General features: G+C 44.0%; 1 long non-coding RNA gene across 3 annotated transcripts; it reads left to right on the forward strand.

The window, feature by feature from the left end:
- The first annotated feature begins 25607 nt into the window (after positions 1-25607).
- Positions 25608-113710, forward strand: LOC147999631 (uncharacterized). Of its 3 annotated transcripts, none has more exons than XR_015644266.1 (5): positions 60873-61213; positions 65598-65713; positions 69197-69342; positions 77286-77397; positions 112149-113710. It is a non-coding gene; the product is annotated as an uncharacterized LOC147999631 (long non-coding RNA). The 3 variants fall into 3 exon arrangements; XR_015644268.1 differs by having other exon boundaries at positions 112240-113710; XR_015644267.1 differs by lacking the exons at positions 60873-61213; positions 65598-65713; positions 69197-69342 and adding exons at positions 25608-25743; positions 43905-44045.
- Positions 113711-144179: the final 30469 nt, after the last annotated feature.

The following is a 144179-nucleotide window of genomic DNA, read 5'->3' on the forward strand; positions in this document are numbered from 1 at the left end:
CTTTCGAGTTTCTTGAGGTGTGAAGTCAGGTTGCTTATTTGAGGAGCTTCGGTTTTGCTGACACAGGCGTTTCCTGCTAAGACCTCCTTAGCACTGCTTCCTCATTTCCTTCTCCCAGTGAGATTGTAATAGAACTGTTGTCCTCTGTTCTTTATTATTTGTGTATCTTATAAGGGTTTTTCTTTTCTGTGAACATGTGTTGGGGAGGTCAAAAGTCAGTGTCAGGTACAATTTCTCAGTTGTTCTCTACCTGGAGCTCACTAACTGGCTAGACTGCTGGGTCAGCAATCCCTAGGGATCTACCTGATCCTCTCCTCTGTGCTGTAATAGCAGATGAGTACCCTTTACATGGGTGCTAGGGATGCAAACTCAGGTCCTCATGATCACTCAGCAAGCACTTTAACCAACTGAGCATTTATTTCTCCAGCTCCTGGAAAGTTTTCCTTTATGGTTACCATGGGTCTTATAAAGACATAATTTCCTAATTTAGGCCAGGAACAACTTAATTTGTGTATGAAAATTCCACACATTTTACTTCTCTCACACATTTTATGCCATTAGTGTTGCACTTCCCCCTTTAACGTTTTGTATCTTTAACAAATTACTGGAGCTGCGATTATTTTTAATTCATTAATCTATTAACTTTATGCTTGAGTTAAAAGCGCCATATGCCGCGTGTTATGTACTAAATGCCACAATCACACACTAAAGCTTCTGAATCCAAAGCTTCTGGATGGCCTGACTTCCTCAGCACACGCGACACTTTGATGTGCTTTCCCATGGCTCCTTTGGGCCTGGGAAATCTTCCATCTCTACTTTGTTGCGAAGGACATCTTGGCTGGGTACAATATTTCTGACTGGCCCTTTCTTTCTCTTTCTTCAAGTTAGTATATAAAGCAATGGGCCTCACTATAACATTCCAAACATATGTTATCATACATTTTTCTTATTTGTTCCACTCATATTCCCTCCCCCATGTGCTCTGCCTGTGTGCTTTGCCTGTGTGCTCTGTCTACTTCTTGTTTGTCCTTTCTCTTGCACTAAATAGTCCTGCTTCTGCTGTCATGTCTCGTAAATTCCATATACTTTTCTTTTCATGATGCTTTATGGTTTATCTCCTCCCACATTCTTCCCCTTTCTAATTTTCACACACACATACACACACACACACATGCATCAAACACACACATATACACACAGAGATATTCACATACCACATACACACACATGCACACATTTATACATCACACACACATACACACACTCATACACTCACATTCATGCACCACACAGGCATTCACATAGCACACACATTCACACCACACACACGCACCTAATTTCAATTTAAATCAATGTATCTAATATGCATAGGAGAGAAAATACACAGCATTATTTTTCTCAATCTGGCTCATTTGGTTTCCAGTCCATGCATTTTTCTGCAAATGCCATGGTTACGTTTGTCTTCACAAGCTGAATAAAATCCCACTCTAGGTAGGTATCACATTTTTTTATCTATTCATCTGATGATGTGCTGTGTATGGACTGATTCCAGTTCCTGGTTGTTGTGAATAAACTTGGATGTGCAAGTTTGCCTGTGGTATTATTGACTGGGAGTTCTTGGAGTACATACCAGGGGTGGCAGAGCTGGGTCATGTGGTTTTCTGAGTAACTGCCATATGTGTTTCCATGGCGACTGCATTATCTGTGAACTAGGGTTCTTCCTTCCCTACATCCTCAGCAGCGTATGCCACTATTTGTTTTCTTGGTCATAACCATTCTAACCGGGATGAGATGGGGTCTCAAAACAGCGTTACCTTGCACCTCCTTGTTGACCAAGAATTTTGAACACCTTTTCAAGTACTTGGTCATTTTTATTTCTTTTGAGAACTGTCTTTTCAGTTCATTAAACCACTTATTAATTGTGTGGTTTATTGGTATTTACATATTTTAGTTGTTAATCTGATAGAACCAACAAATATTCTTCCCCATTCTGTAGGCTGTCTCTTCACCCTGGTGATTGATTGTTCTTTTACTGGGCAAAAAGCTTTTTAATTTCACGCAACCTCACCTGTCATTTCTTGAGCTTGTATCATGTACTACTGGAACCCTGCTCAGAAAGTCCTTGCCTGTGCCCTTACCTTGAAACGTTTTAGCTATGTTCTACTCTAGTGGTTTTACAGTTTCAAGTCCTATACTATGGTCTTTGATTTATTTAAATTGATTTTTGTGTGGGGTGGAATATATTGATCTAGTTTCATTCTTCCACCAGCAGATATTATCCAGGTTTACCAGAACCTCGGAATTTATTAAAGAGCCTGTGCTTTGTTTTGTTTTAAAAAATGTTTATATCTGTGTTGGAAATTAGGTGTTTGTAGCTGTGCATGTTTATCTCTGATTCCTCTGTTTTATTCTATAGGTCTCTATGTCTGTTTTGGCGCCAATACAATGCAGGTTTTGTTACAATACCTTTATATTATAGTTTGAGATAAGGTATTGTGACCCCCTTTTGTGCCTAGAATTGGTTAAACTACTTGGGGTGTTTTGTACTTACTAATAAGTTTGTGTATTTTAGTTTGGTGAAAAATGTAATGGACATTTTTTTCAAGGGATGTGGTAAATATAGATCACTTTTGTTGACTTAGTCATGATAATGTTGATTTTGCCCATTCATGGGCATGAGTTGTCTTTGCATCTTCTGATGTCTTCTTTAATTTCTTTCTTTTGGTGTATTAATGTTTTATAGAGGTCCTCCTATCTCCTTGGTTATGTTCATTCTTAGGGTATATATATATAATATTATACATTATATTATATTGTATATGTGTGTTATGTATACTTTTTATTCATCTCCCCTACATTACATCCTGACTACAGGCTTCCTCTCCTCCACTCCTCCCAGCACCTCTGCCACTCAGATCCACTCCTCCTCTGTTTACCTTCAGAAAAGAGCAGGCCTCCCAGAGATATCTGCTGAACATGGTGTAACAACTTACAATAAGACTAGGCACAAACCTTCTTATCAAGGCTGGATGAGGCAACCCAGCAGGAGGAAAAGTGTCCCAAGGACAGGCAAAAGAGTCAGAAACAGTTCCAACTCCTAGTATTAGGAATCCCACAAGGACATCAAACTATACAATCATAACAGAGATGCAGAGAACCTAGCTCAGACCCATACAATGCCTGTGATTATCACTTCAGGACTTAAGAGGCCCCATGAGCCCTGCTTAGTTGATTCTGTGGGGCCATGTTCTGGTGGTATCCTTGACCCCTTTGGCTTCTACAATTTTTCCTCCTCCTCTTCTAAGGGGTTTGCTGAGCTCCACCCAATATTTGGTTGTGGGTCTCTGCATCTGCTCCCATCAGCAGCTGGATGAAACCTGTCTGATGATGATTAGACACCAGTCTACTAGGAGAGCAGAAACAATTTATTGCCTTTTTCTTTTTGACAGCTGGTTGTGTTTCATTCTATTCTAGGTCTCTGAGCTAACCTCTGGTTTACGATCATCCAGGGGGGTGTCTGGTATGGGCTCCCTCTTGTGACATGGGGCTCAAGTTAGACTAGTCATTGGGTGGCCACTCCCACAAGCTCTGAGCACCATTACCCTAAGCTTTTGATTGGTGTCCCAGTCACTGGAAGCCTTGCCCAGTTTCAGAAAACAGACAGTTCAGGTTCCATATCCCCCATTGTTAGTCTTCATTAGGGTCACCCTCATAGATTCTAGGGAACTTCCATGTACTAGGTTTCCACTTTGAGCACCAAATGCCCCCACCCCCAATTCCTGTTGTCTCTCCCAGGACACTTTTCCCCGACCCACCATCTCTGCCTGATCCCTCCTGTTCCCATCCCTATTTTTGAAGCTGATTTGTTTCCTTTTTTTTTTTTTTTGGTATATTGCATTTTGCATGTTTACACATCCTGCCACTATAATGAAGGCATTATTCAGATCTAAGAGTTTCCTGGGGGAAGTCATAAGGGTCTTTGAATTATAGAACATGGTCTACAAAAAGAGCTAATTTTTTTCTTTCTTATTATAAGCCTTTAATTTCTTGTATTCTTGCTGTAGCTAAGATTTGGATATGAACAGTAAATATGGGCATTCTGTCTTTGTCCTGGTCTTAAAGTAAGTGCTGTTGGTTTTCCCTGTTTATTATCACAGTGGCTATGGATTTGTCACATGTAATCTTTGTATGTTCAGATACATTCATTTCTTTAATTTATTTTTAAATCAGGAAGAGGTGTTGAGGGATGTTTTTCTGCATCTATTGATATGATTTCTGTCCTTAAAGTATATTTATATAATTCTGCATTTGTATGTTTTGTGTGTTGAACTATCCTAACATACTTATATAGCCACACATTTCTGGGATAAAACTAAGTTGGTCATACTACACGGTCTTAAGTGTATAATTGAATAAAAAATTTTGAGAACTCTACAGAGAATTTTGTATCCATATTCATTAGGAAACTAGGTTGCAGATGTGTGTGTGTGTGTGTGTGTGTGTGTGTGTGTGTGTGTGTGTGTGTGTGTGAGTGAATGCTCATATTAAGTTTTGATATCAGGGTTATTCAGGCTTGATGCTGAGCATTCAATGGGGACACTGGCTGATGGACCTGAGGTTCTATACACAGATATTGATACTGGAAGTTTTGAGGTGATTTTTAGGACTCCTGATGACTCCAGCTCAGGAGTTAGGGTGCTGGATGCTCACAGTCATAGAAAACTTCCATTGACCTAATCACTAGTGTTGTGGTTTGCCCTGAAGTTATCTGTATTTTGATGCTAATTCCACTGCCCCAAGGACAGCTGCCTACTCACGTACTCAGGAATCAGGTGACTTCACCAGAACCTTCTCCACATTGAATTTGTAAAGTACAGGTGAGGGGCAGGTACAGGATAGAAGGAGGCCTGTCATTGGAGGAGAAGGAAGGGTGGGCAGGAGAGAAGTTTGGAGGGAGAGGAGGAGACAGGAAGAGAAAGGAAGAGAAAGGAAGAGAAAGGAAGAGACAGGAGAGGAGACAGAAGGGAGAGAGAAGCTGTGGCAGGACAATATGGCGGGTGATGTTAAGATTCCATGCTGTACCTTTACAGGTTGTTACAAATGTTCTTAAGGGATGGATGGTACTGGACTTTGTCTGTTTAGGTGGGCAATTATATCTTATCAATTGAATCTAAGGTTATTGTGTTGTGTGTTCTTTTATGTGACGGTTTGAGTGTAGGAAAGTGTGCGGTGGCAGGAGACTCTGGGCCGCTGTGGAGTTGGGATGTGATTCTGCCAAGATATCTGGCAGATATCTTGGGGCACTTCGGTGCCAGACCTAGCAGGGTAAAAGACCACAATATTTTTTTTATTTTTATATTTTTACAACAGCACACTAGGTTCTCATTTTTGCTAACTTGAAGAATGAAACTTAAAGATCATAAAGGGTTAAGTTTTATAAAGAAATATTTTATTACAGGACCACAAAGAGACAGAAACAAAGCAGAGTTCTTGTATATCCAGCACAGGTCCCAGGAAATAGGGTACCATCAAACTGATAGCATAAGGGTTTCTTAAAGGACCTAAGGCAGAAACTAGTATGAAGCATGGAAAGGAAATTGATCTGGTCAATGTGACTGGCCCAGCCATGAGGTGTCCAGGAGCTACATATCAGGTAAGCAGTAACCTCATACCTAACTCCTGACCAGGGGGGTCTGTTCTCAGAACTGCTACTATTGGATCCCTGTTCTGTCTGACCCATTTCTAGCTGTTTTTTTTTTAAATCAGCACTATGTCTAGTCCTAGAACAGTCTAAACTGTGTTCAGGTCTTTGGTTAAGTAGGCTAATGAAGGGTGAGGGCCTGCCTTGGTGTCTGCTGATTGATACTAATTCATTGCTGGGTGTGCAAATGGTTGTTGATTCTCTGGGGTTCCTCAAAAGGTTCCTTCTGTTGGGTACTAGTATGATACCTGAATAGGCACACTGGTCTTGGGCCATGGCTAAGAGGCTGAGACTGAGCCACGGGTCTTCTTTGAGGTCTACAGCTGAGTTCTGCAGAACTATGTCTGAGGTCTTGGGTAGGCTTGCCTTCTCTGGGAAGGCAAGTTGGCTCTGAGTGAAGCTACATACGGTCTAAAAGGCTGTGTGAAGACCCACAGTTGGGTTGAGATCTGCAGACTTTTCCTAGGCATTGGCAGATATGCGTGGTTCTGCTGTGGGAACCAGCCTGTCTGTGTTTTTGGTCACATTAAGAGGATGGTTGGAAGAGAGTTTCAACTGGAAACAGAACTCAGGCAGACCATCCTGAGAGCACAAGGTGCAATATGGGGTCTGAGGTATGAGTGGGCTCTGGTTTTTATTTTATTTTATTCTTATTTGAAAAGAAGCATGGGGATAGGCAAGATGACACGTTGGGTAAAAGCCCTTGTTGAGCTAGCTCAGCAGACTGAGTTCAATCTGCCGATCCCATAAGGTGAGAAGAGAGAGTCAAGTCCTGGAAGTTGTTCTCTGACAACCACATGTATGCCATAGCACTCCCCCCTTTCTCTTTCACACACACACACACACACACACACACACACACACACACACACACACACACACACACACTGAAATAAAGAAAATATTTTTAACGTCCGAGGATGTAGCCTAGTTGATAAGTCTGCTTACTCAGCACGCACAAAGCCTTGGGTTCAGCGCTGAGGATCCCCAGGTGCACATAAATTAGCTATGGCTTTTAGGTACCCAGGCCTTTAATTCCAGCACACAGAAGATGAATTAGATAAGAAGTTCATTGGCTGTGCAGGGAAGTCGAGACTAGACTGGCCTATACAAGACCCTGTCTCAACAAAAGAAAATCAAAAATCAAAATCAAAATGAGAAAAAAAAAGCTATCTCTCTTCTGAGACTCAGTCTTGACCGGGTAAAGTAATACATGATCATGATCTCAGCACACAGGAGGCGAAGGTAGTAGATATGACTATGTTGTTGGAATTAGATAAAACAAACCAATAGAAAAGCTCCCAAGAGAAGACACAAGAATCTGACTCTTACACATTACCAAAGTGGATGCCAGCTTGAGATGCAGCCTTGGCTCCCTCTGGAGCACAGTTTCTGTGTGCTCACCCTGAGGAATATACCCCAGAAGATTTCATCCCTGTCAAGTTGGTCTTTTATTAATCAATCATAGCTGATTCTTCAGCCTCAGATGACCAGGATCAATTATCCCAGTAAGATAAAGGTTTCATATTCATAGATCCTTGACTAAATCATGAGTTAAGGCCAGCCTAGGCTACATGAAATTCTGTCTCTACCAACACCAAAATCAGACCAGAGGTGCATAGAAGGCAAGGCTGAGAACTTTCTGCTCTTCCTTCAGAGATGAAGACCCACTTTCTGTGCATGCCTTTTGCTTTGTATCCATTTAGAGGTGGAAGAAAGTAAAAAGCACTCTGAAAATGACAGATTCTTGGTCTGATCTTCTCTGATTGACGTTGGCGGTAGGAATTTTTTTAAAAGTTCATCTGTTGTGTCTAGGGAGATGTCTCTGTTGGTAAAGTACCGATCTTCAAAAGGACTTGAGTTTTCCGGTGTTGTGGCATGAGGTTATAATCCCAATTTTGGGCAGAGATAGGAGGAGTCTTGGGGCTGAATGGTCAGCTTAGGCTACTTAGAAAGTTTCAGACCCCTAAGAGACCCTGTCTCAAAACACAAGGTGGAGTCTGGGGAGGTAGCAAAGCCAGAAACATGCTTGCTGCACAAGCATGAAGACCTGAGTTTGGATCCCCAGCAGTCACGTAAAAGCTGATCATGGCAGAATATATTTGTGTTCTCTATGCTGAGGTAGGGAGAGGCAGACACAGGGAGATCTGAGAGTTTGGTGAACAGCCATTTTCAATGAACTGACTAGTTCCATGTCAGGGAGAAACAGTCTTAAAAAAAAAAGACGAGAGCAATAAAAGAGCTTAATGTGGATTTCTAATCTTTGCACTTGTACCAATAGCTGAGCTCCCACCACACATACAGCTTAACTGCTACAAATCCAGAACCAAGTCTTTTACAGCTGCTGGCTGCTGTCTAGGAAAGAGAGTAAGATTCCATGGAGGGTGAGCAGAGCTTCCTATAGAATTCAGATGTGCTCCCTAAGTAGAAAACACTGAACATCTCTCTCCTGACCCAGCATAGAATGTGTCCCCAAAGTCACAATTTTCTTAATACAGTTCAAATGAGTATGTGATTCAAGGACACAGAGATAGGATGTCCTAGGAATTTTACAATACCAGCTTTCCAGTGCATCTTGGAAACATCAGGACACTAGAACAGGAATTAGGAGCCTGGGACTCAGTGCTGCTCCTTAAGTCCTGAAATGAGCAGAGTTGGAGGAGCCTTCAGTGTCCTGGCTACTCTAACCACATCAGTCTTTGAAAGACTGTGGAAGATTCTCTTCTGCTCACATGTGCCAGCTTTCATTTGATTTTTGGCTTGGCAGTTAGGCCCTTGGCATGGATATGGGTATTGATTACCCTTGGAGGGTGAGGAGTCTGAACCGTCTCTAATGAAAAGTTTCTTAGAGAAAGGAGAGGACAAAGGCCTAAGGTGACTGGACTGCTTAAAGAGCTTGGTTAAGGAGTCTTCACTGAGAGTGCTTTCTGACTCGCAGGGTACAGCCTCACCTTACCTCACCATCCCCTTCAGATACTGACTCCTTACTCTGAGTTAATCACCATCCCTTCTCATCCATTCTCCCTCTGTCCCTTCCTTCTTGCCTCTTCTTCCACCCTTCTCTTCCTTTCTTCTTCCTTCCTTTTTCCCCTTTGGTGAGAGTGGGAAGCAGATAAGGCCTATGACCTAGACTGGTGTCCATAACCTAATCATGTAGCTGGGAATAACCCTAAATTTCATATTCTTCTGTCTCTACCTCCAGAATGCTGGGATTACATATGAGCTCTGTGATACCTGGTGTATGTGCTGGTGGGGATGGAACCCAGAATTTTCTTCCAATGGAGTCACGTTTCCTATATATATATATATATATAACATTATATATTTAAAACAATTTTTAAATTTAAATTTAAATATATTTTGATCATATTCTCCTCCTCCCACAAGTCCTTCCAGATCCTTTCCCCCTCCCTACCTACCCAACTTTAATTTCTTTTTTAAAAAACAAACAAGAGTCCAAAACAACAACAAAACTCAAAACCAAGAAAACAATAACCCCCTCCCTGAAACCTACCAATAAAATAAATAAAATAACCAAATAAAAGCAAAAATATCACCACCCTCTCCCGTGGAGTCCATTATGTTGGTCAACTACTCTTGAACATGAGGCCTATTATCAGCCAATGTTCTATTGCTATGAAAAGATACCATGACCATAGCAGCTCTTATAAAAGCGAGCATTTAATGGGGTTGACTTGCAGTTCAGAGGTTTAGTCCATTGTCGTCATGGTGAGAAGTGTGGCAGTGTGCAGGTAAACATGGTGCTGGAGACTAGAGAACTAAGACTTTTACATCTGGATCCACAGGCAGCAGGCAGAGAGAGACACTGAACCTGGTTTTAACATTTAACTCCAAAGCTCACCTCCAGTGACATACTTCCTCCCATAAAGCCACATCTACTCCAACAAGACCACACCTCCTAATCCTTGTCAAGTAGCACCATTCCCTAATGGTCAAGCATTGAATATATGAACCTATGGGGGCCATTCCTATACAGACCACCAAAGGCCTATCATGGAATGGTTAACATACCCAGAGTCACTCTATTGGAGAGAACTTATGTTCTCTCTCCCAGTAGGTATACCCTAGTGGCTAGTGGCTAGGTTTCCATCCATTCATTCATTTATATGTTTTTACTGTAAGTTTTTTTTTAAAAAAACCCAACACTTTGAAATTAGATAAATAAAAGAAAACCAACAGGAGAAAAGTGCCCAAGAGAAGGCACAAGAATCAGACCCTTACGCATTACCAATTTGGATGCCAACTTGAGATGCAGCCTCGGCTGGCTCCCTCTGGAGCACAGTTTCTGTGTGCTCAACCTGAGGAATACACCCCAGAAAATTTCATTCATCAAACTGGTCTCTTATTAATCAATCACAGCTGATTCTTCAGCCCCAGATGACCAGGATCAATTATCCCAGTAAGATAAAGGTTTCATATCTATAGATCCTTAATTTAAAATATCCCACGAATGATCCTGATAGTTTTGAAAATTCCTTTTGAAAATTCACAAGCCAGGTATCCACTTTTCTTCATTCTTGTCCTCCAAGTTTTCTTAACAGCTTGTTAAGCTCTAGGCACTTGAAGGCCTTGTCTCCAAAATCCTCCCTCAAACATGGCCAGCTCTATCAAAGCAGCAGCCTCCTAGCTGATACAAATTTCTGACTTAGTTTGCTTTCTATTGCTATTACAAGAACTTTAACCAAAGGCAACTCAAGGAAGAAAGGGGTTGGGTTGTTTCATTTTATATTTTGCTTTATTTTTGTTTTTTTCCAGACAAGTTTCTCTGTGGAAACCTGACTGTCCTGTAACTTGCTCTGTAGACCAGGCTGGTCTCAAATTCACAGAGACTCACCTGCCTCTGCCTCCCAAGAGTTGGGATTAAAGGTGTGCACCACCACCGCCTGTAGGTTTATTTTATCTTACACTTCCATCAATCTATCACTGAGGGACTCAGGGCAGGAACTCAAGCAGGAACCTGGAGTCAGGAACTGAATCAGAGGCCATGGGGGAACACTTCTTACTGATTGCTTTCCTTGGCTTGTTCAGCTTGCTTTCTTACACAGCTCAGGGCTGCTTGGTCAGGGATGATAGCACTCCCAGTGAGCTGGGCATCACACACACATTACACACACACGTCACAGTCATCAATCAGTCATTAATCAAAAAAAAAATCTGTAGATATCTAATAGTCCAGTCTGATGGAGGCAGTTTCTTAATTGAGGTTCTCTCTTCCCAGGTACCTCTAGTTTGCATCAAGTTTATAAAAAACAAAAAACTGGAGCCCCAGAGTTATGGACTTGGCTCCTACTGCATTAATAAAGGCCACCTCTCTTGTCCTCAAGAAGCTGCTCAGTTAGCCAGGCCCAGCAGTGACCAATAGCTCCACTGTATCCTGAGGATTGTGAGGACATCACCAAGATATTTACTTTAATTTCTTCCGAGATTTGATAAGCTTCTGAGGGAATTTCTTGATGCGTTTCAGTGGCAGTTGCATAAATAACTTCAGAATCGCAATTTGTTTTTTAAGCTCATTATTATCTTTAAGTTCTTTAAATTATTAAGATTTCTGGGTTCCTTGGGACAGCATTGTGTTTTAGAGTAATTTAATTTCATGCTGTGGGGAGTAGTTGGCTACTGTCTAGGGAGACACAATAAAAAATCCTATTAAGTCTATTCATTCTTTAATTTTCCTGATCCTGCAGCTCACTGAGAATATGGTCCCAGGTAGGAGAATATTTACCCACTGCTCAGCTTGCACAGATGTTGCAAGAACTCTCCTATGACTCTTTTGCATTTGTTTTTGTTTTGCTTTTGCAGCAAACAGACTGCCTCCGTGGAAGCTGCACACAGAAAAATGTGCACAGCAAAAATCAGCTGTGCTTGAGGAATGTCTGAGAAAAATGGGAGTGAAGGACCCAGTTGTTCTGGGTCCAGATCTGACTGGTCAGGACTAGACTATCTCATGACCAACGGATAACTTGCCAGAACATTTAGTGCCAGGGACGCCGGATATCCCTGGATTTCCCAATGTGGGCTATTTTCTGAGGTCAGAGCTTTCTCAGAGCTGTAGTCAAAGGTTCTGTAGCCCAAGAGTTTCACAGATTCTCGTGGTCCGTGCTAAGACGTCCAACGTCTTTAGCTCTGATGATTTCAGGCTTTCTATGACCCGCAGTTAGTTTCAATCCTTTCCTCCTACTGAAGTCTAACCACAAACTTCCCCTCTGTTATTACTCATGGTTAGCCTTTCATTCTACAGTGGTCCATCTGCCAGTGTCGCCTGTGCTGTGGTTGGTATGGAATGTCCCTCAAAGGCTCACACGTTGAAAGTTTAATCTCTAGCTGGTGGCGTTATTGACCGTGATTCGTAGATTCTTTCTTTTTTTCTTCTCTTTTTTAAAAAATGCTTTTGTAATTAGCTCAGAGATTTCTGTACAATGTTGTAAATCATATTTACCCTTTCCCCAATACCTCCTAGACCCAGCCTGTTTATTCAGTAGGAGACAAGTCCATAATTCTGAAAATTTTGGGATGTGGGATTCCAGCCTGGGTGCAAGAGATTCTGTGCCTGCAACAAACTAGAGACAAACATCCCACAGTGTGCTCGCTCGCTCTCGCTCGCTCATGCTCTCTCTCTCTCTCTCTCCCCTTTCCGTCTGTCCATCCCCTACCCCCATATCTTTTTCCTTCTTTTTTTTTTTTTTGCTTCTTTTAAGTGGTTTACCCATTTCTTTTTTCGTCTCTTATTGACAATAGATTCCTTTTTCATACAATATTCACAATTATAGACTCCCCTTCTTCTATGCCTCCCAGTTCCTCCCCACCCCTCCTCCCCTCCAGATGAACTCCCTTTCTGTCCCTCACTAGAAAAGAACAGTCTTCTGAGAGACAACAACCAAATCAGAGAAAATAAAACGTAATAAGATAAAGCAAAAACCATCACATGGAGGCTGGACAGGGCAACCCAACAGAAGGAACCTCAAGAGCAGGCACAAGAACCAGAGACCCAGTCATTCCGACACTCAGGAGTCTATAAACATCCTAAGTGAAAGCTATTAGTGTATACACAGAGGACCTGGGGCGGACCTGCGTAGGCCTTGTGCTTGCCCCTTCAGCCCCACCCGCCCCCTTTTTGTAGCATGTCTTCTCATTTGAATGATGGTGTTCTTTGCTGTACAGAGCTTTTAGTTTTGTGAGGTACTTATATTAGTTGTTGGTCTTAATCCCTATGGTATCAACAGAATCTATGCAGAAAGCCTTATCTTGTGCCTGGGAGTTCAAAAATATTCCCTACTTTCACTCCTACCACATTCAGATTACTGAGTGTTATGTTGAGGTTGCTGATCTGTTTGTAGCTGAGGCTTGTGCAGAAGTTCCGGTTTTATTTTTTCCATTGCTCTCACAGGTTTGCCAGTTCCCTGGCACAGAGATGAGACAGCGCTCCTGGGGCAAAGACAAGGTGATTCTTGGGGTTCTCTGTCTTCCCCACTGAGTTTTGTGTACAGCGACTTCCCTGGGGTATTCCTCACTTGTTAATTAATTTAAAGCTGGTCCAGACTCCTTAGGAGGTTGTCAGCTCATCAACCTGTAATTCCCCAACCTTGGCGGCTGAGAGGCAACTTGATAGAATTAGATCACTGAGGTTGATGGCTGAGATTTAGTTCCCATGTGTTAATCTGGTACCAGAGGCATGCATAGAATGTTTCATATGTGTGAGCTCATGTGTGTGTGTGTGTGTGTGTGTGTGTGTGTGCATGCGTGATCACTTGTATGTTTGCTTGTGTGTGCGCGCATGTGTATGTGTGTGCATGTGTGTGTATGTGGGTTAGCTAGTGTGTATGTGTTTATGTTCCTGTGTGTGTGTATGTGTGTTCCCTTGAGTATTTTTGTGTGTATGCATATGTATGTATGTGGGTTAGCTAATATGTATGTGTTTATGTTCCTGTGTGTGTGTATGTATTTGTGTTCACTTGTGTGTGTTTGTGTGTATGTGTGTGTATGTGTGTGGGGGTTAGCTAGTGTGTATGTGTTTATGTTCCCGTGTGTGTGTGTGTGTGTGTGTGTGTGTGTGCGCGCGCGCGCATGCATGCGTGCGCATAAGTGAACTAGAGGACAACACTGAGTATATTCCTTATGAATCTTCTACTTGTTTTTCTTTGTGAGACAGGTCTCTCACTGTTCTGGCGGCCTGGTAGGACCCAACTAGGTTAGGCTGTCCAGCTAGCAAGTTTCAAGGATCCTCCTGTTTCTGCTCCTCTGTTCTGGGATTACAAGTAAATATGCCCTAACTAAGGCAGCTTCTTTCTCTGACCTTGGATCTGAAACCATGTTCTCCCTTTGCCTACTTAACTTGACTCTGGAGCTCAACCAATTCAACAGCTACTTCTTTTTTTTTCCATGTTGGAAATTAAGTCCCTTTCTAAACACTGGCCTTTTGAGGATAAAAGTTATGTCTAAAATATATTCAAATGTGGATGTGGTGGGCAGGGAGTAGAATCTGGGAGGTATTTTTTGTTAGTAGAGTGTTTGCCTTGCAAACTGGAGAACTTGAGTTTGAGCCCCAGAACTTGCAAAAATTAAAAAGCTCTGTGTCTTAGTTAGGGTTTCTGTTGCTGCAGTGAAACACCATGACCAAAAAACAAGTTTATTTGAATTACACTTCTATATCACTGCTCATCACCAAAGAAAGTAAGAACAAAAAAAAAAAAAAACCTCAAAAAGGGCAGGAACCTGGAGGGAGGAGCTGATGCAGGCCAGTGAGAAGTACTGCTCACTAGCTTGCTTCCCATGGCTTGCTCAGTGTGCTTTCTCCTAGAGCCCAGAGTCACCAGACCTGGGGTGGCATCACCTGCCATGCATGATCTGAGCCCCCCTTCATCAATCGCTAATTAAGAAAATGCCCTATAGCCCAATTATGGAGACATTTTCTTATTTGAGGTTCATTCCTCTCAAATGACTTTAGTTTGTGTCCTTCAGGGCTTTGAGGAGTAGAGGAACTTGACATTCATGCAGAGGATGAGATTCGACAGGCAATGTTTTTTTGGCGAAAGGTAACAAAAGCCTCAAAACAGGGTGATGGCAATGAAGTTGGTGAATGCTGACCACCGATGGGGCATTGTGTGAGCAAGCACTGTCACAGACCGGGTACTGTGTGGATGCCAGCCTACCAGTCCTGATTCCTATCCGATGACAAGTTTTAGACCACTGAAGCAAACCGAGTTTTATAAAATTACATGGCTTCCATTCACATAGACATTAGTACTACCAGCTCATCCTGATTCCGTGTGTCCTAAGGACCCAACCAGCTGAGCTAAGGGGGATTTGCCACCAGGAGTTTGGGACACCACCAACTTCCCTTCTGGGATGTGCCTTTAAAGATAAGTGGCCAGCTAAGGACAGGGTCTTTGGATTGATTCTAGATGGTTCCGTATCATCTTTGTCTCCAGTGCTAGGAATTTTCCACAATTCTCCACTGTCAGCAATTCTGGAAAGAGGCCAGAGAATGAGGCATTTCCCGTGAGGCCACTTTTGGTCTGGAGTTACCCCTTATCCTTTATGAGGTTTGTCTGGAGACCACTGCTATTGCTGAACAATGTGTGAGTGAACACACACACACACACACACACACACACACACACACACACACACACACGTTCTCAATTCTCTATTTCCTATACAGCCACGTCCCATATAACAAAGTCTCTGTCAGAGCCAAGGAGCCCACTTGGTGGATAACAGCACTACCTTTGCATGCCTGACAAGGGCTCCATTCACATGGCTGACTATGGAAAAGTGTGGAGAACTCTCAAAAAGCTGAAAATAGATCGACTATATTACCCAGTTATACAATCTATTGACTCAGATAAAGGGCTCAGATCCTACTCCACCACAGACGCTGCAGAAGACATGATCGTTGTAACTCTATTCACAACAGCTAGGGAATGGAAACCGCCTAAACGACCTTCGGCTGATGAACGGATGGTGAAAGCGAGGCACACAAACACAACGGAGTTCTGCTCAACCACACAGAGAGGTGAAATCATGGAAATTTCAGGTAAATTGATGGAACCAGAAATGTTACATCGAATGGGGTGACACTGGCTCAGAAAGATAAATGCCACGTGCTCTCTCGTATTTGTGGATTCTAGTTCAGAATCTTTAGATGTATGTAGCCTGGAGTAATCACATTTTTAAAAAATGGAGCATCAACACTGGACAAAGAAGCAGATAGGCTGACTGCTGATCTTCCTATCCCCTCTCTCCTTCAGATCCAATTCTCCAGTCTGGTCCCCAACTCTGGTAGGCATTCCCTGGGGAGGATGCAGGTAGCCAACGGTGGTGGGTCTTCACCTCTCCCTCCTTTCTTCCAAATTCAGTCCCTAGTCTCACTCCCAACTCTGTAGCAACCTCTACACCTGCTACAACCTCCCAAAGTCCTTCCACAGTCCTTCGTCAGATTGTCACAGCAATACCCCCACTATGCTGGTACCAATTTGTCTTAGTCAGGGTTTCTATTCCTGCACAAACATCATAGCCAAGAAGCAAGTTGGGGAGGAAAGGGTTTATTCAGCTTACACTTCCACATTGCTGCTCACCACCAAAGGAAGTCAGGACAGGAACTCACACAGGACAGGAATTTGGAGGCAGGAGCTGATGCAGAGGCCATAGAGGGTGCTGCTTACTGGCTTGCTTCCCCTGGCTTGCTCAGCTTGCTGTCTTATAGAACCCAGGACCACCAGCCCAGGGATGGCACCACCCACAATGGACTGGGCCCTTTCCCTTTGATCACTAATTGAGAAAATCCCTTACAGCTGGATCTCATGGAGGCTTTTCCTCAAGGGAGGCTCCTTTCTCTGTGTTAACTCCAGCTTGTATCAAGTTGACACAGAAAACCAGCTAGTACAAATAACAACAGCAAAAACCTTTTTCTGGGAAGCCCATGAAACTTTCTCCAAAATTGACCATAGACCGGAATATAAAGAAAGTCTTGACAGATACATAAAAATTGAAATAATCATCTGATCACCTCAGATTTAAGCTGTATATAAAGGACAGAAACAGCAGAAAGCTTACAAATACATGAAAACTGAGCGATTCACTACTGAATGAAAAATGATTCTGGAAGCAAATGAAGGACTTTCCAGGATTGGATGAAAATGAATACACAACATACACAAACTTACGGGACACAATGAAGGTGGTTCTCAGAGAGCATTATGTGCTTACAGAAATAAAACAGGAGAGGTCTCACACTAGTACACACATGAAACCTCTAGAACAAAAAGGATTCACTTGCAAAGGGAATAGATTTCACCTTATATCTATGAGAAGGGCCATAAACAATGTCAATAAACAATGACAGCACATGTTGGTGAGGATGTGGAGCCAGGGTTATGCTCATCCACTGCTAGTGGGACTGCAAACTTGTGCAGCCACCATGGGAATCAGTGTGGTGCTTCCTCAGGAAGCTGGGAATGGATCTACCTCAAGATCTAGTGGTTTCATTCTTGAGCATATACCCGAAGGATGCTTCATCTTACCACAGAGAAACAAACTCATTCAACCATGCTCATTGCTTCTCTAGTCACAATAGCCAGAAACTAGAAAACAACACAGACATCTATCAACAGATAAATGTATAAAGAAAATGTGGTACATTTACACAATGGAATGTTACTCAGATTAAAATATGAACTCATCAAACTCAGGCTGGAGAGATGGCTCAGCCGGTAAGAGCACTGAAATTTCTTCCAGAGGTCCTGAGTTCAAATCCCAGCAACCATATGGTGTCTCACAACCATTTGTAATGAGATCTGATGCCCTCTTCTGGTGTGTCTGAAGATAGATAGCTACAGTGTACTTATATAATAATAAACAAATAAATCATAAAAAAGAAAAAGAAATAAACTCACAGGGAAATGGTTGGTCCTAGCAAAGACCCAGATCCAGGAAGATGGCTGTGGTGTGTAGTCGTTTATATATGGGTATTTGCTGCTAAATAAATAATGACCAAACTGCAGTCTGTAGAACCACAGAGGTTAGGTATAGATTAAGGAACTGGGAAGAACTGAGAGATCTCCTTAGGAAAGGGAAATAGAATAGAGAGGTATGGATGAGTGGGTGAGATCTGGAGTGGCTGGAATTGCAGGATCAAGTGGGGACGGGGAGGGAGATGGGAGGAAGAGGGAAAAGAGGTAAGGGAGGAACTGTGGGGAAAGATGGCTAAAGTCAAAGGCAGCTCCTCCAGGTGGGAGGTTGGGGTGCTGAGCTGGAACTGAAGGTGAGTGAGCAACTGAAGCTGGGGGGAAGATTTAGGGTGCTGAGCTGGGAGTATTGGGAAGGGCACGGTAGCCGGGATAGATAGGCGGCATCCAGCAGTAGAGCCAAGAAGGCAGGTTGAAATTGAGCAACTGTGTGTGTGTGTGTGTGTGTGTGTGTGTGTGTGTGTGTGTGTGTGTGGTTTTCATCTGCAAATCCAATATTCTCTGGGCCAGGACTGGTAATGTGGCCCATTCCCGAGTTTCTGTGGGGTAGCGAAAGCAACATGCACACAACAGGGTAGTTTGCAAACCTATATAGTAACAATAATTAAAGAAGAAGTCATAAATTTGAGGGAGACTTGGGTAGGAAGTATGTGTAAAATCCTCAAAATGCACAGTTTAAAAAGCCTGTTACATTGGCCTTCATTTGTGGCCAGATGGGAAGTGGGGGCAAGAGACTCAGCCTAAAACTTCCTGACCAGCCTGAGGTACACAGCACTTCAGTAGAAACAAGAGAGACCCTGCCTTGGACAATATGGAAGGTGAAAACCGACACCTGAAAGCTGTCCTTTGACTCACACATGTGTGCCATGACACATAGCTATCCATACTCACAAATGTACACATTCAATAAGGTAAGATTAGGTCTCACAGTGACAAGAATAGGTCCTAAAGTGGAACACACTGAAAAATGGCTATATTCCGCAGCTGGCCCAGTCAAAGGCACACCACCAACTTTTCCTCCCACCCGAGTGTCCCTCAGGCCCTCTACCCTCACCATCAGTCATTTGGCATTGGACACAGGGCACCAACATCTCTCAGGTAAAGAGAGAGGAGGAAAAGGCCACTTTCTTAGGCCTCTGGGGCAGAAGATGCTACACATGTCTCCATTCTCCAGCCTTTCAACTCAGTTCTGTGAGTGACAGTTTAAGAGGTTATAGCTCAATTTTGTTTAGACAAGGCTTTCTAGCCGGGAATGGCCTCCAACTCCCTATGCTGGTCCGAATAACCTCAAGCTTCTGACCTGACCTGAGCATCCTGTCAACTGAGTTATAGCCCCACCTCAGCTTTCTGTAGCCTCACTGTTGTCTGCTGCAGACAGACAGTTCACAGAACACTGCTGCTGGTGCCTTATCCACAGAGGGGAACAGCCTCCAAGACCAAGTCTGCCTCCGCCCCCACAGTACCCAACCTCACTGAAGACTAGCATTCCTTGGTGCCAGCATCTTCCTGTGGGTGAGCTGTAGGCTGGGATTCCCCTCCCTTGTGGCAGGTTCTCTGCCTGATAGCTGATGCTCCTTGGTCTTGTCTTTACAGTGTTTGTTTCTTCCAGGATCTTGGACCTTATGCCACAATCAACATTTTCTGTCCTCTTCATCCATAACTCTGGAATCATGTGAACTGCAGCATAAGACTCAGTCTCACCTTTGCTGAAGTTGTGCCTGGGTGCCTCCCCTAAACCAGAATTCATTAGGCAGTTTGGTCTTTAGCACAGCACTTGGGGCTATGGGACTCACCCCTGATGAACTATTCTTTTGTCCCAGGTGTGCATCGGCGTTCAGAGCGCACAGCACCGAGCCTTTGAATGGTGATTTGGGCAGGGTCAGGTGACCAAGAAGAGGAAAGGGGACATTTTATAAAGGGAGACACACACACTTATGAGCTTGGAAATGGGCCAAAGCAGAAGAGAGACCAAGGGTCAGAAAGATGAGAGTTGGGAATATTTCCATTTTTATATTGGTCACCCATGAGTCATATACATATTGCCTGCATTTGGAGAGCTCAGGCTTTCTCCCTTATTTGCTGTCTCTTGCATGGAGCCCTGCCTGGTGAGGAGAAGTCCTAGTTCTTCTGCCAACTTGAGCCTTACATATGTTAGTCTTGATTTCTTTCTGCATGACCTACTCTCCAATAGCACTCTCTGCAGGTCCAGGCCCCACTCCATCAGGTCCTCATGCTGCTGTGGTTTGAGTGACCACCCCCATTCATGTATTAGATGTTTGCTCCTTTTCTTCCTTCCTCTCCTCCTTCCTTCCTCTCTTCCTTTCTCTTTCTTTCTTTCCTCCTTCCTCTCTCTCTTTTTCATTCTTTCTTTCCCCCTTCCTCTCCTTCCTTCCTTTGTTCTTTTCTTACCTCTCTCTCTCTCTCTCTCTCTCTCTCTCTCTCTCTCTCTCTCTTTCTCTCTTCCATCTGTTTGTCTCTCTGTATGCCTGTCCGTCTGTCTGTCTGTCTTTGTGGTTCCGGACATGAAATCCAAGGCTTCACCATGCAAACAGTTTGGTATGAAATGCTTATTCCCAACAGACTCTGTCAAAAGCTGGGGCTTTAAGAAGTGAGAACGCAGAAAGAACTTTGTCCTCACAAATAGATTAATGCAGTTGCCTCAAGAGTTGGATAGATGAATAGATATCTACTTGTTCTAAAAGTGAACTTCTGATACTGGAGCTTTCTCTCAAGTTGTAGAGTTTCTGGTGGCACGCACAAAGAGCTCTCGGTTCCATCCCGGATCCACCTAAATGGGCTTGGCGGTGCACCTCCTTAAGCAGGACACTTGGAAGGGAAGTGGAGGGAGAAGATCAAGAGTTCAAGGTTCAGATAAATGGAGAGTGATAGGCCAGCCTGGGTTGCAGTTGTGTGTAACCCTGTCTAAAAAAGGAAAACAAAAGGGGTGAGCTCAGACCCCTCTCTTGTTCTTTTCCTGTGTTTTGTACTCTCTTCCACTCATTGTCAGAGAGGATGTGGAATGCCCTCGCCAGATGCCAGAACCTTAATCTTAGACTCCTCAGTCACTATGAAACATACACCACTGCTGTTTATGGATTTCCTGGTCTGGGCTATTGTATGCCCAAAGCACAAAATGGATATAGATACAAGCTTGCTTTTCAGGGGAGAGAGAAAGAAGGAACCAGGAGAGAGAGAGAGAGAGAGAGAGAGAGAGAGAGAGAGAGAGAGAGAGAGAGAGAGAGAGAGAGAGAGAGAGAGAGAGAGAGAGAGAGAGGAGGGAGAGAGAGGAGAGAGAGGAGAGAGAGGAGAGAGAGAGAGAGGAGAGAGAGGAGAGAGAGAGAGAGAGAGAGAGAGAGAGGAGAGAGAGGAGAGAGAGGAGGGAGGGAGAGAGAGAGAAGACAGAGAAGAGAGAGAGAGAGAGAGAGGAGAGATAGAACATATATAAACAGAGAGCTGAATATTTTCCTTCTAACCTAGAACAGCAGCTAGTTCTGGGTTCTAGAACTTTCTGAGGTCCATTGCCTGGCCCTCAGAACCCAGGTACCAGGATTCTGCCTTTCTCCTCCTGCTAACTCCTAGATGCAGCCTTCTGGGAGCAGACTACTGAAGATACTAGGAAGCATTTCTTCCCACCCAGTCTTGGGACACAGGTTGCAAAACAGTTGTCCTGCAGCCTGGTTAAGTTCCCCGGTGACCCCAGGCTCTACTGTAAAGAAGGGCAGAACAGCCTTTATCTGGGATGTTTGCTCATTATGGTGGAATCTTGTGGGAAAAAAAAAACTACGAAGAAAATCGTTTTTCCTACCCTGAACTTCAGTCAGGAAGAGTATAAAGAAATTCTTCGTTGGATAACCATTCACAGATTTTGACAGTCGTTCACCCTTGATTCTAAATGTCTTTTTGCATGAATAATTTTCTCATCTTCATGCAGAGTTTTTCTACATTTTTTTGTTGACTAAAATATTACTAATCTAATTTCCTATTAAAAAACTAATTTCCAGCATTGCAGAGCTGAAAGGTGCTACCAACCATTTAGTCTGCAATTTACATCCAACAAATCCTGTAATCGGATGGGGGCTTTTACACACGGGTGGCTGCAATTACACAGGCAAGGAAAGGCTTCCGTCCGCAGCCATGTGCTTTGCTTGTCTGCTGGACTCCCAGTGAGGTTTTGCCTATTGTCAAGTTTCTACTGGTGTGGATTTAGCCGGGAGAGTCCATCAAATACATCAGGGGACAGGTGTAGCATTGTTTGGGCTCGGATCTATCCTTTTTGATTATGCTTTGGGAAATTGGGGTTTATTAGAGAGCAAAGGAGGCATTGGTCTGGAGTAGCTTATTCATTTCTCACTCAGCTCTGTGACAAAGGATGTTCCGTGAAGTATTCATCTAGGACAGTTTGAGGGAAGACTTCAGATCAATAGAGACCGAGCTAGGTCCCGGGGTGTCAGGACTTGGGCTTACAGGGTGTAAGGAAAAAGTGTTGGGTGGCTAGCCTGGGGCACCTTCAGCAGCTAATGCCTCCTTTCAAGAGGAAAGTGCACCAAGCCCTTTTGTATGGTCATAAGATGAGCCCTGTTTCTGGTACTTTTACATATATAAACCACATGTAATTTTGCTGGTTAATCTATTTTAATTTTAATTTTTGGAAATATCATATTTGGGCACTGTGTTGACATCATTTTCTCCCTCCCCAACTCCTCCCAGGTCTCCACATCCCTATTAACATAGTGGCTTCTTTTTATTTATCATAATATACACCTATAAATGCATATATACAACTTATTGAGTCCATTTAGTGTTTATTTTGTGTATATAGTTTTAGGCCTGACCACTTGGGATGGGATAGTCAACTAGAGGGCTCATCCCCGGAGAAGCTGATTTTCTCTCTCTCCACAGATTAATTGCCTATGGCTCTTCATCTAGGATGGGGCTTTGTGAGACTCCCTCTATCCATGCTGGCATGTCAAGTGGTGGTGTCGTGGTGTTGCTGAGGCAGCTCTATTGTTGAGATGTCAGGTGTAGCTTCCCTGTCATGTATCCTAGTTCTTCAGCTCTTACAGTCCTCCTGCCCCTGCTTCTCTGATGTACCCCGAGCCTCATGCCCATAGATGAGGTTGTGTTTTAGATGTTCTGATGATAGAGTTTGATTTTCAACATGATAGGTTTAGAAACATCATGAAAACGAATTCCTGGGTATGTCTTAAGGGATCATGGAGGTTGGTTTAACTGAGGTAGGAAGACCCACCCTGAGTGTGGGCATCACCATCTCATGGGCTGGGGTCCTAGACTAAAGAGAAGGAAGACAGTGAGCTGAGAGCCAGCATCTCTCTCAGACTCCTGATTGTAGATTCTCTGGGACCAGGTGTCTCATGCTCCTGCTGCAGTGCCTTCTCCATCATGATGGGCTGTGATCCAGAGTAACCCTTCCTTCCTTCCTTAAGTTGATTTTGTCAGCTATTTTTGTCACAGCAACAAAAAAAGTAACTAATACAATATTCATACACATAAACTATATATATCATATATTAATATTAAAGTATAGATCACATAGTTTTGCATAAAATATATCATATATAAGCCACATATATCATATATTCACATCTACACCAAATATAGATCATATTTATTCTGTTTATATATAAACTATATATAGTTATATATTCATAGATCATATTTATTCTGTATATATATGTAAACTATATCTTATATATTCATGTATAACTATATATTGGATTTATATACATAAACCACACATACACACATGCACGCACACACACACATATGTAGGCCTTCCTCCTTTCATAGAGTCTTCCCCCACCCACTCATACTCTAGAGGGAGGAACTTGGTTAAGGGAGCTGAGGAAAGTGATGAGGCTGTGTGTGAGTGTCTGTGTCTCTGGAAGTTCATTTCCATGAACCCAAAATGGCCTGGTGGATCTCACCTGAAGTCCCTGCTACTGGAAAAAGATGAGGCAGGAGAATTGTTTGAGCCCAGGGTGTAGGGACCCAGCTAGACTATGTAGTAAGTTAATGTCTCAACTACAAGGGACTAAAAAGGACAGAACTGGGAGCTTTGAAAGCCACACTCCCAGAGGTCCTGGATGCTAGCAGTTTGGAGGGCATGGGAATCCACCCCCCTGCATCTCTCACGTATGCCCTTTGTAACACATCTCATGATGGATAAATGTGTTTCTATAAATTGTATGAGCGACTTAAATTAATGGATGGGAAGCTGAAGTTGTAGGATCCAATCATAGCAGGCTGGGAAGAAGTACAGAAAACAGGACCTGAGCTTGTCCAGGTCACCAGTGGTATGGGGAGCAAACTTGGACCTAATCCCCACCCTGTCCTTCTTGATGTCATCTCCAGGAAGGTCAGAAGACTGGACTGGTGCCTGCCACTGCTTTGAAAATACTTTTTAAAGGGAAGGGGGATTCTGCATGCTGTTCAGTGCTGTGCTGTGCAAACAGAAAAACCAGACATAACCCTAGAACACCTGTCATTTGATCTGCACAAACCATTGGTTCTTCATAGACAACTGTGTTGTCTAGGAGAGAAGGGTGAGTGGGAAGGGGGATGAGGGGTGGAGGCTGAGGAGCCTTCCTGAGGAGCGTGAGGGAGACTAAGTCTTGAAGGACAAACAGTTGATTCCACAACAGCATCCGTAAGATACAGTAGACTTGTAACAGTTGCACAAATCCTGAGGGTCAGTGCACACAGCCCTCACCCTGAATCCACAATGCTGTTATAGGGATATACAGCAATTTGTTTGTTTACCCCTTTGTGACCTCTGGGATGCTTCCAGGTTTGGAATCTTATAAATACTTCTGTAGCTGTGGCATTCTTGGATAAGCCTTTCAAAGAAGTGGGTTTCCTTCCTCTCTCTCTCTCTCTCTCTCTCTCTCTCTCTCTCTCTCTCTCTCTCCCCACCCCACCCCCTGTCTCAGCATTGGGATCAGATAAGCAGTAAAGTGCTCCTGAGATTCTCTCTCAACATTCTATAAACCATGCAACCTGCAGCCTGGCATACCAGCCACTCAGGGGAGTGAGGCAGAAGGGTTGTCAGTCTGAAGGCAGGCTAGGCTACATTCTAAGATCTTGTCACAAAACAGAACAAAACAAAATAAACCTTTATAATCTATTTTTTTCTGACAGGAGAGTTTATTGTATCTATCCCTCATCCTTAGACTCAGCCCTCAATGGTGGGGTAGCAAACACAAAAGAAGATTATGCAACTGCTGGAGTAGGCCTGGGGAGATGGCTCATTTGGTAAACTGCCTGCCTGGTAAACATGAGGTCTTAAGTTCATCTCTGTAGCAGGCACAGTGATGCATACCTGTAATCTCAGTGCTGGGGTGACAGAGATGAAGGATCTCTGGGACTTGCTGGCTAGCCAGCCTGACTGGGGAGCCCTCAGTCCCAGTGTGAGACTCTAACCCAAAATCAAAGTGGAGATGGATGGAAGAAGATACCTCTGTCTATGTCTGGCCTCTACCTGAAGACACCTGTTCACATACATACACACATGTACCAATACATGCATACATACAAACAAATAGATCTCCCCACCCCAAATGGTAGAATTCCCTGTGCAGAGACACAGGGTGTGTCCATCCAGCAAACACGATGTTCTGATGCCAATTTGCAGCTGCCCCATTTCCAAGTGTTGATCTGGGGAGAAAGTGTATTCTCTTCTCACCCTCCTTCAGCAGCCCTGGTTGCTCTTGTCAATCTCTCCATAGCTTCCTTGCTCCATCTGCAGAACTTTGGTTCTTTTTGGGTTTCTGTGTTTGTACCCTGTGTTCCTCAGGGATTGAGTCTATGAGAAACAGGCTAACAGGAAATTAGAAAATTGAAAGCTGATGTCAGCAGCCACACATTCCCATGGTGAGGTAGCTCTGAGAGCTTTGTTATGTGGCTCCCACAGACTATGCTGCACATGTCTGGGGAAGGAACTCAGCTGTCCTTTAGCAGTAAGAAAATGAGGTGTAGGACTCAAGAGCTGGATTCCACACCAGAAGCTGAGGAGTAAAAAAGTCCTGTGAATCTTGCCAGGTATAGTTTTTTTATTTTATTTTATTTTTATTTTGAGTTTCCCACATCTGTCTTAGAAAGTTTCCATGTCCTTGGGAAACTCTCCATATTTCTTGTTCTCTAGACACTGGATATTTATGTGTGAATGTACACATGTATGCGGGTATATATGTGTATATGTCTGTGTGTGAAGGTCAGAAGTCATCCTGGTTAGTTTTTGCCAACTCGACACAAGCCAGGTCCATTTGAGAAGAGGGAGTCTCAATTGAGAAATGCCTACAATAGATTGTCCTGTAGGTAAGGGTGTGGGACATCTTCTTAATTGATGATCGATGTGGAAGGGGTCAGTTCACTGTGGGGTATGTTGTCTTTGAGCAGATGGTCCTGGGTTGTATATGATAGCAAACTAAACAAGCCACATAACGGTCTCTGCTTCAGTTCCTGTCTCCAGATTCCTGCCTTAGTTCCTGCTTCGACTTCCCTTAATGATAGACTGTGGTGTGGAAATATAAGCCAAGTAGATCCTTTCTCCTCAAGTTGCTTTGGTCATGGTCTTTCTCACAGAAACAGAAACCTAAGTAGGGCAGAGGTCAACCTTGGATGTACTTCCTAGGACATTGATTTTGGTTTTTGAGATAGTGTTTTATTGACATAGATTTACATAGATTAGGGTAGATGATGAGCCAACCCAAGGGTCCACTTGTCTTTGCCTTCCTGTCTGAAAAGGAGCTGTGTTAACCTCTCTGAGCAGTGGGTTCAGTCAGAGACTGGATACAGTCATCACTGAGGAATATGGTCTAGTGTTACCATCTGTTGGGCTTGTTGATTCTCAGACTGCTGGGAATCTTTATGTTTTGACTTAACTTGTACAACACTTAGTCTAAATGTCTGTCAGGGTGCTGTTGGAAGAGATTAGCGTTTCAGTCATTGGACTTAGCAACAATGACCCTCATCAGTGTGGGTGTATATCATGTACTCCATCAAGAATTTAGAGAGTATAAAGGCCTAGGAGAGCAGATTTGTTGTTTCTTCCCTCCCTATTTGCTCACCCTGAAACTTTGGAGTATCCAGTTCTAGAGTGTTCACTCTTTGTGGCTTATGTATGTTCCTCACTCTCTATGCTGTCTCTGTCTCAGGCCTTTGGTCTGAGGCCATGATTTAGCCTACTAGTTCCCCTAGAGCTCTCAGGTATCTTGTTTCTTTAGCGTTTTCTGTTTTGAGACGGTTTTGTATATCTTGGTTTTGATCTGGTATTGAACTAGATACATAGCAGTGGATGACCATGAACTTCTGCTTCTCCCTCCTAAGTGTTGGGAATAAAAGCATGTGCAACCGTATGCAGTTAATGCGGTTATGGAGAGGAACTCCTGCATGTTAGGTAAGAACTCTATCAACTGAGCTACATCCCCAGCATCCAGGATTTCTGACTCAGACTGAACCATATCACCAGTTTCTTGGGTCTCCAGCTTATGTCTACATAAGTCTTTTCAGCCTTATATGAACCAATATCTATAATAAATGCCTTCTTATGCATCTATCTATCTATCTATCTATCTATCTATCTATCTATCTATCTATCTATCTATCTATCTCTACTGTCCATCTCTCTATCATCTATCATCTATCTCTATTATCTATCTCTCTATCATCTATCTATCACCTATTTATCATTTTTTATCATCTATCATTATCTATCTATCATCTATTAATCATCTTGTCATCTCTCTCATGTGTGTATATATGTATTATATAGCACCTATTTAGTTTCTTTATATATTCATTCACCCATAGTCTTCTGCTTCACTTTCTCTGAAGAAACGTACTAATAAACCACAAGCATCATGTGGTTTTAATCCACCCTCCCTTTTTTCATAAAACAATGACCCAGAAAGTCATAACTCAGCTTTATTCAATTCTAATGTGGACTATTGAGAAGGCATTAGGCATGAGCAGACAGTACCTCATTCTGGACATTGTCAATGCATGCCCCATGGTCAGTGTTCTGTGACACAAATCCAAAGCAGTTGGTGGCACTAGCCACCTTACTATTTGGGGTCTGAGATAGAACAGTGCAAATTTGGCCTGCCTATGTAGCTTAAGGAGCCCCCACCTCTCTCTTTTCTCTTGGTGGGAAGACAAGGAAGGTTTTTGTCTTGTGACTACAAAGGAAAATATTGGGTGGTTCTTTTTAAAAGAATTTGGCAAGTGAGATTTGTTTTGAAATGGTAACTGATGACTTGTTGATGCTAAGATCAAATAGCTCTACATGTTGAATAGATAAGACTGTATTCGGGTCCTATATTCAGGATATCCCATTCTGATTGGTGAAGGGCAGAAGGACTGAGAAGTGGTAGTTCTTTCTGGGCTATGTAGTGACTGTGGTCTTATCACCTCATCCCATATTTGTAATACCTCAGAGGATGAGTTTAGTCAGAACAAGATGCTGCATATCTCACTGGGGTGCCTGGGAGGCTCTGAGACCTGGGCTGACCAACAAAATGTGAGGCCAAGTTTGTAGATGGTGGAGTCTAGGTGGAAAAAGCCACCACCCATGTGTTAGCATTCCTGACCCTGGGACAAGATACCTGACAGAAGTAACTCAAGGGAGGAAGGGATCATCTTGGTTCACAGTTTGAGGGTGCAGTCCATCATGGTGGGAAGGCAGGGGAATAGGAACACAGGGAGTAGCTGCTTGCAATCACAGTCAGAAAGCAGAGATGAAGTGTAAGCTGAACAAACCCTTTCCTTCCTAACTTGCTTCTTGGTCATGCTGTTTCATGCAGGAATACAAACCCTGACTAAAACAACAATTCTGCCCTCAACATCTTATCTGATGTGATGGCTGGAGCTGCTGCAGTCACCACACAAACAGCCCGAGGATGCGTTTTAAACAGCATAATGAAAGAGAGGGTCAAGAAGAGTGGTGGTTCAGAAGCTGAAAGCCAAAGCCCCTGATCTATTCTTCCTCTCCTGTGTAGAGCAACACACTTGTTTGTTAATAACTCCGAGCTGGGGTTCTCAAAGATCCTGATGAGAGAGATGTGATACATTAGTAGTAAAATCCTAAGCAGTTGGTCCTTGCAGGGCTCCTCTGGGAGATGAGAAGGGCACACTGGCTTTTCATTTGGCCTCAGACTTACCCTGCTGTCAATGAAACTTGAACTTTGATGGTCTTGCTTCCACTTTCTGTTTACTGAGATCACCATGTATTTCCATGTCCGGGTTACATTATCCTGCAGATCAAACCATAGGCTTCCTGCATTGCAAAGCAAACACTCTACCAAATGAGCTGCAACCTTCCCTAACTTCAGGACGCATAACCAACATTTGAACGCCTCCGCCAGACTTGGAGTCTCCATCTCTGCTTTCAGCCACAGGCTCATTTCTCAGCAACAGCCTTTTTCAGCATAAGAACTCCATTGCACTGTACAGTTCTCTTGTGCTCTGTATGAGCTGAACTGAATGTTCCCCTCCCCTCCCTACTGAGCCAGGCACTGTACTATGAGTGAGGCACAGTAGCATCCTCAGAATGCACAAATTCTCGACATTGTCAATACATGCCCCATGGTCAGTGCTCTATGACACAAATCCAAAGCACCTGGTGGCACTAACCACCTTACTACTTGGGGTCTGAGACAGAGCATTGCAAATTTGGGGCCTTCCTGCCTATGTAGCTTAAGGAGTCCCTCTCCTTCTCTCTCTCTCTCTCTCTCTCTCTCTCTCTCTCTCTCTCTCTCTCTCTCACACACACACACACACACACACACACACATACACACATACACACACACATGATATACACACACAACACATACCACACACTGTCTACACACTTGCACACAGACACACAGATTCACACACCCAGTCATATGCATACCATACAAACACAATGCACACACATTTTTAAGGGGTGGAGATAGAGCTCAGTGGTAGAACACTGTCCTAGCATGCATGTAGCCCCATCTTTGGTATGGAGAGAAAAAGTAAAGGGTGGGAAATAAGGAGGGGGGAGAGACAAAAATGGAGGGATAGAGAAGGGTGGGAAGGAAGGAATGAAGAAAGAATGGGAGGAAGAGGATATAGACACATGGGTTGTTCCTTAAGTATCTGAGGGTAGTGTAGCTGGTTCCTCCTCCTTAATATCCTACCCAAATTCTGCACCTTGGAACAGGGAGGAGGGCTCAAGCTCTCGAAGGAGCAGACTGCACATACATCATGTTACATCTGTCCATCAATGCTTTGTGGCTCAGCACTTGAGGAGGTGCCTTTAAGAAAAAAGCAAAAGGAGGCTTGTTTGTACGATCTTGTACACTTTCAGCCTGAGGCTGGTAGACCCTGTATAGCTGAGACCGACCTAGGTGCGGGACCCCATTAGCCCCCAGTGAATTCCAGCTGAGCTCTTCTCCAAGGTTATCACAGCCATTGCAGCTTGGGATGCCTGTGATACCCAGTCAGCAAGGAAATCCCCTGGCTGAATCAACTTGAGTCCAGGGTGGAGCATGTATTTGGATGAAAGTCCCAACTCAGAATTTGGACTCTGGGTTTTATGTTAATCTGATGTATGTTTCTCCAGATGTATGATAATATTGTCTGGACTGCCAAGAAACTCTTTCAATATAACACTGAGTAGTCAGACAGCTATAGGACCATAATATACTGCACAGATGTCAAGAAAATGTGATCCATTGGCCAAGTCAGTGTAGACATGGCTCCCAACAGGCATGCCAGACACACCCAACATCTCAACAGATTTTCATCCCAGGGTGCTGAAGTCTTGACTTTTGATTACATATCATGATCCATTCCCAGGTCTGTGGTCATCTCTGAAGTTTTTCATCCATGCCCATAACCAAGCTCAGCTCTGTTTTATAGACCAGATACTCATGGGTTATTAGCCTGAAAGGTAACCCTGAGATCAGATAGTTACACTGGTGCAAGTTTGCATTATAGTAATGTAATGCTGTTACCCTGGTTGACTGGCTGTCTTTATAGACCTTGCACCATCACTTCAGAGCACATGAGCACGTGGTTCTTGTGCAACCTCTTTAGAGGCAGGATTTATATGTCCCTTGAAAAGCTCAGAAGATGGGCTGGAGAGATGCTCCATGAGTAAGGTATATGCTGTGCAAACATGAAGACTCAGGTTCAGATTCTAGAACTTGAATAGAAAGGTACATGTCTATAATCCTAACACAGCAGAGACAGGAGAACCCCTACAACTTGCCAGTAAGCTAGCCAAGCCAAGTGGATGAACTCCTGGCCAGTGGAAGACCCTGTCTCCTAAAACAAACTAGAGAGCAATAGAGAAAGATGCCCAACATTAACTTTTGGCTTTTACTGTTATCCACACAAATTAAAATGTACACACATGCCTACAAAACACACGTACACAGTGTAAGTTTAATACACACCCACACACCCCACACACACACCACACACACACACACAATTGAGAGATATGGCTTGGCTAAATCTCTAGTGGGAGGTTATGGTGGTTTGAATAAGAAAAACACCCCTAGGCTCATATATCGAATAGTTAGGGTGTGGCATTAGGAGATGGGGTCTTGTTGGATTAGGTGTGACCTTATTGGAGGAAGTGTGTCTCTAGGGGTTTGGGCTTTGAGATTTCAAATGCTGGAGCCAATCATGCTCAGTCTCTCTCTTCCTCCTGCCTGCTGAGATGTAGAACTCTTAGTTACCACTCCTCCAGTACCATGTCTGCCACCATGCTTCCCTCTGTGACAGTAATGGACTACACCTCTGAATGTAAGCAAGCCACAATTAAATTCTTTTTTCTATAGTAGTTGCCATGATCATAGCTCTCATCACAGCAGTAGAACATTGACTATGACTGAGGTAAATGAAGTGGGCAGAGAGTTCCAGCTCTGGCTATGCCAATAGAATTGGTGTATGCCTGTGTTTTAGAGATCAGAAAAGCCACATGCATTTTATGCCAGGCAATACTCTTGCTTGCTTATGGGCTGAATTAGAAGACTGGATTCTTACATGTATTTTTTTTTTTGAGGAGTCAGATACTTATGTGGACCTTGGGGCACTGACATCAGCCGGGTTTTTTATTTCTCACCTTGAGGTGCTGATTTCAGAGTTTGAAACATGCTCTAAATATTGCAAGATTATTCAAAATCAGTGTTTAAGAATCCTTTTGTGGGTCCAGGGGATGCATCATGATAGAAGCCCCGAATTCCTGGCCCAGTATCTCATACACTGAGTGCGGTGCTGCATTTCTGTACCTTACTGTGGAATCAGGAGAGGCTGAGGTTTAAAGTCCTTCTCTAGACTAGCCCAGACTACGCGAGAATCTGTCATAAAAATAATATCTTTTACTGAGCATAGATGAAGTCCTGTTTGTATAAAGTAGGACTTGTGCCTCTCTCTGCTCTTCTCTGAACAAGACATACCAGTGGCATCCTATAGGTGACAACCAGAGCTTTCCGGTGGCAAGCTATAGCAACCTGGCTGTGGGTCTGGATGCTAGCACTCCGTCCATCTCCTGAAATAGAAATATGCTGTATTTCTCTGCTGTGGCAAAGTGCCAGGAATAAACAACTTAAGGAAGGAAAGGTTTGTTCCTGTTCAGAATTAAGGGTACAGCCCATTGTAGTGGGGAGGGCAGGATAGCAGGAACATGGGATAGCTGGTCACATTGTACCTAGAGTCAGGAGGAGAGAGAGATGATGGCTGGTGCTGTTTGCTTTTGCCTTTGTAGGCACTCTAGGATCAGAGCCCATGAATCTGACTTCTCAGCAAATAGACGGTGCCTCCCAGATTCAGAGTGGCATTTCCAACCTTGATCAAGCTTCTCTGGAAAACCCCTTATAGACAAGCCCAGAGAAGTGTCTCCACGATGTTTCTAAATCCTTACAAGTTAACAATCAAGATTAAACCCTCACAAGTAAGGAACTCCATTTAGAAGCTCTGAAGGGCAACTCTGAAGTGTCTGTAGAAGAGAGACTCTCAGGGCATGGAAGGTTTGGGGTAGGGGTCTTAGGTGTGGGGAGGACCCATGGATTCAGGCAGACACAGGGGTTGCTGTGATTTTATGCAGGAGAAAACAAAGGACTCCTGGAGGTATTTCAAGGGATCTGTAAATCTTTTGAGTGACTAAAGTCACTCCCTAGTGCTGAGACTACATGCCACCCATTGGCTCAGGACACCTTAATTGACAGCTCCTTCAGGATGGGGCAAAGGGCTACCAGATTCTGTCTCTCCCCTAATTCTGTGGGTGACTTCTCATCAAGTGCAGCCATCCCAGGGCAGACACTGTGAGCTCACCATCCACTATCACCAGTCTACAGCCATTTGGGGAGGTCAGGTGGAAACTCAGCAAACACTGTGGCAAGCTTTAAGCCTCTGGTTACTCACTGACCTGCTAAGTAAGTAAATCTAAAGTCACTCACAAGCAAGCCTTTTGCTGTGGGAAGAAAGAAATGCTCCCACATCTAAGCCAGTTGTCTTAGTTTTATCTAAGTTTGAATTACTGACTAAGTGGCTTGCACAACACATCAGGGATTGTTTCTTGAAGGTCTGGAGGCTGAGAAGCCCAATATCAAGGCACATGTTTCTGGTGAGGGCCTGCCTCCTGCCTCACAGTCCCTGCTGTTCTCACATTCTGAAGGGTGCTTTATTCTCTAAGGTAACCAACAAATTCATGAGGACCACACGCCTGATCTTGTCATCTACCTAAGTTCTCCTAATACGACCACATTGGGGTTTTAGGCTAACATATGGCTTTGAAGAACAGGAAACCAACAATTTATAGAATTGTTTTATAGAGTCGTGGGAGATACCTCACAAGTAGAGACAATGCCTAGCCACTGACTCCTGCAAGCGAATCCAGTCTTGGAGATGTAAGACAAAAGTGGGAGCGCAGGGGGATCCTTTGTGGGGCTCCAGGAAGCAGCAGCTTCCCTTCCCTAGAACCCTTCCTTCAGCCCACTGGACAGCTGGCAGCCCCTGGTCCCTCTTCTCCTGATTTATCCCTCTCCTGGGTAAGGACGCAATGATGGAGGTTGTGGAACTCCCTCATTCAGAACTCAGCTCCCTTACTGTCACAAAGGGGTGGGAGAAAGATGTTTCCTGGCCTTGGCTTTCAGCCTCAGAGTTCTCCTACAACCCTCACCCTGGCTGCAGCCACTAGCTGTCTGCCCGCATGCTGGTCTCCACCCTGGTCTCTGAGCCAGTCCTGACTCCAGACAGGAGGGCTTCAGAACTTGGCACTCCATCACTCTCATTACAAAACATCTTTGACCTTGGGCCACATCTGGTCCTGATAACCAATGTTTTATTTGTTCCTGGAACTCCTTATGGTTTTGGACATTGTCCACTTCCCTGGACAGAGTCCCTCTGGCCACTCTGGCTGGTAGGACAATGTTCTGGAAGCATGAAGATTGCATGAGTGGGTGGCTGGAACCTTGTCCACATTGACCTGCTCCCCTGGAGCTTCTAAGCTGCTTCCTGCTGGGACCGCTTTCTCTTGTCCAAACATTCAATTCTCTCTCTAGTATGAATAATTATAGTGTGAACATACCTCAAGACATGTTCCCTTGTTTATGTGAAAACAGCCTGGAGTTAAGTTGTCCACGCTGCCAGACAACCTTCTGTCTTTCTGCTTCACTTCCCTGAGAGGGATCCTCAGCCCTAGTCTGATCCCTGGGAAGGAACAGCCAGTAACACCTTCATATTCTCCCCAGAGAGAAAGGAGTAGCAACCTGAAGGGGGCCTTCCACACAGGCCCATCTTGGCTATTTCCACTCAGGTGCCTCACTTATCCAGGCTTAGCTGTGAGATTATGGGAAGGCACAGGTCCTCCCATTGAACTCCGAGCAGTGTTGGTGCCCTCTATCTAGGGAAGCAGAGGAGACTGTGGTGGTCTGTGGCAACTTCTTGTGCTGTTTGTTTGTTTGTTTCCTTGTTTTCTGGGCAGGATCTTATGTAACCCAAACTCACTCTGTAATGAACAATGGCCTGGGACTTCTTATTTTATTTTATTTTTATCTTTATTTTCATGTGCATTGGTGTTTTGCCTGAATGTATGTTTGTGTGTGAGAGTCAGGTCTTGGAGTTACAGATAGTTGTGAGCTGCCATGTGGGTGCTAGGAATTGAACCTGGATCCTCTGGGACAGCAATCAGTGCTCTTAACTGCTAAGCCATCTCGACAGCTGGCCTGAAACTTCTAATCCTACTGCCTCCTCCTGCTACCTCCTTGCCTCCTCCCAGGTTCTGGGATTACAGACATGTACCGTTCATGTACCATTATGCCATCCTGGGGATGGAGCCCAGGCCTTTGCGTGCTAGGGAAGTACACTGCTTACTGAACTATACCCTTAGCTCTTTCTGCAGCATCTTGCCTTTTCCCCTCTCCTGAGACAGATGCTGACCTCTGGCTGGGGGACCAGCTTGCCTTTTCTCATCAACTCTGAGCCTGTTGTGGCCTTCTTTCTATTTGTAGCCTTCTGGCTGTACACGCAGGGCCCTGGGCTGCCTCAGTGCAAGGAAAGAAATAATTGGGAACCAGTCCTATCCTAAGCTTCTTCTGTAATAACAGCTCAGCTATCCTGGTACCTTACACACATATCGAGGCATCTTTTGTGAAGTGTGCCTCCAGGCTATATGTCTTGCTGGATCATTCTCTACTTTGGATTTTTGAGACAGGCTCTCTCGATGAACCTGAAGTTCATCTGTTTGACTAGGCTGCCTGGCTTATGGGCCTCTACCTGCTTCCACCTTCCAGTGCTGGTATTACAGATATGTGTGGTTGATTCTCCCCATGAGTCCTAGGGATCCAAACCCAGTTTCTTACACTTGTACAATAAATATTTAACTCATTGGATTAGTTACCCTTTCTGTTGCTATGATAAAACAGCCTGAGCAAAGCAGTTATGCAAGACAGAGTTTATTTTGGTTCATGTCCCCAGAGGGTGAGTCTACCATGACAGGGTTGACTGGAGCAAGAGGCTGAGAGATCATTCTTCAACTCTAAGCAGGAAGAAGAGAGCGAACTGGGAGTGGAGTAAGGCTCTATACTCTCAGAGCCTAACCCCATAATGACTTCCTTCAGTAAGACTCCACCTCCTAAAGGTTCTAAGACCTCCCCCAATCTGCACCAATGAAGTGCTCATATACATGCTCCCTATAGGGAATATTTCTCATTAGAACCATTAAACTTGTTGAAATATCTCAGCTCCTTAAAATACCTTTGGTCTTACCATCATGCATGGCTGGCTGAGAGGTGGGTATTTCTGAGTACATTCACAAGAGTGATGTGTAAATGATAGCCTATGTGTTTAACATGAGTGGAGTCTGGGTTCCCTGCCTAGTACCAAAAGCAAATACATTAACTAAGAGTATGATCAGGGTCCTAGAAAGAATCAGGAGAGGTGAGACATGATTTAAAAAAGCCTTTCATGGTCAAATTGGAAGAAGTGGATGGATGGAGGAAATCCACATTGGGAACTATGGCGTCTTGGACTTAGGGGTCCTGGCATGTGTCCCCTATGGATCTGGCACAACACATACCAGAGGAGCATGCTATGCTGGCCCCATCCTCCCAGACCTGCTGCTGTTTTTTTATTAGTTAGCATGTGCTAATATTTTAAGCCTTTCTAAGAGGCTGGAAATATACCTTTAACATATGTGTGGTGTAATCAGATAACGACAGGTGTATTGTTTAGCTATCTGTAGTGAACACTGCACCTGGCCACCTCGAGTCCAGCCTCCTAGATGTTTGTGGCCCCAGGGAGGAAATGTCTAGCTTCCTAGGAAATGAGATTCTGGTATCACTTGTCCCTTCTCTCTGTTTCCTGATGAATGTGTATCAGTAGAGGCCTAGGCATGGACTCCTCAGCTGTTTTGAGGTCTCACCTTTGAGGCAGTGGCTTAAGGACAGAGGAGTCAGGCAGCTGATGGCTTGACATGATGGTGAGGATGCCCTGGTGCTGAGATGTGAGCAGTTCCAGCAGGATGATACTATGGGTTTTCTGGCTCTGCCCTGACTCTGGGGCTGCTAGCCCAGTGGTCATATTGTATTCTCTGGTTTTCCTGAATATTCTTTGAGATTCCTGAAAACCTCACACTAAATTATCTTATAACTTAACATGACTAAGGTTGGAATTTGTTATCTCCAAAGAAGAACTGCTGGACTGTGGAGGTTGCCCTCTTGGTAAAATGAAAGTATGAAAACCTAAGTTTGAATCCCAGAAACCAATGAAAGATCTGGCATGATGGTTTGGTGTAGAATCTCAGTACTGCTGGAAAAACAGAGACAGGAGGAGCCCTAAGGTTCATGGACCAACCAACCTGGTCCACTTGGTAAGCTCCAGCCCCGAAAGAGACTCTGCCCCCGAGACTGACCTTGGGTCTACACATGCAAACATATGTGTATACTTAAATCTATTTACTCATCGACACACATGTGCATGCATGCACACACACACACACACACACACTAGCCATAGTCATACTGATTTGGACTTTCTATGTTGGGGATACTTTTCTGGTACCATTTCCCCTGTGAATTGCTTTCTTTCGTATTATAAGTCTCTATTCTTGCCTGAAGAATGCAGAAGTTCCTTTGGATATTGTGGAAAGACAGGATAAAGTGTCCAGAGCAAAGGTAGCCAGAGATGTTGCTCAGTAGGAAAACATTTGCCTAACATGTACACAGACCACAAAATAATAATAATAGTTGGGGCTGAGGAGATAGTTCACTTGGTAGAGTGTTTGCCATTTAAGTATGAGAAGCTGTGAACATGCCAAGAGACACACGCTGGACAGTGTACAGAGAGTGAGAGAATTTGAAGTACTCAGTCCAAAATGGGATGTCTTCATTAAACCTCTCCTCTCATGGCTCAGGGATCTATGATGAAGAGGAGGAAGAAAGATTGTAAGAGCCAGGGATGGTAGATAACAACGTCTTCCAAGACACTAGAGGGCTGATACATGTGTGAACTCTATGACAGTCCACAGTAGACCTGCATAATTTCAAACCAGACAAAATCGCAGCACCAAGAAGAGGAAGTAGACACTAAGTCCCACCCATCACCAAGAAGTTATTTGCAATTGATAGCTGCTGAAGAGAAAAGCAGATTTCTCCAGCAGAGTGTGACTGGGTGTTATCGATCTCCCTGCAGGGCAGGCCCCTTGCCTTGGAGTAGTTGGTCAACACGAAATGAACTACATGTTTGTATATATGTGTGTGTGCACACACAAGTGCCCTCTTTTGTATTATTGGGCTTTTGTTTTTCTTCTATCTATCTATCTATCTATCTATCTATCTATCTATCTATCTATCTATCTATGTATTTATCTATCTATCCATCCATCCATTCCTCACCCACCCACCCAAGCATACATGCATGCATCCATCTTGGTTTGACTGATTTGATTTTGTTACTATTAATTTATTTGAGAGAGAAACAAAACATGAAGTTGAGTGGATGGGGGTTGGGAAGGAGCTGAAGGAAAAGAAAAATATGATTAAAATATTGTATGAAAAATTATCTTTATTTTTTCTTTTATTTTATGTAATCCTTATTCTTTTGTTATTTAAAAAATACACAACATATTTTATCATGTTTTTTCTTTTCCTAACTCCTCCCAGATCCTTCCCACTGCCCTACCTACTCGACTTCGTTTTCTCTTTTCAAAAAAACCCCTAAGAACATTAAAAATGAAAATCGAACCAAATAAACAAAAAGAAACATGATAACACATGTCTAAACAAGACAAAATGAAACAAAAATCCTAAAAAAAAAAATCTGAGTTCATTTTGTGTTGCAAGCTACCCCTAGGCATGGGGCCTGGCCTGCTGTGCGATTGACGCACCCAGCCACACTCCATTGGAGAAATCTGCTTTTCCCTTCAGCAGGTATCAATTACAAACAGCTGCGTGGTGATGGGTGAGGCTTTGTGTCCACTTCCTCTACTAGGTGCTGGGATTGTATCTGGTTTGAGCTTGCCCATGTCTCCTGTGTGCCCACCTCTGTGAGCTTGTATGCGTGTAGACCCTGATGTGTCTGGAAGACACTGTTTCCTTGGAGTTACCTACCGCATCTACCCTTACAATCCAGGGTCATGCCCTCTCTGGTCTTAGGTTCCTGCCTCCTTCAGCATTAAAAAAAAATGAAAAAAAATGAAAAACTGTATGTAGTGATGCTGACTTGATACCTCGGTGCTGAGGAGCTGCAGTTAAAAGGATTCCTGGGACTCACTGGCCAGTCAGTCTAGCTTAATGGCTAAGATTCAGGTCTCAGTGAAAGATCTTATCTCAAACGAGGTAGATTGCACCTGCTTCCATGTGTGCATACACCCACCCCACCTCTGCCCTGATGCACTTGTGTTTTATAAAAAAGGAAAAGAAGCCAGGGATATGTTAGGTGGAGGCATGGTATGGTATAGGGGACGGGATGCCTCTGCGGTCCCGTGCACAGGCATCCCGTCCCCCTGTGGTACCAGCCACACAATGGTACAGTATAGAGTTTACTTAGGGCATGGAGATGGGAGTTGAGGGACGTAATGGGGACAGAGTAGGGGGTGTGGGGGGAGAGAGAGAGAGAGAGAGAGACAGAGACAGAGACAGACAGAGACAAAGAGACAGAGACAGAGAGACACAGAGAGAGACACAGAGAGACACAGAGAGAGACAGAGAGACAGAGAGAGAGACAGAGAGAAGGAGAAGGAAGAGGAGGAGGAGGAAGAGGAGGAAGAAGAGGAGGAAGAGGAAGAGGAGGAGGAAGAGGAGGAGGAGGAGGAATAGAAGCCAACCATGAACACATGGAGAGAGAAGGGAGGGGAAGGGGGAGAAAAGGGACAGAGGGGCAAGAGGGCAAGAGGACAAGAGAGCAAGAGAGAGAGAGGAGGGGGCAAGCAGTCCCTTTAATACCGAGTCAGGCATACCTGGCTGCTGCCAGGTAACTGTGGGGCGGAGCCTAGAAGAAATGTTAACACTTTTCCTCACTAATAAGCATAAGAGAAAACCAAGCAAAGGTGGAAAGGGGGACCGGAGGTGAGTGCCTGATTCTAGTAACAGGCCTACATGGGAGATGAGGGAAAGGAGGGTGGGCAGGTAAAGAGCTAGGGGAGAGGTATGGAAGAGAGCCAGACTGTGAGAGTGAAATCCAAGGGCCAGACAGAACAGTTGAAGAACTCCAACAAGGATGCTATCTGAAAAGTGTCGTTGGATAGTCTGTGTCTCAAAACTCTAACCTCCAGGTAAGATGGTGCCTTGAGAGCTACCTGTGTGTCTGAGCAGAGCAGCAGGGCTGGGTTCAGAGTTCACAGAGCATCCTGAACAGCATTTTAGTACAAAAGAAGGAGGTAACCACTTATGGTCACTTTGTCACCAGGGCTGAGTGACACTGTACAGTTTTAGATCAGCTAGGATGTTGGCCCGTGTGGTGTTGACTGCAGGAGAATGGGTGGATTTAAGTCAAAAGTCTGCTCACTTCCATGGAACACAAATCGCCCAGGTTTGTAGGAGTCAGAAGATAGCATGATTGTGTATCTGTGCATATACAGGAATTTATACCCTGAAAGGCTGTCCGTGGAGAGGAGGAACCCAAACATTGCGTATGAAAGAGACTAAATACCTTAGTAAGGGGAGATGGAAAAGGGAAGATGAGGGCAGATATTTAGTTTGGATTCTCTCACTAATTAGCGTGGCACAAAGGAACGGTTCTGATTTTCCTGCAAGAATTGGCTTCTTAGGCTCTCATTGCTTCGGAACTCCCATAACCTGTCCCTTTATCCTGAGACACAGTTATTTACAAGAAGGCGTTGGCCCTGCAGCTTCACACCCCGCTGGATCCCTGCCTGATCCATGGCTCTGTCAGCTTTGCTTATTTTTGCTGTTTTCCTAATGATGCTGAGGAGAAAATACAGTTGATTCTTAAATTTGTTTCTAGTAGTTTTTTTTTTTTCAGAGACAATTTCTCAAGTGTTTTGTCGTTATTTTCTATGTAGTCATGGAAAAGTAACCATTAAAGACTGTGCATTTTATTTTAAAAGAGGGAATATTCTCTCTCTCCCTCTCCCTCTCCCTCTCCCTCTCCCTCTCCCTCTCCCTCCCTCCCTCCCTCCCTCCCTCAGTGAGAGTCACACAGGAAAAGGAAAGTCTGATTTAATGAGCAGCCCCTCTAACTCAGCTTAGCTTTCCTTAAAGGGAGTTAAGGAACTGTTTCAGTGTAAAAGTCAATACTCAGATTTCCAGCCAGTGTGTTTCCAACAAGACCAGTCATTTCCTGGGCATCTATTCGTTCTTGTATAGCTGCTCCTCCTGGGGAATCACCTTCCTCTCATCTGAAGTGAATCCTTTGGCAGCTCACTGTTACGTGTAGCTCATGGAGGCTGCCAGTCTGTAGTCTAGCAATAGAGAAGCAGGATGAGGGAAGAATCTTAACCCTGGGTACCACACTGGTAATCCTGCACTGTCCATAGCTAATCAATATACTTGATTTGTTGGACAAAGTCAAATGGAAGTCCAAGTCAATGACAGATTGGAAATGGACGTGTTTACAAAACCTTGAACCTGGTCGTTTGCTGAGGCAAGCCATATACTGCGGCTGCTGGTTTCCTTGACAATGCTGTGCTGGGATTGGCTCTTGCCTTTTGCTTTACCAACAAATTGGGACTGTGGGCATACTGCCTATAAATGTCCATTTCAGTGGTCACTTTCTTCCAATTTCTGAAGGATGTTTTCTACTGGTTTGCAGCTCTTTGGGACCACTTTCGAGAATTCAGCAGTTGGTTCTAACTGGAGTCATTGTCTTTTCTTATTACTCTCAAGCTTTTCTCTCTGATTTCATTTTGTTGTTGTTTATTTATTTATTTATTTTTCTACTGCTTGTGTGTGAAGGGAAGGCAGTGAGAATCCTTTCACTCACTCCGCTTGGGACTTACCATCCTCTTCACACCCGTAATTCTAGAAAACGTTGGGACTATTCAATGTTTCTTTCTTTTCCTACTCTTCTCTTTCAGGGCAGCAAATAAAATGTATCATAGATATTTCCGTCTGCTTTTGAATTCTTAAGTTCTGTTTTACAATTAATCTGTGATACATTTTCAATATGTCCTTGGGATCTTAGCATGATAAGAATCCTAGCATTATATTCACAATTGTCCGATAACCCTGATATCACAGTCTTTTGTGTGTGTGTGTGTGTGTCTGTGTGTGTGTCTCTGTGCATGTGTGTGTGTGTCTGTGTGTGTGTGTCTGTGTGTGTGTATGTGTATGTATGTGAAAGAGAGAGACACAGAGAGAGAGAGGGAGAGGGAGAGGGAGAGGGAGAGAGAGAAGAGAGAGAGAGAGAGAGAGAGAGAGAGAGAGAGAGAGAGAGAGAGAGAGAAATGTAATGTATTGCCTGGGGCAGTAGGCCATTACAAAAAACAAACAAAACAGGAAACCATTTAAGATGACCAAGTCACACACCAGAGAAAACAATACAGTGAAGAGAGACAGTAAATTAAAGGTGTATGAGTCTGCAGTTGGTGTAACACAGCACAACGTTTTTCAGGAAACTTTCATACGAGAAGGAAGTCATTCGGAAATTATGACTGAATGTCTAGTATAGGACCCACTCAAGCCAGCAACCAATTATTGTCATTGTTAAGTGTTGGGCACTGTGCACATCATGATCACTATGTTCTGTGTGTATGTGTGTGTTCATGCGCCTGAGTGCTATACATCTTGTTTGTTTTAAATTGAATATATATATATGTGTGTGTGTGTGTGTGTGTGTGTGTGTGTGTGCGCACATCTATCTGTGTGTGTGTGTATGTGTGTGTGTGTGTGTGTGTGTGTGTGTGTACAGTGTGTACTTGTGGGAATTTCAGTACCACAGCACATGCAGAAGTCAAAGGACAACTGTGTAGAGTCAGGTCACTCCCCCCACACCTTTATGTGAGTTCTGGTGATCGATCCGTGTGGTCAGGCTCACAGCGCACATGTCTTACCACAGGGATAATCAGTTCACTGACTTCATCTTGTTCTCAGTGAGTGATGGGGTCTCTCACCGACCTGAAGCATGCAGACAGCTTTCCAGTGAGCCCTAGGAATCCGTCTGTCCATTCCTTACAGTGTTGGGAAGACAGAGCACCACCACACCCAGCTTTTTTTTTTTTTTTTTTTGGTTCTTTTTTTCGGAGCTGGGGACCGAACCCAGGGCCTTGCGCTTCCTAGGTAAGCGCTCTACCACTGAGCTAAATCCCCAGCCCCCACACCCAGCTTTTTAAATGTGGGTTTTGGGGACTAGACTCATGTCTTTAAGTTTGCGAGGTAAGCACTTTACTGACTGAGCTGCCGGTCTCCCCGCCCCTGTGCACAATGCCTTTTCACAGCTGGCTGTGCAGTGGAATTGTTTCAAAACTTGACCACACATGTGTGAGCACCCCGTTGAGCGGTGAGTGATGGCTGTGATGTCACTAGATTGTGGGACTTTCACAGTCCCAACATAATCCTGAAGGTCCACCACCATGTATGTGGTCTGTTGTTGACTAAAATGTCAGGGACTCTTGACTAACCTTTCCTTTCACTCTCTCTGACATTCATGGTTTACAGAAGGCAAATGGCCCATCTTCGAAGCGTTTCACTCAGGGTCAGTAGGAGGCAAAGACGACTGGTGTAAGAGTTGGGAGAGACCATAGTGTCATAGATTCCCTGTTGGTATAGCATGGCCCAGAATAAACTACATGCTCTGAATCTTTGGGTTGTAAGAGTATGACGCACCAAGTATAAGACAAGGTGAGAGAAACCAACACAGAGTGTTGGTGATGGTCACAGGGAGGCATTTGTGGATATTTTTGACCTAGGAAATGTTTTGAAAGACAATCAGGGACTTCCACATACAATTAAATCTCAATCTTAATCTCTCTCTCTCTCTCTCTCTCTCTCTCTCTCCTTCCCTCCCTCCTTTCCTCCTTCCCCTCCTCTCCCTCTCTCTCTTCCTCTCCCATTCCCTCCTTCCCCCCCCTCTGTCTAACAATCTATATGAAAAGGATACCTGAGTACCTCAGACTGTGGTACTAGCCTTAGTCCTCAGACTGTGCCTAGTTCATTAAGGCTTCTGGAGAGTTCTGTGAGTAAACAAATTCGCTCAAATGACAGAGTGCCAAAAATGTTACAGTATATGAGCAATCTAAACAACCACGTCTGCTCCTCCCATTACAGATCCATGGAAACTGAGGGAAGACACAGTTGAGGGCACACTGGATGACACTGACCTTTGCTTCTGTGACCCCTGACCCCAGCAGCCAGATTATCATCCAGAAGATGTGGGAAAGCTAAGTCCTTCACCGTCCCCCACAGAAGGTGGACCCTGAACATGATTCCGTTATTCCTTCACCGAACATATGAGGGGAAGCCATCCTACCAGCTCGTGTCTTTGTTTGTGGTTAATAGCTGCGCTTTATTTTCATGTTCACTCATCTCCGTCTGTGTGTCTACGTGTCTATGTGTTGGAGTGTTGTGTGTGCGTGCAGACGCATGGGCGTGTGGGGGCTGCAGGTTCATTCCAAGTGTTTTCTTCACTCTTTCACTCCGTACCTCACATTTTAAGACAGGCTCCCTCGTTGAAGCTGAAGGTCCCTGACTCAGGTCAACTGACTGAGCAGCATGCACCAGCACCCCTCCATTTTCACCTGAGTCCTGGGGTCACAAACAGGCACGGGCTCTGAGGATCGAACTCTGCTTCTCACGCGTGCACAGCAGGCACTTTATAAACCGTGACACCTCCCCAACCTCCTTGGCTGTTTGGACCCAGGGATTCCATGAAGCCCCGGAATGGCTTCAAACTCACTATGTAGCCAACAATAACTTTGAACTTTGATCCTCCTGCCTCCACCTCCCAGGAGCTGGGCTCACGGATATAGACAGCCGTGCTTAACAGTTTATTTTTCATCTTCCGTCTTAACCTTTGCTTCTGCTAAGAAAAATCCTTATTTCCAAAACATCTATCACAGATTAAGGTAGATAAGTGTGGGGAAGGTGAAGCGAGGGGGCAGCGGTTACTCTTCTGTACACTTAGACATGTCACTGTCTGAGCTGCCTGGGCAGCACAGAAACTGAGCTGGAGGTCTCAAGCAGTGGTTCAGGACTCTGTAATAACCCCTTCTGGAGGTGGCAAAGGGGGTTCCGGATAAGCAGGTCATCCTTCGGTGACAAGGGTCCTAAGAGGGATGGCCAGGAGATAAGACAAGGAAAAGCTGAGGCTGGGAGGTCTTGCACAAGCTGTCTTAGGCTAAGCAAGCTGATTAAGAAGAATGGCATCTTGTATTTTCCAGGGGAGAAATGGGACAGTGCCAGCAGAAAGCTGTCATACAACGGAATGAAGTCAGTGGGAAACTAATCAGACAATGTTACACGAAGGGAACACAGGATATCTCAGGACTGATAATCATAGCCTCTTAGGGTGGGAAGAGTTGGGCTCTCAGGATCTGAAGCTGCAGCTCCCCCAAGGCTCTGACCCCAGGCTATTACTGACTCTGAACCACCCCAGTTCCTTCTCCATTCATTAGAGACTCAGGAGAAGCCTTGCATCAACCCAGCCCTCAACAGGGTCCCTCCTTAAAGATCAGCTAGTGAAGATGGCCAAAGCCGAGGCTCCAAAATGCAAATCCAAACCACCCACTAACTCTCTGACCCTGCAGCAGAAGGCAGGAAAGAGTTGGCTGGCCACAGGGAGACTCTGGAGGAGGATATGAAGGACATTAGGTGACATCTTCTCAGAGTATAGCTCCTGAGGCCTGGAAAAGACCACGCAATAGCCAGGTACTCTAGGGACAGAGTGAGTGCCTCCCCTCCTCCAAGTACTTCATTCTCTCGTATTGCTGCTCCCCAACCCTGTATAAGAGTCCCCCTCAGCTCCACAACCTTCTTTCCTTCCCGCGCTTCTTTTGTCACATGCATGTGAGCTAATGCATCTGGAGGTCAGAGGTCAATCTTTACTGACATTCACACAGCACTGTTTGCTTTGGTTTTTGAGATGCATTTGGTCATTGTCCCCAGAGTTCCCCAATAAAGCTAGGCTCACTGTGAGTCCCAGTGATCCTGTATTTTACAGAGCCAGTTCCCCAAGCCCTGGGTGTCACTTTTGAGTAAGGATTTTTCAGATGTGCAGGCACTGGCTAAACCCTCCGTGCACTAACTATGGTCTGCAAAGTAACAATGTCAGCATCACCCGGGGGCCCACCTAGACATCCAGAACACCATCCAGGGTGGCGGCAAGGAAACTTGTCTTTCCTGAGACAGAAGGGCTTGCAAAGGAAGTCCGAGCCTCAGGGTGGACACTGCTGCAATGTGCTCGCCCCTGTACATGTGAGCCGGGAGTTGCTGGAATTTTCCCCTTTGATGTAATGAGATAAATATATCGTTTGAGATTCTTTTACTCCATCTTCACAAGATAGTTCCAGAAATAAAGAGTCATCCATAAACCTTAGGATAATTGAGACGACAACTTCAGGGACATGGAATCTTGGTCCAAATGGGATTTTTTTTTTTTTTTTTTTTTTTTTGCTGGTGTTACTAATTAAGATTCTCTTCAAAACTAGGCCAGCCCCTGTTCTGCAGTTGGCAGTCTGCTCAGAATCTCTCTGTAAACATGTAGTGGCTTGTACAAACAGGGAATCTTTACTTTCCCATCCTAAAGAGGGCCTGAAATAAATCCCAGACAACTCTCGGAGTTCGCCTTGCTATAAAAATAGTGGGATTCATTGAGAGCTGCCTCGTTCCACTCAGACAGGCTGGCCAGCTAATTGGCCCCGGGACCAGCTTGGGGTGGGTTGGCTTTACACAGTCTGTCTTACCCAGTCTGTCTTCGCTTTGCATTCTGGGTCTTCAAAGCTTTGCACTGAGATGATTCTAGTGTTCATTCTAGTCTAGTGGAAGGAGAGACTGCACAGTATTTAGTCAGGTCTGGACCAACCCTAGATCTATACCTAACTTTGCCTTTTGTCTTCACTCTCTTGAAGATATGATGATGGTCAGGACTCTGACCTCTATATCATTGATAGGAAAGCATTGATAGGAAAGCATTGATAGGAGGAACTATCCAAGTCTCCTCTGTTGATATCAGGAGATGTGTTCGTGGTGGTCATTCAACCTAACGTGATGAAAAGCTAAATGGGGTTAGAGTAGGAGAGAGAGAAGTGAGTCTCCAACTCGGCTGTGAGCTTTGACTGTGATCACTGTCTATGAGCAACCAGCATGTCCTGAGTCCTAAGTGGGTGGCAATCTGTCCTCACTTGACACTTGCCTGAATCTCATCCTTGCTGGCCATTTATTTATTTATTTATTTATTTATTTATTTAGGAAAGAAACTTCTACCTTTCTTGCTTGTTCAGTGTTCATCACTGCAGATTCAGAAGCTAGTGACACACGGTGGGATTTGCTAAATATTTGAAGACTGACACATGGCTTGGATTATTCAGATTTGGGGGGTAACAAATGGAAGTAATTCCAGGTGGAGGGATGTAACTACCCACTTCTCTGTCAATCTTATACCTGTGCCACGGTCCCTTAGGAGGTCCCTCCAGCACTGTCGCTTGTGCTAAGAGTAACTGCTTATTTATCAAGACAGAACACAGAGGCCGAGATGCAGCTGAACCCAGGTCACCTACTTCATAGGAACAGCATTAGCTACTTCTCATTGATGTGACGAAATCTCAAACAAAAGCAACTTCAGGAAGAAGGGCTTCATTCTGGCTCCCAGTTTGAGGGTGTTCTGTGTTGACAAGAAGTCCTGGGGACAGGGCATCAGGCAGCTGGACTTATTACATCAGCAGTCAGGATCAGAAAGATGCTGGGTTCTGGTCACTGTGGTCCTTTTTATTCAGTCCGGGACTCTAGCCACAGGGTGCCGTTGCCCATTTTCAAAGAGAGTCCTCCTTGTTAAGGAGAAGTCCCCCACCTATAAACACAGCTAGAAGTCTGTTTCCATGGTGATTCTAAAGCCCGGCAAGTTGAAAATGAAGATCAATCACCAAAGCAGCCACAGGGATTACCACTTGAAATCTGCTAACAACAACTAGTGTAGGTAAGTACAGGTCATCTCGCGGCACCGCAAGCATTTTAACAGAATTTTAACCACTCAGGGGCCACACACATCCTGTGTCCGAATGTCCAATGTACTCACACAGGAAGCAGACAAGGTGAGGTCCTCGGATTTTGTTTAATAATATTGGCTAGGAAGGGGAGTCAGTGGCTACAGATGGGCGGAAGGCAATGTTACCTAGGCAGGTTTGAACAGGTATTGCACGTCTCCACTGTGTTCACAGACTGTAGAACAGGACCCAGGTCATATTATGCTGGGATGGTCACTGTCTGCTTTTCCCAGCATTGCAAGGCTTGGCAGATAACATAGGGGTTCATGTTCAGGGCAGGGCTTCACCCTCATTTCCTTCCCAGGATGAGACGGGGCTGTCCCGTCCAAACGCTGCAGTGACCGCTCCATTTGATGTAGGATGGGGTACCTCCTTCTGATCGTCAAGATGCTGACTATCCATCCAGACTCTTCCATGAGGCCTTTCTTGGCAAGGGGGTTGGCAGACTTTCCACAGTGGCTTTCTGTCAAGATGGCAAACTTTGTTATTCAGCAATCTAACTGTTGAAAACAAGTCTATTTCGTGTATGCACATGTATGTATGTATGTATGTATGTATGTATGTATGTATGTATGTGTGGGGTGTGTGTGTGTGTGAGTGTGTGTGTGTGTGTGTGTGTGTGTGTGTGTGTGTGTGGTGTGTACAGTGGAGGTCAGAGGACAACTTTGGATGTTATTTCTTAGGCCCCATCCACCTCATTGTTTAGAGTCTCTTACTGAATCTAGAGCTCTGCAAACATCCCAAACTGGGAGACCAATGAACTCCAGGGATCCACCCGTCTTTGTCTTCCCAGTGCTTAGATTGCATGGGTTCACTGCTGCACACTTTTTTGCTTGTTTGTTTGTTTGTTATCGTTTTGCATGTGAGTTCTGCCTCAGGGTCCTCATGCTTATAAGGCAAACACGTTACTGACCTAGCTCCTACATTCATTTTTAAAAATAAATCTGAACATTTTGCATTTGTACTGGACACGGTGGTACGTGTAAGTAATCTCAGAGGGAAGAAACTGGGAGATTGTGAGTTTGAGATGTACCCTCTGGGGGCTTCCCTAAACCTGGAGAGAGGGATAAAAAGTCCATTCCAGGTGAGTGAGCATGCTCAAGTATCTCCATCTGCAGGTTGCTGTCCCTCAGGAAGTACTTCTAACTCCTGTACTTATAACAAAGCATTGGGCCACTCTGAAGATCTCAGACAGCAACTTACAGCACAGATCCCGGCCTTTGACATCCGGTAACGACAGCTGCTGGTGTTTACTACATCTGCAGATGTAATGTTTAAAATTAAAGCCACTGTCCTGGTGTGCTGACCAGGCATGATGGCTAACATTGATCTAGAATCGATGATGAGACAATCCTCTGGATGTGCCTGTGAAGGATTATCTGGACTGGATTAATGGATGTGAGAAGATCCTTGCTAAGTGTGGGCAGCACCATCCCATGGGCTGGGACCCTGGATGGGACACAAAGGAGAAAGCATCCCTTTCTCTTGCTGCTTCCTGACTGAACGCACGGTGACTAGCTATTCACACTCCTGCTGCCAAGAGTTATCTGTCCCAATGCACCGCACCCTCAAATTGTGAGTCAAAAGAAGCCTTCCTGCCTGCCTTCCTTCCATTCTGCTTTTCTTTTTTCCTCCCCCTTTCTTCTTTCCTTCTATCCTGCCTACATGTCTTCTTTTCTCCCTCTCTCTCTCCTCTCCTTCCTTCCCTCCCTCCCTTTCTTTCACCTATCCTACCTGCCTTCCTTCCTTCTCTCTTCCATTCCTTCCTTTTCCCTTCCTTCTTCCCTACCTCCCTTCTTCCTCCCTTCCTTCCTTCAACAATGTTTGCCAGGTATCTTGTCACAGCAGGAAAAGTTACTAACACAGATGTTTATAGAGTGAGAAGATATTCATACAACTTCTAATTATTCTGCTCAAAATGTTAATTGACTACTAAGGGTAAGAGAATCCGAGAAATGTCAGAGACACTGGCAGATGCCTCCATCAAGCCAGTGGTGAGCCTCACCATTAACAGGACCATGGGAGTGCATAGATCTTGGTAGGATGTTCTATGATCCAGAGCAACCTCTGTCATGTTCTGCCAAAGGCATGATCAAAATCTAATGATGGGGACTTGTTCAACCCATGCTGAGGGATGTCCCAGGCTTAGCTGGTTCACCATAGTCTAGAGGATTATGGTCCTGAAAGTCAAGCAGTAATGGAGGAACACATCCGGGGGAGAGGCTAAGGTAGCATGACAGCTACATGTGAATGCAGTTGTGTTTGTGTTATATAGCCTTGTCCTAGACCAGGCTAGGAAGGGGATGAGATTGGATTGGAGAATTGAAACTGTTTATTTTCTTTCACTTTTCATGTCCTTCCTTCCTTCCTCCCTCCCTTCCTTCCCTCCTTCCTTCCTTCCTCCTCCTCCCCTCTTTCTTCTTCCTCCCTTCCCTTTCTTTCTTTTGGACACAGGTTCTTATTTCATAGCCTAGGCTAATCTCGAATTCCCAATCCCTCTGCCCTGGCCTTCTAAACCTGTGACTCCATATACCACCACACACAATTAGAAACACATCATTTTTAAATCATAGTTTTGATGAGCATATTGTCAATGCAGGAGATACGGGAATCACAAGTTAAAATGCTAACCATGGGTCTTCTTTGTAGGAAACAAACTAATATGTCAGAAATCACGGAAGATGTGGCTCACGAGTTACTTGGTCTCAAAGAATTCTCACAAAGATAAGCACTATAACTTCAGCTTTCCTGTAATTTTGAGATTGTTTCAAATTTTCATTACAAAGAATCTGTAAGGAGGGTAAATTCTATAAGGATGTTGTAAATTAATACACAGTGTGGCTTTCTAGAGAGTGGTTCTAAGCCAAAAGTTTTACAGCATCTTCTAGGGATTTTTGCAAACACACACACAGCCCACATATAGCTGTGTCCTCCATTGTTTGTTGAGAGGGCTCCAGCAGGGAAGTGTGGAAGCTGAACTGTGGAGCAGGCGGGTGCTAAAAATGTTTCATGGGACATTTGCTGGCTCGCCTTGATACATTAGCTCCTTGCCTTATTGCAGAAACAGAGTATCTGACTGAAGCGAGGTAGGTGCCATTCCATCGAGGCAGGAATGGCCCGGGGGGTGGGGGGCGCCTTGTGTGGGAGGGGCTTGTGTGGGAGGGGCTTGTTTGTGTGGGCGGGACTTGAAATGTTTGTGCTTGTTCTCACTTCCTTCACTTTTATTTTTTAAATTTAGTCCCAGACATGGTGCAGGGTGTCCCTGTTGTTTGTTGCCTCCTCAGTCGGACTAGTCAGAGACAGAATATGTGTGGATGTAGAAAGAGAAGTATCAGCTACAAGCACAAATGCATTTGCTGCTGTGCTCATTTCTGTATTGTTTAGACATGGCTCTGTTTTGAAGGCCTAGAGTGGTCACAGGGACACTCCTCCTCCACCCCCAACACCCACCCCACACTCCAACCAAATGCTCTGGAGTTTGTCCTGCCCCTGGCTTTTCTCCATCTCATAGCAGTTAGAACCTCGAGTCCACAGTCACTCACACATTTGTTACTAGTTTTGTGCTGGCTCATCTTGACGGTTAGAATCTCCATGGAAACACACCCCTGGGCGTGTTAGTGAGGGAGTCTCCAGAGAAGTTTATTTGAGGAGGAAGGACCCATTAGTGGTGTCACCATTGTATGGAGTGGAGTTCTGGGGTTAAATGGGCAACCAGTCCCTCCCTCCTGGCTCACACCGCCACCCACTTCAGGACGTGGTACCTGGTGCTCTAATCTGTGAAACCAAACAAAGTATTTGTTCAAATTTTCCTAGAACAGTGGGTGCCCTGAACTGTTGTTTTTATATGACTTCTCTCAGGAATAATGCCAACCTACAGGCAATCTTAGGTGTAGGGGATGCCCCCTTGAGGTAGGAAGAATGCTAACTTTGTAAATTCAAAATCCTTTTCATTGTTGACCTTGGCTTCCTGGGTTGTTCCCTGTCCCCCACACACTTTAAACAAAACACTCTGAAAGCATCAGAAACAAAAAACCACTTCTACTGCCCCAGACATCACACTGACAAGCAGGGGGCTCTTATTCCACAGACACCCAGGGCTGACTTACAGCTACACTGAGGTCTCCATTTTTCCTCTCCTCCATGTCCGCACTCAAGCCCAATAAGAGCCTATCCCTTGCCTAGCCTCTGCACCCTCCCTCAGCCTTTGGCATGGTATCCTGAAGGAAGAACTTCAAGCTACTGAATTTATACCATTTTCCAGCTGGGTTTCAGATGTCATCTTAAAATTCCACTCACACTGTGAGAGGAAACAGTTTCAGCAAAATAAAGGGGTGGAAAAATCTATTTCCTTCTAGGGCCTGTAATTCCCACTCTGCCAATTCTCAGTGAATCAGAGAATCAGCTCAATAGACATTAGCTGGAATGACCTCTGGAGGTGTCAAAGAAGACGTTCAAAACATGGAATTAGGTCTCTCAGAATGGCCAGAAGAGAAGATTTTTTTGGATGGACTTACCATAAAGAGAGGACCAGAAGTTTAACAAGACAGATGTGTTAGTTTTTACAATAAGTACTGTACACATCCTAAGTGCATAGACCATGTTCACTAAATGATAAAGAAAAATGTGTGTGTGTAGGGGGGGGGGGCACACGTGCGCATTTGTGTTTGGAGGCCAGAGGCTAACCTTATGTAATGTTCATCAGGTATTGTCCAGTCTTATTCTCCATGGTCTCTCACTGGTCTGGGCTTGCTGATAGGCTGGGCTCCCTGGTCAAGGAGAATTAAGTCTGCCTCTCCAGGACAAGCAACTGCCACCACATCTGAAAGTTTTTAACTGGGTTCAGAAGATTAAGTTCAGATCCTTGTGTCCGAACAGCAAGTTCTTACTGACTGAGCTTTCACTTCATCTTCTCAAAAATAAAGAAGATAAAATCAAAAAGGCCCAGCCATGGTGGGAACAGGGTATATACATCCTTCAGACCCCTCATCTCTTTAAGTAGATTAGACATAAAAGCTTCTCCTTGGTGTATTTGGGAAGTTGGTCTTCATTGCTCCATTGTTTCTCTCTCCTTTTCCTTTTCCTTCTCCTCCTCCCCCTCTCTGTGCGTGTGTGTGTGTGTGTGTGTGTGTGCGCGCGCGCGCGCGCGCGTGCGTATTCCAGGCAGCATTATAGCAGGGCTGATGGTTGAAAAGATTCCAGCTATTTAGGTTCAAGATGCACCCAGAAGAACTTCACATGATGGCATATGCCTATAATCCCAGTACCTGGGAGAGGGAGGCAGAAGGATTTTTGAGTTCAAGGTCAGCTTTGGCTCTGTAGTGACTTTAAGGGTTGTCTGTCCTCTCTTCAGTATGGAAACAGAGATTATCATCCAGCACTAGTTGCTCAAGGAAGCTGGCCCTTAGTTTCATAACTTTCAAAGAGCAAAACTGATGGAACTTGTGTGTAGAAAAGTGTTTAAGTTAAAGCCATCTCAGTCCCTAGTGTCTGGAGAAGCCCCTGAAAATATTCCTGGAGCAACAATCTATACAATGTGGTCATGGTTCTTAGCAGCTCTGATACATTGGCCTGGTTGGGCAGTGCACAACAGGTCTGTGCTCTGTCTATAAACATTTCCCTGTCAAAGGTCAGAGTAAGCTGACTCAGCAAGATGGATTCAGTCTTGGACATGTAGCATACCTACATGCTGGTAGCTGGGAGGGTTAGGGGATGTGATCTAGTTCATGCTGGTGGCTGGGAAGGTCAGGGAATATGGTGTCTGGGAGGGTTAAGGGATGTGGTCTTAATACTTGCTGTCTGCTTTCTCAGAGTCTCTTCTTTAAGTCTTATCATTCTCAGCTTTAATGGAGACTGATATGATTTGAAGACAAAGCAATTTGGAGACACCCATTCCATTGTTCAAGACTGAATAAGAGTTGTGGCCATGGAGACAGCTCAGTTGGGGAAGTGTTTGCCTTGCAAACACAAGTTGCAGAACCCATGTGAAAAAGTCAAGGGTGATGGTGTCCACTTGTAATCTTAGTGTTGGTGAGGTAGAGATACCTAGGCCTTACTGGCCAGACATCCAAGCCTAGTCATCACAGACTAATGAGAAACTCAAATCCTGAGAAGAAAGGAAGGAAGGAAGGAAGGAAGGAAGGAAGGAAGGAAGGGAAAGGAAAGGAAGGGAAAGGAAAGGAAAGGAAGGGAAGGGAAGGGAAGGGAAGGGAAAGGAAAGGAAAGGAAAGGAAAGGAAAGGAAAGGAAAGGAAAGGAAAGGAAAGGAAAGGAAAGGAAAGGAAAGGAAAAAAGAGTGGTTGATGCTCATCTGGTCTCATAAGTAGTCCTTTTCTTGGCTAGCTCACAGACCCGCACTTCTGTTTGGACAAACCTTAGAGTGCTAAGATACTGAGAAAAGTATCCAACCTTTTCCAAGCACTGAACCTTGACACTTTGATAAGAGTATTTTCTGGGACAATTGGTATATTACTTGTTAAAGTAGATACCAAGAAGAAGACTTAGAGGTAGGCACATTTTGGCTTGGAAAAAGTAGCATGAAGAGATGCCAGGGGTCTAGCCTTTGCTTAGAGTACCTCTGAAGAGGTGCCAAGAGGTCAACCTTCCATGGGAAACCTCCAAACAGATCCTAGGAGCTTGCTTTCCCTTAGAGGACCTCTGAATCATTGTCATTTCTCAATCATCAGATTTCCTGTTTGTTCATCATGGTTGGAGCATTACAACTTGAGTCCTCATCCCAGGTCATCTCTCAGGGAGTTGGCCTGCCTCCCTGTCTTCTGCCAAGTTCACCTCTCGGGGTTCTCCCTTGGCTGGAGAAGGAAACTGCACTGATGGTGAGAGAGACCCACTAAGTGCCTAGAAACATACACAGACTAGGGCAGGCTAGATGGCTCTGTAAGTAAAGGTGCTTGCAGCCAAACCTGGTCAGCTGAATTCAATCCCTGTGTCCCACATGGTGAAGGAAAGACCCAACTCCAAGTTATCTTCTCATTTCCAACATACAAACTGAATAAAAACTAAAATAGCGAATGTGTTTAAACTTTAGGTTTTTAATCTCCAGTGGGATATAAGAACCAGGTAGAGAAGGCTCCTTTGGGTGGAGGTGTTCCTACAGGAATCACACTTGGTCCATCTTCCACAGAAATGTCTCTGTGGATCTGAGATAGGAGTTGGGTGACATTTTGCCTTCAGGGGCCTGTGTGAATGCATTGTAACTATGACAGCTATGACTTTATGGAAACAAGGCAACCCTGGTGAGATCCCAGAGAATAGGAACTCTAAGGCAATGAAACTTTGAGAGAGAAGAACTGTGAACATCCAGGCACATACATGGGGTCATCCGCCTTTGTCTCCATGGTCTGGAGAAAGAACTCTTTCATTGATGATCTGAGATGGAGACTTACTGGTTGAGTTCATGGAAAAGCTTTGAGCAAGATAAAGAAAGGGACATCTGGATTCAACAACATAAATTTAAAAGGTGTTGTTGTTATTGTTGTTGTTGTTGTTGTTGTTGTTGTGATAAGACACTAAAAGACAGATAAGGCTCAGATTCTGAGATCTCTTCATGCCTGAGTGTGCAAAGGGGGCACAGCACATGGTGCTGGCCCCGTCTCCATCTGTGATGCTGACTGAACAGCTCAGGCCCACGCTGTATGTGTGGCAGATGGCCAGACTGCTCTCAGAGTACAGGGTATGTATATGGTATTTACATAACACAAATATGCCCTGAGCAGCTGCCTGCCTATCTTCCTGACAAAGTGGGAGACACAACCTCCTGAGGTCAGCCACCTGGGGTGTTGTTGTGCCATCCCCTCTGATGTCCACTGAGGTAGACAGACCCCCGGATTCTAGTCTCAGCTACCCCTGGCCCACCCGTGCCCTAAGGATCCAAGAAGCCAATGTTCAGTGCTGTGTTTCTAATGCTGGGAGACCCAGAGCTTTACACATGTAAAGAAAGCTTTCTCCCTCAAAACCACATCCCAGCCCCCAGCCTTGCCCCTTTTACTCTTTGATCACATTAAGTTGCCCTGGTGTGAAGACAGATTGGAGCTGAAGAGGTCTGGAAAGGAAGGATGCCCATTGATCTCAGTGAATTGAATTTGATATTTCTAAGAATGTAGCCAGACGCAGGGTCCTGGGTCACATTTTCAACTTTAGGAGACCAAATCTCCCTTACACCCACCCAACTTTCTTCTAGACTACAGTACTGTCATGTTAAAGGACATGATTGAAAAATGATATGTGACAAGAAGCTAGGTAGGAGAGGGACTTTTTACTGAGGACTGACTGTGAGATGCATGGCCAAGGGGTTTCTCTTGAGAATGTAATACCCTCTACAGTATATACATACACTACAGTATACTTAAGGCAGTATATGTGTACTGCAGAGTCTATGCATATTTTTTGGTAGGAAAGATTTCCCCCAGTGTCCTTTGGTAGACATTCCAGAATCAGGTGGCTGTTATCATCTGTGTGCAAACATGATGGTGACAACCAGGGTTTCCCTGGAGTATGAGGATAATGACAGCATTTTGGTATGTGCATTAATGAGGGTACACTAACCTACCAAACAGTCAAAATGGAGATGGCCTTTTGGCTCTCTGTACAAAAGTCATAGATGCACTGTCATCTCCCTAAGCACGCGCATCTCTTGGCGACTTGACTAGTCTTAAGAGCTCAGCTCTCTTTTAAATAGCAGGCAGAGGCAGAAGGAGAGGTAGTCAATTCCTCAGCATAATGTCTATGATTAGGAGGAGGCTGCCATCACCTGGAAGAGTGGCCTTGTACTGTCTGGTAGAGACTGTTTCTCTTTGGGATGGAGGACTCAAAGTATTCTGGTCCCCTGGAGTATGCAATGATAGTATCTTCTATTGCATGAACCCTGAGATTCCTGCCTCTTTCTTAAAATCATCTTTGCGTGTGTGTGTGTGTGTGTGTGTGTGCATATGTGAAGACCAGAGATTAACAGCAGGTGTCTTTCTTAATACCTTTCTACCTTATTGTTTGAGACAGGTATTTGGAACTTGATTTGGCTAGACTAGATAGCCAGCAAACCCCTGTGTCTTCTGGCTTTTACCTCCACAGCACTGAGACTACAGACTGAGATGCCCAGTTCTTTATGAGTGCTGGAGATCTGAACTGGGGTCCTTATTCTTGTGCAGCAAACACTTTAGAGACTATCTCCCCAGTCCTGCTCCTTTCTTCTGGTTCATGGATACATTTTGTAATTCTCTCATGCTCTGCTGGTCTGAGGGCCTCGTGTTAACTTTAGGACTGTCCTTTGCTAGCATTTGTCCTACCAGGTCTCTAGGGGCCTTGGCTGATCTCTGGTCACTAGCACTGAACTGCTCACTTTATGGAGAGTTCCTTGGTATATGATTGTGTCTGTCTGACCCAGACCATCATGATCAAGAGTTTCTAGAGTATGCCCACATTTCCCTGGCTTTCTTCATGAGAGTTCTAGCAAGGTGGTGCTCTGCATCTCTAGAGTTTTCTCCATGGGGTGCAGGAAGCCTACACCCACCCAGAGACACCACATCCAGATTCTTCCAGGGCTGGGTATTTAACTCAGTGGTAGAACAATACTTGCCTAGCAAGCTCAAGGCCTTGGGTTTGGTTCTTAACATGGGAGAGAGAGGAGGTAGAAAGCGTCCAGGTTCTTCTGATGCTGGCAGCTATCTGGCTTTTATTGTTTATGAAAAAAGCAAGACAATCTTATATTTTCACAGGGTCAAACCTGTAGCTGTGTTTTGATTGTGCCCAGGAAGAGATATGCTAGGCAACTTTTCCTTCTTGGCTTCTGTGAAGACAAAATTTGAATCATCCTGAAGGGAAATTGCATTCGATTGTGGAATAGAGTGGATATGTATGCGTATGTCCTCTGAGTCCCTACACTCTACCTCAGCACCACTCGCCCTTTTCTGAGCAGGCTCCAGATGTCTTTGCTCCTTCCACCTGTGGCACATTCTTTATCTCTAGACCATCTGTCACGGTCCTGCTGTCTTCAGGACACTCTTTGATCATAGTTCTTGGGGAGCCACATGAAACCATTCATCTCTCCTTGAACTGGTTGTGACCCCTAAATTTGCCTCTTAATTTTGTTCCATAAATGTCAACTCTGTTCTTGACTAGACACATTGAAATAAACTCCGCTTGAAGGGGGATTGTGTTACTTACTCAAGAGCCTCCTCCTCCATCTTTGCTTGAATAACCCAACACACATTATAAAGCTGGTGTCTGATACACAATCTGATTCAGTGATTGGAGGGAGGGGGCTATGCTGGTTAGTTTTATCAACTTGACACAAATAAGAGTAACCTGGAAAGGAGGAAAGCCAGTTGAAGAATTGCCTAGATCAGATTGGCCTATGGCCAATCCTTTTATTGATAGTTGATGTAGGAGGGCCTACCACTGTGGGCGGTACCATCCCTAGGCAGGTGGATCTACTGTAGAAGAAAGGTATCTGAGTAAACCATGGAAGAAATCCCATAAGCAAGACTCCCCTATAGTTTGTTATCATTCTGAAGGTTAGAAATCTCAAATTGAGGTGTCATCAGTATGGTTTCTTCTCCAGGATAGACTTGCTACTGCCCTGGCTGTGGTCACATATATTAACAGTCTTGCTTGGCTCTCCTATGGACTCTTGTCTGCATCCCCAGCCCACTGAGACAATTTAGCAACGGGTGACCATCTTAAGCTCTTCAACCCTATTTTCATAGCATCTTGGTGGGTGATGAAAAATCAATTTTCACTTTTTAAGACTGGGACACCTCTGAGTGACAGCTATTCAGCCTGCCATTGGTAGTTCCTGATACTTCTAATTCATTTCCACTAAGAAATAAAACAGTGCTCCCTGCCAAGTCCAGCTAAGAGGGTGTCAGTCCTGTCCGGATACTCCATCTCTTCTAGCTTTTTCTGTCACAGCTTAATTCTTGGCCTTGGCCCACCCCCACTCTCTTCTTGAATCCTCCTTCCCTGTGTTTTGACACTGAGGTTTTGGTGCACACATCGTTTAAGAACATTTAAACACAACAACAGTTACCATAGTTACAAGGATTTGCTTCATGACAATAAGCTACAAAGTTCTACTGCCTGCTCTATTCATAGGCAGATTGGCTATAGGCCCCAGTATCTCACCTTTCTGCTTGAGTTGGAGTACTTTAGGCCTCTTGATCTCGTTACAGTATTATACTTCAAGGGAATTGGGAACCTCATAGGCAGATGCCAAAGCTAAGAGGCTTCCTGGAATATAGTTAAATTTTTCCTTTGATAGATGGAGAGATGGCTCAGTGACTTAAGTACCCTCTGTGAGGCTTGGTGACCTGAGTTCAATCCCTAGAATGTACACGGTGGACAGAGAGAAACCGTTGTTGTATGTTGATCTCCAAGCTCCATAAACACACTGTGGTATTTGTGCATATGCATATCCATACAAAAACATACAAAAAATTCTCTCTCTGGATAACAAAGGAGTAGTCTATTCAACTTACATGGCCACCAACATATGAATGACTAAAGGAAGTGTGTTACCTATACATAAAGAGTACTATCTAGTCATGAAAAGTCTCATGCCCTACCATCTGCAGCAATGTGAATGGAATGTAATTATGTTAAGCAAAATAAGCCAGACAGAAAGCCAGGCACAAGACAGATATCTCATGATGCCATACATACATGAATCTGAGACAGTTATTCTTGTGGGGTTGAGTATAGTGTGGTGGTTTCCAGAGGCTGGTGATGAAGAGGTGGGAAGAGGTTGGCCAAGGGCATTTGTCCTAGTCAGGGCCATTATTATTATGATAAAATGCCATGGTCAAAGCAAATTAGGGAGAAAAGAATTTATTTATAAGGCTCACTGTTCATCATTTAAAAAGTCAGGACAGGAACTTAAACAAGGCAGGACCCTAGAGCCAGGAATTGACCCACATACAGGAATGCTGCTTACTGGCTTGCTCCCTCTGGCCTGCTCAGCCTGCTTTCTTACAGCACCCAGGGCCACCAACCCAGGATTGGCACCACCTACAATGGCCTGGGTCCTTTCCCACCAATCACTCATTAAGAAAATGCTCCATATGCTTGTCCACAGCCTGATCTTAAGGAGGCAATTTTTTATTTGAAGTCCCATTCTCTCAGATGACTCTAGCTTGTTTCAAGTTGCATTAAAATGAGCCATCACAGGCACTAAGACATAATTGGGAAGGAGTAAGGACTTCTTGTATATTCTGCACATCTAGGGGCTCTAGATGTGATGTGCTCTTCCCAAAAGCCTAACGAAGGTTTCTTATCGCTTCTACCATAAAGAGGTAATGAGTGTTTGAGGAGATAGAAGTAATACCGTGTGTCAAACTATCACCTGGGCTCCATTAACACGTGCAGTTTTTGAATGTATATGTGTCAGTTAAAAACACTTTAGAGAAGGTTTACATCAAGCCATTTTCTACCAAGGTTTTATGAGCTATTCTAGAGATAAAAACTTGCTACTGCATAGTGACTACATTATGCCGTATGACTGAGACACAAACAAACATATTTATGACAGATAGAGTGCCAACAATAGACCAAAGGAACAATTCCATTAGGGTCCAACTTGGTGAACCAATGAGTTTTGGGGGGCTATTGACAGGAGCTTGGGGTAAAAAGCCAACTACAGTAAAGACAAATGGTAGCTCAGGAAAGCTGCACCCCTAGAACACCTCTACATAGCAGGCAGTTCCACCAGAGACTCTCCTCCCCTGAAGTTGGCCTTGGAGAGGGGCTGTGAATGTTCAGCCTTTTGAGTTTCCTGAGCCTTGTGAGGTTCTTTAACTTCCTGGGTGCTGTCTTTCTCCTCTTTCTTTCTCTCTCCAGTGCAGAATGTTTCACTTAGGGGAAATGACTACATAACAGAGGAAGAGCAGAACTTCCAGTAATGAATAGGTGGACTGGTAAATAATATCCACAAGTTTGCCTGGGCCATCTGGAACCATCTGCAGAATTTACTTCCCCAGCTCCCCACCCCCACCCCCCAGTTCCTGCAGGCTGCTATGTGTTTTCTTATAGAACTGCTCCTTAGAAATGAATTAGTAGTCAGATTGCAAGGTAGGAAAATCTTACCTGGTGTACCAAGAAGGTTCTAGCTCTTCTACCTACAGATTTCCTGCTCTTACAGAAAAAAGAGAAACTGTTAAAAATCTTTCCTCGTGTACTGGAAAATAACAGCTACAAAAAAAGGTCTTTGAAGAGATTGGACGTCCAGATGGAGAGATCAAAGAATGAGAACAGAAAGTATCATTTTGGGAGGAACTGGGTCTGGGACTCCTCACCTGCTTCTACTGCTTGTGAGGAAACCGTGAAGAGTGTGACACCCTCTGGTCTTTTGGTGGTGACAGGTGGTCTGGAGTGGCTGGTGAGTACTGGTCATTGCCATCTGGGAGGTGGGGACGTGGGGATGAGTGTGGGATGTGGGGGGGGGGGAGAGAGAGAGAGAGAGAGAGAGAGAGAGAGAGAGAGAGAGAGAGAGAGCAGGAAGTAAAACACACAGAGAGAACTGCTTTTCCAAGCTTTTTATTTAAATCTACTGAAAAGTTGGAAGATAATTATGCTAAATACTTTCTGTTTACCAGTTATTATCACGTGGCCATGGTTGCGCTCCGTCTTTCTTTCACACACACACACATATGTGGTTTTCATTCTTATATCTGAATAATAGCATCACAGGACACATCCAGTCTCTTCAACCAGCCAAAGATTTCTTTTGTAGCTGTTATTTTCCAATACAAGGGAGGGAACGATGTTTTACAGTTTGCAATTTTTTTCTGTGAGAATAGGAAAATTGAAGGAGCAGGAGTAATGCAGTTAGAGTCTGCTTGGTATAGAATATTCTACAGGAAGCAGGGTTTGCTCTATTGTGCTAATTCCTCTAAAAGAATTTACTCATGGATTGTGATGGCATTGTGCTGTCTGAGTGCAAATCAAACTGGAGACTAATCTCAAGGAACTTTGTGGTATGTTTGTGTGCGTGTGTGCGTGCATGCGTGTGTGTGTGTGTGTGTGTGTGTGTGTGTGTGTGTGTGTATGTATTCATGAACCCAGGAGTATATGTACACGTGAATACATGTATGAAGATTACAGGTGCTAGACTTTAAATTTTAGTGTTCTTAAGATTCATCACTAGAAGCAGATACACACCCCCCCCCACACACACACACATACACCACATCCCCCAACACATATACACACATACACCACATCCCCCAACACATACACACACATACCACACACTACACACACACACACCACACCCCCTAACACACACACCACACACACACACACACACACACACACACACACTGACTTAGAGGCAGAAAGAATCTGACAGTAGAAGGATGACTTTAGCAGTCAGGACCACTCAAGCTACAGTTTAAAAATGAACCAACCAGAGCTCCCAGGGACTACATCACCATCCAAAGACTACACATGGACAGACCCATGGCTCCAGCTGCATATGTAGCAGAGGATGACCTTGTTGGGCACCAATAGGAGAAGTCCTTGGTCCTGCCAAAGCTAGAATCCTCAGTGTAGGGGAATGTCAGGGTGGGGAGGTGGGAAGGGGTGGGTGGATGGGTGGGGGAACACCCTCATAGAAAAAGAGGGAGAGGGATGGATAAGGGGTATATGGACAGGAAACTGGGAAATGGGATAACATTTGAAATGTAAGTTTAAAAATATCCAATTAAAAAAATAAAAACAAATCTCTTCAAAATGAGCAAACTAAACAAGGCATTGTGTCTTACACCTATAATTCCAGACTTTGGAGGTGAAGGCAAGAGACTCAAAGGTTCCAACATCTTTCATTATAGAGTAAATTCAAGGCCAGCTTGGAGTATATGAGATGCTGTGTCAAACACACACACACACACACACACACACACACACACACACACACACACGATTTTATTCTTTACTGTTTTTTATTTTTTTGATTGAGACCTCCAGTGTAGACCAGGCTGACTCTGAACTCAAGATCTTCTGGTGTTAGTCTCCTCAGTGCTAGAATGACAGCTATCAGTCTGAAAAAAAAATACATAATTTTACCTTGAAAGTAAATGATTCACTAATAATGACCTTTTAAAACTGTACTCATGGGGCGGGGAGCTGGGGAGGACTGGTGGGAAAATGCTCAATGTTCAGGCATGAGAATCTGAGCTCAGAGTCCCAGGGCCCAGGTAAGAAGCTAATTATGATAGCTGGTGAAGAAGCTAGATAAGGTAGCAGGACCCTGTAATTCCAGTGCTGAGGAGTCAGGCAGACAGATCCTAGGGACTCCCTGGCAGCCAATCAGATGATCCAGGATCAGTGAGAAACTTGTCTCAATAAGTAAGGAAGAGATCAATAGAAGAGGGAGCTCCTAAGGCTGACTTTTGCCTTTCATGCACACACTTGGAGCATGCACACCCAACATAGGCACACACCCACCCAGAGGCCTCCAGTTACTTTCTTGTTTATCTGTAATGCTAGTGTGTCAAAGGCTGCTCTGTGGGTTTCCAGGCCACATGACTAATCTGGTTGTCCAGACTCCCCTCTTTTGATCATCAGAGGAAGATTCCGGCATTGGAGAGACAGACAGAAATGGTGAAATTTCAAAACTATGTGTAATACATTTGAAAAAAAATATGAGGCTGGAGAGAGGCTCAGTCAGTGGACCACTTGCCTTGCAAACGTGAGGACCAGAGTCCTATTCCCAGAACCCACCTGACAAAAGCCAGGCACAGTAGTGTTTGCCTTCAATCCCAGCTCTGGGAAGATGAAGACAAGCAGATCCCTGGGCCTTGCTCATCAGCACAACTGGCTAGCTCCAGGCCGGAGAGAGACCTTAGATAAATTGAAAGGGTGTGATGCCCAAAGTTAACCTCCGACTCTCACATACATGTGCACACAAGTACATGTACACATACACACAAACATTCATGCATATGCACGTAGCACACAAAATAAACTCAGGTGAGACTCAGCAGTAGCCTGCTTCCAAGCTTTCAATTCGATCCCTGGAGGAGTTCTTAGCTGACTTCTCATGGATCCGAGACTGAGGTCCATCTATCACTAAGCTGAGACCTGGCCATGCTACAAACACGTTCTACAGCTAATCTGTGCTGGTTGACACTGTCCAGCAGGGAAAAGTAAAAACCTTCAGCTCTTTGTCAGGGAGCCAAATATGAGACAACAGTGTTCCAGTACCAACCAGAGGCTTTCCTTCGAGGGGCCTTGGGGATACAGCAATATCCTATCCATTGCTCCAAATGGCTGCCATCTACAAATGGCAGAGTTCAGAGGACCAGGTACCTCACCCACTGAGACATTCCTCAGAGTGAATTTCAGTAACAAGAGATTAGAGAGTGTGCATGCATGCCTACAGAGGCCATTTTAAAGGCCACAGGCATATAATATGTGCTGGGCTTAAAGTGGGAGCTGCCGGACTGTGGGACTTATCTCTGCATCTTCAGTTTTGCTTCAGTTTTTTTTTTTTTTTTAAGAAAATGAAGAAAAAGCCCATTTACAAAACTATTTGACATTCTAAACTTCTCAGAGTGCTGGCGCCACTGCGGGGAAAGCAGCTAGCTAGGTCAACGACAGTAATGGACTCTTTAAAGTTCTGTCTGTGTGGCGATGCAGCTGTATTAATGAGGGCTCAGGCGGATTTATTGATGTCTGTGGGTCTGTGAATGTCTGTGTTCTGCTGACTTGGAGAAGTTTAGAAAGTCATAAAGTGTTTGATGAATGTCACCAATATTTCACGCCCTGTGTGTAGTAAGTAGGCAGCACTAAAGCCCAGCGACTTTCAAACCTTTTTCCACCCCCAACCACAGCATACGATTTTGGAATATGATGAACGTTTTCTCTTTTTCCCTTTTGACAAAGACTCTTATATGTCCCAGGCTGGTCTTGAACTCTCTGTGTCACTGAGGATGACTTTGAATTTCTGGCCCTCCTGCCTTCATTTCTGAGTGCTGGGATTACAAATGGGCACCATCACACCTGGTGTGTGTAGTGCTGGGGCTGAACCCAGATCCCCAAGTGCTCAGTTTCTCTACCCTCAGTTTCTCTAGCCCCAACCCCGACTTCCTTTCTCCCACTTTCCTCTTTCCCTCATTGATGCAGTTTGCGACTCCTGAAGAGGACAGGTCTTGTAAAAACAGAGGGAAGAATGCAGGTGTCCTGATTATTTGGGGGAGTGGAGGTTTCATAGAGAAAGCAACATGCAATCTGCTCAGAGGACCTCACTAATAAGGACAAAGCTTCCCCTTCCTCACAGCATCTATAATGCACTTGCTGGTCTCATAACAGTTGACAGGACATATGCCAGGACAATTTTAAGGTCTAGTCTTTGACACAAGCACTGGAGTTCCCCATGCTGTAGGCCAGGTTTATGCAGATACACAGGTGTTAGATGTGAGTGTGCAGAATTTTGTCTCTTGTAGCTTATTACCTAGCAAGGTAAATCTGCAGCCAAGTCTTGCTTTTTCAGAATGGGGCTATGACTACACCATTTCTTAAACAGAAATCTCTGGAGGCTCCTGCCTGCCTCCTGGACACGCCCTTTAAGTACCATATGACGTGCACTTTCAATCCTGCTTTTTGCACACCATCACAGGGCCCCATGGCCTCGTGGGCTGGGAGATCTGACTTCAATGTGATGATGTTTGAGAGGCCCTTTATGAGTTGTCTCCTAATGAGGAGTCATCACAGGCTCACTCTTGTTTCCTGTCTCACTGTGTGATGACTTCTTCCCACAGGTACACTGCCATTGTGATGTCATCTGTCATGAATGACACCTTCATCACAGATGCTGGGGTCATGCCCTTCAACATCTTTAACCATGAACAGAACAAACCTCCTCTCTTTTATATAGGTCAGTGATTCTGGGCTTCCTGTCTCACCTATGACAATTTCCTTCCCACACCAGACCTGTCCTCATGAAACCATCTGTTATGAATAACAGCTCCACCAGAGCTGATGAGTCCATTCCTTTGAATCTCATGACTATGAATTAAATAATTCGGTTTTTCTATATAAGGACCCCATCCATGGGTGTTTTGCTATAGTAACAGAGAATGGTCTTGTCTGATGGTTTTAACAGACCCAGGTGGTAGAATAGCCACTATCACAGTTCTTCCTAGAGTTGGGGGTAGAGGAGAACTACTGACTTAGAGAGTTTAATGTGGTATATGTGTACAGAGAAAGGAAAGGTTGGATTTTCTGCCTGAAGGAAAAAGATAGACAAGGACAGAGAGCTTGAAGACACATGTGTCCTGGGCAGAGTAAGCTGCAGTGGGGACCAGTGAGTCACAGCGGTCATGATGATGTATAGTGGGACACAGTGAGGCACAGTGGACATGGTGATGTGCAGTAGGACACAGTGAGGCTCAGTTGGCATGGTGATGTGCAGTGGGACACAGCAAGGCACAATGGGCATGATGATGTATAGTGGAGTACAGTGATGTACAGTGGGTCGGTTGATGTGCAGTCAAACACAGTGAGGCACAGTGGGCATGGTGATGTATAGTGGGACACAGTGAGGCACAGTGGGCATGGTGATGTGTAGTGGGACAGAGTGAGGCACAGTAGGCATGATGATGTGCAGTGGGACACAGTGAGGCACAGTGGGCATGATGATGTATAGTGGAGTACAGTGAGGTACAGTGGGTCGGTTGATGTGCAGTTGAACACAGTGAGGCACAGTGGGCATGGAGATGTGCAGTGGGACACAGTGAGGCACAGTGGGCATGGTGATGTATAGTGGGACGCAGTGAGGCATAGTGGGCATGGTGATGTGCAGTGGGACACAGTGAGGCACAGTGGGCATGGTGATGTATAGTGGGACGCAGTGAGGCACAGTGGATTGGTGATGTGCAGTGGGACACGGTGAGGCACAGTAGGCATAGTGATGTGCAATTGAACACAGTAAGGTACAGTGGGCATAGCAAGGTGAACTAACTACCCACATCTCTTGCCACCGCAGACGGCTGTAGTCATTTGGGAGCCAAGTGTTCCTCCTGACTGTAGGTTTAATTTGACTAGCTGCCTCACTCTCCTGTTGTCATGTTTCCCCATCACAATGCATTGTACTTTCAAAACTCAAACCAAAAATAAACCCTTCCTTAAGCTAGTTTTGTCAGGCACTTTATCAAAGTGATGAAATACAGTGTCCACATTACAATGTGTTTGTCACAGTCACATAATCCCCAATATTTATTTGCAAAGTAGAACTCCTCAAGAACAGAAGGGAGAAATAAGATTAAGAGGTATGCTGTGGCAACCTTTGCTTGTTGGTAGGCCTTTAGGAGTGAAAGATACCATAAGTCCTCTAGTCGTCTGTTGGACTGGCCCAGAGGTTGATGTGTATCCTTACATATCTCATAAGAGAATCTTTTGTGCAAGTTGGTGTGTGTGTGTGTGTGTGTGTGTGTGTGTGTGTGTGTGTGTTGTTCCTCAGTCCTAGGTATTTTGGTTTTTATGACAGTATCACTTTGGCCTAGAGTTCACTAAATAGACCAGGCTGGATATCCAGTGATCCCCGGGGCTCCTCTTGATTTATATCCACAGCATTAGGATAACTGGTGCATGCTACCATGTGTGGGTTTTTTTGGTTTTTGGGGGGGGATGTTTTTGGCATGGGTTCTGGGGATTGAATGCAGGTACCCAGCATCACAAGACAGGCACTTTACTCAATAAGCCATCTCTACCCCTGAAGAAGATGTTTGAAGCAAGATTGCAGAAGATATCTTAGAGAACCTTTCCTGTCTTTCATCAGTATTCAAAACCTTGTCTTAGGATGCTCCTTGGATATGGTTAGTCTCCACCAGGCTCAATCCTGGTCATCAATGTAGTAGTACTCCAAGATGGTGGGACGGGCATTTGGGGACAGAACAACTCTTCATGTTTTCTTCCCCTATTCTGAGAGTTTAGTCTTCTTCCCTTCTCTTCTGTATCAGTATATGGAGCAGCATACACCAGAACCACTAGTTAAAACAGATGTCTTTTCTGTAGTAAATGACTCACTCATGGGTATTGTTACAGTAACAGGAAACAGAAGAGAGCACTGTGTGGCATCTTGCGTACTACAGACTGACTGCTCACAAACTGCTAGACTCTTTCTACCATTCAACAGAAGATAGGGTGAAGTCAAGGAAGTGCTGAAGGACATTCAAGATACTTGACTACATCAAGTCCTCATCATCTTGTCCTATTCCCAGGACCCTCCCCCCAAATATGCCACAGTGAGAGGCAGTTTGGGATTGTCTCCAGGGACAGGGAGCAGACACTGTGGTGCAGAAATCTGTGACTTTTGGCATGCCAGAGTCCTCCTGAGCTATTGCCTTTGTGCATCTGAAGAGAAGGTCATTGCTTCTTTTGTGGTGTTGGAACATAGGCAGCAAGAGTGGGAAGTGAGTGCCTCGCCTCCATCCTGTGCTTGGCTTCCACAAGTGAAGGATGTTCCAGGTCTTTTGCTCAAGACCAATTGAGTCATAGTTGGCCAGAGAGAAGCCCTGCAGCATAAAAATTCTGGCAGCTGCCTACACCCTTTACCACAGATGGACGGTGAATATCTATGGATAGAGGTTACTGAGGAAGGGCGAAGCAGTCTCAACAAATACACACCGAGGGTTAGGGACGAGACTCAATTTTGTCACACAAGCATGATGACCAGAGTTTTGGATTCTGAGGAACCCTGTGAGAAAGCCAAGCATGTTGCTGTGTGCCTGTGATCTCAGCACTGGGGAATCACTGGAGCTTAATGGTCAGCTAGTCTCTGAATCTATGAGTTCCAGGTTCTGTGGAAGATCTGTCTCAAAACAGATGGGCAGTGTTTGGGAGTGACACCCAACATCAGCCTAGGACCTTTATATTCACATACACATACCATACACAAGAACATATACACACATCACAAACACAATAGATACAAGTCCTCTGTGTGTCCTTCAGTCATGCTGAACTCCAGGCTGGACTTCTAGAGCCTGTTGCTAAGACAGTCATAAGAAAACATGTCCTCTGTTGGGTGCTGTCTAGTAGCTAAAGGCTCTGAATAGGAGAAGAGAGCGAGCATCCTTGAGATGATGTGCAGCTTGGTGGCCACATGCTCAGTGGGTCTGAAACTCTGCATAGACTGTGTGGTGCACAGAGAAAGGATGGTGGGAAGGATACCATTGTTGATATTTGGATGAGAATTCTCACCCTTCCACGAAGAACTTCTGCCCACTCTGTGAAGGGAACTCCAGGTGGATGATGCATCTTGTACACATACGCTCTCCTGAGATGTATATGCTTATAGAAAGACACCTCTGGTGCCTTTTGAACTAACTCTTCCTTCTCCATCTGCCTTGGTCTTCAGACTGCTTTACCAGCTTGCTCACTTCTCCTTTGCTGCTCCTGTCCTTCTAATATCATTACATGTGGGCATGGCTGGTGGTTGATGTAGCTACACAGTTGAAGATGGCCCTGCACCTCTTATTCACCTGCCTTCACCTCCCTCTTGCTGTAAGTACAAGCATGTGCTATGAGACTATGTGGTTCTGGGTTATGTGGTTCTGGGGATGGGACTCAGAGCTTTGTGAATGCTAGACAAACACTCAACCAAGCCACAACCCCAACCCTCCTGGAGACACTTTTGGGGACTTAATACTAATACTTGAGGGCAGAGAACAGTGAATGGAAGGGTTAGAGTTTTACTTACAGCTCTCAGAGAAGCTGATTGAGATGATCACTGGGGCAAAATCATGTAGATACTTTAGTTTTAAATTCTAGGACAGTGCTAACAGTAAGGTCCTAATGGGACATGGTAATTTGTCCCAGCTCAAGAGGATAGATATCATATTAATACATTTAATAGAAAGAAGGATTTTGTTTCTTTTTCTTTCAGTTTTATCTGCATTTAGAATCCAGTGCTATTCCCAGGGAAGGACCAGCCACTGCTGGCTTTGAGCTGGGGTGTGGAAATCCTTTCCACCAGAGACTCCTGGTAGCATTCAAATCCTTGTCTCTTCTTTTCTTGCTGTTATCTGCTCAGCATTGAAGAGCTTCTGGATCCTGGGAATGGCAGGTCAATCCTCTGGGGGCGAGTTGGTATAGATGCCTTACCTTGTCATCTTGTCTGCTGCAAGGCCTATGGTTATGTTCCAGGGGTACAGAAGCACAAGCTTCCTTCATGGGAATTCTCATAAATGTTTAAGAAGCCATTAGAAGAGAGGTGACAGAACGATCATGTGACAGTGACGTCATGCCGTGACTTCACCTCTGTGACAGAAGCATAGGTATACAGAATGAAGAGGATTGGATGGAGCTCTGTATGCTTCATCAGTTGAGACAGGTAGATCCTAGAATAGATGATGGGTATGCCATGGAAAACAAGTCTCTTTACGTGTCTGCCCAATGCACATGGAAGGACTGCAGTTTACCTGCCTCACCACAAAAGCAACTTAAGGAACGATGGGTTTATTTTGGTTCCTACTCGGTGAGTACAGTCCGTCATGGAAACAGACAGGTGAGGAGTCTGGTCACAGTATCAGAGCCCAGGAAGCAGATATTGATGAGTATTTGTGTTCAGCTCCTTTTATTCTTTTTATGCATTCTAGGACCCCAGTTCATGGGACAGTGACCTCAATGTTCAGTGTGGGTCTTCCCACCTCACTTAAGTTAACAGAGATAACCTCTTACAGACTTGCCAAAAGGCTTGTACTAGAGGTCATTGTAGATCCTGTCAAGTTGACAATCAATAAACCATTGAGACTGTCATACTTTGTCAGGGACAAGTACACTCACCTGAATGACACTGTCAGGTAGTGACAGGATGAAATCCAGGACCAAACCTTAGTGGGGGACCAGCACTGTATGCACAGAGAGATTGTTTGATGGCTCCAGAGAGGTTGGTCTGGTAGATGGGACCCTAGAGATAAAAATACAAGCCAGCTGGAACTTTGTGAACATTCAGGATATGCCATGGAATTCCTCATAACAGCTGTATATGATGGGAACTGTCCTCTTTGAAGGTAGGACCACTGAAGCTCAGAAAGTTCATTTCCCTGAGACAACATTTGTATGCTACATGATAGAAGCAGGATTTTAACCCAGGTCTTCTGAGTCTATAGCTCCAATTACAGGTTGTAGTCACATGCAATGGATTTTCAGTGCTTGGTGTACTCAAGATACTCCCAATATTCACTGTGATATCCTCAGTTCTTACAGCATTCATTATATGCTTAGTACTCAGAGTACTCTCCATGGTTGTGGAGGGTAGGCAGGCACATGGTCCTGAGGATGCTCTTTTCTCATGGTAAGACCAGCTGATTCCAAGGAGAGGATTTCTACAAACATGGCAGGTATTAGTAGACCTTGAGGATGGGCCTTTAGAGTGATCAGGTGAGCCAAGGGAACCCTGGCTATGGAAACATCTCAATGCCTTTGATCATGAGGATGGACAGGAACTGTGATCTCAAACTCATTAGCAAGGATGATTCAAAGGCTTCATCATTCACCCATGCAATAAATCAAGGAATGGGGATGGAGTTTAGATTGAGCCCCAAATCAGGTCAGAGTGAGCCTTCCTGGATGACTCACATCTATGGCTGACCCAAGGCATTCAGGTAAGGCACCGTTAGTCATCTCTGTCAGTTTGTCTTCAGTTACAGATTCACACCAGAAATTGGATGAATCCAGGTTTTGACTTCTAGGGGTTCACTTGTGAAAACTTACACCTCCATAGCTGAAGAGTTAACCCGGTTATGAATAGCTATAGTTTATATCTACAGTTGGGGTTTCTGGGGAAGGTGTAAGTAACAGCCAAGGTAACCAGACAAGAGGAAGGATAAGGCTCTGGGAAGAAACGAAGCCATTCTTGGCAGGTTTTGTCTTGCTTCTGTGAAGCCCTCTGAACTGGCTACTGTTGCCCCTTCTCACTGAAAACTTCTCAGTGCTATGGATACACATCCCTGCATTTAACATATCTAATTACAACAGACTGAACTGTGGGTAAGAGTGTCTAAGAGAGGCTCCAACTATTCTAGCCAAGAAACTACCCTAGATCACAGTAGGGAAAGGATAAGAAATGGGAGACTAGACCAGGTCCACCCTCCACTCCAGGGCTGTGTTTTGTTTTTGTTTGTTTGCCCTCTAACAATAAGGCCGGAGTGCTTGATGTCTCTGCCTGTGCCCCATGTGAAGGGATCATAAGAACCAAGATCATAGGAACCAAGATGATAGGGATTAGTAGGAATGAGGGAAGAGAGGATTCCCCATCCACAAAACCAGAGGAAAACCAGAGCTGCTAACAAGGGACAGTACAAAGGTGGTTAATTGTGTCACAGGCTGACTCCTTGTAAGGGACCTTGTAAGGGACCTGGAATCCTGGTTCCTGCTGCTCCATAGCTCTGCCATTTCTAATGTCATTGATCACTTCCAAGATGGTGCCTACCGGGGTTGGGGATTTAGCTCAGTGGTAGAGCGCTTGCCTAGCAAGCTCAAGGCCCTGGGTTCGGTCCCCAGCTCCGAAAAAAAGAAAAAAAAAAAAAAGAAAGAAAAGATGGTGCCTACCAGCCACAGATCCGCTCTCAGGAGGGGCAAAGTGGAAGGGCAGGCATGCTTTGCTTTTGAGGCAGAGCCTGGCAGGTGAATATGTCATGTCTGTGATATCTCAGTGCACAAAATGTAGTCATGTGACCACTCATAATAGCAAGGAGTCTGAGCAGTGTCTTCTTCATTCTATAATGGTAGGTCTAGCTAAAACCAGACATTCTATGATAAAAAAAAAAAGAGGGGATGTTGGGGGAAATCTGCAACCTCTGTTTCAGTACCCTTGGTATAGGTTGGAGTATTTCTCATGGTCCATACATTAGTCTTGGACTGCAGGGTGGCTCTGTTGAGAAGTTGGTGAACTTTTAAGAGATAGGGGTTGGCAAGAGGCCTCAGGTCATGGGGGATATGCCTTTGAATGAGTAAAGACTTCCTCTTTGCTTTCTGATCCTAAGACCGTGTTCTATTATGGGCTTCTACCACATTGTGCAACTCCAGGTCCAAAGGTCAGGAATCAAGGCCTGAAATTCTAAACTGTGATCCAAGATCATCAGCCATTTCTTTACGTAAGCAGATCATCTCTGGTATTTATGCTGTGAGGCTAACATGCAACCCTAAATCATCCCTCAGATTCATCCCTCCTCCCTTACAGACCAAGCCTGGCTCTTTCACAGGGAAAATCCATGATGCCCTACATCACAACCAGCCCATAGTCTAGGATCTCTGTCACCATGATCTCTGTCACCCACAGGGGAGGCTCCTCCGCACACTAAAGAAGTCATCTTTCCCATTCCAACCCAACAAGTAGCTTCAGGACAATAGGCTTCCATCCAGATAAGTCCTGTCAGTAACAATGAAAGACACACCTGGATAAAAGAAATGGTTCCAGTCACTCACTCTGGGTGCACTGATGTGTCCTTGGAAACTTCTAGTGCTCCCTGCTGAGCAGAAACCTGAGGCCCTGGCAGTTCACAGGAATAGTGAATTTTTTTCTCTTGTTTTTCTGAGAGAAGGTTTTGCTCCATCCTCGGACTAGCCTTGAACTTGAGAGCCTCCTGTTTCAGTCTACCAAGAGTTAGATGAAGACAATGATTCAAATACACTTAATATCTTTACAGAAGTAGATTTTGCAGCCTTCTTGCTGGGCGTGGCTAACAGAGGTATATAGTCCAGTGCTCCAGGACCCATTAAGTCAACTGGATATCTTCACCGCTGAGGGGACAGCTCCATTCAACAGCTTGGAGCAATTCAATGGGTTGACTCAGGCATCCTGGAGCCTAATAAGGAAAGCAAATCATAAAACTCCAGACAGAAGAAAGGAAGCTAGCTAACAATAAAAAATGGCAGGAAGCTTCCCAGCCCATCTGCAACCCATTAGAATGATGGGAAAGAATTTTCAGGGTATTTTCCCCAGTGTTGTGTTGAGCTTCTGTGCTTGTTAGAAGAGCTCATTTGAGAACATGTCCCTGCAATTGGGTAAACACACTTCTTCCGGGCACACCAGGCTCTTAACATTTCTTTGGAGGGCTCCTATAGTGTTTGTAGTAAAAATGCATATCAGAATGAGCCACTGCTTATGGGTGTGTGCCCTCGAACCAACTTCCATTAAAGTGATTTACTAAAGATGGCATTGATGGTGAAACTCCAAGGTGACCGAGTGAAGAAAGCTTGTCTCATGAGAACTCTCTAACCCTTGTCCTACCAAGGAACTGAATGCACTGCACGGTCGAATTCTAATCAATAATATGAGGCAAGAGTCCTTTACAAATCTTCCTGGGTAGTAATAATTTGTATTTTGACTAGAAGGTCCTAGAACCCCTGGCCTTGGATCAGGGCATTAAGTACAGCAGCTGGGACAGTTTCTATAAACCCCACCCATGTTCTTCAGTTATTTCAGAATTCAGTGAACATCATTAATAGATATTGAGTCAAGCTTGTATTTCACAGATATGAAACTTAAATCATATTGTGCAAAAAATTAAGATAAGGGACAGAAATTAAACAAATGTGTTTCTGTTTTAGAAGAGCCCTGAATTATGGACTCATGGGCAGGCTCATAAGATGCTCATAAGAGGCCCTGGGAAAATGGTTTGATATTCTTGTTGACAACTGTGTACCCACTTAATATGTGTGCTAAGTGAATAAAGGAAAAGAAAAGAAAAAGAGATTTAAAAAATGGTATGACAGCCCCTAGGTATGGTGGAGAAGTAAAATTTGCTGTAGATAAAAAGGAAAACATAACCAGAAGCGAGAACATCTGAGAGAGCCCAGAGTGGACATGAGCCTGAGCAGGGCCATATGAGGAGATGGGGAGGGGAGTGGAGAGAAGGGAGAGCCTCCAACCAAGAGGCCAGGAGGATGGAGTACAGACCAAAGAGAGGCCAGTTAACCAAAATGACTGGATGATAGCCAGGTCCACTGCAATTTGTTAAATAGGGACATCAGCCTTTTGTCCCTGGTTGAGAGCTAACATTAAGAAAAGGGTGTGTGTGTAGGGGGGGTTACATTTTAAGACAAAAAGATAAGTGAATGACATCAAAGTCTGCATGCAACTTTTTAGAAAAAGAAACTTTCCCTAGCGTGCAGATGACCCACTGTGATCCGGCTCTTTTGCTTTCTTCACGTCTAAATTTCTGGCTAGAGGACATCTTCATAGGTGGTAGGAGACCAGTCACCAACTTGGGGGAATCTAGGGAGATAGCTCAGTTGATAAAGTGCTTGCCGTTACAAGTATTAGGACTTCAGTTTGTTCCCTAGCACCATGCCAAAACAAACAAATAAAAATTTAAGAAGACAGATACAGTGGCACATGCCTATAATTCCAGTGCTGGAGGTGAAGACTGAAGGATCCTTGGAACTGTACAGTCAGCTAGTATATCTGAATCAACGAGCTCTAGGTTTAGTGAGAGACTACTGTCTCAAAAAATTAAGCTGGAGGACTCAGGATGGCAAAGTCAGTCTCAACCTCTGACCTCTCTACATGCTCCTGTTGATACTATGTAACGCACGAGTGTGTGCAAACACCGATTTCCGTGCATGCAGCTTTCCTAAATCCAGAGAGCCAGTGTGGCAGATAGATCCCTTCTTCACAACATGGAGCATCTGACCTGCTGATTTCAATGCTAATCTTAAATCATGTATTTTTAAAAATAACTTTTTACTGTTATAAATATATTATAAATCGCATATCATCAAAAATAACTTATTATGCGTTGGAATAACATAGGCACACACTCAAACCCAACACACTCACACTGAACAAAAATAAGTAAGAAAGCACACCATGTTGCATTTATGCTGGCGCCCCGCCTCCCGTCCGTCCCCTTCTGCGCTGAGACCTACTGGAGTGCATGCTGGTGCTCAGCATGCCTAGTCACTCAGCCACCTGACCTGGGCTGTGGGCAGGCCCAGGATCAGTATTACGTCCAGATAAGGAAGTGCGTGCTGAGCGATTGATCACAGAGATTTCCAGCCACATTGTTTGGGTTACCATCCGGACCATTCCTAGAAACCAGAGCTCTGTCTAGATGGAGACTCTGCCTGCCACCTTGGGAACCTGGCTGCAGACATTTCTTGTCCTCCCCACACTCCGAGTCAGCAGCTGCTTCCCACAGCATGTGGAGGTTCTGAGGTGTGGGGCTTGTTTTTCCTTTTAGCTGTCTACCCTCCAGTGTGGCTGGATTGGGAACAGGCCCTCCTTCTGCCACCTGTCAGGGGAATAGCTTTGCCAGAACAGAGGGGCTGCTCTGAGCGCCCACAGGCACCGGCCGTCAGCTGCTTCCAGTTTTTCTCACTTGAGGGGCTTTGAGCCAGACTCACCAAGGCCTGGCATAAGCGCCGGGAAGAGAATGGAAGCATCTGGTAATCCGCTGCCGGCTCGTTGGAGAATGTCACTCCTTTGGGCTCCCGTTCAACTTCTAGTCAGCCTTCCTCGCTCTCAGTCTAGAGATGCCCGCCTCTCTGCGCCCCCGTGATCTGCTACAGCAATCCCTTACAGCCTTCAATTTTACTATTTTCTTTTTTCTTTCTTTCTTTTTCTTTTTTTCTTTCTTTCTTTTTTTTTTTTTTTTGACTTTGTACCTGCCATTTCTGTGGCGTTTGCTCACGCTGTTTGATTCTGTGCCCCCTGTACCTTTCTCTTCTTATTGGTAGGCAGACAGTGGGTGGGATTAATGTATTAGGTGTGCTATGGAGCTTTAAGAGAATAGTAGGAATAGTAGGCTCACCTGAGCCTGAAGCCCAGTTTAGCAATCACCTGCCCCGGGTCCAGGCACATTACCTAAACCTGCAGCAGGCGGAGCTTGAATAGCAACATCTCACACGTGCAGAAGGAGATGCAAATGACCGTTCATGACCATCAAGGATTCATTGCTCAAGGTTCTCCTGCTGGACCATACTCAGAAACAGTTTACTCTTGCCAAGTATTCCGTGACCACCACGGAATTCAGGCCCACAGTTGAAGAAATTGGACCTACAGGAGAGGTAGATGGATGATAGATTAAAAATATGCGATTCCTGGTATATAGGTATATAAAATGTACATACAAAAATCAAACTTCTGATAACAAGTCACAAAAATGTCCGCTTTAGAATGATTCTTTGGTTTACATTTAATTTTTCCCATTTAGTGAAAATGAAAGGACTTTGCACCCTAATGAGATGGTTGTACTTGCTTGCATAAAGAATGAAGCCTTTGCCGGATCCTTCACACTGCAAGAGACAGAGCATTTTCCTTGTCTTCCGGAGTTGATCTGTGGTAGTTCGATTTTACAGTTATCGATGCTAAGAACACCGCTTCACATAAATGTAGTAAAACGTGGCAGACAAGCGTCTAGGGCCAGTTCTGAAGATGTTAGAGATTCTGCGCTAATTCTAAGATGAAATCTATTAATTTTTTTTAAATTAATCTTTTACAGCATTTTATCTACCTGTTCCCTGTGCCCTGGACTACTCACTGCTTGACTCTACCTGCCCTGGGGGATTGGAGGTGAGGTGGTGCAGAGTCAACAACACAGACTCTGAGAGCAGGTGAGAAAGGCCACAGCAGGCCATCTGAATGCTACTGCAAGCTCCTTTAATACCCTCCAGCCACGCCCCCGTTCCCCCCCATCCCGCCCCAATCTCTTCTAAACAGCAATTCCGGATTGGCTGGCATTGTCGGCACCAGCAATCCTTGGTCTCTCAGACAATCAGGTCCTCCTGCAGGGCCTGGCTGCCCGGCCCCGCGTTTACTTAGAAGCGGCCCGGCCATTCATGCAACATCTCCCTGTTTGTTAGTTTGCTTTTGCAGCCTCAGCTGGCCTTCAATGTGCTGTGAATCCAAGGATAATCTTGAACTTCTGATTCTCTTGCCTGTACCTCCTGAGTGCGGATAGTACAGGCGTGCTCCCTTACGTTCGGTTTCATGGAGTGCTGAGGGTGAACGCAGAGCTTTGTGCGCCCGCAGGGCAGGTGCATGCTCTGCGCACTTAGTTGCAATTCCTAGCCCCAGACAACCATTTCTAAAGCCAAACATTGTAATTGAATGCCACCCAAAGTTGCTCTAATTTTATACCTAGTTGCTGAGGAGTTAAAGGAAAATATTAAAAGTTTTTGGTTTCATAATGATAAATTACGTTTCTCTAAGAGGTGAAAACTGTATTTGTATAGTAAAAAAAAAAAGTACTTAAATCTGTAACCCATAATAGTTTGAAAATCTGATCAGACTCGTTTTGGGGCATGTGCTGCTGTTTCAAGGTAGCATGGCACACACGGTGCCAAGGATGTAGGTTGTGTGCTCCGAACAAAGCTACAGTGAAGTCACGTGATACTGACGCCACTTAGGGAAACGCTGGTGGCAATGCCTCAGATTGGAGTTTGGATTAACTTTGCTGTTGTACGTTTGGAAATATTTTACTGTGACCACCACGTTCAGACCCAAAGATGAAGAGACAAAAGAAGAGACACCTAAATGATAGATGGGTGCGCGAACAAATGCTAAGCGGATGAACGCACAGGTGAATGAGATGAAGTGTGTAGACAGGTAGACTGGTAGATGCTGGATAGATAATGAATGGGTAAATAAGATATATAGATAATAAGGATTACATTAGTCATAATGAAGTGACTCACATACTGTGGACGTTAAGAAGCCCCAGAGAGTTATATTTAAGGTACAGTCAATTGAGGGCACCAAATTTAAGGCTCAAGAAGGATAAAGGCCAAGAATCCCAGTTTAAAGACCATCAGGTAGATAAAAGCAGTTCTTCCGTGGTCGGTATTTTGTTTTTCTTTCTCGTTAGACCTTCAGTGGATTATCCAGGGCCCCCTTACATTCAGAGGGTCAACCTGTTTCCCATCATTCTGCTGATTCAAATGCTGATCTCATATAAAAATCTCCGACAGACATACCCAGAATAACATTGACCAAATGTCTGAGTACCCTACGGCCAAGTCACATGGACAGAGGGACTCTTCATCCATCACGGAGATTAGAGACCTGTCAAGAGAGGCTTGGATTTGCCAATCGATAGCAAGATGATGGCTGATGTTATCCAAATCCACGATTTTTATTGTAGTTGCTGCTGTTCAGCAAATACCACACTTTCTTCAATGTCCCATGTAAGGGTCTGTTCCTATTCTAATGAAGCCCAGCTTAAGGCTATAACCCAGGAAAGAGAAGCCAAGCACACGGACATTGGGTGGGGACACTGTCCACCAGTGGTCCACTCACAGAAGGCACCGATTGGAGAGGTGAGGAGCAGACTTCACAGTTTCTTTTTAATTCTTCCTGCAAAATTGTACCTTATTTTATGTAGCAGTCTTTGGGCTGTTAAGTGGGCCAATTAACTTCATTTGAACATTTTATTCAATACAATTACTTAGCAATTGAATTGCGGTCTACCAAAATCCCCATTACTTTAAAAGGCACTTAGAATGAGAATCAAGACTCGGGGCTTTCATGACTTCAGTGCCCCTCTGTGTCCTAACAGTCCTTCTAAGCACCACCAGCCTCCTCGGAACTTCAGGACCTGAAGCCTCAACAAGCCTCTCTAGCCCTATTTATTAAGACAGGCCTTCCATACCTTTCGTGGACAGGGCGTGGCCCTGCTCTTTCTCTCTGGCTCTGAGACCTTAGCAGCAGGATGCAGATTGCATCTTAAAGCCGATTGCAGATTCCCCAAGTCAGTCAAGTACTTAGTATTGAGTTATCACCGAAGCCTGACTCCCAGAAATAGGCATTGATCCTGTCCCTGAACGTGGCACTTTCTGTTGACAGAAGAGACCCCGTTTTCCAGGGTGCCGGGTTTCAATAGCATAGAGGTGTCCTCCTCACTCAGCTCTGGGCTATGACCTGTGGAGCTCACTGCACTGTCCTAAGGAACCACGGGTGGTATCTCCAAGCCCACTTCTGGTGATGATCTCTTTCAGAATTATCACTGGTAAAGCTCTCCGAAAGCTATCAGTGTAACTTTATGGAATGACGAATGCAAGCAAGGCCCCAATAATCACTATTTTAAAATTTTTTACAAGCATTTTTTTGTTGTTGTTGTAATGTGCCTTTGGACAAGGTTGTTTAGTTAATTACTGAAGTGAAAGTACATGGCTTTAACCTCTTCCTCTCACAGAGTCAAGCTTCATTTCAGACACATAGACAAACCTGTGTTCCAGCCTGCGTCAGGTGCCTTCTGCTGTTTCAGCAGGATTATGCAAAAACATCTAACGTCAACCCCTACCTCCCAGACCCACAGCCCCTTCTGCAGAATGGCCACACAGCAGTATTTGCTCTCTGGAAGTGCCGCATTAGTTTACCACTTTTGAAATGCTGGCTGGGATGTAGCCCTTGGAATAGAAACATTAATATTCAGAGAATAATATATATATAATGTATATATGATAAATGTTATTCATGTACTATAATGTTAATAGTAATAATCAGATAGTGATGGGCAAGAATGCTCTGTTCTCACCTTGGTGCACCTGTCAAAACATATAAGTCCTTGAGTGATATTTTGGCGTACATTGCCGAAATAAGTGAAGATACATCAGTATGGGTGTGTATACATCTGTAAGCACATGGAGGTGTATGTACATTTCTGTGTGCACATAGGCACATGCACGGTTTTCTGTATAGCATGCTGATTTCCGTATGGCTTACATATAGGTATCTGTGTCCACGTGTGTGTGCACTGCTGTAATATAGATGTGTGCCTATCTGCATGATATAGATTTGTGTGTATATCTGTATGTACATGAACATGTGGATGAATATTTGAGTGTGTGTGTGTATGTGCATGTGTATGTATGTGTATGTATGCATATGTTTGTATGCTGCTATACACTAGTGGTACGTATAGCTATCCATCCTAGCCCATGGATATACACTGGCTGGAAGGTAGTGCTTACTTCTAAGCTCTAGAAAAAGAAAATAATTGTCTGCCTCTGTCCTAATTTAGCTCTGGGGAACTCAGAGAACAGGCCACGTGTCTAGGAAACTGCAGAGGACCATGGGGCCTTGGGAATGGCTTCCGTGGTTAAGGGCTGGTTCTCAGGGTCCTTGATCTGCACCCCCCCCCCGTTTTACATCAGTGTGTCCTCCAATTGCTCCCACCTTTCAACCATGGACAAGAGTTGCTGTGGTTTAGGCACCTGCACCAATCAGAAGCCAGGGAGCTCTGTAGCCCCGATTCCACAGACAAGCCTCACTGGCGTTTCCTCTGGTGACACTGTTTAGGCAAACTGCAAGGGCCTAACCTCTTGATGACCCCTCTGCCGACCTTTCCTTTTCTTGCTGCCCAGCTCAGATTTTCTCAGGACATGCCTGTCTGTTGGACAACATGCTGTGGCTTCCTTCACGGTCCCGGCGTTGTGTTCTGTGGTCAATACGCTTTGACAGATTCTCACCCACCCCTCGCACAGCCACCTTCATTCCTGGCATCCACTCACTCAAATCCAGGAGCCAGGACAGCAGACCAGGGCACCCAAGGTGCGTTAGCCGAGGACACAAAGCTCAACAAGGAAGTCGAGAGCCCAAGGGAGACTGCCTCCTCTGATGATCACCCAGAGTTGTCCCAAATCTGGTCAGATTCCAGTAAAACAAAAATCCCAGTTTTTTTTTTTTTTTCCTCACCGTCAGTGCAGGATCAGGGTTGAACCAGAACTCTGTGAGTTGCGGCTTGAGGACTAGGGATGACCCAAACTATCGAGGCAACAAAATACAACACTCCTTTGCCTTAAGGCACTTGGCTCTCTGCTAAAATGAATGTGTACATTCTGAGAGCTGAGGGGAACATTGGGCAGCAATTTGGTTTCAGCACTTCTTTTTTTTTTTTTTTTAACCAGCTTTCCCCTCTAAAGTACATGATTTCAGCTCTCAGCTGTTTACTGATGGGGTTAGTCTTGCATCCATCTTTCTCTCTTTCTTTCTTTCTTTCTTTCTTTCTTTCTTCCTTCCTTCCTTCCTTCCTTCCTTTCTTTTTCATAACCATTTTATTTATATATTTTTAAATTTTTTCTTTTATTGGATATTTTTTATTTACATTTCAAATGTTATTCCCTTTCTGGTTTCCCGGAGATAAGCCCCTTATCCCATCTCCCACCCCTTCTTCTGTAAGAGTGTCCCCCTCCCTATGCACTCCCTGTTCCAGCCCCCCCAACATTCCCCTACACTGGGGGATCCAGCCTTGGCAGGACCAAGGGCTTCTCCTTCCATTGGTGCCCAACAAGGCTATCCTCTGCTACATATGCAGCTGAAGCCCAGGGTCAGTCCAGGTATAGTCTTTGGGTAGTGGTTTAGTCCCTGGGAGCTCTGGTTGGTTGGCATTATCAATCTCCTTCAGCTCTTTCAATCCTTTCTCTAACTCCTCCAATGGGGGTCCCGTTCTCAGTTCAATGGTTTGGGTTTCAGCACTTCTTATCTAAGTTTATAGAGGGAAGGCAGAGACCATTCAAAAAGTGAGGAATTCTAGAGGTTTATAGGTGAAGTTCCTATGAAACCTTTCAGGATGTTTGTGATGGCAGCATTGTAAAGGGCTCAGACTTCTGGGAAATGCTCTTCTTCCCTCCAGTCTGCTTGTAGATGTCCTGCATGTGACCATAGTTTTTCCTCTAGTTTCTTCTCTTCTTTGCCATCTGCCCTCACATCGACACATGTACATTTTGGGGGGGGGTATGTGTGTTTGGGGGTTCCGGGAGGGTACTGGAAACAAGTAGAAGGTTCTTGGTGTTGACTGTCCACAGGGAAACCATACCATATCTTGATGTGTCAGAGAGGACTGTTGTATTATTCTCACCCTTTGAGTTAAAACTAATGGAAGCTACCAGTCTTTTACTGGAGAGCTGGCTTTTAAGCCATTGTCTGTTCTTGTTTTGCCACCTTGGGTCAGGAAAACAATTCCAGGCTATCTATGGTTTTCAGGAGGCTGGCTTCGAGCACCCATAAAAGGTTTCCTTAAGTGCTTGAGTGGATTTCCGAGGAGCGTTTGGCCCTAGCCAGAGAGAGCTCTGTGAGTCGTATGAAGTGTGTTATGACATCATCAATACCATCAATACTATCATAGCTACACTCTACCGAAGATGCTTTCCTTAGTAATTAGTCATGTTTTAGTACACATTAGTCATACAACTTGTGTTAGGAGGCAGAAACGTTTTGGTGATCTGGAGGGCATCTTTCAGTTGGAGGCTTATGTTATGGGGAGGTGATGGTGAGGCATGTTCTGCCACTGGGTAAAGAGGCAGTGAAGGGCCAAAGTCACTTACTTTACTGAGATTTTTAGAGCCACCTAGGATAGAATTCTAGAGTCCATCCCTGAAGGATGCTGTAAGAATGAATGCTGTAATACTCCAGGTACCTTTAGAAACTCCAGTGAGCTATGCAGAGAACTGTGTCTTAGGGTGACTTGCGACGTTCCTGCTCATACCAAAGAACCCAGAAGTTCCCTCAGCCTCAGACAGTCTCTGCTGGAAATGAGTTTGGGCTTGGGTTGCCAAAATAGTCACTTTTAATAGAGAGGCTGAAAATCTGGCGTTTTGTGTAAAATATTCCATTTTCAAATGTTGACTCAATTAAAGAAATATCTGTGGATTCAACAAAAGACATCTGTGGGCCAGATTCTACCTCCAGCTGCCAATGTGGGACCTTTGTTCAAGATGCCTCCAGGAACGATAACATGCCACATCTGTCTCATGAAAGCTCACTAATTTGTCCCAGCCCACGGTGACAGCCCACCAAAGCCCAGGTGAGGCATGCATATGGCCTATAGGGATGACAGGAAGGTTGATATCTCCAGGACACAGGTGGCTGTAGTTGCACAGGGAGAAACCATGAGGATGTGTTGGGGATGAGGGTGGCTGCTTTGGGGGCAGGAGTAACTCTGTTGGGGATGAGTGAATTGTTGGGGAGGAAGACTGGGGAGAAAATGTTTCTAAATACATTGGATGCACAACCAAAAGATTTTAAAACAGATGTAGACATAGAGACAAGGACTGATTGGTAAAAAGTCTGTTTAGGTGATCTTGAATTCAAGACATTATCTGTAGGTGGTTATTCCCAACCAGGTTTTCAACCACTTGTTTGTCCAGAACTCTAGTGGCCATAATTATGTATTGCAGGTAGGTGCTAAGGCTGGGTCTCCAGTAGACTGGGCTGACTTCTAGTTTGCTTTGTAGTATGTATCACAGTGGTAGCAGTCTAACTGTGAACTTCCAATCCTCCTACCTTCGTTTCCTAAATGCTTGGGTTACAGGCACTTGCCGCCATGTTTGGTGTTGTTTGGCACAGGTGTTATGATAATCTTGGGTGTTGCCTTGACTCACCTGGGAAAAGGGAACCTCAACTAAAGAACTGCTTCCGTTTGATCTGTGAGCACATCTATAGGGTATTGTCTTGATTGCCATTTGATTCAGGAGGGTCCAGCCCACTGTGGGTGATATCATCCCTAGACAAGTGGGTCTGGGCAGTGAAATGATATCTTGACTTGAGCCTGTGAATGAAGCAGTAAGGACTCATTCTTCTATGGTTTCTGCTTCAAGCTTCTGCCTTGGCTTCTCTCAAAGATGGGATCTAAAGTGTAAAGTGAAACTATCCTTTCCCTTACTAAGTTCCTTTGGTTATGGTGTTTACTGTAGCATCAGGAAAAAAAAAACTATAATGACTGAGAGTTGAATCAAGTTAAATATAATGGCTGTTTATTAATTATTGCCTCTCATTAGCACTGGACACCACCCATCTGTTTTTTTCTTCTTTAAACATTCTGTCCCTTTGCTTCTGGGGAGGCCACACACTCAGATTTCATCCTGTCCCACCAGAAGTTCTTGCTGATCCCTCTTTCTGAGCTTGTTTGTCAGCCATTGTTAGATGAAACTGCTAACATTTTCTTTTTGTCTCTTGAATGACTGCTCTTTTCTTCCAGTGACTTAGTCACCATGTACTTGCTAAGGATACCCAGTGCTGACCTCCAAGGCGGATCTTTGTGTGATAGACAACAGAGTCAGTCTTATAGACATGGAAAGTACATCTACCTCGATGCCTCCGACCTCAGCCACTCCCCCATTCCTTTTGCCCCTGAGCACTGAATCACAGTGAATAATGATTAGGTAATAATGACTCCTGTGAACAACACTATCGGCTCATGAACCCAGTGAACAATGTGAGGTGCTTATAGGCTCAGTGAACACTTTAAGGTACTCATGGACCTCAGGAAATCATGAACCTTAACTGCTCACACTCATGTCCACCAGTTCACGATTTCTGCTGATGCCTCTTAAGTGAATGGAACCTGAACTACCCCACTAACTGCCCTGCCCTGCTTCACCATCCCTGGCGATCCAACAACTGTCTCCATGTCAAATCATGATCATCTTCCCCTGTCTAGCATCTTAGGAGACACTGGGAGGTTGCCTCAACACCCAGAGATGATTGCCACACCCAAGGTGGTCATATGGTTTTGACATTACCCCCCTCTCTATGTCTCTCTCTCTTTCTTTCCTGATATCTATTTCTCTGTTCTCCCTCCCTTTTCCCTCTATCTCTTTTCCCCTTCTTCCCTTTCTTCTATTTTTCCTTCTCTTAGTTCATACTCTATACTATCTAGGTCAGCTTGAAGCTATTCCTCCCACAATAATCTCTTTCTTATCTCCCCAGTTCCCTTATGACCAGCCTCCCTCTTCTTCCTGGAAGATATCTTTGGCAAAACTACTACTTGCTTCTTACAGGGTTGAGGGTGAAACCCAGGCTTTTTGTTTGTTTGTTTGTTTGCCAGGGAAGCCCCTTATTACTGAACTGCAGCATAACCACAGTCACCCATTGCTTGAAGCTGCAGCAGCTCCCTCAGCTTTTCCTTTGGGAAGCTCTCCCTGAATCTGGGAGATCATTTTCTTTTCCTTTAGCACGTGACTGATGAGTCACGGTTGCTTTCTGAACTATAATCTAGGCCCTGAGTTGAAAGAGCTTCTCTGTAGGCCACCGACCGAAATTTAACAACCTCTTAGCTAAGTATTTATTGAATTTTCTACGACCGAGCCAAGTTTGGCAAACAATAAGTAGATGTGGATAGTCACTGTGAAGGGAAGATGAACAGCTTACTCTGGCGTGATATATTTCTACAGTTGTGAATATTAGAGAAAAAAAAATCAATGAATGCACCCTGACTCTGTCGTTGAACAGTTAGGCAAAAGTAGTTACTGTAAATGAAGGCAGAGAACTACATATTATATTTTAAACAAATACAGTTTTATCATTTTCAAGCCCTGAAAACATTAGCAGAATCAATAAGGAGAAAAGATTTATACCAATATACCAATTGTCATCAAATAGCTTTATCCACAGGGTCACAAACTCCTCTGGAGTCTTTGCTCAACCACTGTTTCAGGTGTTGTTTGCCTAATGTTTGTCAGAAAGTCCCTGTCCTTCTCATGGACTGTGCTAAGTTCCTCAAGTCTTCGATTGCAAATTAGTAGATAATCATCCGAAGGGTGAAGCCCACTGGGAATTTAAAGAGTGTTTACTCTGAGTTCCTCGATGTTTTCAGCTGAGATAATGAAGTTTTGCCTCTTTGGCCTCTAAAACCAACACCTATGTCATAGACAAACAATTATCGATTACTATCCGAGCTGCTCTGCTGTGAAGTATTAGGGTTCTAGGCATATGACATGGGCCACTTCTGTAGTCTACTCTACTGGCCCCTGCACTGTCTTTACCACCAAGTCTTAAAATACAGGAAGTTGGCACAGGCAGGCACCACTGACCCTGTCAGGTAGAGAAGTACCAAGTCAATTAGAGATTAGTGATGGGGACCAGTAATGGAAGGCAGCTGAGCTGAGGAGGCAGGAGCTTTGAGGATACTGATGACATCTTTGTACAAGTTACTGCCTCATGGCCAACTCTCTCCTGATCTCTTTCCCCTAAACATCAAGCAAGCAGCTCCATCTTCCCCCTCAAAGACTAAACTAGCAAGAGATAGAGGAAGACATTGGACATGTACTTCTGGTTTCCACATGTATGTACACAAAAATAAAATAAAATTTAAAAGACACTGTGATGTTTTGTATATGCTTGCTTGGCCCAGGGAGTGGCACTATTAGGTGGTATAGCCTTGTTGGAGTAGGTGTGTAACTGTGGGTGTAGGCTTTAAGACCCTCATCCTAGCTGCCTGGAAGCCAGTCTTCTGTTAGCAGCCTTCAGAACAAGAAATGGAACTCTCAGGTCCTCCAACCCCATGTCTGCCTTGATGATAATGGACTGAACCTCTGAACCTGTAAGCCAGCCCCAATTACATGTCATCCTTATAAGAATTGCCTTGGTCATGGTTTCTATTCACAGGAGTAAAACCCTAAGACAGATGCTAACGGAGTAAATCCTATTTAGAACAGCAAAGAAAGGCATGGGTACATTACTCAACTTTGCTTATTAAGCCCAGGTCTCTTCTCTCTCTCTCTCTCTCTCTCTCTCTCTCTCTCTCTCTCTCTCTCTCTCTCTCCTTAGTTGGTTATGTGGGTTCTTCAACACATCGGAAGCTTTGCAACTTTTGTTTCCCACTTTGTCCACATCACTTAGATCTAGAAATATGCACTGGAGGAAACCAGTGCTAACACCTTCACCAAGCTAGTTTGAGTTAATGAGGGTTGCACACACATCTGGGTGTCCTGTTGTGTTGGCTTTGGTTCCTGGGATGACCTTCTCAAAATCTGTGCAATGCTCCCCACTTGGGGACTGAGTGTGGTGCCATTTAATGTCCCAAAGCAGAGAAGCCACGTTTCTGTATTTGTTTTCCAAACTAGTTGTTTACATGTTGTCCTTCAGGGAAAATGAGGCTTTACTTCTGTATATGCCCAGATTCACAAACTCACCAATCACAGATTATAGTTTTAGGCATGACTCTCTGCTGACCATATTGGGTTGGACTACTGGCCTTAGGTGCCTATTGTGCCTATCGTTCTAATGATCATGGCTCAGGCAACTCATCTTCCCCTCCAGCAGAGTAGAGGGCTGTGTCTGTCATTTACCTGTGCCTGGCAGAAAGACAGTGTCTAAGTGTATTTACAAAAGAAACCATTGAAGTTCCAACTTTCTTTCTCTCTTTCTTCTCTCTCTCTCTCTCTCTCTCTCTCTCTCTCTCTCTCTCTCTCTCTCTCCCTCATTTTATTTATTATATACAAGTACACTGTAGCTGTCTTCAGACACATCAGAAGAGGGCATCAGATCTCATTACAGATGATTGTGAGCCACCATGTGGTTGCTGGGATTTGAATGCAGGACCTCTGTAAAAGCAGTCAGTGCTCTAAACCACTGAGCCATCTCCCCAGCCCACTTTCTTGCTCTTTCTAGGGTGTAGTTGAATCTTTTTATACAGCTGGTATCACAATTATTTGGTACCAGGTACCAATGCAACAAATTCATTGTTAGAAGTGGTAGTGAGTCTTTAGTAGGATGACAAAACACTAGTATAAGAAAACATGATAAACCAGTTACTTTGCAACTTAAGTGTTTTTATGTGTCTGTTTGTGTGTTACACAGTTGTACTTCTGTAAGAACACAGGGTCAAAGGTGAGACCACCCACATGTTATAAAACTCCTTTCCCTGTACAGTTAGGGAAGGGCTGTGCTAGGACTTTGGAGCTGAGGGAGTTGAGAAACCCTGCCATCTGTGGAACTGCTCCAATACTAGTAGCCTTTTACAGAGTTCTCCTTTCCAGTTGGGCATCTTACAATTCCATTTATTTTCTTTATTTTCTTTAGAGGGGTCTCATGTATCCCAAACTTTCCTTAAATTCATTGCATAGCCAATGATGGATAACCTTGAACTTCCGATCCTACAACTTTTATGTCCCCAGTGCCAAGATTACTGACATGTACCACCATGCCTGGCTTATGTGGTGCTGGGGACTGAACCCGGGACTTTAAGCATTCTGGACAAATACTCTACCATCTGAAGCACATCCCAGGACTAGATTTCATTTTGACAGACCTTTTCTTTAAGCAGCCCCTGGGATCTTCATGACTCCGACCACCTCCCTGCTCTGGGATTGCATGTACCTACAATTCTCAGCTTTTTCATAAGTTCTAGGAACCTAACTCAGCTCTTCTTGCTTGATGAGCATCTTGTGCACCAAGCTATCTTCCCCACCCTGAGCTGCCTTCATTAACACGGGTACAGATTGCCCTTCATAGCCTCTTGGGAGCGGGCAGCTCCTCCTTTGGTACAAAACTTCCAACTATATCTTTCTCTAATCTCTCTGGCAGTACAGAGAAATCTAAAACATTTGTTTTCCTTTTGAATTCTGGGTTGAGGAGACTTTGTTCTCTGTCTACTGTGTTGAGTCACAATAGGCACAATCAGGAAGGGAGCAGTTATCCTTCAGATGGGTTTCCAGAATTGCTAATAGGTTTGGGGGAAGTCTCGCTGATGGCTCCTATTACACTACGGACTTGCTTTTGAAGCCAGCCATTTATCTCCAAAGACAATGAGTTTATATAGAGTTTAAACTAAGTCAACCCAGCCACAGAATTCAGGACTTTGTTATAATGGTTCAATTGCCGTGGAAAGGAAATAACTTCTGCTCAATTGCCTGTGAATTGCAACCCCTCTGATTATCGAGGAGGTCACAGAATCTGTCCTGGTCACTGATCTCTTAGTTCCTCTGGAAAGTTATAATTTGGGAGTTGATTTTGCCCCTGGTTCACAGACACAGCTGATAAGATTCCTGGGATTAAAGGTGTGTGCTATCATGCCTGGCCAACATTGTGAGTTAAGAGCCTAATCTATACAGCCAGGTATACATATTTTATTGCCATTAAAAAAAGGGGTGGGGGGAGAAAGTGTCAGAGAGACAAAGACAGAGACAGAGACAGAGACAGAGAGAACGAACGAAGAAGCATGCTAAATAGCTTTTATGCTCGACTGGATTCATCACAGGAATGAACCCTATTACCTCATACAGATCAAGGTGTGGGTGTTGTTTTGTTTTGTTTTAAGATGCTTTAGTTTTATTAATTCAAGAATGCATTTTGCCTTTTCCTTAAAAAGTAGGAGAGCATGTGTGTCTTACTATATTTGGTAGAATTTAATGCCTTATTATAACAGACTTTTAAACTAGGCCATTCACATAATTTCGTTTCAAACATTACATTTGACAGGACTGTTGACGTTGAAGAAAGCTGTTGGATGTCAGAACACTTGTTTGAGAAAACAAGCTGTGTGTGTTTACTCATTGTCTTTGCCCGTGGAAAGCTTTCTATGGAAGACCCAAATGATGGTCCACATTCCTAGAATGCGCCAGGCAGAAGAAGGGAGGGGTTGAGACATCAAGGAACCTGCAGCAGCAGCCTTTGTCCTTTAGAGGTCTCTTAGGTGATTTACAAACTGTGGAGGGAGCACCAGGAGAGTCTGTGTCTCAGTCTTATGTGGGAGAGTGAGGCCAGTGGAAGTCAACCAGTTCAGTTACTGTGCTCTGGGCCCAGGATGTGAAAAATGTAACTTTAGGCAAGATCAGTCTAAACAAAGCCTCCATAGCTTCCCAAGCACAAGGACCAGGACCTGTAGCATCCTCTGGGCTGTAGTTGGGAGGAACTTCCCAAAGGAACTTTTGGTTCTGTCAGTGGTTATGAGGATGACTCTGCCCAGTGATGAATCTCTCCCGGCCAGGGTTACGGATTATCCAGACATTCTGCCAAGCCCAGTTGATGTTTTTCTCGGGCCCGCCACATTCCCTTTATCTCACCATTGATCAGCAAGGCAGCAGTGTTCCTGTTTATCAGCTGTTCTGTATTGCCATCTAGAAAGACAGCCTTGCCGGGTGGATATTGATAGGATAACTTCAGAATGAGATAAACCGTGATAAAGGCAGCCCATTCTCCCAGCGTGATAAAGAGCTATATACGTGATAATGTGTAATAAAAACCAATGGGGCTATTATTGAGAATGGTCTGTGGTGTGCCCTTCCCGCAGGGGTGGGGTCTGAGATGATATGCTTGGTGTTTTGATCTGCTCTTTGAAATATCTTTCATTTGTGAATCTACGGGGGAAAAAGCTCTTTGAAGGTCACGTGTGAGCTAAAAAGCTGTGCCTTTCCACACAATCTATTTAACAACTGCATATCTAATTTGGAAGCCCAGGTATCTCCTGAAGGTAGTTAGTTCCTCACTCCTCTTTATCCTGCCCTCTGGTGATGTGCTTGCTGGTACTGATAAGGCAGGAAGAGCTACCTGACTAACATGATTTTCCTGCTTTCCCATCCTTCTGGCTAATTCTGAAATGGTTATTGCCTCTGGACTCCAGTCAGCTGCTAACGATAATGGAGCTTCAGGAAGAAGTGTGGCAGGTCCAGGGATCACCAGTTACTGGGCGGCTTAAGCATTATGCAAATGAGAAAGTGAAAGGGAGATGAGGAGAAGGCAGAGACTGGGGCTAAAGTGAGCAGGGAGAGGGCTGTTTCTATAGCCAAACTCTGGGAGCTCACTTCTTGCTCTATTTCACAGCAGGCAATCTCTCTCCCTCTCCCTCTCCCTCTCCCTCTCCCTCTCCCTCTCCCTCTCCCTCTCCCTCTCCCTCTCCCTCTCCCTCTCCCTCTCCCTCTCCCTCTCCTCCCTCTCCCCTGTCCTCTGTCCCCTGCCCCCTTTCTCCTCTCCCCTGTCCCCTTTCTCCTCTCCCCTGTCCCCTTTCTCCTCTCCCCTGTCTCCTTTCCCCTCTCCCCCTCTTCCTCCCCTCTCCCCTTCCCTCTCCCTCCCTCTGTCTTTGGAATGTGGCTGCTTGACTGCAGTGCTCCCATTATGGTAGGTATAGGAATAGGTGGGCCTGGGGCCAAGGCAGAATTCTTGAGCTGACCTCATTATGGAAACATCATCTAAGTGCTTAATACTTAAGTTTTGGAATTTAAGAGAGAAACAGTAATATTAATGTATAGCATGTAATATTTATGGACAGTTCACTATGTGCCAGTGATGTGGATTGTGCCAAGATCTGCAAGGTGATCTGCATGCAGTCTTCAAGGTCACGCGGTGTGTCAGAGGTGGGAACCAAGAATGTAGGATCTTGATGTCTTTGTCACAGCGACTTCTCTACATTTATAAGGATTCTTGAACATGTCCAACAGGGCTCACACAAAGAACCAGACATCGGGTGGCTCATAATTATTTAGTTCTCATCATTTTGGAGGCTGAGACTTCTCAGGCCATCGCACTGATGTGTTCCTCGCTCTCTGCTTTAGTGTTTAAAGATATTTATGTGTATTTGTGTTTCGCCCGAGTGCGAGTATGGGTACCACATGGTGCTTGGTAACTGTGGAGCTAGAAGGGGACATTGGATCCCCTGGAACTGAGGTTGTGGACAGTTGTGAGCTGTCAAACCTTGGTCCTCTGCAAGAACAGCAAATGTTTGTAACTGCTGAGCTATCTTTCCAGCCCCTGACTTACTTTTTGTAACAACCTCTCTCTCACTGAGCCTGAAACTCAGGAATTGGCTGGACTGGCAAGCCAGTAATTGCCAGTATTGGCATTCCTTCTAGGCTCTGCCCGGCAGTTGCCTAGCAACAGCCAGGTAGGCCTAGTTTGCTAGAAAAGGGACTGTTTGGTTTCTCTTGGTTTTCTGTCCCTTTTCTCTCTCTGACCCTTTTCTCCCGCTCCCCTCTCCCTTCCCCCCTTTCCACATGTTCCTGGCCAGCCTCTATCTCTTTCTCTCTCTTCCCTCTCTTTCTCTGTCTCTACTCCCTTGGTAACTTCCCTTCCCAGGCCCCCAAATAAACTCTTATTTCATACTACACCAGTTCTATGGCTGGTACCTATCGCGGGAGTGGGGATTGCTCGCGAGGGATTGCTCGGCGTGTGTCCCTTTGAGGCAACCCCTCCCACAGCACCGTATCCCATACTGCACTCTACAAAACATATTCGTGGTTTTGTACAACACATCACCCAGAGCTCCTCCTGTCTCTGCATTTACAGGGCTTGGATTTCAGCTCTATTTGTATGTGGGTGCTCAGGACGAAAACTCAGATGGTTATGGTTACATGCCAAGAACTCTGCCCAGTGAGAGCCACCTCGCCAGCCCAAGGATGTTGCTTCTAATGGGGCCCTTCTGTAGCCACTGGAGCAACCTGGAGAATCACCCTCAGGTGGTAGGAAGTGCAGGCCAAATCCCACTTGAGATCAGGAATGTGTTGTAATTCAGCTCTCTTGCCCGTTTTCCTACTCAGTTCCCTTCTAAGCTAACTTGCTAACCGTAAAATCCTGTGGGGGACATCGCTTGATTATCTGTGCCTCCCGTGGCTCATGGTGTCCAGGCTCCTCCATGTCCTTTCTGTGATTATAGATTAGAAGTAACCGTTCATGCAGAACTGTTTTTGAGTGCTGTGTCCCTGGCCACATCATCTAAGTGAATTCCTATTTTCCAGAAGAAAAAAAAATTGAGGTCTACTAAAATAAGAACTTTCTTATGTCTGGAAATGGGGAACTTGACTCCCGGGTCTGACCCCAGGCCTCTGAGCAGCAGCTGGATCACCTTGACTACAGTGCCAGCCTCCGTGGTACCATGGTGCCACGGGACCAGTGTGTTTTGAGATTTAAAGAAATGCAGATTCTTACTGAAGCTTTGTAGGAAAAGGCACAGTCACAAAAGGTGGGTCTTGGCTTACGCAGAGCACATATCACACGGAGACTGAGTTCCTGTGCACCACACAAGGATGATAAGGCTGTGCTTCCCAATCTTGTCCCTGCAGAGGAGCTAACTCAGGTGTGACCATGGGTGGGTGGGGCTCCAGAGTGCCTCCCCACCACCCTGATCTACTTCCTGCTCAAAATACAGGAATAGACAAGGAAGAGGGTGGGGAAAGAGAAGAGAGAAACACCAGAGGTAGAAAAGTCCCTTCAAAAACTTTCTACTTCCTCTGAGGTTCCACTTTACTAAGTTTATACCACCTCCCTGTGTAGCTTAGAACTCATCAACAGACTGATCATTTAATGACATCCATCAGAGCCTGTCAGTCCGGTTGTTTTCCACAGATCCCACCTCTAAGCCCTGCTACTGTGCTATCCATCAGCATATGAATGTGAGGATGCTTCACTCTGAGCCTCACGCAAATAAATGATTTGAACCTCAAATCTAAAGAGCAAGATTCTGGGAGCTCACCTACCCTCCTATTGGAAAAAAATACTATCCAGTAGAAATATCCAGCACATGCTACAATTCTCTGTAGCAGTTAACTACTAGAGAAAGGGTAGTTTAATACAACCTGGGACACTATGGACTACAGAGAATTGTCTTTGGACTCCAAGCACTGGATTCTTTATGAAAGAAATAAAACCCATACATATGATTTGAGTTATCATCCTAATGGTGTGCTTTACAGAGTTTACACACACACACACACACACACACACACACACACACACACATTCACACACACATACACACATATACATACACACATACACACACACACTCACACACATATACACACACATACACACACATTCGTATACACATATACACACCACACACACATTCACACACATACACACTACACACACACCACACACACACCACAAACACACACACACACTTTATGCACATACATACACACACAAACACCACAAATACACACACATACAACACACACACACACACACACACACACACACACACACACACACATACCACACACATATCTTGGCCCCAGAGCACCTACTTTGTCTCACTCTGGCTTCCCAGGGAGTTTATAGGTAGAAGACCCAGTGTGATAAAACATCTTCAAAGAAAGCCCAGTTCTCAGAAGAGTGGTCAAGAGAGAAGCAGAGAAACATTTCTCTGAATTTTTATTTTCCTTCTACTTCTTTTTGTGAAGTTGTTTAGAGGATTTTTTTCCCCTTTCTTCCTGTTCACAGCAAATATTTATGAGTTTCCCTTTGATTCTCAGAGTGTCTGGGTGTGTGATGTCTTAGGCCAGCGAAATAGTCATTATTGGTGTTTATTATCCCTGCTTTTTTTTTAATTCTTAAAGAGACTCATATCTTGTTTACCTATTTTCTTCCTATCACTTCACTTACTGGCAATTTTGCCTCATAATCTAGCTTTCTCTGATCCTTAGTACAGCATGGTTGGTTTTCATGAAAAAAAAAATGGAAATAATTGCCCCACCCACTCAGGAAATTGTCTTTATTTCCTTCAGAGCTGTCACACTTCCTTGCAAGATAAGGTTGTTTTAAATGGAATGAAATCCCACAAAGCCGTCTGTGGGAAGGAAAACTGACACTCAGTAGGGAGAGGGAGCTGCACTTCTGACTGAAATCAAAACATTGAGTATATATTTTTGCTAGCCTTGAAAACTGTTTCAACAAGTAACACCACGAAACCCCAACTCTCTCTGCTCTTCCCTGGGACTTCTCCAGACACTTAGATTTAACACTTGCAATGCTGAGAGAGTTAATAGAGAATGTGAATGGAGTGCCGGCTTGTACATCTTACAGAACAAAGAGTAAGAAAAAAATTTCCATCCTACAGATCCATGAGATCTGTCCTGGAAACCCACGTCCTTTGTTCAGATGATTATGAGCATCGACTTGTCTACATTTTGCTTTGTCTACATATTATGAACATAGAGTGCAGCTGGTTCTCAGGGATCTAAAGTAAATGCCATTAAAACCCAATGCACAGACAGCCCACATGCATGTCTTGTTCATTCCACAGTAGACTGGGGCATGAGGATAGTGAGTTCCAGGCTAGCCTGAGCTATATAGTAAGACCCTATCTTAAACAAACAATAAACAGGGCTGGAGAGATGGCTCAGCGGTTAAGAGCACTGACTGTTCTTCCAGAGGTCCTGAGTTCAATTCCCAGCAACCACGTAGTTGTAATAGGATCTGATGCCCTCTCTTGGTGTGTCTGAAGACAGCTACAGTGTACTCATACAAATAAATCTTAAACAAACAAACAAACAAATAAACAAACAAACAGATTAGTGAGTAGCTCAGTCAGAAATTCTATGTTGGACCCCAGTACCCCAAGAACACCCCTAGTTACATATAGTGCACAGTGGTTTCAGCTATGGGGAAAAGTCACTTTAAAATGACTTATAATGGCTTAAAATGTGGGAAAGATAAATGTGTTCCAACAAATAAGTTCATTCATCTGCTTTTCAGGGAACAAATAGGATGGATGGAAGACCATGCACCTCAGAAACAAAGTCCAGTGTCTAGTCAGGGTTTTATTGCTGTGAACAGACACCATGACCAAGGCAACTCTTAGAAGGACAACATTTAACTGGGGCTGGCTTACAGGTTCAGAGGGTCAGTCCATTATGGTCAAGGCGAGATCATGGCAGCATCCAGGCAGACATGGTGTAGGCGGAGCTGAGTGTTCAACATCTTCATCTGAAGGCTGCTAGTGGAAGACTCTATTCCAGATAGCTAGAATGAGAGTTATAACCCACATGGGTGTGTCACCCATAGTGACACACCTACTCCAACATTGCTACACCTTCTACTCCTGCCACTCCCTGGGTCGAGCATATACAAATGGACACATCCAATCACTCAAAAATGATACTAATTGTATGAAAATAAGAAAAGTGAAAGCTCATTGCTTATTTAGGTGTAGCGAGAAGGTGGGCCAATGAGTTCCTAGACATTTCCTTAGTGTACAATAGAGTGGCTTTATAATTTTTTTCTTACTCATTATATCAATTACTTTTCTATTGTTGGGATAAGACATTACAATCAAGGTAACTTGTAGAAGGGAGGGTTTATTGGACACTCACAGAGGTATAGGGTTCCATACCATCATGGTGAGGAGCATGGCAGCAGGTAAACAAGCAGGCATGGCACTGGAACAGCAGCTGAACGCTCATATCTTGATCCACAAACAGGAAGCCAAGAGCTAGCTGAGAATAGTGTGCTTTGAAGTCTCAAAGCCCATCCTGGTGACACACCTCTCTACAATAAGGCCACACCTCCTAATCCTTCCCAAATAGTTCTACCCACTCCAGAGCAAGTATTCAAGCACATGAGCCTATGGGGCCATCCTCAATCAAACTACTATACTTTCAAACTGTGTACTTCTCCCATGTTCTCTCCCTATAACCCTTCTTTATTTGTTAGTTTTGTTTTGTTTTGTGTTTTGCCTCCCCTGGTCCTTTCTCTCATCTCCAAATAGTCTTCCTCTACTTTTGTGGCAGGCAAGTTTAACAACTCTAGACTCTACTTGTTTTGGGCCATGTACACACCCCTCTTCTAACAATATGGTTGCTATCTGAGACCCTTCTTTTGGTAACTACTATGCATACATACCTTTCTTCAAACAGTGCAGACAGAGCATATACCTGCATGGAGCTACATGTGCTCTCTCTCTTTCTCTCTTAACAACGGAATAAGTTTCTCCTCCAAGCATATTCCCTATATATCTAGGTACAAGGGAAGGTGGGATGGCCTTGCCTAAACTGATTTTGTATGCTGACACAAGAAGGCAAAATTGTATCTCCAAGTAAACTTTTAGGGAGAATTCCTCATCTACCATATTACTCTTATGCACAATTTGGACATGCATGCTTTGAATCACATACAATACGGATGAGGCATGCACATAGAGATATGGTTATGTTAATCAGGATAGAGAGCCATCCAAACTATACCTTAGTAAGCAAACTCCTCCTTCCCTCAAACCCCATAAAAAGAAATCCTAACAGTAACTGGGGCCCTGAGACATCTTCACTACTATCTTGTAGTATGTTTTGATTTTTTTTTTGCTTTGCTTTATATAAAATTTCCTCAATGTTTTGTAACTATGCAGGATTTTGTGTCATTCTTGAATAGGAGGCTAAGAACCGGAAAAGTCCCAGCCTGGATACTGATTATCAGTAACACTCCAATGCCCTAAGTATATAAAATCTAGATTCTGTGGGTGAGAGAAGACATGTGACATTGTATTTCTGAGTCTGCTAGTTTGTTTATCTGATTCCATCTGTTTTCTTCTAAGGACATAGTCTTTCTGAGGGGTTGAGTGACATTTTCATGACATTTTCACGGCGACCACACTTTCTTCACCTACTCTTCAGTTGAGGATATCTTGGTTTCCTGCAACAGTGAACATAGACATGCAGGTATTTCTGTGCATGCTGACTTAGAATCCTTCAGATAGATTCCCCGGCATGATAGAACCTGATTGTATGGTAGGTAGACTTATCTTCAGCTTGTGGAGAACTCCCATAATGGCTGCACCCATCCAGACTCCCACGGGCAGTGTATAAATGCCTCCATCCCTATCCTTACCACTGGCGGCCACCCTCTGTGTTGTGGTAATACCTTTTCTGGAGTGAGATGGAATGGTACCAATGTAGTTTTAATTTGCATCTCTTTGGTGGCTAAGGATGTCGACATTTTCATGTGTTTATTGGTTATTTTTTGTGTGTTCGTTATTTGTATTTCTTTTTGAGAACCACTCCTGTTTATTTGTCCATTTATTCATTCTATGGGGATCTTTTTGGTGTGTGTTTAATGTTATGTGTTTTGTCTGTATTCCAGACACACAACCAGGCACATGTTTTTTACCATTCTGTCTTTCCTCATTGACAATTCTATCTTATTGCCTGCCCCCCTCTCTCTCTTTCTTTCTTTCTTTTTTTTCTTTCTTTCTCTCTTTCTTTCTTTCTTTCTTTCTTAATTTCAGGCAACCTGTTTGTCAATTCCTTTATTTTATTTTTATTTACATACCTATGCATCTAGGTACAAAGTGCAGTATCTGAAGAGGCCAGAAGAGGGCATTGGATCCCCTGGAACAGGGATTACAGGTGAATGTGAGAGGCATAACATTGGTGCTGGGAACTGGATTTGGGTTCTCTGCAAGAGAAGGAGTCAGTTTAAATGGTTCAGTTATCTCTCCAGCCCAACTGGTTGCCAACCCTTGCTATTACTTTCAGAGTCCTTGCCTATGCCAGAATCTTTATGTGGCCCCCTCCTGCCCCCGTGTTTTATTGCACTTCCATGGTTTCAAGTTTCCAGGTCCTACGTGAAGTTCTTTTTTGGTAACTTATTTTCATGTAGGGTGAGAGATAGGGATCTAATTTTATTCTTCTAGCATGAAAGTTTCATTTACCTGATGATATTTACTGAAGATGCTGACTTTTCTCCAGGGTATGCTTTTGATGTCTTTGTAAAAGGGCAAGTCATCCTGACATGATGACTTATACCTGTAGTTCAGGGGCTTGGGAAGCTGAGACAGGAGGATTAGTATGAGATCAAGACCAGTCTGGACTACAAAGCACATTACAGATTGTCCTGGACCATAAGGATGGAATTCAGCCTCAAACCCCAACAAAACAGAATAAAACCAACGAAATAGTAGCAAAATCAGAAAGTTGCATTTGTGGCTCGTTTTGATGTGTTCCATTTTATCCCCTTGGTCTGCATATCTGACTTTTGTTGTTGTTGTCTTGTTTTTTGTCTTTTGTCAGAACCATGCCCCTTTTGTCACAGTGGTTCGGCAGTGGTTCTCTAACATTGTCCTTTTTACTCAGGATCACTTTGGCTATGTGAGGTTTTCTGTGGCTCGTATGTAATTTAGGTTTAAAAAAATGTATTTCTGTGAAGAATGTCATTGGGATTTTGATTGGGATTGTCATGAATCTGTGTTCCAATTTCCACAGCATAACTGTTGTCATTAAGGCCTTTTAGGGTCCTTGGTTAGGTCTATGTCTGTGTTCATTGTTTTGGAAGCCAGGATTGGGATCGTTTCCTGCTTCCTTTCTCAGGATGTTTGCTATATAAGAAAAGCTACTGATTTCTGTATGTTGAGTTTGCACCCTGACACCTTGCTTAAAGTGTCTTCTGTCTTTCACTGTTATGGCAGTCAAATAAGATAACCTTTACTGTCATCTCTGTCTTCTGTGCATCCTGTGTTCTCACCCACACAGTTTCTGCTGACTCTTTAGGGTCAATTCAACCTATGCATTGAAGGAGCAAGAGAAAATTTGGGCGAGAACACCCACCAGAGAGGTATGAAATTTTCTTTCTTTCTTCCTTCCTTTCTTTCTTTCTCTTTCTTTCTTTCTTCCTTCCTTCCTTTCTTTCTCTTTCTTCCTTCCTTCCTTCCTTCCTTTCTCTCTCTCTTTCTTTCTTTCTTTCTTTCTTTCTTTCTTTTTCTTTCTTTCTTTCTTTCTTTCTTTCTTTCTTTCTTTCTTTCTTTCTCTCTCTCTCTCTCTTTCTCTCTCTCTTTCTTTCTTTCTTTCTTTCTTTCTTTCTTTCTTTCTTTCTTTCTTTCTTTCTTTCTTTCTTTCCTTCTTTCTCACACAGACGAGCCTTTCTGGAGGAAGCTCAGAAAGGCTTTAAGTCAGCATAAAGCCAGAAGAGCAAATTTATTATGACTACTGTATACACTGGAACCACAGAAACTCACATGAACTCAAAGGGACAAGTGCATAGAATCTATCATCTCTCTCTCTCTCTCTCTCTCTCTCTCTCTCTCTCTCTCTCTCTCTCGGAGCTCAAGCTTCTGGTTAATGAAATCTCAGGAGGACTTAAGACAGCTGTGACCCTCTTTGGTCTTTAGGGAATGATGAACTTGAAGAAACACCTCAGCCAGAGCTTGAGAAGAATAAAAAGACCAAAGAATCCAAGACAGGGATCAGAAAGGTCAGAGAGACTTCACTTTTGAGACTGCTTCCCCAGCTCAGTGTGTTCAGCACACACTTCCCCAGCCCTGTGTGCTCAGTGCATACTCTAGCATGTTGTGAGCCCCAGTGATATATGGACGTGGAGGAGCCCTGAGGGGGCGTGATTTCATTCACCCAGTAGCTTCAGTTAACATTAAGAGACAAGAGTCATAATTTGGTCTGATAAGGTCTAGGTGGCTGAAGCCAAGGGTTACAGATGGGGATGAGACTTGGGTGGATCGTTGTGGGTAACCAGTAGAGGTGAAGCTCTGAAAATTTGCTTCCAAAGTTGACACCATCAACCTTAGTTAGAGATTCACTTAGTATGCATGACTGCTTCCCATGATCTATATACTGTGTCGTATTATCAGATCTAACTAGGCTTGAGTACTAGGCAGGAGCACTTAGCTATATTTTAGAAAAATGGTTTACCATTCAGACAAACCACATCACCTGCTCATAGCCAATTAGGCAGGAAAAATACCGTTCTGTGTTTCTCTGTATGTGTTTGGTAGCAAAAAGACAGTGATTAAGTTGGTAATTTATGCTTCAGAAAAAGATCCCTGGAGAGAACTCAGTTGGTAAAGTACCAGATGTGCAAGCATGAGGACATGGGTTCAAGCACCAGCATCCATGAAGTAAAGGCTGGTGTGATGCTGGTGCTTGTTTATAATATCAGTGCTAGGAGGTAAGGTCAGAGTGATTTGTCTGAATGGTAAACTATTTATCTAAAATATAGCTAAGTGCTCCTGCCTAGTACTCAAGCCAAGTTAGGCCTGATAATTCGACACCGTATGTAGCTCATGGGAAGCAGTCATGCATACTAAGTAAGGATAGGAAATCTAGAAACTGGCACATCCCATGGCTCACTGGCCAGCCACTTTAGTCTAATTAGCAAGCTTCATGCCACTGAACAATACAGTCTTAACAAGCAAGGTCACTGATGACTGCAGAACAGTAGCAATACCCAAAGTTGACTTCTCACCTCTACACACACACACACACACACACACACACACACACACACACACCATATTTAGTGTTTGAAGGCTGACTTTCTATGTCAGCTACTGACTTCATCATGCTTAGGCTTATTTTGAGCAATATTGGCCTTAATATGATTAGCCTTGTTCAAATTTTATCCCATAACTAATGGCATTCTAAAATATCCTTTGTGCTCGATGTTTGGAAATTCAGTACAAAGTCTGAGTATAAAACACAACTAAGAACATTGATTTCCCATTTGTGCACCTCTGGAGAGCAATTCATAAGGCACGGAAGTTCTAACTAGTCAATCAATAGTCACTACTTAAATCAGAGACCGACGGAACAGTCTTTTACAAAAAAAAAAGTGTGCATCTGAAGATGTTAAATGAAAATAAGGAACTAACCCAGATCATGATTTGTATTCGGTTTCATGAGATGGTCTGCAGGAAAGAGCCCTGTTAACCACATTTAGAGCTTTTCCTGTTTTGGGTTCCTGCTTGAGAAGAAGTAGGGAAAATCCAATTTCTCAAAATCTACTTAGCTATTATTAAGCAATTCATGGAAACTGGGCTTGGGAGAGCAGTTCGCAGGGCTTCCCCCTTGGTAATTGCACAAACCAAAAATGGTATCCATCTGTCTCTTTGGGGGTTCCTGTTTAAGTACAGAATGAACGTTTGTGTGGGTCTCAGCCTCAGACCAGAACAAGCAGATGCATCAACAACTGGAAACACGGTTATCCTGCCTGTCCTGTAATCCTATTTCAGGAGTTTGTCATATAATCTTACCCCACACAGAAAAGGCAGCTCTGACCTGAATTACATTAAAAACCAGACCTTTCACTAAATCAGGAAGAAAGATTTTTCATTTCTTAATCAACCATGATAGGAAGACTGTGACAGGTGCAAGTGAGAGTGTGGGCATCGGGAGGAAATGGGATCCCGCTCATCACTTCAGGTCCTACCTTACTCCTTAGCACTGCAGGTCAGGGCTTGCATGGTCAGTCCTGTTTGTCTGTTACTGTGCTTTTGTGTGTGTGTGTGTGTATGTGTGTGTGTGTGTGTTTGTGTATGTGTGTGTACACATGTGTAAGGTGCATTTGTGTACATGAGTGTGTATGTTTTTGTATATGTGTGGTTTTTGCTTGTGAACATGTATGTAGGTGCATTTGTGTGCGTGAATGTGTGTGTTTGTAGTTTTTTGTGTTTTTTTATGTGTGTACACATGTGTATAGGTGTATTTGTGTACATGAGTATTTGTGCTTGTATGTGTTTGTGTATTTGTGGGGTTTTTGTGTGAACATGTATGTAGGTGCATTTGTGTATATGAATGTGTGTGTTTATGGTTTTTGTGTGTATACATGTATAGGTGCATTTGTGTGCATGAGTTTGTGTTCGTATGTGTGTATATTTGTCTGTTTTATGTGTGTGTACAATTGGGTAGGTATGTTTGTAGGCATGAGTGCCTGTGTTTGACTGTGTATGTTTGTATGTGTATACTTGTGGTTTTTGTGTATGTACACATGTGTAGGTACATTTGTGCAAATGAATGCATGTGTGCTTGTGTACACATGTGTGTAGGTGCATTTGTGTGCATGAGTGTGTGTTTGTATGTGTATATTTGAATGTGTGTTTGTATTTTTTGTGGTGTACATGTGTGTAAGTATATTTGTGTGTGTGTGTGTGTGTGTGTGTGTGTGTGTAAAGGTAAAAGGACACCCTTAGTTCAGGAACCACCCTTTTTGTTCTTTAAGGCATGGTCTCTAACATCAACTGAGTCCCAAGGATGAACTTGTCTCTGCCTCCCTAGTGCTGGAAAACAAGCATGTGTCCACAGATCTCAGTTGTGTGTTCAGATAACCAAACTCAGATCCTTGTGCTTCCGATGTGAGTACTTACCAATTGAGCTTCTCCACAGCTCCCATCTCCTCCTTTTTAAGGACTGTGAAACTGGTTCTCCGTCTGGAATCTAGATTCTAGATGAAGCATAGGTCTGCAAGATTATACAGATTGTCTGAGGCCCCACAGAGGCTAAAGCATGAATTGAACTTGGAAAGCTGGTTCTTACGCCAACATCCACACCACCCTTCCCTCTTCTTTCTCCTGGATGGTTCTGGAGACAGAGCTTTAACTTGACATTTGGGTCCATGTAAAGTCTATCGTTCTTTCTCATCAATAAAACAGCAGGCAAGGGAACCTCTCAGCTCACAGGCAGTGTGCAGGGTGCCTCTCTGTATAGTCCACAGGCATTTCCTTTAGGTAAACAGAGAATAAACTATGCTGTGTCTTATACCATGTATTTTGAAAATGCTGGAGGAAAAGGAAGCTCAATGGCTGTAAAATGCTATCCAATGTGACACTGAAATACATACATACAAATATATATGCATAAAATTCACAACTTTATATATGTTTAAAATTTATAGCTTTATAGTTTAAATGTTTATATTTATTAATTAGCCAATTTGTTATTTTTTTGAATCTAGTGATTGCACCTAGGGCCTCTTGCATGCCAAGTGCATGCTCCGTTCCTAAACTCAGTGTTTGGTCAGCCTGAATCCTGCAGGGTGAGGTGACCTCCCCACAGTTGGCTTCTGCTCTGCCTTGACATTGGGACCTGGAATCTCAAACTCAGAGAAACCTGCTCTGCCTCACACCAAGGAATGCTAAGAAATCCTTATTAAGACTCAACTATCTCAGCAGGGACGACACAGAACATTTTTCTTCTTGAGCTATGAGCACCTGAATGGCTGTAGATACAGTTTTCTCCACTTGGGGGTAGTTTCTGCTGCACAGGGAGGCACCTAAGTTAGGTTTTGCCTACTTAACATTTTGCCTGTAGCAGAACCTGAGTAGTAAGAATAATAAGTGAGAATAACCGAAACTCCATTAGTGATGTGATTCCAGCCAATAGACTCAAGACCAGGAGAGGATGCTCTCTCATAAATCATTATTATTTTATGTTCCTAAAACGAATATGCGAATGTTTACAGCAGGGGAAATGCAGACCGGCACTTGCAGTCCTTCACGGAAGTGATGAGTAGGCAGGCACCTAGAAAATGCAGACTCTCTTCTCCTCTGGCCAGCCTGCCTCTCTAGCCGTGCTTTTGCTGACCTTAAAAGACTGGAAGGTATGAAAATATGTGTTGTCTTTGAAAGAACGCTGTGGCGAGTGAAGGCACAAGCGTAGGAACTGTCTGACACACTAGACATGATTTGCTTTGTTCAGAAATAGTTCTTTCTCCCACTTTACTTTCAAGGTGTAACGTCACATGTGCTGATGACCAGGGTTGTGCTGCCAGCCCCACTTCCTAGTGTTCCTTTGTCCACAGACTCCTAGCCATGGTTAAGCTGACATTGGCAAAGAATGAGGCAACAGTGTTTGGTACTTGGAGTATCTTGGAGTGCAGACACTCCAATGGAGGACCAGAGTGTCTCTTCTTTAATTCCCTATCATGAGTTAAGTGACAGCTCCTTAACTTTGTCTTCACCCCTTTCCTTCACCATCTTTGCTTTATCTTGTGTGTGTGTGTGTGTGTGTGTGTGTGTGTGTGTGCATGTGTGTGCGTGTGCTCATTATTGTTACTGTTTCTTTGATTCAGGGTCTTCACTATTTGTTGGCCTACATTCTTCAATCCTTCTGCCTACCACTCTTTAATTGTCTCATCATTCCATAGGACTGCTCACTGTTGGATGTGGTGGCTTTTACAATACACGTCTCTTCTGGGCTCTGTTCACCCTGCCATAGAGGCAGTGTTAATAAGAGCCCGTAATCCTTCTCCCTGAGCATCTGAAACTTCTTGAGAATGACTCGTGAGAAGGACATGACCTATGGGCAGAAGTGGACTTTACTTAGTATCAGCTAAGAACAGCATCTCTGCTGATTGGTACCCATCTCCAGTCTGGTTGTCCAGGCTTGAGTTGAAGACACATTTTGACAATTCACATCCACATGTTAACACTCTGCATCTAACACAGGAGGTCTCTTTTACCTCCATGACTCTTAGGGCAGTGTCAGCCTGTGGGTCATGATCCCTTTGGCAAACCTCTATCTCCCAAAATATTTATATTACAATTCATCATAGTATCAAAACTATAGTTATAAAGTAGCAAGGAAAATAATTTTATGGTTGGTGGTCACCACAACATGAGTACCTGTATTAAAGGGTTGCAGCATTAGGAAGGTTGAGAACAACTGCCCAAAGGTAACTGACTCCATTCTGTATTTGATTGAAACATCTTATGAAACACCCCAATGAAGAATTTTCTATTTAGATGCTATGATATTAAAAACAGGGCCTCATCTTCTCCCATGGCTGCTTTGCTTTGTAGAACAATAAGAAGTCACTGGATCCTAGCATTATGCACTATTCTTCTGTTTTGTGCGACTTGAGAAGGGTCTTAATGACATAATACTTCACTAATATCTCTTGGCCTTGATTTCTGTCCAGTTTTACTATGTACAGTAGCTTCACTTGAACAAAACAAAACAAAACAAAACAAAAAACCAGCAGCTGACCAGTTACCCTTTCTTGGGTGCATAGACTTCAAACTAATAAAGTGCTTTGTGATTTTAAAGTCTTGCATCTTTTGGTGAATGGATCACTGAACAACTTTATCCAGGTCGTTTCATAAGTTCTCCATAGCCAATGGAACAAAATAACATTATCTTTTCTCCCTAATTTTAGAAGATACACATTTTTAAACAAAAGAACTGAAGGACTTATTACATAGTGAAGGTTGAAGAACTCAATGATCAGATTCATTACACAGTTTATAAATGTTGAAATCCTTCGTATGAATCATCATTATCATGTCAGATAATACAGCATCCTCAAGAAGTCTCAGATGCTCAGGGAGAAGGATTACATGCTCTTATTAACCCGGCTTCTAGGGCAATGTGAGTGGAGCCCAGAAAAGCCACCGCAAGCAATAGTGAGCGGTCCTACGGAACGATGAAAGAAATGTTCCTTCTCAGAGCAATGCTGATTTCAACTGTCATGAGCTGAGAGGGTCTGGCTGACCTCAGCTTTACGTGGGTTTGTGGGGTGTAGTCATGTGCACAATTACACCACGGAAGGGAAACAGACCAAGGGTGATTTGAGAACAAAGGACAAATGGCGGCTCCACACTCTTGCCCTCCAGGACTTTGCTAGGAACCATGTCTTTCCTTGAGAACCATAGATTAGGAGCCGCTTCTTGGACCTCAGAAGCAGGAGCTCATCTGTCACTCGCTGTGACAGGTCTATTTTTGGGAGATTGTCCAGTGGCCAGCCCACCTGCTGTGACCTGACATCCCAACTTGACAAGACTTCTCCATCCTGGTTCCCCTAAGGCAGTCTAACCCGGGTACCAGAGTGATCAGCATGTTGCTTTATTTCATATTGACTCTGCACTCTGCTCAGAGCGAGATGGTTGCCGGAGATCTGAAAGAAGAGAACTGAGTTCTTTGTGGATGAAGATGTACTTTCTTAAAAATGAAAGGGCAAACATGGTCACTCCATTTCTTTTATACATGTGCTCAAGGGCTTTGTGAACCTATGGATACAAATCATTTCTTTTACACACGTGCTCAAGTGCTTTGTAAAACCTATAGATACAAATACACACATGCATGCATACATACACATAGACACTCATTCACATACATGTGCTCAAGTGCTTTGTGAACCTATGGATACAAATACACACACACACATCCATGCATACACATAGACATTCACAGACATGTGCACAGATGTGTGGTGTGTGGGTTAGCTTGAATGTTGGGTTGGAGCTGATGATGACTTCCTATAATACCCTACTGTTTTGTCTTTTTAAACCAGTGCTGGAGATTGATCCCAGGTACTTGTGCTATTCTAGGCAAATGTGCTAATACCCAGCTACATCCTCAGCCCTGTTTCGTGGGGTTTTAAGGAATACTTGCTACGACAAAGTAAGCATCAGGAGTTTCTCTCTTGTGGCCTGGGTCCCATAAACTCAGCCCTGCATTTAGTTGAGGATAAAATCGTGATTTGTGAGCTCTTCTTACTGCCCAGGAATTTTGTTGACAGTGATCTGCTTGGAAGTGGATGTCAGTTGAGCATCTTGTGGCCAGGAGACAGAGAAAGATGTCTCCTTCCCATGGAGCGCAGTCTCTCTGTCGGACCCAGGACGTACATGCATGTTTGAGTAAAAAGTGCTTGTACTAGCTCCTGAGCTGTCCATCTTCCACTGGGAAGGAAAAGAGATGATGTTCTCAGGGTCAACTCAAAATTAAACAGCTTCTTGGACAGAGTCCCTCTGGCTTACAAAGATTAAAACAGACAACCATTTTACTACGAAACACACGTGTTTCTTCCCCTTTTTGTCAATTACAGGCTCCACCCTTGGTAAAAGTGGATTGGGCTGCAGTGTTTAAGTGAAGCAGGTTTTGCCTCCGTGCTGGTAGGATAAAGATGGCCCAAGTAATATTTTTCAGATTCCTATAATGCAAAAACACTATTTACACTGTTTAAGACTGTTTGATTTCACTCTTCTAATTCAGTTATCCCTGGGGAGGGGGGAGGAAGGGTTCTGTGGAATAAACCCATGAGGTGAAAATTGTCATTTAAAGGTATCTTCAATTATAGATCATATTTCCATAAATTGTCTCCCTCTCTTATCTCTGTCTCCCTGTCTCTGTCCCTCTCTTTGTCTCTCTCCCTCTCTGTCTCTCTCTCAGTCTCTGTCTCTCTGTCTCTCAGTCTCTCTTTGTCTCTGTCTCTGTCTCTCAGTCTCTCTTTGTCTCTGTCTCTGTCTCTCAGTCTCTCTTTGTCTTTGTCTCTCTTTCAGTCTCTCTCTGTCTGTCTCTGTCTCTGTCTCTGTCTCTGTCTCTGTCTCTCTGTCTCTCTCTCTCTCTCTCTCTCTCTCTCTCTCTCTCTCTCTCTCTCTCTCTCTGTCAGCCTGTGCCCTTGCCCACAGAGGCCAGCCAGCAACCACCTTCAGTTGTCCTTCCTCAGGGAATGTCCCCCTTTACTTTTTGAGACATTGTGTCTCACTGAATCTGGAGCTGGATAATTAGGCCAGGTGGTTGGCCAGGGAGCGTCAGATGGGCTTGCCTCTTCAGCATTGAAATTACAGGTGCACTCTGCCGTGCCCAGCTTTTTCCATTTGTGTTCTGGGGAGGGTGGGGTAAAGCTCTGGTCTTCATACCTGCACTGCAGGTAATGACAGCCATCTCCTCAGATCTGAGTGGAATGTGAATGGGAAAATATGAGGATTTCTGTAACAGACTAGCAAGGCTCTCTGCTGATCGAGAGAAGGGTCTGAAGAGGTGTTTTCTCACTGAGCTATGGCCAGCCCTTCTTGGATTCTTCTTTGTCTTCCACAGACTGCACTGTTTACTCTGAGTCTTCTTTTTAATTAGTTCCTACTCCAATTTTTCTTATTGTCAAATTGCTTTGCGAAGCTCCATGAGCTAACACATGGCACTGGTTCTGCTGTCTGGTCCATTCTTGGACACACTCTTGAAAAACTGCCTGTTCTCTATGGTTCTTACATTTTTCCCCAGCTGCCCTCATATATTAGCCAGTGCCTCTTCACTGGTGTCTTCAGAACATTTCTTCTGTGCTCAACAGATGGGGTGGAACTTCTGTATTAGCAGGCTCTGACAGTCTCCATGGTTAGTGAATGGTGAACATTTGTGGGAGAAATGGGTTGAGGGATCTGGAGAAGGTTCCAGGGCATCGGAAAGCAGTTCAGGATTGGAGGTATGAAGAGAAGGTGACATCGAAGATAAAATGGATGACTTAGTGTATATCTAATTAGACTGTTTCTTTTCTGTTTCTCCTCTCTCTCTCTCTCTCTCTCTCTCTCTCTCTCTCTCTCTCTCGGTCATGTGAAACCTGGGCTAGTCTTGCACTCACCATATGTCAAGAGGATGACCATGAACCTCAGATTTTCTTGCCTCTATATCCCAAGTTCTGGAATTGTTGGTATGGGCCACCACAGCTGGCTTAACTAGGCATTTTCTGTTTTAGAATCTCTCTCAGAATAGATGTGACTAGAACTGAAACCATGCCCATGAAGGGGATGAGAGACTGTTCTTTAGTCCTTTAAGGTCTTCATGGCTTCCTAATCACATATCTCTTCTCTCCTTCCCTCCTTTCCTCCTTTTTCCCCTCCCCTCCCCCTCCTCTCTCTCTCTTCCCCTTCTCTCCCTCCCTTGTTTCCTCCCTCCATCCATCTATTGTTCTTTCCCTTCTTCCTTCTTTCTTCCCTTCCCCTTTGCTTCCTCTCTGCCCCATCCTGCTATGAACCTGAACTGACTGTCATCTGAATGTCCATCCCAGATCCCAGAGAGCCACTTTGACTGGTTATTTACACTGACTTTTGGGGTTTGTGATGGTTTGAATGAGAATGGCTCCCATAGGCCTCATAGGTTCTCATCTTTGAGTGCTTGGATCCCAGTGGGTGGAGCTATTTGGAGAGATCAGGAGGGAGGGAGAGAGAGAACACTAACTGGGAATGGTGTGGGCTTTTGAAAGCTCAAAACCCACCCCTAGTGACACACTTCCTCCAAGAGAAACCCTGTCTTGGGGGGGAAAACCCCAAAACAAAACAAAACAAAACAAAGAAAGCAAGAAAAAAAAAGTTGGAGTGAATAGCTGAGTGACATTCTAGATCAGGGAAAGGGGAGTTTAGATCATACTGAGCATTGGGATGTTTAAAATAAATTCTAGGCAGTAGGAAAAGAGACTCATTTAGAAAAGTCCCCCCACCTATCCCTTCCCCTTCCTTTCCTCCTCCCCCTCCCATCCCTCTTCCTCCTCCTCCTCTCCCTTTCCCGTCTCTCCCTCCTCTTCCCCTCCCTTCTCTCTCCCCCTCCCTCCCCCTCCCCCAACCCTTCTCCTCCCCATCTCTTTCTCTTCCCCCTCTCATTTCTGTCGCCCAGGCTGTTCTTGAACTCACTAGGCAGTCAAGGATGACTACTTAGTCCTGATCCTTCAATCTTTCCCTCTCAGATACTGGCATTACAAGCATGTGCCACCATGCCCAGCCTAATCCACTATTTTCTTGAAGTACACATGTATTATTTGGACCACGGTGAATTCTTTGCCCTGAGTTTCTAAGAGTACGGTCTTCTTGCCTAATAACAGTCTTCCCAGCTATGCTGCTAGCAGGAATGTTTTCTCCTCTGCACCTTGAGGAATTGGGCTGCTTTCTTTACAGGAGTTGGGATGGAACTCAGGAAGTGTTCCTTCTGAGTGATCACTGCCCTAGGAAGTCAACAGTGCTAGGGTCTGGTATCTGTTGGGTCTTTTCTAGTGTGAATGGCCTTCCACTGACTATCTAGACTTGTTAAAAAGTTCTGTTATTATGAAAGAGCAACACTTTCCCCAGTCTTTCATGCTAAGGGACTTCACTGATACAAACCTTCAGTCTTTATACAGGAGTGCAGCCTGAATTGGAGAGAGAGGGGTACAGGGGGAGACTTTGAATTTGAATAATACACACTTTTTTGTCTTTTAAGAATTTTGGTAGAGGAAAGAAAAACACTTCACTAAAAATGTGTTTACGTTGTGTATAGAAACTGAATCCTATTGAACAAAACGGTTTTGGCGCCGTGCTGCTTGCAGATTCTGAGTCTTCCGTTTGTTTAGGAGCAGGCAAGCTTTTCTGAGCTCTCTACAGACATGTATGAAGCGGATCCTCAAGAGTCACTCTTTGGCGAGGAACTCCTGGATGAAGGGAGTGAATGTTAGATGCTGCTCCCCCTCTAAATGAAACCACAGTGTCATGGGTTGGGAGCTGCTCAGCATAAAAATTTGACTTTGGTTCCCAGAAACAAATAAAGCCAAGTCCAGGTGGAATGAAGGTGAGACAAATAGATCCCTAGCATTTGGTGTCCTTCCAGTCTAGCTTAATTGATGAGCTCTGGGGCAATGAGAGGTTTTATCTCAAGAAACATGGTAGATGGTGAGATTGAATTTGGCCTGGTCTTTACACGCATCCTCCACTCACTCGCCCTCATGGGCCGATTTTTCCATCTGAGTGGGTGGCTTTCATTTCTAAACCAAGCGAAGCACGGTTTTCCATGGTCACCTGTGTGATAATTTTCTGGACTCCTAAAGATGACAGGTGTGCAGTCTGGATTTCCAAGGGAAAGTGAGGTAGAGTTAACGCTCTGAGGAACTGTGTTTGCATAATTTTATTTTTCTATTTTGCATTTTTAAAATTCAGTACAACTGTCATAAAAGCCTATTTTTGTCTTATAGGAAGCCAATTAAATTTCCAGCTAGACCAATTCAATAAAAACGAATTTGGAAAATATAACCAGCTTAGAAAAGGAGCCGTTAAATGTGCATTCAGTTTTACTTTTTAAAAAAAAAATTACACATTTGTCATTCTCTGCTGAGAGAGATGATTGGGATGGGATATTCTTGGCATTTGTTCATTTAAAGATAAGGATAACTCCCTTCATGCAGCCCTGAGAACAGGATGCAATGAGGATTTCATCAAAGGCTGTGTAATTCGGTAAACATGTTCTCGGAGTTATAGAAATTCTTACCCACCCTCACATAATTGTGCACGCGCCCTCCACTCAGGAGCCTCCTAATTTGTGTTGGATGAATGATGTCTTTTTCTAATTATGCTTCCATTTTCACTGAGAAGTATAAGACAATGTCTAATTGAGCTTCCCTTTTTATTGTTGTTTTTGTTTTTGGACAGAGCTAGAATTAGCCTTGGAATTTGGTTTCCCAGTTGATTCCCACTTTAATTAAAACCTAACCAGATTGATCCAGCTTGTGGCTTTTCATAGGAAACAGAAGGCCCTCCACAGTTCATACCAAGTGCAATCCTCCAACTTCCTCCTCTGCCTCACCTGCTGTCTGCTGATCTCCACAGACACTTTACTGGGATCATGTCTGCAAGTCAAGGTTCCTCTTCAGTCCCACTGTGGACACATCCCTACATCCCGCCTCTCAGAACTTCTTTGTAAAAATGTGCATTCTAATGAAGTTGTGAAACAAGAGTTTATGGAACACTAACACTCACTGACAGCTTTTATTACCTCAGTAGTTACACCAGAGAGAAAGATCACTCCCACGGAAATGGCTAATTCTTCCTTTTGCCTTCATCTTTGAAGACCTGGAACGTTCTCTTCGTCCTCACAATGACATTGGCTGGGCAAATGCATACAGATGGCAATGTCCTGTGCTTGGCACAGCTGTTCTCTACACCCTGACATGGAAGAGACCAGTAGCTTCCTGTCACAAAAAAATGTGGGAAGAAGAGAAAGGACACAAAGTTCCAACAATGCCCCTGTCTCAGAGAATGTGGAGCTTCATGTAGAAGGGAAAAATCAGGCTGACGGAATTCCCATCCTCACATGGTATAACTCATGATCTGGGTTTTACATTTTTAACTTCAGGGGAACAAGCAAACCTATTTGCATCTCAACTGAAACTGTGTTTGAGAGCTGCCCCTGTACTTGAGGAAGGAAGGAAGAAGATACAATTGCTGGCGGGTCCTGGTTAGAGTCTCCCCCCAGCATTCTATGTTCAATAGACCCGTCCATCCTGTGCTTTGGCAAACAACCAGACTAGACACAAACTAGAGACTGGGAGGAGGGAATAGCCACTGAGGAAATGCCTCGTCTGATTGTCCTGTGGGCTTGTCAGCAGGTATTTTCTCAATTTAGTGATTGGTGTAGGAGGGTCTACTCCACTGTGGGTGGTGCCACCTTCACACAGGTGGTCCTGGAGTCAATAAGAAAGCAGGCTGGGCAAGCATGAGAAGCAAGCTTGTAAGCAGCACCCCTCCATGGTCTGTGCTTCAGCTCCTGCTTCCAGGTTCCTGCTTGAGCTCCTGTCCTGACTTCCTTCGGTAATGGACTTCCATATATCGCTGTATGATGAAATAAACCTTTCCCTCCTTTAGTTGGCTTTGTTCAGCAATAGATAACAAACTAAGACATGTCCTCTAATGCAGATAGAATCAATTTCTTGCCCTAGAACCCAGCTATTTCTCTTTGAGTTTTCCCATCCCTCAAGTGTGTGTCAAATTTACCTTTCACTAACAAGCCATGAGGTTCTTGCCTTGTTTTTTTAAGGTTGGTTAAGAGTGTTGGAGCAAAGGCTGCACTTGTGTAACTATGTAACACTATTTTCCCAGCATCTTTGAATAATGTGTATGCTACATTGTTACGGTTAGTATGTGGGAACTTAAGGTCTCTAGGATGGTCTAATTGCTTCCTGCAGAAGTCTAATAAATGCATGGCTTCCTATGTCGTCCAAGGTTGTCCATCATCATTAGGTAATGCAAAGGAACAGAGACATGATCACACACCTGCTGAGGGAGGGACTGGTGCTAATATCAGAAACACTTAAACCAGCTGACTGTGGGATATTCACTGAGTTCATTTGTTAGTGTGTTTTGGGTTGCCTTGCTAGAGACATGAAAGGAGATAAGCTTCTCTACAAATATGGAGATAAACTCTTCCTAGGGCCTATGTAGATATATTTTGGCTATTTTTCAAGACTGTACTAAGACAAGTCAATAACTGTAAAATAATCTGTTATTAATTATCCTACTTTGAATGGAAGTTAGAACTGACTCCATTGATCTGGCCTGACAGCAGCCTTAAGGCACTCACATTTTTGGAACTTACCTTAGCATAATGTTACCTTAGCATAAATGTTAGATGCTGATTGTAATAGTCCTCTGTAGAGAGCTATTTAGACATGCACAAGAGCTATATTTCAGGAGAGGCAGCGCAAGGGAGTGTGTGTGCATGTGTGTATGGGAGTGCTTGCCTGTGAGATATGTGTGGAGTCTAGAAGTTGATATGGAAAAGTCTTCCTCAGATGCTTCACCACCACCATCACCACCACCACCACCACCATCATCATCATCATCACCATCACCAACATCACCACCATCATCACCATCATCACCATCATCATCATCATTCTCATCATATTATCATCATCAACCTCAGCAGCAGCAACATCACCATTTTATCATCATCACCAACATCACCATTATTATCATCACCATCCTCATCACCATCCTCTTCTTCCTCTTCTTCCTCCTTATCACTGTCACCACCACCACCACCACCACCACCACCACCACCACCACCACCATCATTTCAAACACAGGATCTCTCATTGAATCTGGAACCCACTGTTTTAACTAGATTGTATGGCCAGTGGACCCTTGGGATCCTCTAGTCTCTGAGCACCAGTTATACAGAGTTATAGAGGTGCACCATTATGTCTGTTTTTTTTTTCTCTTGGCTTTGGGGAATCTGAAGTCAAGTCTTTGTGCTTGCACAGCAAGCATTTTACCCACTGAGCCAGCTCCCTAGTTCCCACACCTGACTTTTTTGTACAGCTGCTGCTGATTGGACTGTGGTACACCTGCTTATAAAGCAAGTACTTTACCAATTGAGCAAACTCCCTCAGTCAATGTAAAAGGAGTTTTTTTTTATGTCAGTGGAATCTTATTTTAAAGTACCTAATGAACATCCCTTTGTAAAAAAAATAATAATAATTCAAGTTCTGTGGCCTATAACAATTTGCTTGAGTGTAAACTTGGATTTCTAAGTATCAATTTTACCTTGAAGTGACACACAGTTGTACTTGAAGATAAATAACTATTTGGCTACAGACAGCAGCATTAAGTAATTTTAGAAAATGAATTACCATAGTGACCTTGTGGAGCCCTGGTATGATGGCTTGCCAAGATGGGGCTATGGCCAACTTCCTGTCTCATTTATGTAATTTAGATTCCACCTATTTTTCTGATTTATGATCAGCTTGCTTTAATAAAACAGATTGTTCAAGTTATATTTAATGGAACATTCATTCCTCCTACTCTTCCTGTAAGTGCAGAGAACTCCAGAAATCTTGCTAGAGGTTGGGAAGTTCAAGGGCGCAGGTTCTTGAGCATGTGCATAGGCCCTAGAGTGAAAGACCAACAAACATGTCAACAGGAATCTAGATAGCAGAAGGGTAGGATAGATGCCTTCAGGGTACTTTTATTTTTGCCCTGAGTACTGATTCAGCACTGTAAAACCTCCGCTGGTTCTGGGACCGTGCTGAAGAAGAGCATTACTGTGAATCAATGTTGTGTAGCCAATCTGCTTACTTCTGGGTACCCGGGGAAGGGGAAAAAAAGGAGGGGAGGGAGTCAGGCAAGAACTAGAACTTCAATGTCCCCTTAAAGACATGCTCCCTGCACTGGTCATCTTCCTCTTCAACTTGATGGGATTCAGAGTCACTGTGGAAACACTCCTGTGGAGCGTCTTTGAGAGCATTGGAAGGACAGATTTTAACAGGGAAAGCCCATCCTGAAAGTGGGTGGCGCCATCACTTAAACTTAGATCCGGGACTGAAGAACGGAGAAAGCTAGCGGCTCATCAGCCCTCATCTCTCTCTGCTTCCTGATTCCGATGCTCCACATTCTTGCCACTGTGTCTTGTCCACCATGACAGAAGGCGCCTTCAACCTGCGGACCTACGTAGGCGCCTTAAACCCACCCTACGTAGTCACTGTTCTCAGATATCTTGTCACAAGGATGAGAAAACTAACCAAGACATCCCCGTGACCTGCTTCCTACAGCTAGGTGCTATTTCCTACAGTTTCCACTACCTCAATAATGTCACCAGCTTGAGCTGACCCTTCAGTGGACCATCCAGATTCAAATGTTAACACTGACCAACGCCATCTCAGAGATGGAAACCTACCCAAACCAGCTCTGGGCCAGAGCCTTCGCTGATCTCTGCTAAAGGGACCTATCCACATGGACAGGTCAGTGGAAGTGCAGTACCGTGAGGGTGCACAGGCATGAAAACCTGCTCCATTCCCAGGTAGCTGTGAGCAAAAATCTCAGGCGAATAGGATACTCTGTTATAATCCGCCAAACCCTGAATTGCGTTGGTGCCTCCCCTCAGGATTTCTTCCTCCTTGCCGGAGATTAGAACTGTCTTCATAGTGTACCTACTCCTCTACCAGCCTGTGCCCATGCCCTCACAGGGGAGGGGCAGGCCTGACCTTTCCTGCTCTTATAGGGCAGGGGCCTGACCTTTCTCATCAGTGTTTCTCACATATTCTGAAATGGCATTTCATCTGGCACCAACTTGATATAATTAACAAGGTTTCCCTGGATGAATACCTCCTTGCTTCCTTCAGCTTTCTTTTCTTTCTCTCTTCCCATTTCTTTTATTTTTGAATGAGGGCCATGCTGAATACTGGGGGTGGAGATGTGGGGGTGGGGGCTTTCCCTTTAGGGACATCATATCTTAACACTTGAAAGGCCAGAGACACAGAAGCGTGGAGGGCTATTGGAGTTACAGAAATCAGGGGTCCACAGACCAGGATACTGATGCCGGCAGGGAGGAGAGGGGAGGGGGAGGAAGTGGGTGTAGAAATGTCCCACACATGCATGAGCATACCTGAAAAGTCAGCAGGCATCAGGCAAAGGACGGAGCAGCAACATTGTTCTAGCCATCTGTACATTAATTCAGAACATTCTCCTTGTTTCCTGGCTTATGAGAACTACTCTTGTAATGACTAGGCCTAGCCATGGCTGGAATGGCGTTTAGACACACTCTGCTGCTTTTTAAATTGTTTCCAGTTTTTGCACTATTAAATATAATTTATTCCCATTTGTATTTGCATATATGTTTGCAAACAAAAGTGAATCAAACAATTGCTTTGTTTTTTTTTTTTTTTTTTACTATATCCACTGACCATACTCATGCAAATCACTCTGTGACTGGGTTTATTAATTACTTTTCTCATTGCTGTGACAAATTAGCACAAAATATCAGGCTTAGCAGCAGAGTGTGAGGAAGCTGGTCACATTGCATCCACAGTCAGGAAGTAGAAAGAAATGAATGCTGGTGTCCTGATCTCCTTTATACTCTGACTAGGACCCCAGCCCATGGTATGATGACGCTCATATTCAGAAGACATCTTCCTACCTCAGTTAAATCCCTCTAGAAACATTGTCATGGTGTTAGCCAGAGATTCGTCTCCTAGGTGATTAAATCTAAATCTAAATCTAATCTTCATGGACAATAAGGATTAGCCATCACACTGGGTGGACTGATTTAATTTCACGCACTAAGAAATGAGTCCTAACCTGTGTATAGCCCTGAGTGTCTATCCTTAAAGAGGAAGTGGTACAAAACCGGAGAGTTCAACATATCTTCTCTACACCACATGAGGCAGTTTATGTCCTGATTACCAACTTGAGAAGAAGGCTTCCTGGTAGGAAGCTGGGGATCTGTCTGGTATGTTTAGACACATTCATGGCATGTCTAGCATGTGCAGAGAACTGCACATAGAACTTCAGACTCTGGGTGGGTGATAGCTTCTAGGAGCAACATAGTATCTGAATGATACGTATGATGAGCGAATATTTGAATTAATTATTGGGAGATGTGGAAATGATTATGGTATTTCTGAGGAAGACATGTTGGCCTGGAACTCCCAGTAAATCAACAGGAACCTGAGCTTTCAGACGGGAAGCAGGAAAGTGGAAGGAGAGAGAAGAATTTATGTGCAGAGATAAACTGCTCTGATCAGCAGGAATACCTACAACTGGAGTCAGAGGACAGGGTCCTTGTGGATTCACATTACAGGACAATCAAGAGAGGAAGGGATCTCCAAAGTCACCATTGTGTGAGTTGGACCTTACCTTCTGAGAGTGTGCTGTATGCCGAGTACATTAATAGGTCATGTTACTCTCACAATGGCTATACAAGAACATTCCCATCACCTGACTTGTCCCAAGACCTGACTTGGATGCCTTTAAGAGAAAGCTCAAACCAATGCCGACATAACCCCTAGTGTTTATTCTTTCAATAGGGAAAGGCGAGTTAGACTCAGGACAATGTAAATTGCCCTGGTGCCAACAAGGTTCTAGGCACTTGTCTTCTTCTTCAGCATATGTAGTTTGACTTCACTTTTAGACCCTGCCGTGACTGCTGGAGTCCCAGCTATTATATTTACTTTTTTGAAAATTAGAATGGGACAGGGATACAAAGGGCTTTCTTATGACCCCCCACCCCCCACTTTGGGGAAGCCTTTCTAGAAGTCCCATTTATGTTTCTCTTCCTGCCACGATTAAATTCTAATACGTTAGCTCACATCTATTTGTAAGGGAGACTGGTTGTGTCCTAAAGTGAATAGAAACAGTCCTGAGTGTTTGGGATTATGGGTAAGTCAGTAAAGTGCATACTGTGCAATCAGGAAGTCCTGAATCTAGATACCCAGGATGCACATAGAGGATGCTCATGATCGCATGCTTCTGTGACTGGCACTACAGAAGGAGGGTATTGTGACAGGAGACCCATGGAACTTATGTGTCAGTTAGTTCCAATCAGTCAGTAAGGTCTGGATTTAGTAAGCAACCCAGCCCTTACCCTTAACATTTTACTGATTCTTTGTGAATCATGCACCCCAATCCCACTCATCTCCCTGTCCCCTTGTGTCTGTCCTCTGCCCTTGCAACTCCTCCAAAATAAAAAAAAAACACACACAAGCAAACAAAAATAAAGCTAAACAACATAGAAAACTTCCAGTGGTGGAAGCTATAGTGTCACAGTGGTTCCCACAGTGAACCCCCCTGTATACACATCTTCATTTGCAAGTATTCATTGCAACGAGCCATTGGTCTGGTTTGAGGTCTCTGATTTCTGTGACATTGTCACAGGGTCACAGGGACCCTCACAGGGACTCCTCCTGGTTATCTTGCTGTTTTCCTGTGTCATGAAGATCCTGCAGCTTTGGACTGGAAGAACTGGCCCTTTCATGTGCCCCAACAGTTCATGGATGATGTAGATTTTATGGTGGGCCATCTCAAAGCCCTGGAACTGAACCTGGGTGGAAGCTCAGCTGGTTAGTCTGCTAGCTCTCCCTTATTTACTTACTCCTTACCACCAGGGTGAACAATCCAGCACTGCTCCCATAGGCAGGAGGCAGGGCTAGCTCTCCAGGTTCGCATGCTCTTGGGGCGGGCTTACCCATCCCCACACCTCCAAAGCCAGCTCCACTGTGCAGCCCAGGCAAGGCACAGGGCCCACTCTAAGGTCTGGGCCAGCTCTCCTGGTCTCACCCACTCAGGGCTGGCTTACCCATGCCTTAGCCATTCAGGTCAGCTCTACCACGTTGCCCAGGCAAGGTGTAGGGCCTGCTCTCCCTAGTGTGACAGCTAGTGAGGGGCAGGGACAGGAGCAGGATTGGGGCTCTCACTCTTAGGACCTTGTAGTCAGCTCTGTGCTGCAAGTAGCAAGGGTTGAGGAGAGGGAGGAATCACCTCAGTGCTCATGCCACCTCGTGGCAGAGGAGAGGCTGGGCCAGCTTTCTCACCCCTGCTACCAGAGCCAGGTCCACTGTGCTGCCCTGATGCTGCTCAGGGCCTAGTGCAGCTAATGAGAAGTGGGGCCAGCTCTCCAGAGAGCCACAGTCAGTTGGGGGTGGGGCCAGTTCTGCACAGCCCCTGAACATCCATGTGGTCCCTGGCCAGTGGCCCAGACAAGGGACATCCCCATGTTCTCTAGTGGTAATAGACACTGACCCCTGCTGCTGCATAATCATGGACTTAGACAGGGCCCTCAGCAGCAGCATGGCAACTCAGTCTCAAAAGATAAGATGGAGATAGACAAAAGACATCTGATGCCCACCATTGGTCTCCACTCACTTAAAAGCACACACACACACACACACACACACACACACACACACATACACACACACACACACGCACACACACACGCACATACACCACAGACTTACAGACAGACACCCCACACACAGACACATAGACACACACATATACTACACACTATACATATTCATGCACACACACATTTTTAAAATATTGATAGTTAAGGAGGATGGCGAATCAGCAGCAACCTCAGGCTCCCTTGTCTCACCTTCAGTTTTGGATGTGTGGGCATCGGGGCTCTTCACGTTAACCAGGTCAAGTTCCCAGGACTATGCTTTGAGGCTTCTCTCCCAAAGTGGTGAAGCTCTGCTCTGTGCTGCATATGACTTCACATCTTTGAAGTCATCTTGATTTCCAGCTTTAGAGAGCCATTCTGCTTCTAGGATCTCACATGTGGAAATAACTGGGTTGGGTGTGAAGGTTCGTGCCCTGGGGTGCTCACAGAAACCTTATTCATTCTATCAGAAACCAAACCAAACCAAACCAAACCAAAACAACTCCCAAACCAACCAAAAAGCATCCCCCCCACAAAGAAAGTAATTTAATTACTAAATCCTGAAAGGTGTTCTTTGAGAATACTCACAGGCAGGTATGAAAAAGCTGGAACACTATACTAAAAAGACTGAAAGTAGTCATCACTATGCTGTCAACTGCATGGGTAGGAAGCTTGCAGCACAGAGAGACCTGGGGTGTCCCCGTCAGCGGGACGGCGTGGGTCTTCTCACTGTTGCCCATTCACTCAAGTATTCTTCATTTAACACATTTGTGTAACCAGTAGGTTTTGCTCCTGTAGTCAAGAAAATCTCACAAGCATCATTTGGAAATATGATTTCTCCCCAAACATAGTCATTCTTAAAATGACTGGACTACTTGTTCAGCATGGTCAATCATGTCTATCGTTTACAGCAGCATCACTTCATAAACATTTACAGAGTGTTAGTCAGATACATGCAACCATGATTCTGTAAACTGGAGTTGTGGCCATAGATAAGCAAGCCAAGAACCTCGGGTTCTTGTCTAAGAACAGTGCTCTCTGGAGATGGTGCTCATGGGAAAGGGCTGTGGCCCTTGTGACAACCAAGAGCCAAGGCCATCTCCAAGACTGGCTAGGGGCTCAGTAAAGTGTACTCTTGTTTGTGTGGGTGGGGGTAGGGAGGTAAGGGTATCCAGAGGACAAACTTTGTTAGCATTCCTCAGGAGCTGCCCACACCTTTCTTCCCCCCCCCCCTCTCTCTCCCAATAGGGTATTTCACTGACCCAGAACTTGACAATTAGCCTAGGTGGGCTAGCTATTCCCAAGCATCTTCCTATCTCTACTTCCCTGACTCCAGAATTCCTGGCATGAACCATCATATGTAATTCTTTATGTAGATTCTGGGGCTCAAACTCAACCCATTTTGCTTGTACAGCACATATTTTTACGGACTGAATCAGCTCCCCAGCCCATGTACTCTCATTTTTAAAACTGAACATTTTCATCTGCCTCAATGGCTGTTCCTCAGCGGAGCTGGCTACTTGATCTCTCTATAGGGTCATAGAAATTTAATTGCCCATAGAACCCATTAATAAGGTTGCCATCTTCATTAAAGAGATGACAATGATAGAACACACTCACCTGTGGCACAAGAATCCTAAGAGGTTTCTGAGGAGCTAAAATGTCATTATAGCTGATCTGATCTGTGTCTATTGTTGGTAGCCAGAATTTCAGGAAAAATTATAATCATAGTTTCTCCTTGGTTGGGACCCATGAGAATACTGAGCCTCTTTGGTACAAGGTTATAGCACTGGAAAAGGCTATGTAGTCTACTGAAGTTGGAAGAGTTGTCAATAGTCTTAATCAGCTGTGAAATATAGTCATGACTGGTATAGAAGATATGACCATTAGGATAATAGTGGCATGAATATTACATGGTTAGCCAATGCTTTCCAAGGCCCACTCCAGAGGACAAAACACGTGACTAGTATATAAATATACCCAAGAATCCATGTTTGATGAACTACTGAACTCCAGGCCACGCTGCTTCCATCTATGGCCCAACTGGCTTGCACTTACTCAAGCCTTGTATAATCCAGCTCCAGCCTGGGAGAGCATGTTTCCTTGGGGAAGATGCTTAAAGCTAGCTCAAAGGAAGCTACATCCCTTTGCTGTTGCTTCAAGATCCTACTCAGAGACAAGTCTGAGAGTCTCATTCTTTTAGGGAGGCTTTGCTTCCCAGGCCATCTATGAGAACGCCTTGGGTATGGGGCGTTTGTTGGTTTCTCCTTCTCTCAAGTTTCTAGATCCAGTCTTCCTGTACTTCCAGGGCTTCACAAATAAGAAAATTCAAGAATGCTCAAGGCTCTTACATTAAAATGACATGCGTTTGAATAACCCATGGACAGCCTTCTGTCTACTTCTTTTTATTTTTAATTTTGTTTTGAATACTGAAGATTAAAGCATATTTAGCAATTATTTTCTCTCTCTCTCTCTCTCTCTCTCTGTCTCTCTCTCTCTCTCTGTCTCGTGTGTGTGTGTATGTGTGTGTGCAGAGCAAGTGTGAGCATTTTCACTCCCTTCTCCTCCTCCCCCTCTCTTCCCTCCCCCCTCTCCCTCTTCTCCTCCTCCCCTTCCTCCTCATCCTCCCGCTTCACCTAGGGTCTCATGTATTCCAAGCTGGCTTCAAACTAGTTATGTAGTCAAGAATTACCTTGGACATCTGATCCTCCCACACTCCTTTCTACCCCCCCTCCCCACCAAGAGATGGGATTACAGTTGCGAGTTGCCACACCTGTTTATGCTGTGCTGGGAACTGAGCTGCAGGCCTCCTGTGTGCTAGGCAAGTAATCTAGCCACTCAATCAAGGCCGCCACAGCCCATTCCGTAGGCATTAAATTTTTCTCTTGATTATTCTCAGTGTGTAAATGACTGTCACATAAACATGTTTAGGGAGCACTGACAAGAAAAAAAAAAAAAAACCCAGCCAACCTGATTCAGCAATGAGATTTTTTTAAATGGTGTTTAGCTATTTATAATGAGTTCAGTGTGTAGATGAAGAGCCCACAGGATCATAGGAAAAGCAGTCTGCTTGCTGCTCCTGAACTTTTAGCTGTCTTGTGTGGAGGAATCTGAAAGTTTCTCTGGCCAGCTAGATACACTCCTAACTAGATCAGAAAGGAGATATTATAGACATTTGGAAAAAGGCTGGCCATCTGTAGAGCACTGTCCTGAGCCCTATCCTGACTTGACTTAGGGGAGTGGGGAAATGGTCAAACCTGTCCTGAGTCCTGCCTGGCTGGAGCAATGTGGAGGATGGGAAATTGGCTGTGGCCTCCAATATCAAGGAGATGACGTGTTGACACACATTTCCTTTTATTTTTTTTAAATGCAATCTGGTTCCAGGAAGTATACTACACCTGTCTTTTAAAATTACCTTTACAAATAATTTAGCAAAGTCACTACTCTGTTCTCTGTCTGATAGCATTTCTCTAAAAATAAACCAAGCACCCTTCAACCCCTTTCCTTCCTTTTTCCCTACAGGAAATGAGACCATATGTATTTTCTTGGCTCAGACTTGGTATCTTAGGTTCCTTTGCAATAGCGGCACAGCCTTCAGTGTGTCTTGGAGTACAGACGTGGTCCAGGTCCTTACGAGAGGCCAGGGGCTGGGAGACAACCAGGTTTGAATTGAGCATAAAAGTGCTCATGCTCTATGGAGAGGTTCTGAAGTCAGTGCTCACTGATTGCAGCAATCTTCTTAACCCTGGACACCCTCCAGGGCAGGGTACTGTTCTTACAAGGAGGCCCAAGTGCCACCGCTGTTGCCAGTCATACAGCAATCAAGTGAGTGTCTTAGTGGTACTCCCACAGAGAATTCGTCTGTGACCTGTGGAGTTTTCACACAGGGCTCTTATGAGGGAACCTATGGACTGTGGCAGTGAGTCGAAATGCAAAGCTCTGTTCCAGTCAAATAGATGAAAATATTTTATTTGCAAACATAAGACAGGGCAGGTTACATGGTGAGACCCTACCTCAACAATGATAAAATCAAACAAGAATGGAAAACTCTCCAAAAGTAAGGCTTTGAACTGGTGATGGAGTTTAGCTTATTATGCACAAGGCCCAGGACATAAGCCACAGCACCCCATAAACAACTGGGTATGGTGGGACACACCTTTAATCCCAACACTCTGGAGGTTGAGGCAGGAAGACCAGAAGTTCAAGGTCATCCTTGGCTACTATCTTAGTTTGGGTTACTATCGAGATGATAAAACACAATGACTAAAGCAACTTAGGAAGAAAGAGTTTGTTTGGTTTCTAGATCATTATTTATTACTGAAGGAAATTAGGACAGAAACTCGAGCAGTGCAGGTACCCGGAAGAGAAACTGTTACAGAGGCCCTGGAGGAGGAGTGCTGCTTACTGGTTTGCTCCTCATGGCTTGCTCAGTCTGCTTACTTGTAGAGCCTGGGACCATCAGCCCAAGGATGACACCACTTTACAATACGTTCCAAGTCCTCCCCTATCAATCACTAATTGAGAAAGAGTTTCCACCTTCGAGATAACTCTACCTTGTGTGCTAGCCAGCACAGCTCCGTAAATGGTAAGTTTGAGTCTAGCCTGGGATATATGAAACACACACATACACACACACACACACACACACACACACATTGAATGTTTTGACATTTTATTAACATATTTTATGGCTAAAGTGTACTGTTTGTGTGCCGACATGACATTTTGTGTATATCCTTGTTGTTTAACAAGATGGCTGCTTCTGTGGGCTTTGGCTTCTGATAGATACCACCAGAAGCCACCTCTCTTCCACCTCACATAATCTGGAGTTCCTGGATGAGTTAAATAGACTTCTAAATAAATTGCCTTCATTGTTTCACTTCTGCCCCTCCCCAAGAAGCTGCAGCCTATAGAGCCTCAACCTGTTTTTCAGGTGAGGAGGTCCCATGGGTTTCTCCTCTGAAGCTCCATGTAGAGACTTGGCTCTACCCAAATGTTCACTCTAAGGCTGTACCCCATACCCCAGGCTCCAGGAAGGGCAAGTAATCTTCTCCAAATTAACTTGGAGCTGATCTTGTCTGGGAATTGGATGAGTCTTTATTTGAGCAGCTCAATGTAATCTTTTTGATAGCTTGTGCATTTAAAAGTATATCAGTTCTCTCTAGGGGTTAAATGAACATTTGATCATCATCATTTTGTATTGTCCTATAGCCAAGAAGAGTCTTGTGATGTGCTCAGAATCAGAAGGAGGGAAGGCAAGGGGAGAAAGGGCTCATGGGAGGAAGTCTTCCAAGCTAATTTCGGTGGAATAGGCAGCACATGGCATTGTGAAGCACCATGTGGCTTGCATCACAGCTCCATGGCTGTTGGCGCTTTGTTCTTTCAAGCTGAATAGCCTGTGCTTGTGTGGGAATGCTTGGCATGGAGCTGTTCCAGCACATTTGTTTGAGACATTTCAGATATTGCAATTTAATGAGTAGAAATAAAAAAATATTTTTTCAAGCAATATCTTTGGTTATTGGTGTAGCATGTAGATGGATAGATGGATTCGTATTTTGCAGCTTTCTGGGTGTGAAGCAATTTGAGTTCTAAATGACAGGCATGTGCACCATGGGGAAGTTGCTGGAGAAGACTGGGTTACCCTGGGAATGTCACTCCAGATGGCTAATGCCTGCCAATCAAGCTCCTTTGTGGTCAGAAGTTGTAGTTCTGGGGCCTGGACATTCTGGCCCACACTGCCCACCTGTGAGGTTCCTCATCAGGAAGTAGTAGAGTGGAAATACATACATTTCTCCTAAACACAGCCATTCGACCTGTGTCATACTTTGTACTGTGATCAACTGGCCTTCACACCAGATGTTTAAAAACTATTAGGGGGAAGGGGAAACCATACTCAGAATATGTTATATGGAAAAAGTCTATTTTCAATTTTTTTAAAAAAAATTTAAAAAAGCTGAAAAACTGTTAGGAAAATAATAAAATTGTGTTTCACTTAATTGTAAAAGAGAAGGCTGAATGTTGGGAAAATGGCCAAATATACAAAAGGTCTTCGCTGGAATTATGCAGTCACTAGGAAGGGCTATATTTATCAGTGAAATGTTCACTAGGTCTAGCCCTGCACCAGGAAGATGAAGATGGCTCAGTTTTCAGTGAGTCCTGTTGTTCACAGTTCAAATCAAGCAAATTATGTGGTAGTAATGTCATACATTACACATACATACATAGTAGTAATGCTATGCATTACAAATACATACATGGTTGTAATGTCATACATTACACATACTTACATACACAGTAGTAAAGTCATACATTATACATACATACATACATACATACATGGTAGCAATGTCATACATTATACAGACCTATATGGTCACATGGAGGACAGAGATAGATTGACTAGTGGCAGCAGCAGCAGCAGCAGCAGCAGCAGTAACCAGAATCACCCTGCTCCACCTTGTCACCCGTACCTGTAGGGGTATTTCCTCCAATCTTTGAGGAGCCTCAACTCAGGTAAAACCGGGTCTTTGGCTTGGACACAGAAGGTGATTTCAGGAGGAGCCATATCAAGCAAAGTTGGGCTTATTAGAGATACCAAAATATAGATTTAAAGTGAGGGTTAAAAGAAAGGCACTCAGAAGACCTCCTGAGAAAGTGGACATGGGTTCCTCTGAGGGAGAATTTCACTTGTCGTTGCAATCGTCAAGTATAAGATTTCTAATGAAACTTGAAGCTTTTACCTTCAGAGGATTACAAATAACCTAAATGAGGTTTCAGGATAGCTCCTGAAGGGAACCTGATAGACAAGGTCAAGAGTCTTGTTTGAGATCCTTGAAAAAGGTTAAGGTCCTACCTAAGTCATATACACTCAGGTCTTAAACCTGGTTTACTGTTATTTTAACATAATTTATACTACCATGTATGTGTGTGTAATATGTGACATATATTATCTCTATCTTAACAACCATTTTGGAAAATTTTAATTGCATTGAAATTCTTGCTTTTCAGCTGGTGAGAGGCTTCAACCAGACCTGTCTTAGTTAAGGCTTTATTGCTGTGAAGAGACACCATGACCAAGGTAACTCTTATAAAGGCAAACACTTAACTGGGACTGGCTTACAGTTTCAGAGTGTCAGTCCACTACCATCATGGTGGGTAGCATGGCAGCATCCAGGCAGACATGGTTGTGGAAGAGCTAAGAGTTCTACATCTTGATTCAAAGGCAGCAGCAGGAGAATCTCTGTACTGGGAGGATCTTGAACACAAAGCCCACCTACAGAGTGACACACCTCCTCCAACAAGGTCACACCTATTCCAATAAGGCCACACCTCCTAGTAGTGTCACTTCCCATGGGCTAATCATATTCAAACCACCAGAAGACCCTTGCTGAAGGACCCCTTTCTCTTCCATGGCCCCATAATTTTTCTTGTCTTTTGAAGCTGACTACAGAATTGAGAGCACTGAGAACTGCCTTTCCTCACCTTTGGAGAAAACACAAGGACAGGACTTAATCCTGGACAGGAATGAGTCCTTGGTCCTAGGAGGTCTAGAAGGGTGCCCACTAGGGAATTTGGAGATAAATAAGACAAGGAAGACTCTCATTAGAATCAGTTTCATCATAGCCTAAGAAGAAAGTAAAAGTAACAGGGTTTTGTCATTTTCCAAATTTGTCCAGCTCTGAGGCCTACTAGATATGAAGAATAGAAAAGGTAGTGAGGTCTATATTAGTATTGGAAAGACTGTTCTCTGGTTTTTTTATATGGGTATCAAGAAGAACACATGGAGATGTAGAGAAAGCAAATACAATAAAGAAGTCTAGTTTGAGCCAGCTATGAAAGCAGAGGTCTGTAATCTGAGTGCTCAAGTGGCTGAGTTTGGAGAATTTTGAATTATAGGTCAGGTTATTTATATACTAAAATGCTATTAAAAACAACAACAACAAAAATAAAACAAAATAAAAACACACCCAACCAACAAAACTAACAAAAACAAACAAAAAACCAACACACACACACACACACACATACACACACACACACACACACAAATTTGAATAAAGAAACTAGTTCCAAATTATTCATATTGGCGTTTTCCCTGTGTATTTTGCAGTCCGGTGACCCCTTATTGTACAAGCTTGAGTTAAGAGTGCTACAGAACATTCCTTGGGAAAAAACTCTGTACTTTGGTGGTCTTAGAGGTGGGAATATGGTAAGATCTTTGTGATTATGTGTAGGGTTTCTTGCTAATGTTGGTGAAGGAGACTGGGAGTTGGAGGGAAGTAAAACCAGCAAAAGTCAGGTGATGGTTGTAGCCAGTCCTTTGCTACTATGTGGGTTGTTCCACCTTCTCTGCCCCTTTTCTTTCCCCCTTTCTATCCCTAACACTAGAGAAGAGAGAAAAAAAAAAAAGAATAGAGGGGGAAGGAAACAGATCCCTGAATAAAGTCAGTCAGGGGTTGGATAGGGGGCAATGTTACTGTTAGACTACTCCCTGCTGATTAGGGGCATCAAGTTCCTTAGAGCATGTTTGATCTTTGCCATCAGGATATCTAATTTCTTGTTTCCTCTTTGTGCACATCGACTTAACAAACCACGATCAACAACAACGATGACCAACAACCCACCATGTCTCTTGGGGCCCTAGCATTTATATACCCTCTGAAAGTTCTAAGAATTCCCAATGTCCCACAGTCACAGAAACTATCTTCAGCTGGCAAAACCATGGCCCCCGCTGGAGCACAAAACAAATCGTAGTCAGCTGCTGTGGACAATCTGAAGCAGCTCCACATCCCACATGTGGGATTAAAATGAAAACATTCTTATACTATTTCTGTGTTTTTTATAAAGAAAACAAAATTCCAAAATTGTCACTATGGTTAATTAATTGTAGAGAGTCAGAGAATCAGGCTGGGGCTCAGTCGGTAGAGTGCGCTCACCTTGAATACATAAAGTCCTATGTTAGATTCCCCAGCACCACTTAAACTTCTCATGGTAGCATCTGTTGGTATACTAGCGCTAGAGAAGTAGAGACAGGAGTTCCAGATGACAGGAGTTCCTTATTCACATAGTAACTCCAAGATTAGCCAGAGGACAAGAGACCCTGTCTCAAAGAACAAAATAAAAAATGAAAAACCCAGAGAATTTCCTAGGAAACAGTTAAGGTTCTGAATGTGATTATGAGAGTGTCGATTACAGTGTAATTATCAAAGCCAAAGGCTTCTTTTCATACCAGGCAACATGGCAGTTGGGTAAAAATGCACAGCAACAAGATATGGTCCTTGACCTTCAGCCTTCCATAGGGGCAGAAAAAGTATGTCAATGAGACATGATTCCTGGTTGGGCGCAATGCAGATTACTCAAAGCAAATTGTCCACATAGCTAACTGGCCAGTTTCTAATCCAGATCACCATGGGTTTGGGATTCTGAGGTAATGGGGGAAATCCTACAGATTATCATACATAACTGACTTTCCCTTTAAGATATACCAGTTCTCCAAGACATGACATCATCTCTTTGGCAAGTCAGACAATTGTCTTTCCACAGGTTCTTTCTTTTCCAATTCTTGTCCATGGTAGCCACACTTCAGAATCAGAATGGGCATACCTGTTGTTGTGACAGCATTATCTGAAAACGCTCCATAGCTTCTCAAATTATATAAAACTAGAATCTTCCTCGTGGGCCATGGGACTCCCCACTCTGAGTGTCTGCACCCAAGATTCTCTTCCTAAAATGCTCCTTTCCCAGGCACTCTGGGAAAAGGCAACACAGCCTCTCACTTGCTTATAGTTTTTTTTTTTTTTTTATTAACTTGAGTATTTCTTATATACATTTCGAGTGTTATTCCCTTTCCCAGTTTCCGGGCAAACATCCCCCTCCCCCCTCCCCTTTCTTATCGGTGTTCCCCTCCCCACCCTCCCCCCATTGTCCCCCTCCCCCCAACAGTCTAGTTCACTGGGGGTTCAGTCTTAGCAGGACCCAGGGCTTCCCCTTCCACTGGTGCTCTTACTAGGATATTCATTGCTACCTATGAGGTCAGAGTCCAGGGTCAGTCCATGTATAGTCTTTAGGTAGTGGCTTAGTCCCTGGAAGCTCTGGTTGCTTGGCATTTTTGTACATATGGGGTCTCGAGCCCCTTCAAGCTCTTCCAGTTCTTTCTCTGATTCCTTCAACGGGGGTCCTATTCTCAGTTCAGTGGTTTGCTGCTGGTATTCGCCTCTGTATTTGCTGTATTCTGGCTGTGTCTCTCAGGAGCGATCTACATCCGGCTCCTGTCGGTCTGCACTTCTTTGCTTCATCCATCTTGTCTAATTGGATGGCTGTATATGCATGGGCCACATGTGGGGCAGACTCTGAATGGGTGTTCCTTCAGTCTCTGTTTTAATCTTTGCCTCTCTCTTCCCTGCCAAGGGTATTCTTGTTCCCCTTTTAAAGAAGGAGTGAACCATTCACATTTTGATCATCTGTCTTGAGTTTCATTTGTTCTAGGCATTTAGGGTAATTCAAGCATTTGGGCTAATAGCCACTTATCAGTGAGTGCATACCATGTATGTCTTTCTGTGTTTGGGTTAGCTCACTCAGGATGATATTTTCCAGTTCCAGCCATTTGCCTACGAATTTCATAAAGTCGTTGTTTTTGATAGCTGAGTAATATTCCATTGTGTAGATGTACCACATTTTCTGTATCCATTCCTCTGTTGAAGGGCATCTGGGTTCTTTCCAGCTTCTGGCTATTATAAATAAGGCTGCAATGAACATAGTGGAGCACGTGTCTTTTTTATATGTTGGGGCATCTTTTGGGTATATGCCCAAGAGAGGTATAGCTGGATCCTCAGGCAGTTCAATGTCCAATTTTCTGAGGATCCTCCAGACTGATTTCCAGAATGGTTGTACACAGTTTGCAATCCCACCAACAATGGAGGAGTGTTCCTCTTTCTCCACATCCTCGCCAGCATCTGTTGTCCCCTGAGTTTTTGATCTTAGCCATTCTCACTGGTGTGAGGTGAAATCTCAGGGTTGCAAGACACCTACCATTCCCCTGGTTTGTTTTCTCTGCCTGCTTATTTCTTCCTTGTCCTTTAAATACCAATTTCTTAAACTACATAGGGAAGTCTGAAGTTCATTTCATCAGATTCAGTTTTATGGATCCATACTCCATAGAATATATATAAGCTTTAATTACCAACTTGCATAATTAGTTTTGTAATTAAGAAATATAAATGCTAGAACTTAAGTCCCATGGGCACAGACTTTTGTCTCACCTGTGACTGTCAGATGCTTGTCATCATACTTCTCTGCATTAGCAGGTATTCTAGTTTTGTTCAATATGGGAAGGAAAAAAGAAAAAAAAAGATAAAGGACTTCCAGTGACAGGTAAATGAGCATAGTCCAGGCACAGTAGCTAAAGCAACTCACAGCATGTACTAGAACTGAGAGACTAATCATAGCATAAATAGACCTCAGAGACTGTTCCTTCTATGAAGTTTTAAAAATGGCACCTGATAAAAAACATACCAAACAGCTCAGTGAAATAAAACGTGTTCACTGTATAGAGTAGGACAACGGGGGCTGTTTTGGATGAAAAATATAGAACTTCGTGTCCTGGAAAACAAAATGAATGCCAATTAGAAGGAAATAGTGTTTCTAAACGTGTCCAAGGAACACTTGACTTATGGGCCACTAATAGTGTGAACACAAAGACTTAAGTTTTCTGGATATGTCTGAAGAGTTCAGATTAGCTCACTTGCTTTCTCAAGAGATGTCCAGGGCAAAGCTGCAAACAAGATGCAGCAGTTGGCACAGATGTGAGGGACTATTTTTATTTTCAAAGTTTAACACCAACTTTGGAAATTGGGATTAGAAACTCTAAACAAAAGATGGCATGATTTCAAGAAATGGCTAATTCAGTTGCCTGGAGATCTTTTGAAATGTATCAGAGGTAGAAGTCAGAAAGGAAATTTGGAATGAAGGCTATATCCCCAAGGACAAATGGTTCCACCGATGTTACAAACACACAGGGAAGCTCTTTCAATGACTAAGTACAACAGACTGGAATGACAGAGCATTTGCTTAATCTCCTATGTGAAGGGTCCAAGTTGGTTTGGTTTGGGATCTCCTTTGACCGAAGGGAAGTAGGCAGAAGTCACCTTGGCCCAGAATACTTAAGAGAGATTCAAGCAGTTCTTCCTCCACATTATCAGGACAGTCCTGATGCTGGGACCTCCTAAGGAGAAGGATCTTCCTGTTTAGAGCTATAATGAGGTCTACTGCATTCTTTTGTGTCTTCAGCATTAACTTGTCTATCTGAGTTCATGGAGGCTGAGATGGAAATGACTGGAGATGGCTTGAAGCTGGCGGGGTGCAGAATGGTGCCCACCATAAATTCTTTGGATACAAAAAATAAAAACAAACAAACAAACAAACAAACAACCCCATAGAAGTGATTTCATAGCAATAAAAAGATTGTTCTAGTGAGTTTGCTTGAACTCTTCCAGTTTTCAATTTCTTCCTTAGCTTTTATTTGTGCATGTTTTGTGTGTTTATGTTTGATCACATGCTAACTCGACTAAGTGGGGATGGAAATATTGGAACTCTTTAAGAAGAGAAAATAAGGACTAGAGAGATGGATCAGTGGTTAAGAATTCATACTCCTCTTTCTGATGACCCTTGCTGGGTTTCTAGCACCTATAGTAGGTAGCTCACTTCTGTCTGTAACTCTAGCTATATAACAACCTGATGCCTCTTAACTTCCACAGATGGGTGCCTGTACACATCCATACACACACACACACACACACACACACACACACACACACACACACACACACCACAAAACAAAAAACAAAAAATAACTAAAAATGTAAGAAAAATAAATAAATGTCAGAAAGCTAAATTCAAATGACTACTATCTAAGAATCAGGTAGGTTTGACCATTACAAAATTCAGTGGATAAATGAAGAAAAAGTGCACAAGAATGTTTATGAGCAGTGTGTGAAAGAAAAGGGCTAATATCCTTAATATAAAAATATTCAGAGGGAAATTGAAAGGAGAGCCAGACATAGGAAGGGGAGGAGTCCAAGGCAATACAGAAATGAGAGCTCCCTTCCAAAGTATAGACTGTAAACAACCAGGAAATTGGGGGAAAATGTCAGTTTACCAGGATTCAAAGAAATGCAAATTAAGGCAAGATATTTTTCATCTGTCAGAATTCTCAAAATAGATTATATTCTCTTTCTAAAGGGGAAGCAAACTTTCACAGAATAATGTCAGATCCCTGGGAAAATAGTGTTTTTCTCATCTGCTGATGAGTTTGAATTGCTTTCTATAGAACTATTTCATAATGTGTACTCTCAAAGCCCTACCGTGCTTATACATTTTGACTAAATAATTCATTTTTGATGAATTTAACTTCATTCCCATAGATTTGGGCAATTGATTCATATTTATTTCAGTATAAAGAGTAAAGCAAATGGCTGATAATTCAGAACTGATAAAGAAGTTATGACCTATCTATGTACTAATGCACCCATGAGAAATGATGTCTTACAAAACTGTTTAACCAAGCAGCAGAGACAGCTCAGTCTACAAACCTGTACTGTGCTTGCTGCAAAGCTGTAAAAGGCCCACGTGGTGGTGCTTGCTGGCAATCCAAGCTCTGGGGAGGAAGAGATAGGCAGATTACTGGGGCTCACTGGCCAGACTACCCAGCCCAAGGTGAGCTCAAGGTCGCCTACTTTCCAGAGTGAAGCATTTTTGTTTCCTGTAGTGGATCGACTTCCAGGCATGTTGACATAGATATACAGAACCAATCCTGGTGTGACAGTTGTGCTGGTGGATCAACTATTCACACAGTCCTCATCTATTCTGCATGGCTTAGGAATATCAGAGAAAACTAAGAGAGCCAAGTCTTCATAAGAATGTCAATAGCCTTTTTTTTTTTTTTTACCTGCCATAAAACCACGATTCTTCAGAAGCTGCATAACTTCAACTGCTCTGTCATAGAAGGGCTTCCAGGTAGCTCTCACATGGATGCAGTCTACCTACACAGGGTTATTAACGTGTAAACACATACCGAAATTACAGAGCAGTTTCAGTGCAGCCTGAGAAGATGATCGGGGAAGTTTTCCTTTTCTTGCACCACTCGAAAAGTCATTTACTCTTTTTAACGACAGAACAATCTGTGTATTTTTGCAGTCACAGTAAATAGCATTGGAAAGCAAGGAGATTACATCAATAGAAGCACAGTATGCTAATGCAAAATTAATGAGCAAGATGGCAGTCTCCTCTCTGGGCAAATAGTGCTTTGTAATAGAGTACGCCCTCTCCATTAAGTCTCATTTCAGGAGCCAGAGAATATGAGTATTGTGTAGGAGTGTGGGCTCAGTGCTGAGGGAGTGACTAGGGAAGATCACTCTGATTGATGGGCAGCAGGAGTGAATAGATGTGTCCTGAAAGGGATGCCTGACTCTCTTTTAACTTACTCCCTAATTGTCTCAGGTCAACGGTGTGGTTGATAGGTTGCAACTGATTTGTATTTAGCGAGATAAAAGTAAACAACTCCGTAAGACAAAAAGATATATCTGTAAGTGAGAAACCACTGTGAATCCCACTCTGAATTTGATGTGTATCCAATGACCACTGGGGCCAGCAGCATGTGTATACGTCTAGCCTGGCTCACTGTAGAAATTAAGCTTCAGATTTTTCTGCCCAGTGTAGAGATCTCTACCTCTTGATTAAAAACAAAGCTAAACAAGCACGAAAGGGCAACGGTTAGTGTTCAGACACAGTGTGTTGGATTCTAGAACTGCAAGAAGGCAGAAAATCAGTGAACTACAGACTCTGCTCAAGTTGCACATCAGTCATGTGTGGCCTCAGAGTAAGTCATAAGTGACGATGGGAATGAGTGCTGCTCCCGTTTGGATATTGTCTTTTCCAAATACTTGTTGAAATGTAACTGCCATTGGCATACTGCTGAGATTCAGAACCATTAAGGACAGTAGGAATGGTGTTCTCACAAATGGGTAATGACATCATCAAGTGGGCTCATCTGAAAGGCTCTCTTCTTTTATATCCCAGCCTTTCCCCATGAAAGAACCTGGCAAGGATGCCTTGCCAAAAGGTAATACCTTGATCTTCGATGTTCCAGACTCCTGACCTGTGAGAGAATAAGTCTACTTCTATGTAAATTACCCAGTCTCCAGCATTCTGTTATAGCATGGTGGAGACAAGCAAGTAGAAAACTGTGATGTGTCCTCCATTCAGACTTGATATATCTCAGAACGTGCTGCTTGGTGGGGCTTGCTCTCATGACCACCCAATCCTCTTTAACAGAGTTCTTTTAATAGACTAGTGAGTTTATAGAGAAAAATACTGGGCATTGTTAGGAAATGTGCTCAAGAAGCCTTAAAATGTGCTTCCCCCCAAACCTTCATATGGCAATTGTAGGAAACAAAACCCCAGCATGAATGTGCACATGCAACAGACAGATAATGTATGACAGCATTGTTTGCAGAACAGTCAGATTTGTGCAATGGAGTCTCTTGGTGGCTGGTTGTAGAGTGAGAGGGGACATTAGTCAGCAAGGGGTATCCTTGCCTATCGAGGGTATAGACATAGTCATGTGCCCATTTTTCTTTAATAAGGGTGAGTCCGTGAATATGTTGTTTACTCTAAAACTAAATTATTGTATGACCTCCGAGTTTAAATGTCCTTGAAGTATAAGATAGATAATTCACATAAAAACATGAATGTGAGAGTTGAGAAGACAGCTCAGTCAGTAAAGTGCTTGTCCTGCAAACACAAGGACCTGAGACTGATCTCCAGAAGTCACAGGAAGAGGTGGGTATAGTGGTGCACACTTGTAAGGACATGGATATCTGGAGCTCACTGGCCAGCCAGTCTAGCATAGTCAACAAGCTCTACAACAATGAGAAACCCTGCTTCACAAAATCAAGATGGATGACTTCTGAGAACTGATACTCAAAAGCTGATTTCTGGCCTTCACACATATGCATGCACAGGTATATAAATATTTACACAAAGGCATGCATTCATATGAACATGCATAGACACACACACACACACACACACACACACACACACGCACCTATACATACATATCACAAAATTAATAAGACTACCACAATCAATTCTAGGCATAGTTTCTATAAGATTTCATTGCTCTCTAATCATCTTTTGCCTTCATATACTGATAAACAGAAAATAGTTGTAACCTGAGAAATTACCAGTCTATTGTTTCAAGACCTCATATGTTATGCAAAGTGTTAATATCAAGCTGAAATGCAATTTTATTGGGTGCCACATACAGCTAAAGGACCATTTCTCTGGCAGTGAAGGTGGTATGCTTAAAGTTGCATAAACAGGCATGGGGGTGTGGCTCAGTTGATAGAATGCTCACCTAGCATTCAGGAAGCAGCAGGACTTTTGCCTGGTACTCAGATCTCTTCTACTTCTTCCAACTGAAAGAATGTTTTCCCCCAGGTTAGACACCCCAGAACAAGGTGCTTCCTCCTCTCTCAAATCCAGTGTTCTCCCTCAGAGATTCCTCTGAGAGTCTTTAAACTATGTGTGAAGAGACTGCTCTGGAAAGACAAAGACTCAATCAGTAGAGACAAGAAAAAAAAATCTGGGGTTAAAGTGATGGATAGCTTGGTGGTCTGACAAGAAACTGAGAAGCAGTTTGCGCAGAGGTGAGAGAGGATGAAAAGGAAACAGTGGTCAATCTTCAGACCACAATGGGAGGAAAAAGGAGGAAGAGCAGAGGCGAGAAAAGATAGAACCCAGTTAGCGGGACAGAAGTCAAAACCATTAGAAGAAAGCAAATGGGCAAATGCTACCAAGAGTAAACCAGAAACTCCGATTCTTCTGGATCTGGTCTTCATGGATCAATTATCTTGTCAGAAGTTGACTCTAGGTCATCAGATGTAGGGAGGCGTACACCCAAGGGAGTGATGACACTCTGTAGCAGAGCATAAATGGTTTCTTATTTTCAAACTGCAGTTTGTGTATGTTACATAGGCACAATATATAACGAAGCACTTTTCTTACCAAATATTGAATGTGACAATGTAGTTACCCTGATATAAAGTCATAGTGTATCCAATGAGTATTACACTGAAGCTATAAATGTGCTATGAGGACTTGGTTCTTTTGACTGTTTTGTTCTCTGAGACCAGGTCTGGTCTTGAATTCCTGAGCCTCTTGCCTCCGTCCCTGTTCTGGAGCCATAGGTGAGCATACCATATCCTGCTGTGTGCTTTCATAACGATTCCTGAGTTTCCATGTAGGTTGAAGTATGCATGTATCACTGGGAGAGGTGGCCATGGGCTGTCACATGTTGTCAGACAGCAAAACTGTTGACTATTTCATTTCCACACATACTGGACATTTCCTTATACCAGATAGTTTCTCACCATGATATTTTGCAGAAGTGGCAAATTTGTTCACTGCAGGGTTCTCACTAACACGTTACAGGATACCACAGACCAGAAGTCAGGAGCTTCATCTTGCACCTGAGTTTGTTTCCTACCTCTTGTTACCTGGCCTATAAATCTCATCATTGTGACTAAGTCATTTACTTTGTTTTATATGGATAAAAATGCTGTTGTCACAAGAAGCCTGAAGTGATGGGTGGTTTAATTTGAGGAGTTCCATAAAGCATTTTTCAGAAGAAAAAACCGAAAAGCTCCCCTCATTGATTTTGCTGCAAAGACCTGCCACAGTGGAGCAGCCAGTGCTATGCCTGAGTCTCTGTGATAGACTGCAACCCTCAAACCATGAGCCAAACTCTTCTTCCCTTCAGTGGCTTCCTGTCAAGTGCCAGGTCACAGCACTGAGAAAGTAACTAAAACACAGCTATCGCACCTAATAGAATGCCTGACACCAATCAGTATTTACTTTCTTTTCTGCCCCAAACTGGCATTCCTTATAAAGTCACGTAGAAGCTGAGGGCAGTAGCATCGTCATCACTGTCTCTCTGACTCTTGCTGAAAATCCCCTCCTTAGCTTCTTTGCCTGTGTGGTTTTCGGGGCTTTGGTTCCTTCTGATAGGCAATCCCTCTGCCAGGGTAGCCTGGGCCCATGCAAATGCTCAGGGTCCTGTGATCAGAAGGGCCATGATTTGGTCTCATGTTCTGCTGCTGTCATGATGACAGTCTTGATTGGTTTTGGAATGAGCTTTTGTTTCTTACTTCCTTCCTTCTTACTCTGAGAAAACACCTGATAAGAGCAGCTTATAGAAGGAAGTGTTTACTTCGGCTCACAGGCTGAGGGGACAGTTCAACATGGTTGCAGGAGCATTGAGGGAGCTGGTCACATGACACCCATAGTCAGGAAGCAGAGAGATGAAGGTTGGTGCTAAGCTCACGTTCTCCTTTTGGGTGATTCTAGATCCTGCCAAGGTGAGATGGTTGGGATCCATCGCATCTTCGAAGTTTTCCCTGGGCAGGGAAAGTATGGAGGGAAGTCAGGATGAGTCTAAGTGTCTTCTTCCTCTACTTTGTGTTGCATATTTGGATTCTCAAAATATACATATTCTCATATCCTTCCACACAAACCAAATAATACAGCTGCCAAAGAACCGAGATATTTTGGGACACATTTGTTTTTCTTACATTTTGTTGATGTCTAAACACAGTCCTTTCAAAGTGAGCATTTGCTAGTTGAAGTTAATTTATTCACGGCTTTACATTGATTCTCTTCATGGTGTTTATGACATAAGAAGCTGAAGCTCAATTTTCAACATCTAAAAGCAAAGCTCAGGTTCCTGCAGAGTCCAGGTGGGAGACTGAGACAAGGTTCCCGATCGGGAAGACTTTAATAAGCGTGTGCTGTATTTGGTCCAAATGGACCCAGCCTCCTAGGAAGTTTCTCAGTGGCACAGATATATAAATACTAGGAATCTGTGTTTAAGAAGTCTATTTTACCCAATGCAGCCCCACAATTTGGGAATGTACCTGGAAACCTATACTAAGGGATAGTTATCCGAGACAGGGCTCAAACTAAGACCCTTGGACTGACTGATTTACAGGGATGGCATGGGTCATGTTGGCATTTAAACAATAGTGTCAGGAAATAAAAAAAGATACCTTTGTTCTGGAAAAGTTTTCAAAGACTTTCAATAGCAAGAAAAAGGCATCAAGATAACAGTGCACAAGGGGCCTCCTCCTGACATGTTTGTAGCCTCCTTGTGTCTGAGTGGCAGTATTCTGCTGAGACCCACGGGGCTGCCTTGCAGGAAGAGAGAGGAGTGAAGTTTTTTTGGTTTTACCGAACCAGGACTAAAGCTGATCACCTTGATAATGGAGCTGGATATGAGTCAAAGGAAAAAGAAGCCATAAAAGATTTTGTTTTATTTTTCCTTTCAATTTCTTTTCAGAATGAAGAGGTAAAGGGACGTTCCCTGGGGAAGTCTGCTCTGGGATACAAGTCAGAGCAGAACAACCGAAACCCCAGCATCACAGTCTTTGCTTCTGTGGTTTAGGATTTTTTGAGCATGGGTCCAAAAGATGTTTGTATAAGTGCTGGAAATTTTAATTAAGTGGCATGAAACCTGCTGCAATGTATCCGGTGCCATTTTCCTGTCTGGTGTTGTCATTAGTAATTAAAATCTATTAAACTCCCATGTGGGACTTGAGTCCTTTCAGGAGAGAAATGAAAATTGTTCTTAGATATGGTGCTTAATTGGAAGATAAAAGTAGTTTTCTTCAGGGAAGGAAAACTATTTGGAATTAAGTGAGAGCCAGGGAGTGGATATTAGCATAAAAATTCAGGGAAATGGGGACCAGTGGTTAAAGTTGATTCCTTGAAAATTGTCTTCCTCCCTCCCCCCCCCCCACACACACACACAGAGAGAGAGAGAGAGAGAGAGAGAGAGAGAGAGAGAGAGAGAGAGAGAGGGAGATCATTTCTAATTTAAAAGGGGGGGGTGAGGGAGTGGAGTTTTACTTTGGAATCCTGACAAACCAACAGGAGGCTGGGAACTGGTTTGGAAAATGGAGAGAAAGTTAGTTGTGTTGCTAGGCAACAGATTTCTGAGCTGAGCTCTCCCTTCCTAAGGACTGGTGTGATGCTTGGGTTCTGCAAATACTCACTATTTATTTACCAATTCCTTGTGAATTAGAATGACTGTTCTCAGAGTGAGACTCCCTAAGCCAGAGGGAGAACAATGTAGCCAATTAGAACATGATTAGGAAGCCAGAACTTGGGTGCATAACAAGTATTTGCGGCACTGAAAAAAGTGGCCACTAAATGGCACTTGGACAGAAGTGCATTGCATTTTCCAGTATTATTCCTTATTAAAACTTCTAATCCTAGAGAGTCACAGATGACCAATAAAAAATGTACTGTAACAATGAAAATGTCTCACTGAAGACAAACAGCTCTGAGGCTGGCTGGGGTGAGGGAAAGCAAAAGGTCACCCGGGACTAAATAACTTGATGTATGTGCAAGGTTATGACCTACGTTAAAGGTCATGATGTGTGTGCAAGGGCACACCCGTGTTAAAGGATGAGATGTATGGGGTTGTACTCCACAGGAGACTGTCCTTCCGTGCTGTTCCTTCACACACACAAGGTGGGGCACTGCCTGTTTTGGGGTGCAGGTTCCAACTCTCCAGTGAGGGGTCAGGAGGGGTACAATGAGACTCCAGGTGATGGTTGTACAGGAGCTGCCTGAAGTTATATCCTGTGGCCCTTGAGGTGAGGCCCCCCTGGGGATCTCTCCCCACACAGAGCTCCTTCCTCAGTTCTCTCTACTGAGTTGGAGGAGGGGAGAGGTACTTCCAGCACTCGAGAGAAAGGGGGGATTTGGTTAATCCACAGGAGGGAGAGAACCAGCTTTGAGAAAGGACTCTTTGATCAATGGGATGAAGAGGAATCTTCCAGCCCACCCCACATCCGAGCCGCTTTGTAAGAAGAAAAGGAAGCAAAATCAGGGCACAGCTGTTGTTATTTAAAAACAAAACCGAAGAGAAAGAAGAAAAGGACGAGGAAAATTGCAAATATCTTCTGGATTGCGTAGAGGAAGGAGGGAGAGCGGAGTCTCTGTCAGAGCTTGCCTCAGAGCTGGGGGACAAAGTCCATGCTGCTATTCCGGGTGCCTATGGTTTATTCTAGAAGAGACGAGGAGACTGTGTTACACAGCTGTTCTCGTGCCTGTGGGAGATGTGTCTGTCAGATGCGAGGATGGAAACCGGCTTCGTCGCATGCCTGCTGTGTGCGGGCTCTCCCCTCCATGTTCCTGCTATTAATTCTTCTTAAAGTTTTAATTACAAATGTGAACTCAACGCATTATGTCATAGATATGTCTTCATGGCTACATGTTCTTGACATCTCTCTCTTTTATTTTAAATCTATTTTAAAATTAGCATATAAAGCATTCATTATGGCCTTTTCATACATAATTTTTGCTGACCTTTCTCCCTTTTCTTTGCCCTGTCCCTCCATGTCCTTGTACATGACACACTCTCTGGAGTAGCCTCCTTTTGCTTTTATGTCACACGTGTCCTCTTGCCTGCCTGTATTTCCTCACCTCCCCCTTCCTCTTCTTTGGTCTTTTCCAATGTGGCAGCCTCTACCTGCACGTACCTCCACTTAGATAGATCAGGATCTGCGCATGAGAGAGAACCTGTGTTATTTGAAATTTTTGGTTCCAGAGACCTGTTCAGTATAATATTTTCTGGAGCCATATGTTCTCTTGCAAATTTCACTTTTCTTTCCATCAGAATAAAAATCCCATTCTGCATGTATGCCTTCTTCTACTCACAGTCATCAGATGATGGACATCTGTCCGGTTCTGTTCCCTGCTGTACTGTGAACAGTATGGCACTAAACATGGGCGCACAGGTATCTCTGTGATAGGATGCAGAGTCCCTTGGGAATTTCCTGAGAGTGGAAGAGCTGGATCTTATAGTACTTCTATTTTTTAATTTTCTGAGGAACCTCCACACTGGTTTCCATAGTGGCCATCCTGCTTCCTTCCACCAGCACTGAGCAAGGAGATTCTCCTTTCCCACATCCTTGCCAGCATCCGTTATCATCTGTTTCCTGGTGACATGGGGTCTCCATTATAAACAGAACCATATCCCTAGAAATTCATAATGTATGATGCTACCGAGAAGCATCTGAAGGGCTGTCAGGCAGGTAGGCTCAGGGCTGCGAGCAGCTCAACTCACACGCTCAAGCACAGCACCATCCCAGTGACTCAGTTTCTTCTGGTGACTCTTCCTAGAAGTGTTTTCGCTTCTTGTTGCTTTCCTGTTCCGGGTGTTAATGTGAGCAAACAGGCGTGTGTCCTGCTTCTCCTGAGCTCCTCTGAAGCACAGTGCAGGTGGGCAGGGCTTTCTGCATGGGCTTTCTGTGCTTTCCCTGAGAATGACAAAGGCTTACGGTACAATAATGCCTAGTGGTTAAAATACCGCTGGCATTTCCCCTTGGGCTTGTCGTTTTGTGTGTATTCACTCGTGTGTTCATGTGTGAGTGTGCATGCATGTAGGTGTATATGCAAGGGTGTGAACGCATACTTTAGTTAAAGTTTCTATTTCTATAATGAACATCATGACCAAAGCAACTTTGGTAGAAAATGTTCATTTCCCTCATATTTCCACATTATAGACCATCACCGAAGGAAGTCAGATCACAGGAACTCGAGCAGAGCAGGGACATGGAGATAGGGCTAATTCAGAGGCCACAGAAGGGTGCTACTTGCTGGCTTGCGCTCCAGAGCTTGCTAATCATGATTTATTATAGAACCAGAACAGTAACCCAGGGGTGGCACCACCCACCATGGGCTGAGTCCTTCCACATCAATCACTAATTAAGAAAATGCCCTACAGGTTTGCCTACAGCCCAATCTTATGGAAGCATTTTCTTCACTGAAGCTTCCGTTTCTTAAGATGATTTTTAGTTTGTGTCAAGTTGTTATAAAATTAGCCTGGACGTTGTGTGAATGTGAGTGTTCAAGTGTGTGAGTATGTGTGTGAATGAATGTGCGTGAGTGTTCATGTGCGGCTTCATGTGTCTGAGCGTGTATGTGAGTAAGTATTCCATTTGTGATTATGTTATATGACCTGTCCAGTGGGTCCAGTTATTCAGGGTTCTGAAGAGGCCTTCTACCTGTGTATCAATGGGGGTGAAGAGAAGAAGGAGACCAAGCAAAAGTTCTGTTATCAAGGTCTCGTTTATTGGGGTGAACGTTACAGCTTTTAAGGCTTTCAGGTAGGGGGAGTGTCCTTTGTGAAACACAAAGGATGGATGGAGGAGGGCATTCCAGCAGTGATAGCAGAAGGTGGAGAGGTCATGCAATGGAGACACCGGAGATGTCTGGTGTTTGCTCAGACTGAAACATCCTGTGAAAGTTATCTTTCTGTGCCGTAAATTCATGGGAGAGGCTTTTGTCCAACAATCTCAAGGCATTGTGGTAGTCATTTCAAAGTTGAACATCTGTGGCCATGCAGCCTAGAGTCACATAGCCACTTTGAGCCATACAGTCACAAAGCGGCCAGGCCCAAATCCAATATGGCTCCCTACAGTTATATGTATATTCATGCATGTGATTCTATGAGTATGTGACTGTTTGTGTGTCTCTGTGTGTTTCTAGCTGTGTGTTTCTGACTGCCTATGTACACAGGAAGATAGAAGTCAGTCTGAAGTGTCCTTCCTTGGGTTCTGTCCATCTAATGTTTTGAGAAAGGGCCTCTTACTGGCTTGAAGCTCACCATCTAGATCAGGCTGGGTGACCTTTGAGCCTCAGAGATATTCCTGTCTCTACCTCCCCAGTGCTCTAGAATGACTACCACATGCCACCATGGATAGCTTTTTCGCATGGCTTCTAGGTATCAATTTCTGGTTCTCAAGCAAGGGTGCAGCAGGCACTTCGCTGACTGAACCATCTCTCCAGACCTTCTTATGCTCTTTCCTGTGAACGTTGTGACCTCAATTCTTCAAACTTTTAATGAACTTTCAAAGTTCTCCAGTTAAATTGTACAATATTTGGAATTCCCCTTCTAC

This window comes from Rattus norvegicus, chromosome 19 (genome assembly GCF_021556685.1).
Source record: "Rattus norvegicus strain SHRSP/BbbUtx chromosome 19, alternate assembly SHRSP_T2T, whole genome shotgun sequence".
Lineage (NCBI taxonomy): Eukaryota > Metazoa > Chordata > Mammalia > Rodentia > Muridae > Rattus > Rattus norvegicus.